General features: G+C 39.9%; 2 protein-coding genes and 1 long non-coding RNA gene across 7 annotated transcripts; 1 reads left to right on the forward strand and 2 right to left on the reverse strand.

Annotated features, from left to right (window-relative positions):
- Positions 1–23,344: 23,344 nt before the first annotated feature.
- LOC109257571 (uncharacterized) lies at positions 23,345–33,317 on the reverse strand. Its single transcript, XR_002076026.2, has 3 exons — positions 33,195–33,317; positions 26,985–27,146; positions 23,345–23,957 (listed from the first exon to the last, which is right to left on the reverse strand). It is a non-coding gene; the product is annotated as an uncharacterized LOC109257571 (long non-coding RNA).
- An 11-nt stretch (positions 33,318–33,328) lies between these two features.
- On the forward strand, positions 33,329–55,360 carry UBLCP1 (ubiquitin like domain containing CTD phosphatase 1). Its single transcript, XM_019433756.2, has 11 exons — positions 33,329–33,676; positions 36,914–37,111; positions 38,140–38,231; positions 38,634–38,719; positions 38,806–38,921; positions 40,190–40,288; positions 42,630–42,667; positions 43,574–43,672; positions 47,204–47,320; positions 51,802–51,929; positions 54,258–55,360. Exons 2-11 carry the CDS (start codon positions 36,958–36,960, stop codon positions 54,283–54,285), a joined length of 957 nt encoding a protein of 318 aa, XP_019289301.1. The 5' UTR covers positions 33,329–33,676; positions 36,914–36,957; the 3' UTR covers positions 54,286–55,360.
- Positions 55,361–78,201: 22,841 nt separating this feature from the next.
- Positions 78,202–94,797, reverse strand: IL12B (interleukin 12B). 5 transcript variants are annotated; one of them, XM_019433767.2, is made up of 9 exons: positions 94,689–94,777; positions 93,602–94,120; positions 89,166–89,253; positions 85,470–85,745; positions 84,846–84,963; positions 83,163–83,380; positions 81,348–81,505; positions 79,850–79,981; positions 78,202–79,330 (listed from the first exon to the last, which is right to left on the reverse strand). In XM_019433767.2, the coding sequence occupies exons 3-8, from the start codon at positions 89,251–89,253 to the stop codon at positions 79,850–79,852; spliced, it is 990 nt and encodes a 329-aa protein (XP_019289312.2). In that variant the 5' UTR covers positions 93,602–94,120; positions 94,689–94,777; the 3' UTR covers positions 78,202–79,330. The 5 variants fall into 5 exon arrangements, with proteins under 5 accessions (XP_019289312.2, XP_019289307.2, XP_019289313.2 ...); XM_019433762.2 differs by lacking the exon at positions 93,602–94,120 and having other exon boundaries at positions 94,689–94,797; XM_019433768.2 differs by lacking the exon at positions 94,689–94,777 and having other exon boundaries at positions 93,955–94,672.
- Positions 94,798–144,179: the final 49,382 nt, after the last annotated feature.

Genomic DNA, 144,179 nt, shown 5'->3' on the forward strand with positions numbered 1-144,179 from the left:
TAAATTCTTACTGGATTTATTTATTCTTTTAGGGTAAACTGCAGAATATTGAAAATATTCCTTTAATATTGTTACCGGATTTGTGTGTTTTGTTTAAATGGAGGAAAAGCTTACCTCAGCACTCACATTTCCTTTTTAAAAGGAAAAAAAAATGGCTTCAAAGTTCTATAACCCTCACTAATAAGTACTCTGGACTTGTAAAAGCAGGACAAAGTCACGTCTTTTTCACCTTTGAGTTTTACAGCAGCTGCCTATAAATGCTAAGTTCAAAACAAGTGAAGAAAATTACTCTGGTAATGAAAGGGTTACTGCTATTATATTGCTGCTAATCCAGTTTTGGGAAAGCTCCACATTACCAGATGCAGGTAACTGAATCAAACTAAAAAGAAAAAAGAAAAAAAAAAAAAAAAAGAGGGAAAAAGACTGGGGGTGGGGCAGTAGAGAAGACTACTCAAAAGCAGTTACAGTGTAGAAAGCACTTTCTAGAGGCACCCAAAAAAGCAAAGGTTAGGAGCAAAACTTACTATAAGTACCTGAAACCAAGCTTAAGCAAATGTCCAAATACCACAAACCTGGCCATAAAAGGAATTAGCTTCAGGGGTAGAAGGAAAGAACTGGAATGTTTATGACTATGGAATGGGAGACCATTCAGGATTCCAAAGGTCATCTTCCTATTCACTAAATGTATGCAACTTTAAGGAGGAAGTAGGCGTAAAGTTTGGAAGAGTGCATGTTTGTTACAGCTCTAGCCATTCCAAAAGACTCGTCCCTGAATGCCTTATAAAACCAGCTATTGCTAATAAATCCCATAGAAATTGTCCTCTGTTGCAAATCTGCAGATAGCTGATGGCCAGTTCACTACGCCTTCTAGATCCAGAGATAAGATCTCACATAACAGACTTCACGTAATGGGGCCCAAATCCAAAAAACTCAGAGAGCCAACTCTGGAGATATGAAGGTGAATTCTCATGTATGCATTTTATTCACTTACTTTATTCCTATGGGCACTTTGAGGTTTTCTCCATCTAATTCCAAAATAATTAACTTTTTGAATAGAAGAGTCTAAATGACATATAAAATCTCTTTCGACCTGACTACCCTTACGGTTTGATTTTTAAAGCCGATTCTAAGAGGAAAACTAAAGTTTTCTTAGGCAACATGGTTCAGTAAAGGGGAAATAAACTTTTTTTGAGATATAATTGAGATCTAATTCACATATGATACAATACACTTTTAAAGTGTGCAATTCCATGGTTTTTAATAGATTCACAGAGTTGTGCGACCATCACAATCAATTTTAGAACGTTTTCATCACCACCTCTCTTCCAAAAACAAAACAAAACAACAACAAAAAACCTGCTGTATCCCTTAGCAGTCATTCTCTTTGCCTCCCCCGCTTAGGCAACTACTAATCCTTCTCTCCCTTACAGATTTAGCTATTCTAGACATTTCATATAGGTTATGTCATACAAAATGTGATCTTTTGTGTCTGCCTTCTTTCCCTTAGCAACAAAGTGCATCCATGTTGTAGCATGTATAGTTATTTCATTTCCTTTTATTGCCAAATAACATTCCATTGTATAGCTATATCACATTTTGTCTATCCATTCACTAGTTGATAGATATATGAGTGGTTTCCACTTTTTTTGGCTCTTATGAATAGTACTGCTATCAACATTCGCATATAAGTCTTTGTGTGGACACAAATTTTCATTTGTCTTGGGTATATAGTTAGGAGTAGAATTGAATCACCCGGTCACGTGGTAACTGTGTTTAACTTTCTGAGCAACTGCCACTATTTTCTAAAGTGGCTGCTCCATTTTACATCCCCACCAGCAGTGTACAAGGACAGATTTAGTGTTAGATTCAGATACCCCCTACTTGTTAGATATGGGACTCTGTGCCACGTGTTCATAATTTACAAACACCTCCATTTGTCATCTGTAAAACAAGGATTAATGACAGTATCTATTTCACAGGATTATAATAAAAAATAAATAAAACTATGTATATTAATGTTCCTGGTACAAAGTAAGCCCTCAGTATATATGTTGTTAGTAGTTCCCTCTGTCTTTGGTATCCGGTTGGCAACATTTATTCTGTAATAAAGTCAGACAGAGATAAATTTATAACTGCCTATTAACAATAAGAAACGCATATACATGGTTGGTGCTGAATATATATTTTTCATGGATGATTGGAAAAGCAATAGAACTTACACTGTTTTAATAACAAAATAAATTTATCTTCTTCTACCTCCTATAGACCTAAGGTCTACAGGAGGCTACGGGAGGGAAAAAATATAGAAACAAGTCCTGTTTTATTTGGTTTGGATTTTTCAGATTTTCCCCCAAAACATTTTTTATTTTCCCAACTTTTTTTATCTTGTAGAGCTTCAAATATACAGAATTGTTAAAAAAATTGCAATCATCACTCATATGCTCATCTATATTCAGCAATTGTTAACGTTTTGAGTATTTGCTTCATATGTATGTGTTGTTTGTTAAGCTATTTGAGAGTAAATTGCAGACATCAACACATTGCACCCCTTAATACTGCAGGCTGCCTCTTCTAAAAATAACAGCTTTCTCCAATATTACCAAATGACCTTGCCACACCTAAGAAAATAAATGATAATTCCCTAATCTTTTACTATCCGGCTGATGTTCCAATTTTCACATTTCTCCCCAAAATATCTTTCACAGGTAACATTTTTCCTAACCAAGATCCACTCAAGTTTCACCCATTGCCTTAGTTTTATGTATTACAAACCAGTTTTGCTTTTAATCCATCTGAGTACTTGTGGACTGTTTGGAATCTCTAACATCAGCAGGAGGGAAAAATGTATTGTTGCTATCATTTTCAGATTTAAGCTCTGCTGGTGTACCTCTATTTTACCCAGCCACTTTCTCTGTTTAATTCTGATTAAGACAGAGATGGCTAGTAATGCAAAATTGTGTGTTGCTTTTCAAGCATGATGATATTAGCTAAATAGAATGGGTACTGATTGTCATAGACATTTGTTAGTTACCTTCCCAATATCTATTATTCTCCTTTTTCTCTTTTTAATATCATCTTGAACATTCTAGCCATGCAGTCTGTTGTGGATTAATCACTTTACCCTATCTCCCTTAGTGATTAGTCCAGGGAAGGACTCATGACCCAAGTCAATCAGGACAAGACTCAACACCAGAGCTTTTGACCAGAGCTTTCTCTTTCCTGCTAGATCTAAAAAAGGAATCCCATAATTTCAAGGACTACGGGCAGTCATCTCGGATCCAAAAGGTAAGAGCCAGCCTGAAAATGTCTCAAAGCAGGTCAAAGAACCTGCAACACAAAAAGAAACCAGGACCTGGTCACAGTGTATGAGTCCTGTTCTAAGCCTCATGTGAAGCCAGCATGTCCACCTTCTATTCTTCATATCAGCCAATACATTACTTTTGCTTAGCTACTGTGGGGTGAGTTTTCTATTATTTGCAGTTAAAAGAGTCCTAAGGCATTCAATCCTTTTAATCTGTAGTGTAATATGCTGTTATAAACAGAAGGAAGTAACTTAAAAAAATAATAAATAGAAACACAATTGTACAACTTAACAAATTATAAAACAAAGCTATTTAATCACTCTCCAGAAATAGAAGCTTGCTAATACCCCAGAAAATCCCCACATACTCTTTCCCATCACAACTATCTCACCACAAAGGTAACCATTTTTCTGACTTTAATATAGTCACTTCCTTTTCTTTGTTTAACCACCCAAGCGTGAATCTCTAAATACTGTAGTTTAGTTTTGCCTGTACTTGAATTTTATATACATGGATGCCTATAGTATGTATTCTTTGGTGACCAGATTTTTCTGCTTAACGTTGTGTTTGAGATTCAATTATATTCTTGTGTGAAACTGCGGTTCAGCCATTTTCATTGCGGTATAGAATGCTATCACATGCATAGAATATTTGTTTATTCATTCTGCTATATATGAGCATTTGGGTTCATGAACACCCAAATTCCAGTTTGGGGCTGCTACAAATTATGCTATCAACATTTTTGCTCTTGTCTCCCAGTGCACATGGGCACACATTTCTTTAGAAAAGAATTGCTGGGCCATAGTCTGGAAGTATTCAACTTAGAGGTGTTTGTACCAATTTACACTCCCAGCAGCAATCCCTCAGAGTTCCCATTGCTCTGCATTCTAGCTTACAATTGACGTTGTCAGTCTTTCAAATTTTAACCACTCTAGTGAGTTTGTAACTTGCATTTCCCCAACTGCTTATGAGGTTGAGTACCTTTTCACGTATTTCCTGGCCTTTGGACTTCCTCTTTTGTGAGTTGTTCAAGTCTCTTACCCAATTTTCTCCTGGGTTGTTTATCTTTTGCTTTTTGTTTTATAATCCTTTATATTCTGAATGTAAGCCCCTTGTCAATTATATACACTGCAAAAATCTCCTCTTGTTCCATAGCTTCCTTTTCATTCTCTAAATGGTATTTTTTAATGAACATAAATTCTTAATTTAAATTCTATTAAATGCTTCTTTTAAGCCTGTTCCCCCCCTGCTCCACAGTGTCATCCATTGTAAGTCAGGTGTGTATATTTGAGTAAGTTTGTTTCTGAACTTACTATTCCATTCCACTGGTTTGTTTACCTTGATGTGGATACCAAACTGTTTCAATTACTCTAGCTAAATAAGAAGTCTTGATAGGTTGTTGAGCAAGTCCTCTCCCCTGAATTTCTTTCTTTTGTTTTGTTTTCTTTTCTTCAAGAGAATCTTGGCTCTTTGTATTTCTTTATCAATTTTGGAATCAAATTTGGAATTTTGGCTTGTCAAGTTTCCTAAGATCTAGTTCAGATTTTTAGTTTTTCACATGGAGGTCTTGCATTACCTTTTATTACATTAATTCCTAGATATTTTATGTTTTTGATGCTACTACTAATGGTAATTTTATATTAGTCTTTGAATATGAAAGAGTAAATCTCAAGAGTCCCTGTCCCTGGGAACTTTCAGTCTCTTGGGTTTGGAGACAGACCCATAAATGGCTTTAATATAAAGCTAAATAAATTGGTTATGATAAGGTAGGCAAAGTTTACCATGGAAATACAAATGGGATGGATTAGCGCATTCTGTGGGGTCACAGGGTGGAAGGAAGGAAAAGGCATTCTAATTGTTGAAAAATAGATAAGGAGTCACCTGGTGAGTAAAGACTTGAGGCAAAGAGGGGAAGAGCACACATTTTACATACACATTTTAGGATGTTAACATGGGACACATCCTGCCTCAGGGATTTGCCAAAACAATACAATGGGATGTCAGCACGGGTGTGAAGTAAATTCTCCCTGGGCATAGTTTACAAAAGGAATGTGAGCAAACTAGTTCCAAGGCTCCTGGACCCATTTATCCAGATAATGGTGTAAAAGCGTGAGCAGAGAGGGGATTTGAGAGAAGTTTCTCTGGAGAGAGCTGTTGCTGTCAGTACCAAGCAAAGGAAGCATCATGGGGGACACTACCTCCTTCTGCTCAGGTCTGATGGTAGAGAGATCTTCTGTGAGACCATTCACAGAAGTTGAAATATGTTCTCTGCAAAAGACTGAGAGAGTAAAAGACAGTGTGGCTGTCTTGGGACGGATGAGCATTATCAGAGTTTATCAAAGGAAGCAAAAGGTGTGTGGGTGTTTCCCAAGGAGCAGATGTGCACCACATGGCCCCAGTTGTCTGGAGTCCTGTACAATAGGACTAAATAGAAGGACAGAGGAGACTGATAGTAAGAAGTTGGAGATAAGAATCCAATTCCTAGGGTCACATGTGATCACCTAGAATAGGGATGCATCCACCCAGGTCATTGAAGAATTAAGAATCTTCTAGGGGTACTGGGTGGCTCAGTCAGTGAAGATTCTGAATCAATTTCAGCTCAGTCATGATCTGGCAGTTCATGGGATCGAGCCCCCACATAGGACTGTGTGCTGAGGGCGCATAGACTGCTTGAGACTCTCTCTCTCAAATAAACAAACATTTAAAAAAAATGAATTTTGGGGCACCTAGATGGCTCAGTCGGTTAAGCATCCGACTTCAGCCCATGACTTCGAGCCCTGCGTTGGGCTCTGGGCTGACAACTCAGAACCTGGAGCCTACTTTAGATTCTGTGTCTCCCTCTCTCTCTGTTCCTCCCCCACTTGCACTGTGTCTGCTCACTCTCTCTCTCTCTCTAAAATAAATAAAGATTAAAAAAAATTTTTTTTACATAAAAAAAAATTTAAAAAAAGAAGAATCTTCAAACAACCCATGGAGAGCCACCAGCTTGCCTTAGTTGGTCAGTTATAAAAAGCCAGCTAGCTTCTCCTAGTTGATAGACCAGTAGCAGTCCGGTGCTGATCGTTCAGATTCTACAAAGTAACCAGCAACCAATGAGGAAGCAGCCTAAGTACTCTTGCAACCAGGTCCCCCTTCTAAGTCACTGTGTGGACTAGCATCCTGGGGCTATTAGCAAATCACTTTTTGTTGTATTATCCCTGTATCTTTTCAATCAACTGCTATTAAAAAAAAAAAAAAAAGTGCACTAGGTACTAAAAGAGAAAGCTTCAAGTGTAGCCATCTGCTAGACCCAGAGAAGTTGAAGACCCCCAACAAGTATGAACTTCCCCATCCCTGACCTGTCCCACTTAGAGCGGTTTCCACCCAGGTAGGGTCTGATGCAGTTGCTGGTACACTGGAAGGAAGGCAGTGGGGACAGAGCAGAAGTCCACCACTTCACATATGGAGAGATCTTTCACTGAAGGGAGATTGAAGCATTTAATCAATCTTCTGACTGGACACATTCTAATTACCGAATCAAGACTGTGATTTGTAACTTAGAGTGAGTAGGAATGCCCATCCATTAAGAAGTCTTGGGATCTGCCCAAGTTTGCCTTGGAGGGCAGGGCAAATAAATAAAATAAAATAAATTTTCTGGATAAAAATGTTGACGGCTAGTGGGTAACAAAATCAGATACCCCCAGAGTGTAAAGTACATGCAAGAAATGAAAAGCAGTATAATTATGATTTGATCTCAGATTTCCAGAGGGAATGTAGGGAGAGATGAAGTAAACTGGGCTCTATTCAGGAGCTGAGGAAAGACTTTCCATGGCATGCTAAGGAGTCTGGACTTTAACAGGAAATGAAGCAATACTGAGTAGTTAGCACAGGACAGTAATAGTTACTGGGCATTTACTATGTTCTAGGCTCTATGCTAGGTAGTTTAAATGAATTATCACATTGTGCTCTGCTTCCTGTCGGTCTAGCCATATACCAGAAGAGGTAATGAGTTTGTTCATAGAGACACGTCTCTGAGTCCAGAACCCAAACTTCAGTTAAATCTAAGCCTTGTTCTTTTATTTTTTTTTTTTAATATTCAATTTTGAGAGACAGAGAGAGCAAGCACGCGCATGAATGGGGGAGGGGCAGAGAGAGAGGGAGACACAGAATCTGAAGCAGGCTTCAGGCTCCGAGCTGTTAGCACAGAGCCTGACTCAGAGCTCAAACTCAAGAACGGTGAGATCATGACCTGAGCTGAAGTTGGATGTTTAACCGACTGAGCCACTCAGGCACCCCCTCTAAGCTTTACTCTTGTTTTTTTTTCCCCCCCTAAGCTTTACCCCTGACTACCTGTGTGACACTGGGCAAATCACTTGACCTCTCTATACCTCTGTTCCTTCATTTTTTAGGATGGAGATAATTGTCCTATCCACCTCATAGAGTTTTTGTGCCCCCATTTTTTGTGACTTCAACAACATTGATAATCCATGTGGGATTTTTTTCCTTTTTCTTTTTTTTAAATTGTGGTGAAATTCACGTAACATCAAATTAGCCACATGTTGTTGTTGTTTTTTTAAATTTATTTATTATTTTGATAATAATAAATTATTATTATTAATAATAATAGAGACAGCATAAGTAGGGGAGGGGCAGAGAAAGGGAGACAGAGAGAATTCCAAGCAGGCCCGACATGGGGCTCGAACCCACAAAATGTGAGATCATGACCTGAGCCAAAACCAAGAGTCAGATACTAAACCAACTGAGCCACCCAGGAGCCCCCCAAATTAGGCATTTTAAAGTGAATGATTGAGTGGCATTTAGTATATTCACAATATTGGGCAAACACCACCTCTACCTAGTTCTAAACCATTTTCTTTGCCCCCAAAGGGAACCCTCTGCCTGTCAAGCAATTGTTTCTCCTAATCCCCTTCCTAATCTCCTCATTTAACATTCTCGTGTAAATGATCTTTTTCTCCCACCTATTTGTTATCATAGTTAATTCTCAAACTGTCATTAACATCAACTTCCAGAATTTCAATTCTGAGCATCTTTCTCTGTGATCACTCCTACAAATATTCTTTTTAAAAATATATTCGTGTGTTCTTCTTAGCATCAAGCTTCCAATCCACTGACCCTACCAACTCTTCACATACCTTTCTTATGTCCTACCTCTTTCTTTACCCAGCATAGATTCTACAGTCTACCATTTAAATGTCTCATTTATAAATGTTAACTTTCCTTCCCACCATCTGCTCAGCACCTGCACTTGAGCAGCTGAGATTGCTGGACAAACCACACAAGCGACCATGAATCTCAAAGCTTAGCCTTCAGTGCTGCTACACAGAACCATTGCATTGTTCTAGTGAGGTTGTTCTCGACTCCCCAGAGTGGCTCACTCTGCTTTCTTCTCAAACTTCCAATACCACCTACTCTCTCTCCTCCATTCACTTTCAGCTGAGTGAGTAGCTGAGAAGATGGATGCAACCGATCAAGTTCCTCAACTTTCTTCCATGATCTACCAGCTTCGTGGTGATATTCTTGGTCTTCACTCCCCTCAGGTGGGAGAAGTTTCCCTGCTTCTGTCAAAGGTCATGTCCTCCACTAGAGATCTGGATCACAGCCTCTCTTGCTGTTCAAGGACTTAGAACCTATAATAATTCCCCTTCCCCCTCCCCCCCATACCATCAACTTCTCTTCCTTCTCTCATGGATAACTACCACTAGCATACAAACATGCTTAGGATGGCAGTCTTTAAAAAATCCCTCCCTTCATGCCTTGCAACCATTACCCCCCATATCCCTGCGAAGATTTTCTGAGAAGTTGTCTATAGCGCTATCTCAATTTCCTCACTCTCCTTTTGCCCCTCAACCCACTCCACTTACAAGTCCACCCCAAATACCCCTTGAAACCATTCCCAGTGAGATCATCAAAGACTTCCTCATTGTCAGGTCCAACAGTCCCTTGCCAGTCCTCATCTTATTCTACTACTACTACCAGTAGCATTTCAAAGAATCTGTCATTTCCTTCTTTCCAAAAACATTTCCATTTCTTGATTTCTGCACTGGATTCCTAGGGCCGCTGTGAGAAAGTTCCACAATTGGGAAGCTAAAAACGACAGAAAATTTTTTTTCTTTCAGTTCTGGAGGCTAGGAGTTCAAAATCAAGGTATCAGCAGGGCCGTGTTCCCTCTGAATCCTCTAAGGAAGAACCATGCCTTGCCTCTTCCAGCTTCTGGCAGCTCCCAGAAATCCTTGGCACTCCTTGTCTTACAGATGATGCATCACTCCAATCTCTGCCTCCATCATCACATGGGCTTCTTATAAGATTATCAGTTATTCAATTCTGGGCTCATCAGTATCCAGTATGACCTTATCTGAACTTAACCAACTGCATGTGCAGAAACCATATTTCCAAATATGGTCACATTCTGAGATTCCAGATGGACATGAATTCTGGGCGGACAGGATTCAACTCAGTATAACTCCTGTGACTGCACACTGCTGGTTTCCTCCTTCCTCCTGGCAGCTCCCCCTCACTCTCCTTCTGGGGCTACTTTGCTTCCCCTAATTCAACTCTAAATGTTGCAGTGACCCATGGCTTGGCCCAGGGCCCCTTGCCTTCTTCTTCTGTTTTTAAATGTTTCTCTCTCTCTCTATATATATATATATCACGAGATCATGACGTGAATCTGGGTACTCCCTGCCCCTTGCCTTCTTTAAATACACTCTCTCGGGGCACCTGGGAGGCTCAGTGGGTTAAGTGTCCGACTTCTGCTCAGATCATGATCTCCCGGTCTGTGGGTTCGAGCCCCCCCACAGGCTCTGCGCTGACAGCTCAGAACCTGGAGCCTGCTTTGGATTCTGTGTCTCCCTCTCTCTCTCTCCCTTCCCTGCTTGTGCTCTCTCTCTCTCTCAAAAAAAAAAAAAAACGTTAAAAAAATTAAATATACTCTCTCCTGAGGGTATATCATCTAATCCCATGGTTTTAAAATTCCACTGATGACTCCCAAATTTATGTTCTAGCCCTCACCTGTACCCATATTGATAATCATAGTTAAAACTTATTGGATGCTTCCTATGTGCCAGACTCTATTGTAAATTCTTTCTGTGTATTAATTTAATCCTTACAACAAATTTATGGGGTACTATTTTTATCCCCAATGTATGGATGAAGAAACTGAAGCACAAGGAGGTTAAGTAAATTGTTCAAGCCCACATAGAGAGAAGGAGCCAGGATTTGAAACTGTGTAAGATGGGTCCAGAGCCTCCTCTCTTGACCACTACATGCTCTGGCTTTCCACTGGGCTCCAGGCTCATACTCTCAAGGTCAAACTTGACATCTGCACTTACAAGAATTAAATAGAATGCTTGACTCCCACTCCCCACCCCATCTCCATTCCCACCTTAATCTTTTTGTCCTTGCTTCTACATCTTAGTATTTGGTACCATCAACACCCAGTTGCTCAAATTAAAAAAAAAAAAAATCTAATAATCAAATTTGATTTTGTTTTTTCCACATCCACCCCAGCCTCCATTCCCACCCCCAACAAATCCAAGGAAGCCTATTAGCTTTACCTCTAGAACATATCCCTGTTTGCTCCGTTTTCACTACCACCCTAGTTCATGCTAAGCTATCATCATCTCTAGAGTTAGTGCAATTACTTTCTTCCTGGTCTTTCTGCTTTCACTTTTGCAGTCGATGTATATAACCAACCCAACAGCCAAATGAGTCTTTTGAAACATAAATCAGGCCATGACATGCCCAAGTTTCAAAGCTTCTAAAATACCCCCTTACATTTACAGTAAAATCCCTACTCCTGCTCTTAGCCTACAGGTTCCTGCTTGATCTGGCATTGCCCGCCTCTCTACCCTTACTCCTACCACTCTCTTTCTCGCTCAGGTAGCTCCAGTCATGATCTCACCCCTGCTTTTCCAGGAATGCTTTGTGCCTGCACCAGGTCCATGTACCTGTTCACCTTCATGCCAGAAATGCTGTTGGAAATGCTCTATTCTCACATCTTCTTCACATCAGACCAAACACTGCCTCCTCAAAAGTCCTTTCCTAAATCCTTACCTAATGTTCTGCCCCAATCATTTTCTTACACATCATCCTATATTTGTGTTTTAATTGCATTCACCACTATTTGGAGATACTTTAATTATGTAGTTGGTTATTGAAACAGAGACTTTCTCTGTCTTATTTATATTTATGTTTTCAATGCCCAAAATGATATGCAATACACAGTGACTGTTTAGTATTTTTCAAAGGAGGAATGAATGAAACTAAGTGAATAGACCAGCAAGGCCAATCACGGGAGGTTGTTTGGAGGTCAGTTTTACGGCCAGTTTTCAAAGGTCAGTTTGAAAGGAGAAAAGATGATTAGAGAAGAGAAAGAATATTTTTAGTAAGAAAACAAAATATTCAAAAAAGTGATAAAGTCTTGAACAAGTGACAAACAGAGGCAATAACTATACCACTTCAGGTGACATGGAAAGTCGGTCAATACAGAAATAAAATTAGCTTCTTAAAGCAAGGAGTTATCATCATTTGGTTAAACATATTGAATGTCATCCTAAGGGGTTTAAATTTATTTACGCCTTCAACAAATATTTATTCAGTTTCTACTATGTGCCAGGTACTTTTTAATATAAAAATAAACCAAAGAGACATGATCTCTGCCCTCATGGTGTTTATAATCAAGTGGAAGGCTGACATCAAATATTAATATTCCATAAACATTTGGAATTGCCAAACAAACTGCCAAAGTGTGTGTGCTGGGTTAGTATTTTGGTAACATTAATCAATGTGATTTTGTCCCTAGTACTGTTTCCCTTTGGCCCTTACCCGTCCATTCATCTCACTATTCTGTATGTAATGACTCAGAAAAGGTATGATACAGTGAAATCCAATACATAAGTAACAGGAATCTTGCTCTAGCTTTGGAGATCAAGAGTCACAGGCTCCACTGACTGAGCCATCCAGGGACCCCTGTATTCATTTTGACCTAAATGTGAGAATTGATGACAGTAAACTACAAAGTATTGTTATGAAAATAAAAAAATATAAAAATAATATTTTTAATAAATAGTCTTTGTCTAGAAGAAAAACAAGACTAATTGAGAGGACTTAATTTAGATTAGGGGTTCAAGAAAGGCCTCTCTGAGAAAGTGTCTTGTGAGCAGAGACTTCAGAAAATGAGATTACCAAGGGAAGAACAAGGAGAGGAGAGTTCCCGGTGGGGCCCTGGAAAGGGCTGGATGTGCTAGAACAGAACAGATGGAGCTGGATTGAGAGGAGGCTCAGGTCAGATCAGATAGACCCTCGGAGGCCATGTTACACCATCTGTTACACAAGTATAAATATTATACAAATCCCAAGTGTTGTGAAAAAACCACCAAGGATTTTAAGCAGAGGGCAGAGGTGTTAGGTATGGCTGATTATACAGCCTGGGCACTATATAACTCCATGAAACACTGCAGGCATAGTCCCTGGTGTGGCACATTGCCTCCCTGCGGGTGACATAATCAAATTAAGATTTTAAAAATATCAGTCTGTGTGCTGTGTGGAGAATTCTAGGGCCAGAGTGGAAGCAGGGAGATCACTTAAATGGCTATTGCAGTCTTCAATCAAGTAGCCTAGCATAGTACTTGTGATAGAGAAGAGTGAACAGACCATATTTGTGGTTTCCACAGTTAGCATTAGAGGTCCAGGTAGATTCCTGAATTTGGGAGTAGTCTACTTAATGGTGCTTGAGAAACATTAATCTTTTAGCCAGTGGTGTGCTGGAGCAGACGTGTAGCAGCTCTGCACTGGCTCATGAAAGCTGAGTGTGTACATCTCTCTCTAATTCTTTATTCAGTGACATCAAATTGATAGCTTGAAATCTGCCTTGGTGGGAGTATTTACACCAAGGAAATTGGCAAGTGCTACAAACAGAGCTTCTGTACCCAAAGAGCTGGTTGTGATACATTTACAAGTACACCACTGCTTCCAGCTTTTTAAAAATATTTCAACACTAAAGAATCACTACATAAGATATGGTAAGTGATGGAACATTCATAAGGCTGCTGCAGTTAAAATAAATGGGATGGTTATAAGAGACATTGGGAGGAAAAAAAAATCTGTAAGACTTGATGGTTTATTAAAGGCAGTGATGGGAAGAGAGGAGCAGATTATATTTTCTCCCCTGGAAAAAGAAGTCATTTCCAGACGCATCTCTTTGGAGAAGACTGCAAAGAGAACATTTCACAATTGAGTTTCCCATCATGTGTATTTTAAAATGGCCCTACTTCAGCTGTCAAGAATTTCGAGTGCCTCTTAAAATTCCACCTTATTGTAGCTCAGAATTCTGAATTCTATCGCCATTTATTGGTGTAGTTAAATGAATGGAATAATAATTGAATCCCAAACTCTCAGTCACTGAGCATAACTGTCTTACTACAACAAAAGATCTGTAGAGATCGAGAGAAGAACATTCTTTAAAACTCAAAAATGTCTTTCGATCTGTGAATGGTGCAGAATCAAGGCAGCCTGTGTGGAGACTAGTCAGGCCTTAAGTAAATATGTGGAAAGTTCATATGAGGGTTTCTAAAGGGCATCAGGAAAGGAAGTGAAATAAGATACTAAGAGATTACTAAATAAACATTTTTTTTTCATGAAAATAAGTGTTCTGTAGAATTTATAACTTACATCCTAAGAATAATACTAAACACCCTTTACTATCAGCATGTACATCTAATAGTTCAGAAACACTAAATGTGTTAAACCTTAATCAATATAGGTGAAATATAAAATAATGATTTCATTTTTTCACTCTTTCAGTAAACCTCTGTTGAAGGCATACTAAGAGACAAATATTTCCCTAGATCTTGGAGATATAAAAATGAATAGGACTACCTTGGGTTTGTGCATAATAACTGAGGAAGATGTAGTCATGAACAGATTAGAGTACAATGTGGACAATGCAGAGGTTCAGTATTTAGAAGACATTATGGAAGCCCAAGAAGGGACACATAACTCAGAGTTGAGTGAGCAGAGGCAGCTTCCTGGGGGAAGTGACACTAAGCTGAATCTTAAAGAGTAGGGGGAAGCCGGATGATGTATGTGTATGGAATGGGGGAATTTCAGGCAGAGGGGAGAGCATGATAAAAAACACAGAAGTGAGAAACAGCAAAGCGTTCTTTAGATCCTTACTTGAAAGGCAGAAGGGAAATAAGGAGAGGAGGCTGGAGACCTACAGTTCTCAGTGGCACACCAAAGAGAAGGCAACTGGAACGGTCCACCCTGGGTGTAGACAAAGACAGGGGGCATTGTCTGTGGAGTATTTGAAAACAATAATAAGAATGATTACATTGCCAACAATTCTAAACAATGATAAAATGATCCCTTCTGTCAAGTGGCCATGCTCCTGAATAGACCACTATATGTTTTTCCTCAAGATGTGGAGCAAGGAAGTGACATGATCAAGTTCCTGAGCTGTGCAGACAGAGAGATGCCAGCTGCAGTTATATCTAAATGAGAGATCCTTTCTTTGTATCCCCTTAGAATTTGAGGTAAGTTTTTATTGACTTATGGGAGATCATGAAGACAGATACAGCAACTGGGCATTGATTTTGGACTGGAACTGTACATTCAGGAGTCAACACAGAAGTGGTAGTTAATTCTCTGGGAGTGGAAGAGAACCTGGGAAGAGACAAGTAGGCCATAGATGGAATACTGGGTAGCTGACTACTTCATGGACAGAAGACAGAACAAAAGTCTAAGAAATAGAGAGTGAAGGGATGCTCAGAAGCCTAAGAAATCTAGATAGCACAAAACTGTGGCAAGACTTCCCAAGGCCAAGGGGGAGAGAGAGAATTGGAGATAATGCAAAAGAGATAAATATCAGTAGGTGTCCATGAGGAAGAAATCGGAAGAAATCATGGTACCTGCTGGGAGGTAGCTAGGGGGTTGACGATGTAATGGCTGAAACCCTAGCAAGAATTGAGAGTGACAGACTCATCTGGTAGTTTAAGTGCATTTATGGGCCCATAACCCAGTCCCATATTAAGCTCTGAAGGTGACAAGACCCCAGAGTTTACCCACAACCCAGTGTGGTTCAGGGAAACCCTGTGTGGTTCAGGGAATAAAATAGACCCAGTGAGGGTCCTTCTTGCCTCAAAAAAAGCATGGCCCTAGCAAAGAGACTCATCAAACCAGAAAAGACAGGAACATGGGTGGACAAAAGACCAAAGACCTTATGGGAAGATGCACATCTCAAAAGATGCTATCATTCTAAGAGCTGAGGCCCAGATGGCTTCTCCATGTGACTCACATTAACTAAGCCTATGTTTATCCTCTACCTCCACTTAAATGTTACCTCAGAAAACTTGCATTGTCTGAGGCTCATCTTCTCCCCCTGATAGAATAATTACCCATCCCCAAATAAAAGTTAAGTTCAAAGATAGAAAAATAGTTATATTTCTTGCATATTTCAGTTTGTGAATTGCAGTCTATATGTTTATTACAGAAAACCATAACCTATAAATCCTAGACTCAATTGGGTCTTTTCTCTATATGCACACTGCATTTAAAAAAGTATGGTGTAGTGGCACCTGGGTGGCTCAGTCAGTTAAGTGTCCAACTTGTGATTTTGGCTCAGGTCATGATCTCACAGTTCATGAGATCAACCCCACATAGGGCTCTGCACTGACAGCACGGAGTCTGCTTGGGATTCTCTTTCTCTCTCTCTCTCTCTCTCTCAAAATAAATAAATATATTTTTTAAAAAGTACAGTCTAAATAGGTAAGAATTATTTAAAAATGAAATGAAATTCTGAGCTTTAACTTGCATTGCTCAACAATCTTTACAGAAAATAAATTTCATTTATTTTTTAGTAAGTATTTTATTGTTGTTATTCTTCTAGAAAATTTTTTTTAAAATTAAGCTTCTAGGGCCAATGCAGGGCTTGAACTCACAATGAACCCAAGATAAACAGTCACATGCTGCACCAACTGAACCAGCCAGGAGCCCCCACAGGGTCTCATTTTTAACCCCCAGGAACACTTTTCGTGTGTTCTTTTTCTCTCTTCCACATTTCTCTGCAACCAAGATTACACTGGATTCTCTCATTCATAACTATACCTCCCCAAAACTTTTCCTCCTACAGGTCACACTGATAATTTTGCTTTCTAAATTCCTAATTTTTCTGTTCTAGATCTTCAATCAGCTTGACTTCCCTTTCCTTCTTCCTCTCCCCCTCCTATTCTTTATTTCGTCCTGCTTTCCAAGATAGGGAGGGATTGTGAATCTACCCAGGCAAAGAGAAGAGGCTAGCGGGGGAAGAAAACTAGAAACACTGGTTAATTTTTAAGCCACAGCTCTTAAGAGAAGATGGATAAACAAAAGGATAAAAATGTGAATTACCTGAAATTCTATTGTAAATATGTTGATATATTTTCAGACTTTTTCCTATGCATTTATAATACACAGAAGTTTAAGCTGCAAAAAAAACACACATCATAATAACTCATATAGCCCCTTTTAAGTAACAACTATATTGTGAAAGTCCTTTTCTTTCAAGCTTTATACATACACCCTCACTGTTAAAAGCTATATGGCATTCCACTGTTTGAATATACCATAAATGATGCACTCTGTGTCCCACTGTTAAGACACTTAGGTTATTTCTGATTATGCTATTATGAACACTATAGTTGTCCTTCGTTCACTTGTGCAATTATTTTCATAGGATTAATTAGTAGGTGTGATAATTCTGGTCAAAGAGTACACATATTTATCATTAGCTTTCTAGGCTGCCGGAACAAAGTGTCTGCTGGAACAAGCCAGGAGGCTTAAACAATAGAATTTTATTGTCACAGTTCTGGAGCCTAGAAAGTAAAGATCAAACTGTTAGAAGGTTGATTTCTTCTGTGGGCAGTGAGAATCTGTTCCATGCCACTCTCCTGGCTCTTGGTGGTTTGCTGGCCATCATTGGCCATCCTTGTGTTCTGCTACATTACCCTGATCTCTGTCTTTATCTTCACATGGCATTCTCCCTGTTTGCCTATAGTGTCCAAAATTTCCCTTTTTATAAGGACACCAGTCATATTGTATTAGGGGGTCACCCTACTCCAGTATGACTTTTACAATAACCTGATTTCTAAATAAAATGATATTCTTGGGGCACCTGGGTGGCTCAGTTGGTTAAGCATCCGACCTCGGCTCAGGTCATGATCTTGTGGTTCAGGAGTTCGAGCCCCATGTCAGGCTCTGTGGGGACAGCTCAGAGCCTGGAGCCTGCTTCGGATTCTGTGTCTCCCTCTCTTTCTGCCCCTCCCCGACTAGTGCGCCCCCCCCCTTTCAAAAATAAACATTAAAAAAAATTTTTAATGACATTCTTAAGTATTAAATGTTAGGACTCCAAGAAATGATTTTCAGGGAGACACAATTCAACCCATAACATTATCTTTATGTTTTTAATATATGTTGCCAAAGTTTTAGAGTGCATCTTTGAGAGATGTAAATGAGGTAGCATTGACAGGATTTGGTATGATTGATTATAACTGGGGAAGGGATCATAAGAAAGGAGTAGCACTGGGTGATTTCTAAATATGGCCCATGGGCAATTGAATATAATATAGTACAAATATACTGGGAAAGGGAGTTTGGTAGTTAAGTTTCAGACATACGGAATCTGAGGCATTATAAAAAAGGCAAGTGGAAATGTCTAATCAGTACCTATATATGTGGGTCTGGCGTTTAGGAAAGACACAATTTGTGAATCATCACTACTTAAGTGGAAGTTGAGAGTCATGGGGATGGACGAAATCACCCACTAAGGTCACCCAGTGACATGAGCTAAAAGAGGATCAAGGACAGAATCTTAGGGACCCAAATACTTAAAGGGTATTTGGAGGGTGAGAAACTTACAAATGTGACTGGAAAGGTTTCAAGGTTTCAAGGATGAGGACATAAACTAATACTTGGAAGGATGAGTAAGACTTCAAGGCAGACAAGGAAGAATTCCAAGCTGAGGGGATGGTTTAAACAAAGAGCCAAAGAATGGGAATATACATAGCATAGCCTGGAAATATCCAATAACTTGACATGGCCGAGACAAAACAAGAGAGAAAGGAGTGGTAGAAATGAGAGAAGGAAGGTACATTAGGGCCAGATGTGAGAGGTGTCTTATGCCTGTCACTGGTCTGTTAGTGCTCAAATCCATTCCCTGACCTTCCCTGCTTACCTCTATATCACAGGATGCTGACCTTGGTAGCCCACATTTCTCAGGATGTCTTGCCCACTGGCTTCTGGTTAGGTTTGGCCAATAGAGGCACAGACGGTAGACTAGAGGGCAGCATCTCAGGAAGTGACTGCATCTACTCCATAGTCCAGTTCTTGCTGGTCACACTCTACCATGGCTCCAGCCCTGGCTGCACAGTACATCCAGTGGTGCTGGAGGCTCCTCCTCTAACTTCCGGGTCCTGCCACATACCCTGGTTCCTGGGCTCCAATCATACTATAGCTCTTCCTTTTGTCTTCTTTCCTAGAGATGGCAGCAGTTCCCTGCAGTTGTCGATTTCCGAGATGCCTCACCTTATTTTCAGCTCTGCCAAAGCTCTAAAACTAGTTCTCCACATTAAATTCCTTCTGTTATTTCCAGATTTTTTATTGTTGTTGCTGCTCTTACGTTATAATTAACTTGTTCATATGATTCCTGGTGCGTCTGTCCAATAGTCTCTTTCTAACACCTTGGAGTAAAATTGCTAGATTGCTATCTTCAGACTTGTTTTACACAAGAGAAAAACAAGCCCATGTAAAAATGGATTCCTAGCTAATGCCACAATCAAAATTTAATTTCCATGGATCAAATATAAATAGTAAAAATTTTGAAGCTTCAAAATAAAATACAGAATATCTGATCTGTGCTAGGGAAAAATTTCTTATAGAAGATACAAAAAGAGCAATCCATAAAGCAAAAGGTAAAACATTAAACATACTCAGAATTAAGAACTTCTGTTCAACAAGACATGATAAAGAGAATGAAAATGAAAAGCATAACTGGAAGAAAATAGTCACAACACATATAATGCACAAAATATTAGTATCCAGAATCTATAACTCCTACTAACCACTAAGAAAAAGACAAACAACCATACAGAAAATAAGCAAAAAGATTCTTGACAGAAACAGAAATCCAAATGCCCAGAAATGGAAAAAAAAAAAAAAAAAAAGCTTAATCTCATCAGTAGTCAGGGAAGTGAAAATTAAAACCATAATGAGAAGCCATTTCAACTCACTAGACTAGCACAAATGTAAAAATGACACAGTACTAAGGTTTTGACAAGAATGTAAAGCCAGGTAGGGGCTCTGTCGGTTGAGCGTCCAACTCTTGAATTCAGCTCAGGTCCTGATCTCACGGTTCCTGAGTTCAAAGCAAGTGTCAGGCTCTGCAGTGACAGTGTGGAGGCTGCTTGGGATTCTCTCCCTCTCCTCTCTCTCTGTTCCTCCCCAATTTGCACATACGCGAGTGCTCTCTCTAAATAAATTAATTTAAAAAAAAGTATCGAGCAGGGCAAACTCATATATTCCTCATGGAGATATAATTTGGCATAACTTTGGAAAGCAATTTACCATCCCCTGGTAGGGTCATATAAGCACGGATCATATACCAAACAATTCTATTCCTAAAGATAAAATTAAAGTATCTGTGCACACATGAAGCAAAAGACACTATAAGAAACTCCAATGTAAAATAGCTTATAAGAGTCCCAATAGGCAAAAACTTTGGCCAGATTCAAATTTCTATTGGCAATAAAATGGATGATAAAATTGTGATGTATCTATGTCACGGATTTTTAATACAGCAGTGAAAATTAATACAAGCACACACATAAAATGGCCGAATCCCATTAACAGTGTGAAAGTAATCACAGAATGCCATATGTGATTTAATTGATGTAGCTTAATAGACAAACCTGAATAACATTTTTTTAATTAAAAACATTTTTTAAATAATTTATCTATTTTTGAGAGACAGAGTATGAGTGGGGGGAGGGGCAGAGAGAGAGAGGGAAACACAGACTCCGAAACAGGCTCCAGGCTCTGAGCTGTCAGCACAGAGACCCACATGGGGCTCAAACTCAAGAACTGTGAGAGCATGACCTGAGCCTGTCAGATGCTTAACCAACTGAGCCACCCAGGCACCCCATTTTGTAATTTTTTTAAGGTTTATTTTTGAGAGCCAGAGAAAGACAGGGCAGGAGTGGGGGCAGGGCAGAGAGAGGGCAGAGACACCAAATCCAAAGCAGGCTCCAGGCTCTGAGCTGTCATCACAGAGCCCACCCAACACGGGGCTCAAACTCACAAACTGGGAGATCATGACCTGAGCAGAAATCGATGGTTAATCGACTGAACTACCCAGGCGCCCCTCATGTTAGAGGTATATACCTATGTGTTAACCTTTAAAACAAAGGTCATGCTTAACACCAAATTCAGGACGATGGCTGTTTCTAGGTGGAAATGGGGAATGTGATTATGAACTGTAAGTTTAAGGAAAGGATTATGTTTCTCTGGAGTTCATAATCAAGTACCTGACCTAGTCTGTGAGTTCACAAAAGCCTACATGAGGAAAGGGCATTTGAGCTGATAGCTGAAGAATAAGAGTTAATTAGAACAGTGCTTCTCACAGAGCCCCACCAGTAGCTGTGAAATATAATGGTATTTCCAGTCATAGATTTTTATTAAAAATATAATTTTATGCAAATAAAAACAAAAAAAAACCCTGCCCATTGGAGTTTCTGCTCTTGTGCAGAAAAGACATCAATATTTTTAGAAAATGAGCCTTATTCTGAGACAATCTGGAGGCTCTCATTCTTCTTTAACGTAAACCAGACTTGAGACCAAAATCATCAATACAAAAATTGTGGCCATTCATAAATACCTGGAAATATCCAACTCTTCACTTGGGGCTCTAAGAGAGACTTTGAAGAGCTATCAAAGCATTTGGAGCAAGTTGAGCTGAGGGCTGATATTATAAGAGAGACTCAATCTTTCTTTGGAGAAATATTTAGATCCTTTGCCCATTTGTAATTGAGTTGTCTTTAAGTTGTTGAGTTGTAAGAGTTCTTTGTATATCCCACAAAGGATAAGATAGGTATGCTTTGGTTCTGAGGTACAGGATTTTCAAATATTTTATCACATTTTGTGGAATGTCTTTTCACTTTCTTGATAATATCCTTCGATGCATAAAGTTTTTACTTTTTGGGAAATGTGACCTAACAATTTTTCCTTTTGTTGATGATGCTTTTGGTATCATATTTAAGAAACCATTGCCTAATCCAAGGCCATGAAGATTTACTCATGTTAGCCTAATGGAGTTCTGAAAAAAACGGATTTATGTAGCTAAAGTAAATATGTCTTTAAAGCCTATTAAAGAAATATACACTGAATTATCTGAAGAAGTAAAAACACTAAATGTACTTACAAATCATATTAGTCACAAAAACTCACAAGCTTCATTGCAGTCAGAGAGATCCAGTTTTAAAGTGAGATTCCACAGTTTCAGCAGAAACTTAAAGTCATTTCTAAACTGTACCAATGAAGGAAATGGACTATGAAGCAGTCCACTTCAAGTGATTTACTATGGAAAGGGAGAAAAGAATCTGTCCATAGCAGATGAAAAGATCCTCTATGCATGTGAAGATGTGGACACTTATAGAATACAAGCCAAATCCTTTTAGAAAATCAGAAAGAACGGGGCGCCTGGGTGGCTCAAGTCGGTTGAGCGTCCAACTTCAGCCCAGGTCATGATCTTGTGGTCCGGGTTTGAGCCCCGCATCAGGCTCTGTGCTGACAGCTTGGAGCCCGGAGCCTGTTTCAGATTCTGTGTCTCCCTCTCTCTCTGACCCTCCCCTGTTCATGCTCTGTCTCAAAAATAAATAAACATTAAAAAAAAATAAAAAAAAAAAAGAAAATCAGAAAGAACCATTGGGTCTTTGATTATCAATTATCATGAGGGAAAAAGGCTTATATTTGGTGAGGTATCTGTTGGCTGAAAAAAACGTTGGTAAGAAAATAAAATCCATACTTCAGAGAAATAAGTGATTTAGGAAGAATTTAAATCTCGACTTTGCAAAAAGTATCTTTATGTCCCTGGTGTCCCAAAATGGGCATTTGGCAGAGGCTCAGGAGCTGCTGAAACTCCCTGGTACAAGGAAAGAGGTCCATTAAGTTGGGATGGCTTGAAGATCCAGGATCTTGTGCCTGTGTGGACCACAGTCCTCAGGCTGACTGCATCCTGACACAGCATTTCCTCCACACCAGCAAGACAAGTTGTTCTGGTGCTCTCCGTGCTGGAGGATCCTCAAGACCTCCTTTTGACAACTCTAAGACATGCACTTGCAGAAATACAGGCCAATAGGAATGACACCATGGATGACCTTGGTCATTTAATTATGCCAGATTCAATCCTCTCACCTGAATGGAAGGCAGCTGACCCTGGGCTCTGTTGTTCTAAGTCATCCTCCTGTCAAAGGTCAGATAGCACAGATGGGTCCCAGGAAATAGTTCCTGACAAGAGAAACTCCTGTCATGTTCTTTTCTCTGGAAAACCAGTTTGGACCTCTCAAGAATCTTTTCCACAGAGGGATGTCCTTGGCCTAGCACATTCTTCATTGGCAACAAGAAACATCTCTAAACAAGTGCTGGATTTTGGTTTTTCTGTTCACACAACATTAAAACAGAAGTGAGGCACCTTCAGAATTGATCTAGCCTTGTAATGAGCCTATTTCTAAAAACCAGAATCATAAGAAAAGTGCATTTTTGCTTTCTCCTAACATAACTTTTGATATTTTCTCCTAGTTTCACTGCTATTAAGTGATCATTCCATGCCTCAAATGGAAGATGGAATTATAATTCTTAAGACACTGTTTTATTACTGTATATTATTTAAACATGATTCTTAAAAGGAAATTGTTTCCATTTTATTCTATTTGTAGGTATGTTTTTTACAGTATTTTTGTCGTTGTTGACAAGTCCACTAAAATAATTCAGGAACACAGCAAGAATTTTGCCTAATAAAATAATTTTCAGTGTTTTCTCTTTTTAGTTTTATTGCTATTAGTTAAGTGGTATACAAGTGCTCAAATGGAAACATTATAGAATTACAGTTCTCAGGACAATGTTTCATAAATATACATCACATAAATAGGAGTTTTGTTAGTAAATTGCTTCCATTTTATTCAATTTCTACAAAAAGTATATTATTTTTGATATTGCTATTAAACAAGTCTCTTCTACTGATCCAGGAAAACATAATAATTTTGTCTCCTAAACTATTTTTCAATTTGCTCTTCTTTAGTCTTTCTCCTGTCATTATGTGATTACACAATTGCTCAAATGGAAGCTCAGCAGAACTGTAATTTTTAAGATAGTGTTTATAAATTTATTTAAAAGTGAATGTCATTTTCTCTGTTTCTAGATAGTCTGAAGATAGTATTTCAATTGTTTAACTTAAACTCCCCGGTAACATTGTCGTCAAAGTATCATGTCCATATCAGTTGTCACAGAAGACCTCTGGAGGGAATGGTATCAGACATCAGATGTGCTAATCATTGATTGGAAATACAAATCAATACATGTAAAAAGCAATGCCAGTGATATGCTATTGGAGTCCTGAAGCTGCATTCCCCAGCCCTGTTGAGGAAGCAGAAATTGAGTTAAACCAAGGTCAGAGGTAGAGCACCAAGCAACAGATTCTAGTTTTAAACAGACTGCTGCCAATGATTTTCTCAAACCATGGGCCAAATGCAGAATGCAGAGTTTGCCCTTTTTTGTGTTTTGGGACAAAAAAATTTTAACCTAACATCCATAAGGCTGTTGTGAGAATTAAATGAAATAACACATCTATGGTGCTTGCATGAATAAATAACAGCTGCTATCATGATTACTGCCAATTAGAAATATTATGGTGGAAAGCAGTGAAGAGAAAAAAGTTACAGGTTAGATTCACTATACCAAAAGGAGAATAATAATCTTGACTAGTGTCATAATTGGAGTTCTTAAAATGTAATCAAATCCAGAGGGAGCAAGTTTAAGAAAAAAATTAATGGATTCATATTTAAATTATGAAACATTTCAATATTTGAGAACCATGAACTAATTTGGAACTGTTTAATACTTCTTATAAAGGCTAGTAATAGTGATGGCATAAAATAAATTTGTAGGTGGCAAAATTTAAAGTTAATGTAAATCTGAAGAGCTGCGACATGGATGGATAAAAAGAAAATGAATGACTTGTTTATTGATAAGATGTGATTATCGTTAAACAAAAGAGCGGATAAATGAACACTGAATTAGCTAAAATGTTAAGAAGAGAAAAAGTAATATTGAGAGCTGTCAGGAAGAGAATTAACACCATTAACTGTCAATGTAGAGGACACCTGAGGAGTGGCTGCTTGGCCTTACAGAGAGGCCTCTTCTCTAAGAACCCTCCCCAGGAGACAGGGGCAGGCTCAGGCAGAACCTGATGCACTTTGAGGAGTTGATGGGTCCAGAATCAATGTGACCTAGTTAGGCCAGTATGAGTGGATCTCAGGACTTGGGGATTTGGAGCTGAGTGACAGACTGGGAGTCAGAGTCATATTCATAGCAGTACTCTAGGGGTAAATAAGGTCTGTAGATTTATTGTTAAGGACCTTAAGCTTGCCTTGGCTCCTGTTTCAACAACATTCAACGAATTCCCTAGGTCAGGTACCATGCCCTCCTGATGCCTCCCTTCCTCCCCAGCCCCATCTTTTTGGCTCAACCCAGCCTGATTAAGTTTCCGTTATTTAAAATCAGGAAAACTATTTCAAAACAAATCATCTGAAGTAATATTTATACAGCATCAAAAACAGTACCACTTTCACATTATCAATGAAATTCTAAGTACTAAATGTAAATTCTCTGTGAAGTTTATTTCAATGTGAATAATGAAGCTCTGGAAATTCCAGCAAAGATAAATGTGAACAAGAGAGAGGCAATACTAGTTTTCAATAAAAAGAAAGAACATGATTTTTCCAATGTACTACATGATCTTTTTATTTGTCATTTTGCAAGTGGAAAACTGATGGAAACTATGTCACAGGTCTACACGCTGTTATTTGGGAACTACTGAATGAAACCCTAGAGATTCTGAAATATAGAATTAAAAAAAATCTTTTGATTATTCAGTAAACTCATTTTTATAAACAGGGACTGAGGTCAGGAGAAATTGATCACCTTGAGGACGATAATTTTAGGCAAGGCTGCATTAGAACCCTATCTAATGCTCTTTGGACATAAACACATTGCTAAAGAAATGTTTCCTCACAACTGGAAATATAATGAATAAAATAATGGTAGCCTATTCATTACAGATAGCTTGTTGGTGATCAAAGCTTGCTTTGTCATGCTGTAAATGTTTAAATTGTAACAGTCTAGACATTTCATTAATATTTCTTAAAGAATGGGAGATATTAATTTATCCACTTATGAGTCACCATGGATAAAGAAAACAAATAAATGAAATTGCCATTATAATGTGAAATGCTGCAACATAATAACAATTTGATGTTCTTGTTTAAGATTTCAAATTGAATGTTGATTAGTTAGCAATATATTATACTAAAATTTTCATTTCAGAAATAGTTCATTAGTCTAGAATTTGTGGATAGGAACATTTGTAATTATTTCTCCCACAACTGAAAAGATACAACCTCCAATGCACAACTTTGGAAATATACAAGAAGCACGAGTTTTGCAGTTAACACTGGGCCTGGAAAACTGGCTCTAGGGCCATCTATGGAGGCCTGTTTCAACTATAGGAAAATTTCTCCTCTTGATATTTTCCCTATAAAATGATGGCAAAGTTAAATGAATCTGGATCTTCTGTCACCCTGTAATTTTTATTGACTTTAACATTTTCATTCCATTTACTAAATAAAGTAAAATCGATTTTCTATAATGAATACACATTATTTTCATTATTGGGAGAAATAAACTTTACTATTAGAATAAGTGCAATCAAGTCATGATTTTTTTCCCCTATAGTTGGTAATTTCTAGACCATTTACTTATTTATTTATTTATTTTTAAGTTTATTTACTTATTTTGAGAGAGACAGAGACAGCATGAGCAGGGGAGGGGCAGAGAGAGGGGGAGAGAGAGAGACAGAGAGAATCCCAAGCAGGCTCTGCACTGTCAGCACAGAGCTCGATGCAGGGCTCAAACTCACAAAACCGTGAGGTCATGAGCTGAGTGGATCAGAGAGTCAGACACTTACTTAACTGACTGAGCCACCCAGGTACCCCTTGACCCTCTATTTAAACTAAGCCTACCAATTTCAGGCTTAAAACTAAGTTCCAGGGATCTACCATACAACTTTGTGCCCATAGTTAACAATACCATATGGTACTTTTTTTAAGAGGATAGATCTCAGGTTAAGTGTTCTTAATTCAATAAAATCAATTAAATCTATGTAATATACATATTTTGTTTTCAATGAACACAATGAAAATTTTAAAATTCACTTTTTTCCTAATTATAAAAGTAATGCAGAGACTTCCAGGTCTGGGACGAGGTGGAGTAGCTGCACTTCTCCCCATCCCTCCTGCTAAGTACAACTAAAAACCCTGGATGGAATTATGACACAAATACATGAAAACTCTGAAAAGATGGAGAAAAGGCAGATTGGCTAGTTACCTTGAAAGACATGGCAGTGAATTCCCTGGGTTTTCTTTTTGCTTCATATTTCTCAGACCGGGTGCTGGAGATGCAGGCAACCTAGAAATGCCAGCAAGCTCAGACACAAAAAAGGCCCCAAAAGCCTGCTCTCTCTAGACAAAGCACCAGGAAAGGAAGAGCCTAGCAAGAAAGAAACATTCAGTTAATAACCACTCATGCAGAAAAAGGTTAACATTGAGAGGCCTGAGCCATAGAACGTCCTGCTTGCAAGGTGGGCCTTTGGCTAGCCTCTGGGAACTTCACTGATAAAATCAGTTCCCGACACCGATTATTAAACTTTCCTAAAATGATACAGATGCTTCACTGTGCCTTGACTGTTCATGCAAATGATAGGGTTTAAACTGTACATCTGCTTTCCTTTTGAGGGTCTGGAATTGGTGCTAAGCAGTGGGTACCTATATGACCAGACCAAAAAACCTTGGGCACTGAGTTTCTGATGAACTTCCCCAGAAGACAACACGTTATACCCATTCTCACAATTCACTGATGGAAAAATTAAGTGCATCCTGGGCAATTCTACTGGGGGAGAACTCTTAGAATCTTGTGCCTGGTTTCCTCTAGACTTCACTCCACAAAAATTTTCCTTTGCTGATTATGCTTTGTAACATTTACTGAAAATATCATTGAGGAATACAACTATACATTGAGTCCTGTGAGTACTCCTGCTGTATCACTGAACATGAGAATATTCTTGGAGACGCCCAACATACTGCCATACACCAACCAAGTATCAGAAAAAGTGGTGGTCCCACCCCCACCCCTGGGCAATAGCCCAGTGGGAAATGTAGACTTTCACTCATGCCAGACTATAATGAGGTACCCCAACCCTCTACCAGGGTAGTGTCAGAGAAAGCTGAGTGGGAAGCCAGAACTTTTACCATCTTCTAATGGAAATGTGGTCCTCCCCCAACCCCATCTCCCATAATGTCAGTGGAGGCCATGTGGGGAGTAGCGATGAGGCATCCTTCTACCTCCCAACTATGGTGGCTTTCAGTTGAAGTCTGGTGGAGAACCTGAACTCCCACTCCTATACACCCCTTCGTCACATGGGGTGACAAAGAATGCCTAATGGGGATATGAACTTATACCCTGACCAGGAAGTTATAGGGTGGCATCCCCGTAACCCCACTCTGTGGTGTCAGAGAAGGCCTGATAAAACAGAAGATTTAAATAAGATCCAGAGTGTCATAATGTAATACCCCAAATGTTCAGGATACAGTAGAAAGGTACTTTTCATACTAACAACCAGGAAAATCTCAATTTGGATGAGAAAGACAACAGATGCCAGCACTGAGAGAACACAGATGTTGGAATTACTTGATAAGGATTTTAAAACAGCCAGCATTAAAAATGATTCAATAAACAATTATGAACATGCTTGAAACAAAAAGTTTCAGCAAAGAAATGAAAGACATAAAGAAAAGACAGATAGACATTTTAGAACTGAAAGATTACAATGTCCTAAAGTAAAAAACTTTTTAAATTAGTGGATGGGCTCAACAGAAGAATAGAGGAGTACAGAAGAATCAGTAAACCTGAAGATATATAATAGAAGTGACCCAATCTGAACAATAAAAAGAAAATGGATTTTAAAAAAAATTAACAGTCTTGAGGACCTGTGAGCTATACTAAAAGATCTAACATTTGTGCCACTAGAGTCCTGGGAGGAGAGGAGAAAGAGGGTAGACCTGAAGAAGTATTTAAAGAAAAAATTTCTGGGGGTGTTTGGGTGGCTCAGTCAGTTAAGCGTCTGACTCTTGATTTCGGCTTGTCATGATCTCATGTTTGTGAGATAAAGCCCCACATTGGGCTCTGCACTGACAGCACGTAGCCTGCTTGGGATTCTCTCTCACTCTCTCCACCCCTCACCTGCTCCCATGCATGCACATTTGCATACGTGCTCTCTCTCAAAATAAATAAACAAACTTAAAAAAAGTTACAAACTGGGGAGAGTAAAGAAACTCAGATGGAGTTAAGGTTTTTATATTTCACTCAAACTAATAAAATGCCATCTCCAGTAGGCTGTGATAAGTTATGTATACATAATGTAATACCTAGAGCAACCACTGAAAATTTATACAAAAAGATATACTTGAAAACATTACAGACAAATCAAAATGGACTTGTAAAATCGTGTTCAAGTAACCAGCTGAAAGACATGAAAAAGAAAACAGAAAAACCAAAAGCAGAAGGAACAGCAAACAATAAATTGGCAGACTGAAGCTTTAACATATCAGTAATTACATTACCTATAAATGGTCTATTTTGTTTGTAAAAGCCAAAAACTGAAAAAAAAAAAAAAACCCAAAATTTCCAAACTGGTGAATAAATAGACAAATTGTGGTAAATCCATGCCAGGGTATTCTACTCAGCCACAAAAGGGAGTTGCTACAAACAATAGTTTGAATAGGTCTCAAGTGTCTTATGGTGAATGAAAAAAAAAAAATTTCTAAAGACATATGTTTGGGGCGCCTAGGTGTTTCAGTCTGTTAAGCATCTGACTCTTGATTTTGGCTCAGGTCATGATCTCATGGTTCGTGAGTTTAAGCCCCAAGTCGAGCTCTGCACTGGCAGGGCAGAGACTGCTTGGAATTCTTCTCTCTCCCTTTCTCTCTTCCCCTTCCCCCTTCATGCTCACTCTCTCTCTCAAAATAAATAAATGAACATTCTTAAAAAAGGCATATATTGTATGACTCCATTTACATAACATTCTAGAAATGACAAAAAGCATAAAGATGGGAAACGAATTAGTGACCAAGGGTTAGGAATGGGAGGAGGAATGGGGGTGTGGGTGGGTACAAAGGGCAGCACAAGGATATCTTTGTGGTGATGGAAGAGTTCCGTATCTTGACTGTAGTGGTTATGTGAATCTGTACATGTAACATATGGCATAGAATTATATGTAAACACAAGTACCAATGTTAGTGTTTTGATACTGCAGTATAGCTGTGTAAGACATAATCATTGGAAAAAAAACTCAGTGAAGGGTGCACATGATCTCCCTTTTTGCAACTGCCTGTAAATCTGTAATTATTTTTTTAATTACACATAAACTGTGCATACAAATGGGTATACGTCTACAGCATAGAAAAGACTTGCAAAGATAGGCATAAAATTATGTGTTAAGGATATATCTCTTATTTGAATTTTTTAAAAAATGCAAAGTTATTGCATTTCAAAATCCAAATATAGAAAAATATAAACAAGATGAAAATCACTTCCTCTATGATGCCATCAAGAGAGAATTTTAATTCACTCATTTAACAGATACTGAGTGCATCCTATGGTGCCGTGAACTGTTAACATTTCGGTGTGTATGTCAGAACTTTCCCGTGCATCTAGAGTCATATACAAATTATCATCATTCATGGATATGCAGTATTCTATGCATAATATGTATTATTGTATAACAAGCTCTCATTACTTGATGTTTTCTTCATTAATATTCATCCATTCAGCAAATATTTGATTACCTGCTTTAGCCAACATCAATGCTAGACTCCAAAAATATAATGGTGAATTAATCAGATATGGTCTGTTTCCTCACAAAGCTTACAATATAGTGACAGACTGTCACTAAACAATTTTTTTGAGATAAATACACAATTACAGTTTGTGTCAAGTTTACACAAATATAAACAATGTTTGAAATACTCAGCAGGGCTGCCGGGGTGGCTCAGTTGGTTAAGCTTCCGACTTTGGCTCAGGTCATGATCTCACGGTTTGTGGGACAGCTCAGAGCCTGGAGCCTCCTTCTGATTCTGTCTCTCTCTGTCCCTCCCCTGCTTGCACTCCACCTCTCTCTCAAAAATAAATAAACATTAAAGAAAATTTTTTTGAAATTCTCAGCTGTGAAAGGAAAGGTATCTTGATGGCAAGATAACAAAGCATGTTTATCATTGATGGAAATGAACCAGTAGAGAGAAAGGTTAAAAATATAGGTGTGAGAGAGGATAACAGAATTAAAGAAAGCTGAGAAGGAAGGAGCCAGAGCACAAGTATAAGGGTTGGCTTCAGGTGGAAGGAAACTACCACATTGAAATAGAAGCAAAAGGGGCAAAGACAAGTACAGATATAATTTAGTTTATAGAGTCAGAGGTCTGAAGTTGAAGCAATTCCTTTTTGAGACCTTCTATTTTCTTATCAAAAATATAAGAGAAAGTCATCTGCCAAGAACAGGATGTAAACTGGAAGATCTGAGGTTTAAAGACAGTTGTGGTTTTCAGTTGCCATTTGGAAAAGCAACCTAAATAGAGAAAGTAAACTTGCCGGGCCAAGTTAAGATACTGTGGAGTCTGCCATATGGGCCAGATTCTGACCATTTTCAGCACACTGACTGCAGTCAGAGAAAGGTCAAGGGAACAGATTCTAGATGAGAGAAATAAAGCGCTGTAGTAACTAAAATTTAAAAGAAAGAAAACAAGAAAGAAAGAAGGGAAGTATTTTTCAACTGGGGGGGAGAGAAAGAAAATGGCATGAGAGAAAGGGGAAGGAAGTAAACAGGTCAGGGGAACATGGAGGTAAAAGCAAGGTGGTAGTGGATGTCTGGCTGGGGGGCAGCAATGTCGTTTAGTCTCACAATCCAAACACGATCACAATGTTATCAGCAGTTTAACATCAGATTTTATGAAATTGGTTCCATGTTTCTTTTAGTATCTTAGACCCAACAACCTACTGAAACTCTCGGAATTCCCAGGCCTCTAGTTGCTTCAACGAATTATGAGTGAGGCACAAGTACATTAGAAGAGAGGGTCTAGTGAGCAACAAGAGGCAGAAGTTTAATTATTCACTTCCTAATGGCACTTGTGAGTTGCTATGAGCACTTTTTAAAAGTCCATTTTGTATTTATTCCCAGTTACCAGGAATCCAGCTCATTTATTAACATAATTTTTGATTTCATGAATGTTTACCTTAATAGAAATGGACTTGGAAGAACTGACATATAGGCAAATCATCTGTTAGATGGACTCTGTCCAAAATAGTTTGCTACCATTATTCTCTGAGAAATGCCACTGTTCAACAATTAGGAATTATTAAATTATCCACACTCGGGGAACACCAAACTTATCAGACCTTTCGTTTAATGGCTATTTTACTATTAAAAAGAAGAATCTCTTTATGATTCCTGTTGCTTAGAATTAAACTTTAAAATGCTTTAGTTGACACTTATGATGAACAAAAACAAGCTTCTCTAATAACAGCAAAAAAATATAAAGTGGCCAAGCAACTGGTTAGCACATGAACAAGGTACAGACTGGGTTGAAAGAAAACTGTAATTCATTCTAGAGTTCAATCCCTGGTTTCTGACCATCTCTTTGGCTGGACTGTTAATGTCTGATTCTTGTACAAATTCTTTTAATTTGGGGTTTTCCTTTCCTCTCTCTGCCCCTGCCCCCCCCTTTTTTTTTTTAAAGAAAGAGGGTATATAGTTTTTTCCTTTTATTGAAAATGTTTCATTTTTAAAAATGAGAGACTTTTCATGCATTACTAGTGCAATAAAAATTACCAAAAGAGAGAGGTAAGGCGAACGTAAAATAGTGTTTGCCTTAACTAAAAAATTGTTAGGACACAAAACTTGGTTCTTTGCTTCTCTTGGTCACAGCCAAAAGGGAAACCTGAATCAGTTACATCACTGCCAATTAGAAGGAAAAAAAATACATAATTCAAAGACTGGTGCTTATGTGAGGCCAATATTCTCATTTTCCCTTCCTTTTCAAAATTTTAAGTTTTGCTTGGCACCATATACAACAATCTAGTGGCAATTTATTTTTTTTGTTTCCTCCTGCCTAACATCAAGTGATGCACGTTGGGAGTTCATTGTATGAATCAGATTGGAACTGCTCTGAATTTCCATTAAAATCTACAGTTCTTTTGTCAGGGTTTGTAAACGGCTTACCTCGCATTCAGAGGGAAAAATGGAGTGGGGGCGGGGATGGGCAGGTGGAGGCAAAATTCTATACTGGAGTAACCTCGATGGCAGCTCTCATACTGAGATTCGCTGCCTTGGTTTTCTGAGCGATTTAGGCTTGCCCCTTCCCATTCCTGACGGTCCTCAATTTACGCTTACACTGGATAAAATGGGTAGATGTTTAGGCTCCTAAAATCACTAGTGCAGGTAGCCCCTGATGCCAAGGAGGAAGTCTAAAGTCATCAGTCATCAAAGGTCACCTTTTAGCCCTCATCCGGAACATGACACAGCCACACGAGTCCTACGGCAGAGTCCTACGAAGGTCTCAGCACCCCCCGGGAAGCCAGCGCAACACCACTGACCCACCTCCGACTTTGGCGAAACAATACCAAAGACATCAAATCCCTTAAGCACCCACCAGCTCTGCGCCCACTAGAGGGCGCATGCGCAGAACGGGGGAGGACGGGCAGCCATCCAGGGATCGTAGGTATCTGAACAGGGGGTAACTGTCTCGGAAAGGCCTGGCTCCGTCGCCAGGTGAGGAGATCCCTGATAGCAGCTATATAGGACTAGCCTCACCAAAGACAAACACGAGAAGCTGTTTGGTCTCCGGCGCGTTTCCGTTTCAAAATTGAACTTCCGGTTCGTTAGCCGGTTCCGGTCCGTCTTTCACTTCCGGTCACCCTCTGTTCCGCCGCGGCCGGTTCTTGCGTCCACTGCTGCCGGTTCCGCCGCGCTCCAGGTGAGGGGACGCGGGGCACCTCGGTGCGTTGCCCACTGAGAGGCCGTTGGGGCCGAGGGGCCGAAGCTGAGCCCTGCTGTTGGCGCGGCGGGCCTCCCCTGCGGTCGGCCCTGGAGGGCTGGAGGCTGCTTGTGGGCGCCCTGGGCCGCGTCTGCCCTAGTCTGCGGCCCAGGCCTCCGGCCCCGGCCCGCTCGTCGCAGGGGCCGCCGCCCTCCCATCCGGCCTTGTCTATGTCGTGGGCTTCCCGTCCCCCAGTGGGTTTTGCGTCCCCATACTTCATTCCTCCCCCCTCCGGGGTTTGATCATCTCTCCTCCTCCTTCGTATTGAAGGCATCCCAGCCTCCGGGGGTTTTTGAGTATGGACTATGCTTGTATGTTGTCCCAGGGCTGCTGCCTCTGCACTACCACGCAGTTGCTGCTGCTGTGCTGTAGGCTTGTTGAAAAGTTAACCTACTCCCAATTCCCAAGGTGTTAACTTCTGCTGCTGTTAGTTTCAGAATTCCACCTTTGCCACATTTTAGTTGTGTGGTCTTGGACAAGTTGTTTTCTTTCTTTTTCAGTTTTTGAATCTCTATGATGAAGACAATAGTTGTTCAGGATTGTGAAGATTAAGTGAGTTAATTAAGTTGTTTAGCGTGCTGGCCTTATTCTGTTATCTCCACCATTTGTCTTCCTCTCCACAGTTTACAAAGTGCTGTCAGGGTGTTATCTCATCCTTAGCACTGTTCTTGTTAAGTAGATCTTAATTACCTCATTTGGGGTCAGGAATTTTGGAACTGACTAGGCAAGTCAGTACAGTGTGTTAGGCAGAAGAGCTAACCCAAACAGCTCTTCCTGACTCTAGGTTCACCCTAAAGGTGTGAACCTTACTTACTTGTTTGGGTTTAATTGACCCCCCTCCCAAATCCTTTTTCAGTTTATAAATCTGATAGGGCCTAGAAAGATACAAAGTACAGTAAAACCTTGGTTTGGGAGCATAATTCGTTCTGGAAACATGCTTGTAATCTAAAGTACTTGTATATCAAAGCAAATTTCAAGAACCATTGGCTTAGTTGTGATCATGGGATCATTTAAATGTGATCATGTAGCGTCACATACTACTATTGCAGGACATCATTCGTTTATCAAGTTAAAGTTTATTAGGAAAATTTGCACATCGTGGAGAACACTCGCACAACAAGTTACTCAGAATCCAAGGTTTTCCTGTATTAGAATTGTGTGAGAAAGGTTAAATGTGAAAACAAAATGACTCATGCGTTTGCATTGTGTTGTTCCATTGTGAATGATCTCACTATTGTAGAAATGAAGTTGAAAAGTAGTTTTAGGGCTATGAATTTAAAAATATTAATGGTATTTGTTTTGTTATGCTTGGTCCTTTAGAGCACCTGCTAACTTGGAATTCCCACTAGTGGTATAGGTGATGTATAACATTTGTATACTACTTTATTAAGCATAAGAGCCCATGCCATTCAGCGTATTTTCTTTCTTAGCCGAGAAAATTGAGGAGTCTAGAGTATTGGCTCTCAAACTTTTAGTGTGCCTCAGAAATGGTGGGGTTGGGGAAGGCTGGGACAGGGACTGTTAAAACACAAATTGCTAGGTCCTTTCTCTCCAGCCCCAATTATGTTTTTAACAAGTTACCAAGTAGGGTCATGCTGTCATTGGTCTGAGACCACACTTTGAGAATGCTGGTCTAGAGGTGACTTGTCTAAACTCATCTGGAGCTCAGGTGACCTCACTCCAAACTCTATGCTCCCCTCAACACAACATAAACTGTTAGTACTGGTTGCATTGCTAGCTCTTGTGAATTTTCATTTTCATTCCCACCTTCACAGAAAAATAGTATTTAAACCATATTTCAGTTTGGTTCAAGAGGTCTGTTTGGCGCTTTATTGACGATCATAACATTTGCTAGCAAGTTATCTCTAAAATGGATTACATTGCCCTAAATTAACACACTTTATTTAAATTTCAGTAGTGTAGGTTGTAAACATAAGAGAGTAAGTATTAAGTGAATTTATGGTGCTATCTTTTAGTGGACATGGTGAAGACAGTTTAAGTTTCTAAATTATTTTCACATGATTCAGTTTGCTGCCTTGCTGTTGGTCATAATTCAGGAAGAATGCAAGCAAATATTTCATTAAATAAGTGATAGCATTTGTAAAGACCAATACTTTTGAAATTAGGAAATTCCGTTCTCTGACCTGTGCGGGAAATGCACCTAGGAAGACTGGTAGACAGCTTTTAGAGGGAAGAGACCTACATGTTAATGGTTGATGAGAATAGAGGCTCCTGTATAATTCTGTGTGCTTATATCTGTGTCTGTGGGTTTTGTATTTACTGATCTTTCAAGAGACACAGTTGTGATGTAGGAGAAGAAACATGAAATTTAGTCAGAAGACCTTTGTGTTCCCAGCTATGTGCCCATGAAAAGATTACATACTTCTCCGAAGATTACTCTCCGAACTCTCATTTCCTTAATTGTAAAAGAGGGACAATTCTTATCAACCTTGTTAAATGACATTGCATGAAAACTGTACAACTTACTAAATATGAAACAAATAATGGCTGTTTGCTATTTAGCACAGTGCCTGGAATACTTCAGTTCCAGTTTTTAAGAAAATTTATTTAGCCAGTGCTTAATTTGTGTAGTGCTTTCTATGTGCCAGGTCTATGTGACTTATAAATATTAGCTAATTTAACCCTCATAAGAGCCCCACAGTAGGTAGTATTATCTAGACACTAAGAGTCTGTAAACCTAGACACACTAAGAGTCTGGTAACTTCCCAAAGTCAAATAGCTAGTAAGTGGGAAAGCTGGGATCTGAACCCAGGTACTCTAGAGTTTGCCCTTTTAACAACTCTCTGTACCACTTCTTAAATGTTAAATAAATATGAATGGTCCATCATGGAGAAACTTGCCTGTAGCATAAACCTGGTCAAAGAGGAAGGTATAGGTAGCTTTTCATTGCAGCTTAACGATTGGACAGGCAGAATCTGAGTGTTATGAAGTAGTAACTTAAGCCAAAAATTGGGAGGGTAGGGGAATTTTAACTTTGAATCCTAATAACTTTTGGTGTTCTGGTAGCATTTCTGTAAGGAGAAAATCTTGTTTCTCCACCATCAATTTGTAAAGAAAGACTCAAACTACATTGCTCCTAAAATTTAGTTACAAGTTTGGCTACATCTTTGATGTATCTATTTTAACTTATTTACTTGTATATCTCTCTCTTTTTAGGAATCTTTTTCTGAGTAAAAGCTGCTTGATCGTATGTTTCAAGGATGGCTCTCCCTATCATTGTAAAATGGGGTGGACAGGAATATTCAGTGACCACACTTTCAGAAGATGATACTGTGCTAGATCTCAAGCAATTTCTTAAGACCCTTACAGGAGTGCTACCAGAACGCCAAAAGTTACTTGGACTCAAAGTTAAAGGTAATTCTCTCTTCGCTTTAAACTTCTTGCATTGATATGTTTGTGATTTTTTTATATTAGCTATTATCTTTTCTCTTTAGTAAGTCTTTCCCCTTGGAGATTTATTTGATAAGGATATACCTAAAATTGTTTTATAGTAAAAGTGTGAATTTTAAAAGTTACTTGAAAATACCATCACTATTAAGATTACTTTTGATTGTTCTGACAGTTGGTGTTTGCTTGTTAAACCTTTGGCACAGAAGCCTCAGGTAAAACAGCGTAATTTCTGACATCTTTGTTCTAGCACAGCTTTTTCATTACAGTTTGGTTCTTCTACTCTCCCTAAATTATCTTTGCCGCTTCAAAAATAATGATGATTTAAAAATTATAGGCAGTGTTCATATACAGCTTAAAAGTGTTTGTGTTTATCATATCATGGAAAGGTGAATTTTGGGTAGCAGTAAATCTTTAGTTGTTTTTTTTTTAATTTTTTTTTAACGTTTATTTATTTTTGAGACAGAGAGAGACAGAGCATGAACAGGGGAGGAGCAGAGAGAGAGGGAGACACAGAATCTGAAACAGGCTCCAGGCTCTGAGCTGTCAGCACAGAGCCCAACACGGGGCTCGAACTCACGGACTCATGGACTCACGGACCGTGAGATCATGACCTGAGCCAAAGTCGGACGCTTAACCGAGCCACCCAGGTGCCCCAGTAAATCTTTAGTTTTATCTTAGGTGCTCAGTGTTCAAGACTTTTTGGAAAACATCTTCATTTTGAATGGCAAAATATAACATGAATTTGTTTCATTTAGCTAGCTGAATAAAAGTGTTCCTCTTAGATGGAGTTGGGGAAAAAAAATCTTGCGTTAGTTGTTACTTCTTAGTGTGTTAGACATTGCTAATTCAGCAGTGACAGTTTGTTAATTTAAGAAAAAAGAAACTGCTGTGGAATCTGTACTAAACCTTTTAATGTTAGGGTTTTATATAATGGGATAGTGAAACCAGCACCTGAACTTTAGTGAGAAAACAGTCATTTGCTTGTATTGTAGGCAAACCTGCAGAAAATGATGTTAAGCTTGGAGCTCTCAAACTGAAACCAAATACTAAAATCATGATGATGGGAACTCGTGAGGAGAGCTTGGTAAATGTTTACTTTTGTTACCATTTGTCCCTTTGAAGATACTATGATTTATATTACACTGTTATATCATAATTTTAATTGTGGTAAAATTGTCAGTTTAACAGTCAGTGAAAAATTAAAGCTTCCCAATGTATGTGGTATTAACTCAGCAGAAAACAAATATTAGGGAACTTGTTAGTATATAGTTAGCTGTAAGTGTAGTGCAAATGGTCAAATTTAACATGGTTAAATCTGTCCAGTGAACATATATAATGAAGTATAAAATATGGAAATTTTCTCACAGTCTATCTTTGAAAGATTCTTGAACTCAGATTGTATCTTTTATTTGCTTTTTATGCTATGCATGCATTTGTTATGTTAAAGATAATCTGGTAAAACAAAACCATTTTTTCATCTTAATAGGAAGATGTCTTAGGTCCACCTCCAGACAATGATGATGTTGTCAACGACTTTGATATTGAAGATGAAGTAGTTGAAGTAGAAAATAGGTAAGTGCTTTTCACTATCAAAGGAAATGGGTTATAATGTGAAAAAAAAAAGGTGAATGTTTCATCTGATTTTATTTTTCTACTAGGGAAGAAAACCTATTGAAAATTTCCCGCAGAGTGAAGGAGTACAAAGTGGAGATTTTGAATCCTCCCAGGGAAGGGAAAAAGCTTTTGGTACTAGATGTTGATTATACGTTATTTGGTAAGTCAGCTGAAATTGTGCTTCATCTCCTGTTACCTATAACAACTCTTTTTTTCCTTTGTTGACTTTTTTTCTTCCAGTATGAAATATTTGAAAGCTTTTCTTATTATAAAAAGTAAATCATTCATTATAGAAAATTTAGAAGTTACCTATAACCCCAAAACCCAAAGATAACTATTCTTATATTTGGTGTGTATCTTCCAGGGTGTGTTTGTATGTGTATCCTTTTTACTTTTACTTGATGATATATTGAATATCGCAGTCATTCAATATACTCATTGTGAATTAAATGTGTATAGTTTTTAGTCACACAGTACTGTAGTTAATGGATGCATCATAATTTAACCAAGGTATTCCCTGTTGATTAACATTTAAATTTTTATGAGGATTATTTAAAACTTATTTTTGATATTTTATCCCTGGTTTTTCATTTAATTATGTTCAGGGCAGATTCTTGAATTTAAAATTTCTCATGTCAAAAAAAGAGAAAGAAGATGTTTATCTCATCCAAAAATATTGCTAAGAAGTGATTAGTTAACTCCTGATACAAGCATGAATTTATTTAGCTCTCATCCTAAACTTTAAGTACAGGTCATAGGTTAATGTATACTTATTTTAAAATTTGATAATTAAGTTAATTGGGCCTGTCATTTTGGAGAAATGTGATTCTATCTGGAAGGTGAATGGCTAAAAGTGAGTATAGGTGGCTCTAGTTTGCTTTCCATGTCACAAAATAACATCTATATTTTAGAGGCTATGTGAAAAATAAATTTACAGTTTACTGTATAAGCCTGAATTCTGGGTATTGCTCTTCACAAATTAAAGTCGATTAATTAAAATTAGATTGCGGGGCGCCTGGGTGGCGCAGTCGGTTAAGCGTCCGACTTCAGCCAGGTCACGATCTCGCGGTCCGTGAGTTCGAGCCCCGCGTCAGGCTCTGGGCTGATGGCTCGGAGCCTGGAGCCTGTTTCCAATTCTGTGTCTCCCTCTCTCTCTGCCCCTCCCCCGTTCATGCTCTGTCTCTCTCTCTGTCCTAAAAATAAATTAAAAACGTTGAAAAAAAAAAATTAAAAAAAAAAATAAAATAAAATTAGATTGCAAGGATTTTAAATTGTGTGCTTTGAAAGACCTCTGTTTATCAGCCAATGTAATTCAGTCTTATGTAATTTGCATCTGAATGTTTATATTACATTTTATAAGTTTCGTTGATATCACGTACTTATCTATGATAACAAACTAATAATCATCTGTGACTGATTTTCTTTTAGACCATAGGTCTTGTGCAGAGACTGGAGTAGAATTAATGCGGCCATATCTTCACGAATTCCTCACATCTGCATATGAGGATTATGACATTGTTATTTGGTGTAAGCTATATTTTTTGTTTAGATTTCTATGGAAGTAATGTTGTTCTGTAAGTTGTTCTGCTTTATAAAGTGACTTAACATGACCTCAGGTTAAATATGATACGTTTTTCATTTGCTTTAGCAAATTTCTAATGAAGCATATTTAACTTTCTTGCAACACAATTTAAACTTACATTTACCATTACCATTGAAATAGTTAAATGTAGAAAGAGAGTAGATGATGCTGTCAGAACAAAAATGATCTTATTTCCGTAAGACCTCACCTTGATGAGAACTTTTCTTTCTGATCTTTACTGTAGAATCTTTGAAGCCTCCAGATATTGTTGCTTTCTCCTTTATCACTGTAGTTTCAAAACACTTGGAGAAAGATATGTGTAGAAAAATCACAGTGATGTTCTTCAGAAGTAAAGGAATGTGAATTTACTTAAGGGAAATTAATAGATGGACTAAAGCAATATTGCTTAAATTGTGGTTGGTGGCCCATTCCAGGAACTTACAGGTCCGTAATAAGATCAGTTTGCTCCAAAAAGTAAATTTATTACATACTGAGCACACTGTTTAGTTCAATGGACATTTTTTTCTGGTAAGACTTTATTGCTAAGGGATGATTTATATCTTACCTCTCAAACATTTAACGTTGCCTCTTGGCAAGTCATAGGCATAAATGAGCTATCCTGATTATGAATTAAATAAAATCTCATCAGTTAAAGATGCTGCATTTAATTGTACTGGGTTTTTGATGAGTGACCACATAGTTGTTACTTCAATCTTTAAATTTCCTTTGTACTTTTCCTTTTAATCAGAGGAAATTATTAATTTCTGTTCAGTATTAATATGAGTTCATAGCCATTAAGGTTAAATACATAGTTAAATACATAATTTCTTGGTTTATAACATACAGAGAAGAGAGCTTCCTGGGAACATATTTTTGTTCAACTGACACCTAAGATGACATTTGAGAAAAAAAGGTTTTCCTCTAAATGTTATTAAACTAGACTTAGAAATTTAGAGAACTTTTTACCGTCATAGGTTTAAAATAAGTTATTTTTATAAATTATGATATTTTTGTGGCTGTATGTTGAAAAAGGCACTTTACTTTAGAGCTAAATAGAGTTTTAATTCTGACTTGGTCCTTACTTTGTGACACTGGGGAGGTCAGTTAATCTCTCTGAGCCTTAAGTTCCTTGTCTGAGAAATGAAGATAAGTAAACCTATATTACAGGGTAGTTGCAAGAATAAAAGTGTCAGTATGTCTGTCGTATAGTAATTTCTTAATTGGAAACCCTTTTTATTAGCTATGAATATTTTTATTTTCATTTGGGTATTATAGACCCAAAATAGATACTGAATTAAAAAAAAAATTGTTTTTCCCTATCTTGTGATCGTTGTCATTGTAGATGCATCAGTCTCTCAAATTCTAGTTCAACTGACCAGTTTTGTGTGTAAGGTGATTCTTTCTGTTTTTGTATATGTATGCAAAGATTTTTATTTTGAGAGCTCAGGTACCTCTTTTGCCTTTAAAAAATACATACATACACATATACACACTTTAAATAATTAAACTCGTTTCCTTTTTAAGCATTTTACTTAAAAAATTTTTTAAAATTAAAAAAAAAATTAGGTAAAATGTTTAAAATGTAGTTTAGTCTAGTAACTTGGGACCAGAAGGGCATATAAAACAGGGTTGAATTTTAATATCAGTGATCTTGAGAAACTGGTTGGTGTCTCACAATGAGCAGATACATAGATAGAATTTATTAATTTAGTTGTCTCAGACTCATTGTTAAAAGCTCCTAGACTGAATAAACACTAAGTTTCCTGAGCCTGGCAAAATGCTAATTTTCATCGGACCTAGCAGTCAACTTTGGCATCAACTTTTGGCACATAATACTGATTTGCTTATATTGACATAGATACCAATATCTATGCATTGCATGCATTGCATAGCAGTGCATTGCATGGCAGTGGGAATGTGGAAATAGATTGGAGATCCAGGCACCCTATATTTAAGTTTGCATTGATAAGAAAATAGTTTTAGGGCTGTTTTTAAAAAGGAGTTTAGGTTTTAATTTATGAATTACCTAGATTCAAAATTCTTTTGAACATTGGTGACCTGTATCTTTTAGATAAGAGTTGTTAAAATTCCATTTTGTGTTGACACACTAAAAATAAGTTTATTTTTAAGAATACTTAAAATTACCATAAATATGTTAGGAATTCTTATTTGTGATGCATTTGAACTTTTAATCTTGCTTAGAAAACTTACTTATAGAGAAGAAAAAAATTTTAAATGAAGTCCAAGCTTTTCATTTGTATCATATTATCATTCTTCATATTTTAGCTGCAACAAATATGAAGTGGATTGAAGCTAAAATGAAAGTAAGTGTTAGACAATCCATTTAAGAATATTTTGCAATTGCATTTGTCTTTTTAGAAGTTCCAAGTTGAATTGATTTCATCTCATCAGAGGGCATTTAGTAGATAAACAAATGCCGTTTATTAGGAATAGAGCTGTGTTCAATGGAGTACTACGTGGCAATGAGAAAGAATGAAATATGGCCCTTTGTAGCAACGTGGATGGAACTGGAGAGTGTTATGCTAAGTGAAATAAGCCATACAGAGAAAGACAGATACCATATGTTTTCACTCTTATGTGGATCCTGAGAAACTTAACAGAAACCCATGGGGGAGGGGAAGAAAAAAAAAAAGAGGTTAGAGTGGGAGAGAGCCAAAGCATAAGAGACTCTTAAAAACTGAGAACAAACTGAGGGTTGATGGGGGGAGGGAGGGTGGGGAGGGTGGGTGATGGGTATTGAGGAGGGCACCTTTTGGGATGAGCACTGGGTGTTGTATGGAAACCAATTTGACAATAAATTTCATATATTGAAAAAAAAAAGGAATAGAGGTGTGTTTAAAGTCTGTTTGATAGTGGATTGTATTGAACAATTAAGTCTTTTTCAAAAAAAGTACAGCACAGCTCCCCCATTTTTTTAATCCTCCATTTACAATCCTTTTCCCCCCTTCTTTTGCCTTGGTTGTAATACTTAAAGAAGTGATGTTCTTCTGAAATACAAAATGGGATGTAGTCTGTTTCTAGTTTAATTTCTTTGGACTCATTTATTGACTTAGTAAAATGAAACTAAAAAACTTGCTAATTGTTGAGCAAGGTGTGGTGGCCAGTAGGGTAGAAAGTTGGCATTGTAGGAAATTGTAGCTGGAGTATTCAGAAAGCTTGGAATTTTTCATATTATTATGTTTTAACCACATGAATATTTGTATTTATAGGAGCTGGGAGTGAGCACAAATGCAAATTATAAGATTACCTTCATGTTGGACAGTGCTGCTATGATAACAGTACATACTCCAAGGAGAGGATTAATAGATGTAAGAAATCATTTTACTTCCAAGATACCTGGGTGGCTCAGTTGGTTAATAGACTGACTCTTAGTTTCGGCTCAGGTCATGATCCCAGGGTTCAGGAGTTCAGGCCCCACATCGGGCTCCCCGCTGAAAGTGAGGAGCCTGCTTGGGATCCTCTCTCTCCCTCTTTTTCTGCCTCTCCCATGCTTGCACATTCTCATTCTCTCTCTCTCTCTCAAAATAAATAAACTTAAAAAAAAACATCTTCTGTTTAAAGACTTGTTTATTTTCTAGCGTACCTTTTTTTTTTTTTTAAAGATTTTATTTTTGTAACTAATCTCTACATCCATTGTGGGAATTGAACTCATAACCCTGAGATCAAGAGTTGCATGCTGTATTGACTGAGCCAACTGAGCGCCCCTCTAGCGTACTTTTTGTATTTATATTGATGGAATAAACTACAGAAAGAGTTAGGAAGTATATCTGAGAGGATAGAAAGCATCAGTTGAGTTTGACATAGGAAGATATATGTAGGGCTAATAGATTGGAATTTTAATGATAGAATTAAAGATCTTGAGGTAGGAGTGTCAACGGTCATGGATAATTATTCCATGATGATGGCAGCACAGTGTTGCTAAAAACAGGGTAGGTGTCATCAAGGAAAACACTAGAAGCAAACCAAAACATACTCACCCCGCGCCATATAAAATTTGATAAATGAAAACAGATACCATAATGTATGTACTTTGCTATGATGTATGTGTAGCCCTAGAGAAGAGCAACAAGACTGTCCGAGGAAAAGGTTGGGCTAAAAAGATTAGAGTTCTTTAATTTGTTTACTCATCAAGTAACCAGTCCTATTATTGAACTCCTATTAGAACATATTGTGAAAGGCACTGTTGGAGATGAGGAGACATAGTCTATAGCTTTGGGAAGCTCATGAACTAGTAGGAATTGGGGAGAACTATTAGCAAACTAGGAAAGCCTATTGGGGACTGTATTGAAATCATTGAAATCATATATAGATTTATTTAAGTGATGGAGATTTATTCAGTAAAGGAAATACTTCATACATGAAGGGAAAAACATAATGTACTAAAATAGTACATTCATAAAATCTAAACACTAAAACGAGTTTGGGAAGTGTTAAACAGAGTAGTGTTTATAATAGTTAAAAATTAGAAATAAAAATAAATCTGGTGGTTGCCAGAGAGGAGATAGGTGAGGAGATGGGTGAAATAGATGAAGGAGATTAAAAGGTACAGACTTCCAGTTATGAAATAAATAAGTCATGGAGATGAAAAGTACAGCATAGGCAATATAGTCAATAATGTTGTAATGACGTTGTATGGTGATATAGATGGTGACTGCACTTACCGTGGGGAGCACCAAGTAATGTGTAGAATTGTTGAATCACTGTGTTGTACACTTGAAACTAATAAAACACTGTATGTTAATTATACTTCAAAAAAAAGTGAATAAATCCTCAATATCCAATAGTAGAGAATTGGGTATAAAAATTTTTGTTCATGTAATGGAATGATGTAATAGAATATTTAGTGAATGAAAAATTTTTCATGATATGTCATTAAAGTGAAAAAACTACTTGGCAGTATTTGCTGACTGTTAGAAATAGCTTTTAGCTCTTATTTGGTTCAGGTTCCCACCTAACAAAACATCTGTGAACTCAAAAGCTGTTGATGTTTATAAAAAAGACTGGAGGCAAATACAGTATTATCAGAATAGCTATTATCCTTGGTAATGATTGGATTATAGGTAATTTTAAATGTTCTTGTGTGCTTTTTTGTGTTTTCATGTTTTTTTCCTATAGTCAGCAGTATTTAATTGAGAACAAAGTAGTCCATGTTTTAGGGAACAGAGTGCACTTGACGTAATTAGAAAGTGACAGCACTATTTAAGAGGATGCAGGATTTCTAACCCTGGGTGTCATAAACCAGAGCTCTTGTCCTCTTTCTTAAGTCTTTTTGTTAGCTAAGAAAATGAAGAATTGGCTTACTGGGTCAGTTCGATCTTTGTCTTGAAGTATTTGGGGGGTCTGTTTCAGTAGTAAACAAATAGTTAAAAGTAATTAAGGCAAATAAAATTAAAGTATTTTAAATAGTAAAGTAATTTCAATATCATTCTTTGCAGTAGCTAAGATACTAAGAAGAAAAAAGTCTTTCTCCATATTAAAATATGTTGTAGAAAGTAAAAAAGAATATTTTTAAATGACAACTTTTGTCATCATTTGTATACTACCATTTAATCTCAGATAATATTATTATCATAGAATCTCATATTACCATAAATGAGACTCCTGTCTTCAGCAAAAAATACTTCTAAAAATTAATTTATTTAAAAAATTTTCTAAATGATAATAAATTGATATTCAAAAATGAAGTATGTAATGAAAAGTCCTCTTCCCACCTGGCCCTCTAGCTAGTTAGTCTTCTCTTCCTACATTCTTGTGTGGTTTTATAGAGAATATATGCAAGTACCAACAGATAGGAATGTGTAAGGAATTATCTTTTTGAAGACTTATTTTAAGAAATCAGAACTAGGGGTGCCTGGGTGGCTCAGTTGGTTAAGCGTCTGACTCTGTTTCAGCTCAGGTCATGATCTCACATTTTGTGAGTTCAAGCCCTGCATCAGGCTCCCTGCTGACAGCAGGGAGTCTGCTTGGGATTATTTTTCACTCCCTATCTCTCTGCCCCTCCCCTGCTCATGCTGTCTCTGTCTCTCTCAAAAATAAATAAATAAACTTAAAAAAAAAAAAAAAGGAACTCAGAACTAGGGGCGTCTGGGTGGTTCAGTCAGTTGACCATCTGGCTCTTGATTTTGGCTAAGGTCATGATCCCAGTGTTGTGGAATCAAGCCTCACGTCAGGTTCCATGCTGAGCGTGGAACCTGCTTAAGAGGATCTCTCTCCCTCTACCCCTCTCCCCCTGGTCATGTGCTTTCTTACTCTCCTTCTGTGAAAACAACAGCTCAGAAATAAAAGCAAGAGATTACAAATTATAGTGCGTTTGAAGTTAAGCAGTTGCCCTAGAAGTTGTGCACCTGTGCCACTAAATTAAAGGCAGAATCAATTTTCTTTCCTCTACAAAATATTTAAGTTCTGTATTAATAGAGCCAGGTACATTGTTTATTATTAAGGTTTTCTAATTTTGAAAACAGACCCCATGTGACATTCAGGCTCTGAGGGGCACGTATTAGCTCAGGAAGTCATGTGACTACTCAATTACTTCAGATTCTTTTTAAATAATTACCCCTCCTTTGACCTCCAATCTTCACATTAAAATTATGGAAAGTCTTACAGTGAGTTTAGTCAGGTAGACATGAACAGACCTTTCAGATGTTAACATTGTGAGATCCATTGTGTTTTAAAATGTGTTGCATCTCAGCTGTGATCCTTTCACATAGCCAGCTGTCAGCATCCTACAGGAGAAAGTGAGTGCTCTGATGCAGTTCTGCAGGGCATTTTGAGGTATCTCTGCTTTTAAGAAAGGATGAACTACTGATAAAATTGAGTTAAATCTAAACTTTTATTCTAAGGTAAAGCCTCTTGGTGTTATATGGGGAAAGTTTTCGGAGTTTTACAGCAAAAAAAACACCATTATGTTTGATGACATTGGAAGAAATTTTCTAATGAACCCACAGAATGGATTAAAGGTAAGACATAATTTTACTTACTATGCTTATGTAATCTGGAATTTGTGGTAGAACTTTAGCACTGTTGAGTTTCATAAATTTTCAGAAGTCCTATATTATGGTCACAGGCAAGAAAGCTTACATATTTAGAAAAATTCATCTACAGTTGAACATTCTGTTTCCCACATTGATATCTTCTTAGTTTGCCAATTTATCCAGGTGTTTTTAATCAGCTTTGTGGAGCAACATACGGGCTTTTGTTGACTTTTAGCATCATAAGTGAAAGCATGAAAGCATCAAACATTTTATTAGCGATACAAATCTTAGAATTTCTGATGTTAGTTGATGTTAGCTTGAAAGCTGGCAGTAAAAGCTTATTTTTTCCTGTTTAAACTGAAACTAAGGGTTTTGAAAATTCATACAGGAAAAGTAGAGATCTTAGAGTTATAAAATGCCAGAGCTAGGAATCTCAATCATTTTGTCTATCTTCTTAACTTTATGTAAACAATTGGAGGATCAGAAAATTTGTAACTTGCCCAAAGTTATGTATGTGACTGGTTAATGACAGAATTTGAGTTAGAATCTAAGTGACTACTTGATTCCTAAGCCAGTGATTTTAGCATGAAGTCAGATGCAGTTTTGTAGATATGATGGTAACATTTAATCCTGGTGGCAGCATAACATTGGTAAGAGAAAAATTTGAAACTTTACATTTCTGGTACCTATGGTTGCCTGAATGTCAGTACGATGTGAAAATGGAAAAGATAGCTTCATATTATACTAATACAAGTGGAATCTCAATCTGAAATGGAAATATGAACCCTAAGATATTTTTATTCTCAGTCCTGAACCTTTCCACAAGTTGGGTTCTTGATAACTTTAAAAGAGAAAACTTACAAGAAAGTACATTTTTTAAGCTTTCCTTATAGACTCTGGATGTACTCTTTAGTGTATGAGGATAGCTGAGAGACAGAATGCTGATCTCAGTAGTGAGTTGCAGCAATTGTAAAAGCTATTGACTTGGATGAAAAGTACTTGAGGTAGGTTGGTGGTTATGTTCCTCTTTAAAAATGGTGTCTGTTTGAGGCTTTGGAAGAAGTGTTTTTCTTGTGCGTAGTTTACCGGGTGTTGTACAGAAATAAATTCTTGAGGAAAGATTCATTTGATCTAAACCAAATGAAACTAGTGGTTAATACCTGCTCAGGACAGGAAGTGAAGTCATCATGATGTTCAAGGAGTGATTTTTGAGGAAAGCTTTAACTTAGAAAAATTACATAATCCTTAGTTTCATGTGTGTTTAGAAGAAACTTTATTTTTCCAGCCCACATTTGGGCCCTAATTATCTCTGGATGCAAAGATGATATAAACTTCTAGTTCTTCATGTTAGTTTAGAGCAGGATTATTATTATTTTTTTAAACAAGGTAGTCTGTAGAATCACTGAATGAATTCCTAAAAATACCTAAGTCTCCAAACTGCCCAAATTTTAATTCAGGAGAGATATTTTTAAACATTCTATAGGTAATCTTTCACATGTCTCCTTTTGAAAACCTCTTTTAAGAAGGTAATTATTGGGGCGCCTGGGTGGCTCAGTCAGTTGGGCGTCTGACTTCAGCTCAGGTCATGATCTCACAGTTTGTGAGTTCAAACCCCACATCGGGCTCTGTGCTGACAGCTCAGAGCCTGGAGCCTGCTTCAGATTCTGTCTCTCCCTCTCTCCCTGCTCCTCCCCCACTCACACTCTATCTCTCTCTCAAAAATAAATAAACATTAAAAAAAAAAGAAGGTAATTATTAATGATCTGCCCACATTGACATAGAAGCCGTTTTGAAATTGAGAAATATTCTTACTGTGTTTTGTTGTCATGGTTTCATAATGCTCTTGATAGAAGTCTCAAAAAAGATTTCACAGAGATCTTAAAGACTGCTTCTTTTTAAAAGAGCAAACTTGGGGGGCCTGGGTGGCTCAGTCGGTTAAGCATCCGACTTCGGCTCAGGTCATGATTTCACGGTCCGTGAGTTCGAGCCCCGTGTCGGGCTCTGTGCTGACAGCTCAGAGCCCGGAGCCTGTTTCAGATTCTGTGTCTCCTTCTCTCTGACCCTCCCCCGTTCATGCTCTGTCTCTCTCTGTCTCAAAAATAAATAAATGTTAAAAAAAAATTAAAAAAAAAATAAATAAAAGAGCAAACTTATGGTATAAGCTTGCCAATCTTAAGGTTTGACATGGAATATGGAAGGCATTGTGAATTATGAATAAATACAGTACTGAACTAACAAAACTTGAGTTTTGGTCATGGATAAATCAGTACTCTGAAAACTTCATATTGTTATTTGTACAAGGAAATGATGATATAAGAAAATGCAGATAATCTAGACCATCTTAAGTTCCTAAAAATGTTTCTTTGATATGATACTGTAGTGGTCACATATGTTGCCTGTCCTGTTAGTGAGATCATTTTTGAAGAATGGTACAAAAAGAAATGATTATGCTAGATCAAGTGAAGTTGGGTGAATAATAGACTTTTTTTGCACTTAACTAGTTTAACTTTTAGATCCAGAGTCATAGGAGTATTTTAGTTTTGCTGTTTAATAGTGCTTAAGACTAAATATTTAGAAAGTCAACCTAACTTAGCAGGACCTTGGTAAATCTTATTTACCAGCCACAGAAACTGTACTTTCTCTTTTAGTCAAAATCCCTTCCTACTGTTAAACTAGGAATCCCATTGGCACATTGTATGTTAATAGTTTAAAAGTTAGCATGTTATCTTTTTTTACTTGAATGAAGGAATACTTTGAAACATTATAATACTGCCCAAGATTATGTAGAAACTCCTTTCATCACATCCTGATATCATGCCTCTTTACTCCCAGCCCCAGGGCTTAAGCAAGGTCTGATTCTTGAAGAGAATCTTCCTGATCTCCTGCATGCATAGCTGCTGCTGTGAGACAGCACTGACCACTCTATCTGTTTGGAGGCAGAATCTACAACTGCCTGCATCTGTGCAGACTCCCCCTGACAGCTCTGATTGGTGCCCTTAAAGTTGTGGAAGCCTAACTGACTAATGGGGGTCCTGACACCAAGCTGTTCTGATGCGAGTAGAACATAGGGAAAATTTTCTTCTGTCCATTTCAAGCTGGTGGTGTGTTTTTCCAATAACAGAGAAGAAAAGTATATATATATATATATATATATATATATATATATATATATATATATATATATTTATACATATATGTAAAATATTTAAGACCTTTCCTATTCTTGATAGGGTATGGACTTCTTTGGGTTCATTGTACTTAACAGGGGACAGAACTAAATGTCTTCTGTTTTTCAGTTTACTATGTAAAATTAATAACTAATAAGCAGTTTGCATTTTCTCTAAATCATGATAAGGATATATTAATATTTTACTAAGTGTGATTTATTCAGTTCTCCTTATATGTGTGTTTTAAGAATATGATTTTTAAAAAAATTTTTTATAAAATGGAAAAATCCAAATATAAATAGAACTATATAGGATTATATAATGAACTTCTGTGTTTGCATCATTCAGTTTAAACAACTTATTAATTCTTAGATGATTGTTTGCTCTGTACCCAGCCTACTTCCCTCTCTGTAATTAAAGCAAATCCCAGACATCGTTTCATCTAAAATTAATTAAAAATTGTTGAAAGGTTGTCTTGAGTTTTATAAAGATATTTGAACTGATAACCTAAAAAGACAAAACTCTTTATTGGAACTGTGACAAAGAAAAGTGCATAAAATTTATAATTTAACAAATAGATACAAAGATAACACATGTAATTACCACCAAGTCAAGATAGAAATATCCCTTACTAGTTAACAATTCTCTACCCTATCTACCATCCTGACTTTCATGCTTTTGAAATGAATGCTTTTCATCGTAAAATATATCAACCTTAAAAATCTGGAAAATATGACTTCTTTTTATGGGAAAACTCTTGCGGAGCTAAAAATACTTTTACGGGGACTTTAATGATAAAAATACTTGCGGTAAAACGAGAGAAAATATGTTATATAAATACATAATAGCTATGTAAAGTTTTATAGAAAAACACGGAAATGGAAATCATCATTGTTAAAATTTATTTCACTCCCCTGTTAGATCAAGCTTGTATTTGGATTAACATTTTATGAGTTAGGTGGCATGAATTAATTGGTAAGAAGCAGCTGGATTGATAGAAGAGGAAAAAGTCTGGCAGTTTTACAAAGTAGAGAAGCCACGTAGAGTTCAAGTGCCGTAAGAAAGCTGGTGTTGCCAGGTTCAGACTGAAAAGGTAACGTAAGGTAAATGAGGTGGAAGAACTCTTAACTTGCATTAGGAACATTATAGCGTGACTATCAGTTTATTACACTGAGACAGTGCAAAAGTCCTCTTTAGTGATATTTTAATCTCATTACTGAATTCTAATGAGAGGGTAGGGTAGATTTGTGCCAGTTTCCTTATTGTAATGTGAAGTGTTGGATGTTTGCTTCCTAACAGATAAGGCCTTTTATGAAAGCGCACCTAAATCGAGATAAAGACAAGGAACTTTTAAAATTAACTCAGTACCTCAAGGAAATAGCAAAATTAGATGACTTTTTGGACCTAAATCACAAATATTGGGAAAGGTAAGTGCTAATTGCTTATTCATTTCCCATTTACATTAATGAATGAAAAAATTATCTGGTGACCCTGGTATACACATAATTCTGAATTTTATTTAAGATGCGTGAATTCTAAAACTGTTTTCTAATCCAGTGACATCTCCCCCAAAAGTATTTTTCCTTTTCATCTTAACCTCTAACTTGTTCATAAACCCGCATCTCTTAGGGTCTTTAATACTTCTAGGAGAGAGGATTTGAGATTGGTACACATTTGTGATGCTACTTGGAAATTAATTCTGTGACGCTAGATAGGTCGCCCTTTTATAAATCATATGAGAATGTAGTCCCTGTTCTTATATGTAAAATAAAGTCAGGATAAAATAAAACACACAAATTTTTTTCTGTTAAAAATCACTCTGCAAGTAATTGCTCTGTATAGCAGAAAAATTTGAAAACTTTAATCCAGTAGAGAAACAATTACTTAATGATTTTCTTTTCTAAAGAGAACCACAGTTACCATCTTGATTTATGATCTTCTAGCCTTTTTTCTAAGCACAAACATATCTACATTAGCACAAATCTACATATAGACTGCATATAAACATCAAGATAATGAAGCAGGGATAACTTCTGGAGAAGTGGACAGGATTATGTGTACTGCAAGTAATTTTTTGGAATTAGATCTTTAAAAGATCTGGTTGCATTAATACAGCAACAAAAGAAACCATTCATGTAATAGGCTAAAATAGGCTAAACAGGAATAAACTCTAAAAGAAAGCTCTTTCTTTTGTGGGTTCAAGTGCTTCAAGCCCTGCATTGGGCTCTGTGCTGACATATAGCTTCTTATTAGATGATCCTCATAATTCTATTAGGAAGATAAAGCAGGCATTTTTATTCTCATCTCCAAATTACAGATGGTGTAACTAAGGAATGGAGATAATAAATGCTACAAATTGAGCACGTTTTGCACCATAAAAACTTGTCCAGGTCTTCTTGGGGCATCTTGGCTCAGTTGGTTAAGCGTCCGACTTCAGCTTAGGTCATGATCTCATGGTTCTTGAGTCTGAGCCTTGCATTGGGCTTGCTGCTGTCAGCACAGAGCTTGCTTTGGATCCTCTGTCCCTGCCTCTCTATGCCCCTCCCTCCCTCCCTCCCTCCCTCCCTCCCTCCCTCCCTCCCTCCCTCTTTCTCTCCCTCTCAAAAATAAATATTCAAAACAAAACAAAACAAAAAAACTTGTCCAGGTCTTCTGATTTTAAGAACTCTTTCCCACCCAATACTACTAAGTATAGTAATTTATACATGTGAGAAATAGAGATAAAACTTTGAATTTAATGGTAGATTCCTATAAAATAATGTGAAGGAAAAATTGTTTACTTAGTAAATTAACATCTTCACATCTTTACACTCTTGATCAGAGTCTTTTAGTATCTGTGGCCCACAGTCTTTACTCAAGAAAAAGAAGGTCTTTAAATGAGTGTGAAATTCTTTATGAAAGTTGCAATGTTAGTTAATATATCACTTTCACATTAGGAAGTCATACAGTACGAAGGGAGAGAGTGCAGTCTCCAGAGCCTTGTTTTGAATCTAAGCTCTGCCACTTTCTAGTTCGTTGAACTTGGGCAAATTGCTTACCCTTTTCATGCCTGTAAAATAGGAATAAATTCTAAAAGAAAGATCTTTTGGCCTGCCTGGGTGGCTCAGTCAGTTAAGTGTTTAGCTCTTGGTTTTGGCTCAGGTCATGATCTCATTGTTCCTGGGTTCAGGCCTTGCTTTGGGCTCCCTGCTGACAATGCAGAGCTTGCTTGGGATTCTTTCTCTCTCTCTCTCTCTCTCTCTCTCTGCCCCTCCTCTGCTTGTGCACCCTCTCTCTCTGTCTCTCTCTCAAAATAAATAAAAGCTCTTCATTGAGCTGTTATGAGGACTAAACGAATTAATACCTGTACTTAAAACATTGCGGAGGGGGTGGGGGGCACCTGCGTGGCTCAGTGGGTTAAGTGTCCACCTCTTGATTTCGCCTCAGGTGGTTCATGGTATCAAGCTCCGAATCAGGCTCTGAGCTGACAGCTGGAGCCTGCTTGGGATTCTCTCTCCCTCCCCCCTGTCTCTTCCCTGCTCATTTTCTCTCTCTCTCTTTCTCTCTCTCTACAACAACAACAACAAAAAAACCCCAACCAAACAAAACTAGTGGATGGCACATAAACAGTCAACAGGTATTAGTGATTATTAACAATTATTACTCATCTGGAAAAGTTTTGTTATTAAAATTAACTGCTTCCTTTGGGAGGAGTTAGACTGTTATTGTGAATTTATTGTGATACAGGGTAGACATCTTTATTTTATTTCTTGCAGGTATCTGTCAAAGAAGCAAGGACAGTAGTTACCAGTTACATGAGCAGTTACCGAGGATACTTGAGATCACGAACTTCTTGCTTTTCTGCTAGAAATCATTATGATAGTGCTGGACACTGCAGCGAATATCAGACTGCTTATACTTGGTCTTCCAGTTTTTTTGTAAATTTAATTTTATATTTTTTGAAGATCATAGCAATACGCTTAAAAAATCCTTTTCCCCCTATATGAATATACTGTTACTCTTGAAAAATATTTTCTCCAGCATTGAGTACTGAGTTTTTTTCCCCCCACACACAAAAAAGTGGACAAAAATATATACTCAACAGTGTCATTTTGTGGCTTTGGAAACAAGTTATGTTTTGCGTTTTTGTCTCATTGTGCTGTTGTCTAACTAAATCTAAGGCCAAACCCATGTTGAAGCTACTGCTTTTCCCTTTAAAACCAAAAAAAAAAAAAAAGTTTTTGCGTAAGGAACCTAGTTTGGTATGCTTAAAATCACTGAGAGTTTTTTTTTTATTCCTTTGTTGTAGACACGATTTCTCTTCTTACTGTGCACTATTTACATCTCTACACTTTGATCTGTCTCAGTTTGGTCTATATGTATGTCTGTGTTCTTTGAGTAAAACTGGAAAACATCAGCTGTGATACAAGTATGTCTCATAGTATGAGAAATAGAAAACATAAGACTGAAGAATAAAACTAAGGAACAAAAGTGTCTTTTTGGTGGCTAAGTAGAAGCACTTCTGCCTAAAACCGTTGTCATAAAAGCAATTAAAGGCAATACGTTTTTAAGTGGGACGTATCACTGGTTCAGCCCTAAAAAGCATGAACAAAAAGTTTTTGTTCTGTTCCAGCTGTATATTGTCTAAGTGCAAACACTGTGTTTCAGTGAAAATATTTAGCCATAAGATTAAAAAAAAAAATTATTTGCAATGCCTAAGCCCGCAGATATGTAATGTGACCACTGTTTGTGTTGACAGTATTGCTTTATACAGATCTTGTATTTGAAAGGAATCCGGTCCTTTCAAATAAACATGGTGTATATTGTTCTTACGGGACTATTTCAGTGGTGTAAATAATAAATACTTTTTCTTAAAACATTGGTTTTGGTCTGTACTACCCCAAATATTTTGCCTCTTTGTGGAATCACAAAACGAAACAACCATTAGGTTCAGGCAACGGCCTCTTGAAAAACACTAAACATGTATGGTTTAAAAGTGTGTATATCACTATTCATGCATTCAGAATTGGTTTTAGCAGCTAATTAGATATGTTAAATCACTTAATTCTACAAAGTACCATGTTTTCAGGAAGATAAGCTGTTTTCTTTGTGACAGGTTATTATAAAGATATATAGTGTGGAAGTGTTAGAGAACTCTTAAATAATTAAAATGATTCAATTAAAAACATCTTTCTAAATTATGAGGCTAAATTTAAGGATGGAGTAGCAGTTTTTGGAATATTCATTTCACTGGGGCATTTTCCCCTTGTAAGAGGTGGTTTATTGTTCCAAAGTAGGCATGGAAAGGGCTTAATCTTTTTAAGAAAACTGAACACTTAAAACTGTTTAGTTCAATAAAGAAGAGACATTTTCTGAATCAATATAAAATACAAAAATGAGCAAGCCTCAGAAAGCAAAGTAGGATTTTTAAGAAACATTTTCTGCCGTTAGGTGGTGCCCAAACCAAAGTTTATTAGCCAGTATGCTAAATTTAGCAGTTCTGGGAGAACATTGTTCCTGTCAGCTTACTGAGATCACATGTTTGTGTGATTAATACATTCATAGAATATTAGACTTTTACTTTGTCTTCTGCATCTCATGTCTTCTTGAACAGATTTATCTCTCGATCTCCATGTATGTGGCTCACACAACAGAACCAGGAGATGACGTAATTCAGATACATATGCTGATGAAATAGCAAGTTAGTTTTATGATAGAGCTGTTCCAAACTTTGAAGCAATTGATTCTTGATAAAATATATTTAATCTAAAAACTGCAGAACATCATTAAACCTTTGATTCAAAGAGAGCACTTTGAGATCTAGTAGCCCCTCAGGTCCTGCATGAAGATGAGTTATTGGACTAATGATACCTATAAGGAGTTACTTTTAATGGCAAAGAATAGATAAATGGGTCATTACGGTGGGCAACTGAGATGTTCTTTATTCACAGAAAGTAAAATAATTGTCGGTTTTGTGGAGGAGGTGGAGCTGTGCAGGGAGAGGGACTGGGAAAGAATGATATGGGAAAAAAAAGAAAATGCAAATTACTTAGAGTATAGTTTGATTTCTAAATGACAGTTGGTTGCCAAGAATAATAATAAAACGTGAATAGTGAATAAACTGGTTGAGGGTTTTTCTCATTCCAAGTAATCAACAGAACTTTCAAGAAAGAATTGTTACAGTTTCTCCTAAGGTTTTTATACGTCAGAATTTATTCTTACTAACCAAAATAGCAGCTCAAGAGGTGTCTCTAGGGATTAAACACTTAGATATTTATGTAAGGATATACTAGTTTTTGGAATTGCTTTGGAGAAGCTGTGTCAGTTTTGATGGGAATGCTAAGTAGTTACAGCTTAAGGAAAAATCCTTGAAGATTAGCTTGACAGATTTATCAAAGACTTACGAGAAATTAATGCATGATAAAAACTAGAACAGAAATATCAGACATCCTGTGGGTTTAAAAAAGGCCATCAGTTACCTAATGTCAATGAGGTTCCATGTAGAATATAAAATCTTACAAATCTCTTGACACTAAAGACTTTTCACCTCTGAAAGTAAGCAAGCACTTCTTAAATGTTGCTAAAAAGTTATTTCTTGATATAAAGCGTTATTTGTTAAAACCTGATTTCCTCATGAAAAGCTTTAAAAGTTCAACCTATGATTTATAAAACCATTTATGAACAGTGGCAATAATCATTAAAAATATAAAAACCAGATTGCTTAAGCATTAGTGATATTTCCATCAGTCAATAGAGCTACAACAAACAAGTTAGATTGTGTATGTGTGCACTTTGTGATACTAGAGGCCAAACTGGTGACTTTTCAGGAACACACAGATTATTAAAATGAAGTAAACCATTGAATACAAATCTCTCTTAATCCTATTACCAGCTATTAATTCCTTGCAGCATTTTTGATCGCTATCACTTTTTTGTTGCTTAATACGTAGGAACAGTTACGGTTTCCCAAATGAGGCCTTAGGGAAAAAAGGCAAGAGATTTGTCAGAATAACACTCGGCTAGAATCCCTCCTTACTAACAGTGAGACCTTGCTCAAGTCTTAACTCTTTGAACTTGGGTTTCCTCCTCAAAAAAGTACTAATAATAACACTTCTCTTTCCCATAGTCCGTTGCAAAGGTCACATGAGACAATTCATGTGGAAGTTCTTTGAAGCAACTAAAGCTATGTGAATGTTAGATGTTATTAAAAGTGGTTCAGAGGGTGTGGCTCTGATTGAGCTGTATCTTTCTTGAAATTATAATTAGAGTGTAGAATTAAAAGGAAAACTTTCTGTAATTGCGCATATGTTTTACAAATATCACCTTGGTTTTCTGAGAGTTCTAAACAGTCAAGGAAAAAAAAAAAAAATAAAAAAAAAATAAACAGTCAAGGAAAGTAGAATGAGGACGTACTTCTTACGGTCTAGGTGTTTTTGTAAGTACCCAGCTGCTTTTAGTAATCGTCCAGACTGGAAGACCTGCCGACTCCACTCCTAACCCCCCAAAGTACATATGTTTAAAACTTTAGCAGCATTATAACATATCTTTATATAGCGGAATATTAACATTATTTTAATCTTTTAACTTTGGAAATGCTGTTCCCAGACAGAAGCTACCTAGTTTTGCTATGCATGTAAAAAAATTAAAAATTACTCCAAAGCAATGAGAATTTTTTCTTTATATATATATATACGTATATATATATATATGCAGTTATAAAGATATACTAAGGTAGATACTAATTTTTCCCTGACAGGCTTGGCAGAATAAACTGTCTATGCGGGAAACAGTCAGTCAGTATCTAATGTACATTTGTTAGCACCTACTATGTGTCTCAGGCATTGTTCTTCAGAGGTAAACACAAGAAGAGTCTCTCCCCTCACAGAATTTATGTTTGAGTAAAGGAAACAATAAAGAAAAAAAACAATACGATAATTTTCAAAGAGTAAGAAGTGCAATGAAAACCTAGTATGATGAAAAGTGGAATTGAAAGGTGGTGGTTGGCAATAGCATGGGCCAGAATGGGAAGACCTGAATAAGAGGCATCACTCAGAATATTATAGAGAAGAGCAGTGTGGGCAGAGCTAGAAGCATGTGCAAGACCTTAAGGCAGGAACGAGATAGGCGGGCTCAGGGATTAGTGGCAGGGAAGTGGTAGCTGGTGGGAAATGAGGATGGAGAGTAGGCAGAGACCATGGGATAGGATTTTGCAAGTCACAGTAAGTAGTCTGGTGAATTCTAAGTGAAATGGGGGAGCCAGTGGAGGATTTTGAGTAGGGGAATGACAATTTTTTCATAGCCTTATTGAGATAAAATTTACACACTTCTAAAATTCACCCATTTGAAGTGTGCATTTCAGTGGTTTTAGTATATTTACAGAATTGTTCAGCCATCACCATGATCGAATTTTAGAATCTTATTTGTTTTTAAAAAGATCATTCTGGCTCTGGTGTGGAGAATGGATTATAGAGGGGGCGAAAGTAGAAAGGAGGAGGTCAGTTAGGAGGTTACTGTTATTATTCCAGATGGGAGGTTTCGAAAGTGACCAAGGGAAAGTTTGCATTCACTCCTTCACTACATCACTTCTAAACTGCCTATTGAGGGGCACCTGGGTGGCTCATTTGGTTAAGCGTCCAACTCTTGGTTTCCGCTCAGGTCTTGAACGATTTGTGATTCAAGTCCCACATCGGGCTCTGCTCTGATAGCACAGACCCTGCTTGGGATTCTCTCTCTCCCTCTCTCTCTGCCCCTCCCCTGCTCACTCTCTCTCTCAAAATAAATACATAAAAACTAAAAACATAAATAAATAAATGCTTGAATTACCTATCAAGCCCCTGTGATGTGCTAGGTACTATTTGAGGTGCCAGGTCTCCAGTGGGGAGTAAGGCAGATGTGATCCCTGCTCTGGAGAAGCAGCTGTGGGACTGAGTGTGGCAAACTCAGCCCTCTGGGGTTCACCCATTGCCAAGGTATTTAATTTGAAGAATAGAGAACTCAACATATGAAAGTCAACATATAAAGAACCCTTCTCACTCCGCCTACACCCACAGTGAAAAAGCCGTCTGGGATTCCAGCTGGCATTGCTGTCCAGAGGCTGGACACGTGGTGAAGTGTCCAGCATGAGCATGCATGGCCTGTGACAGTGTGGAGGGGAGCAGTCAGGGAGAAAGATCAAAGACCCCTCTCCTTTTCTCTGGGGGGTGTTGTAGGGAGTGTAGAACATCCTTCTAGCTATTTCATACATGGGCAGTAGAGAAAGTCATTTATGGAGTGTTTTGCATTTGTGCTCAACATAACCACTTCCTCCCCAACATCCAACGGGCCTACAATGTGTGCCCTTAATCTGTGGCTGAATTCTGCTGCCAGATGTTTTCTCAACTCTCAATCCCAAGAACCCCTTCCTCCAGCATTCCTGGGGATTATCTCATGCAAACTATTCAAAGGTGTTGTGTTACAATCAGGTCTTTCATAGCATGTGCTGCTATAAAATTTTTGAAATTTTAGTCAAAGCAAAAACAAAATAATAAATTAAGCCTGAACTTCTACTGAGAGGAAAGTAATGAAGGAATGCTTAAACACTATTGTCGATATCACTCAGTTCTAAGAAGACAAAATTTAACAAAATATGGCACCGTGAATATTCTTTATTTACCCCTAAATAGCTTTTTGCTAAAAGAAGAATGAATGTGCATCCTTGTTTTGATGGATTTGGTGGATCTGTTTAGTTAATGTAGACCTAATGGTTTGAAAGACCTTTTCTTTTCATTTTTAAAGACTATTTTTATTTACTTAAGAAGTACAAATACTTTTAAAAAATTACATATAATCTCACCATCGAGGGGTAACCATGGTTGACATTGTGATGTACTTACTTCCAGGCTTTTCTCTGTGTCCATGTGTACTGATGAAATATGACTATAAGAATGGCTAGATGTGTCTCAGTGGCTCTTTGTGCTTGAATTAGCCTGAGTGGTTATTTTTAGATCCATGTATTTGAAAGCCTCTAGAAACAGAGATCAGATTTCTATTACTTTTGTATTCTTTCCAGGTACACAGTAAGCTTCTGAACTTGGTAGATACATGGCAAATAAGAGTTAAACTAATAAATAAGCCATAAAATATGCACTTACTCAATGTCATTATTTTTAACATTTGCTTCTTGAAATGCTTCCAACTGTAACAAGACTCAGGACAAAATAGAATACATGTATTTATTTCCCTTTTCATTTAGCTTCCCTGCAAAAGAATCAATCCCTGTATTGATTTTCTCCATCCACCTTAATAGGAGAATATAGCAAATAAAGAAAATATTTTCATGAGAGCTTCTTGTAAAGAAGAAATTTGTAAGTTCTGGTTGCTGATATGATGATATTGGATGAGTGAACTACTATGGTTTTAGGTCTCCATAATATATAAGAGATAGTTTCATCCATCTCTTGGATAACATTTTGCCTTTAGTGTAGTAGTAAATTGATGTGGTTTACAAATGCCTTCACTAGACAATAATAGAAGCGCACAGCACCATATCTAATGCCATAATTATTTCTCATACATTGATATTCTCAGGGAATTCTGGGAGCTCAAGACTAGATGATTGTCCATTCTGATTAATAGGACACTGATAGGTGTTATACTGATGCCACTGAACAGCAAATCATTGAAAGCGAAGTGCTACAATTTGCCTGCTGCCATCCAGCTCACTGAGTAACTAACTAACCGTCTATACATCAAGCCCCACTATGAGGTGCAGTGAATGTGTATCAGAGCCCACATGTTGAGGAAGTCCTTCCAGAGCCACTGATCTATGACATTTCTTGACTAGGGCCCAACACGGACCCATATTATTGTTGCTGCATCAGGCAGCTTCAGCATATGTGAAAAGATAGTTCGATCCCCTAGGTGATCCAGGTCAGGAATGATCCTTTGTTTTGAATGATTAGAGAAACTCAGCTAAGTCATGTTTTGGAGTCAGGCTGGGAGCTCACACAATCTTGAAAGCACCACTTGGGGGAGCCAAAGCAGGGTATGGTCCCCATAAACCTGCATTTGTGAGACAACAGGCCTGGGTCAGACAGCCAGTCCCACAACTTCTGGGGGATTTAGGATTAGAAACGTAACCTCCCTGCATTTGTTTTCTATTGCTGCATCACAAATTACCACAAGCCTAGTGATTTAAAATAGCATGTATTTATTATCTCAATGATTTCCACGGTGAGGAGTCTGAGCACAGCTTAATTGGATCCTCTGTTCAGGGTCTCACAAGGCTGCATGAAGGTAGGGACCAGGCTGGCTTTCATGTGGAAACTTACCTGGGGAAGAATCTGCTCATTCAGGTTGTCTGCAGAGTTCATTTCCTTGAGGCTATATGGCAGATTGTATGACTGAAGTCCCCCTTCTTTTTAGTGGCTGTCAGCTGTCCTCAGGTTCTAGAGGCTTCCCATGATTCCTTCCCACATGAACTTCTCCAATATGGCTACTTATCTCATCCAAGTCTCAAGGGGAGTCTCTGACTCCAGCCTGCTAGTCTTATATAGTATGAAGTAATCATGGGAGTGACATCCTATCACATTTGCTGTATTCGGTTAGAATCAAGTGACAAATTCCTCCCAGACTTAGGGGAGGAGATTACACAAAGGTGTGCACACCAGGAGGTAGCACCATTGAGGATTATTTTATGGTTTCTCTGCCACAATCCCTGAGCCTAATCTGTAAAGTTGGTATAAAAATACCTACTTCACAAGTTGATTAGATTCAATATGAATAACACTTACCGAGTGTTTGCATGGTGCCTGGCACATAGTAAGGATTGAGTAAATTTTCGGAGATGATAATGGTCATAATCATTGGTGACAACCAATGGATATCCTAATAAATATGTTCAACTTCCTAAATCATGCAGAGAATGTCAAGTTTGGACTTGAGTTTTTCAAAAGGAAGCATCAAACCAGTTCTCTTTGTGAGATGGAGAGGAATGCAAAGGCATTGATTATCTAAGGCAGGACATAATTAAGGAATAATATCTAACTTGACTTTGAAATAAATTGTGAGATTTCTTTTCTTTCTCTGGTAGTTTTGCTTAGCACATTATTCCATATTACAGAGGTGCTCTAATTACTCTAATTCACTTAACTCTTTCCCTATTGATGGTCACTTAGTTTGAATCATTTAGTATTATTGCCAGCAAAGCTGCAATGAACATACTTCTACATGTATTCTGTGCATTTGTGTGTTGTTATAGGAAAAAGTTATTCAATCATTTATTGAGAACCTATTATGGATCAAAATTATATTAAGTTCTGGGTGGGTAAGATAGATATGGTCCCTTCCTTCATGGAGCTTACAGTCCATTAAACATTATAGGCATTAAATAACTCCAAATATAGGATGTATATTATAGGAAGAACTAATATAATAAGGAGGAGGGTGAGGCGAGGCAAGGTCAGATCCAAGGACAGAAAGGTAGCAAAGTTCTGGGGACTAAGGAGAACAACAGATAGACCACCTCTAGAAAAGAGGTAAAATCATATGATCCAGGGAATAAGAACTTTGACAGCATGGGAGTTACATTCCTGGTTTCACTGAAGCGCTCTCAAAAACAAAACAAAACAAAACAAAAACCCAAAAAGCAAAAAACCCATGTGTACAAATCTTAGATGACTAACTCAGAAATATACTTTTCTTAAATTTCTTTTAAGAGTCCCTGTTCTTCTTCTGAGTAGTAAAAACTTAATTTTGGTCAATCTGAAGTTCCCTCTCCTTTCCCCAGTGTTGAGTCTAAGTGCTATGGTGTTAACATTATGCCAAGACATTGGGGACACAGGATTGAGATGGAGAAGGTGTCTGGTCTTTGGTTGTGATTTAGCCATGCTGATATCTCCTAAGGTCTCCAAAATCTGTGCTGGACCTTCGTCACTGGTCCATATAGGTCTCTGTTACATCATCCCTTGTTCCAAGTCAGGTCTAAAGGAGGCACCTTGTTGTGTCTGTACTTGTATTGAACATACAGAGTAACTGTGGTTCCCTCATGCTTGAGACACTCAGTATAGTGCTAAAACCCTGTGCTACCTCAGGACCACTCTCTGCAACATCAGGTCACCGTTCCATCTTCTCAGAAGGTCAAGATGAGCCAAAGGAAGTCTCTATGAAGCCGTCTAGGTTCTCTACCAAGGCACAAACCATGAAGCCATTTCTTCTCTGAGATCTTGGCACCTCTCGTGGGCCCCACTTTCACCATGCTCTACGATCTCATAAACCTTCATGGAGTTCTTTCATATTCTCCTCTTGGGCTCATTTTTCCTCATACACTCCTTTTTCTTCAATTCTCAAAAAACTTAATCTGGTTGGGGTGCAGTGGGACAGGAAGCTTTGATCTGACTCATCAGCTATGTTCCCAAATTTATTGCCTGGGTTTTGAGATTCAAAAGCCAAAAGCCAATTACTTTGTTCTCTTCTCTTCTCTGAGTTAGCCATTCCCTGAGGCAGTGAATGACTGACTGAGGAGCAGGACAGGGGTGCAAAGAAATACACAGAAAAACATTGTTTAATAGTTCAAAACTATTAATCCACCACAAACAGCATGTTGCATCTGGAAGTTTTGCAATAAATATCGATGTGTTCGAATCTGTTAAAAGACCAAACAACTTCAGGAGGGGCTTTCTTGATGTTTCCAAATCAGGCTGTTAGATGTCTTCCTGGGAAAACATGATTTATGACTGGCAATCTCTGGTAAGCAAAGTTTGCTTTGCGGAAGTTTGCTGTATACTCACTTTCCTTGGATGCATCCATGTCATAAAGCAAGGATTACTTAAGCCTAAAATTAGTCTTAGGTACATGAATATTCATAGCAGTATTCATAATAGCCAATAAGCAGAAACAACCCACATGTCCCTCAACTAATGAATGGATAAATAAAATGTGTCATATGGATGCAATGGAATATGGTTCAGCAATAAAAAGAATGAAATACTGATACTAGCTGTCACCTGTTTAAGCCTTGGAAGCATTGTGCTAAGAAGGAGGTCACAAAGGGCTGCATATTGTGTAATTCAAGGTATATAAAATGTAAAAAGTAGGCAGACCCACAGAGGCAGAAAGTAGCCAGTGCTTGCCTAGGGCTTTCGGGGAGGAGAGGGATGCTGGGATTGAAGCCTGATGGCTGAGGAGTGCTGGGTTTCCTTTTGGAATATTGAAAATATTCTAAAATAGATTGTGGTGATGAATGCACAGCTTTGTGAATATAATAAAAGCCATTGAATTATATGCTTTAAATGGTCAATTGCATAATATGTGAATTATACTCATTATAACTATTAAAAAAAACTTGGCATTCAAATTCTAGTAGCTAATGATGGCTTCAGTCTATAGAGTTAAAAAGTGAATCCAAAAATGAAAGTTTGTTTGTATATATTCAAATAACTTTGTCATTATTTCAAAGTTAAATTCTTCCCTTTTTTGACTCTAGGGCCAAATGTAAAGCACAAATTGCTTATTTGTATATACATACTTGTCTTTTGAGATTCAGTACTCAATAGTTCTCTTACCCAGTGAAGTTTTAAAATTTACAGAATTGAAATTACTCAGATTTAATTTTCTAAATGTGTTTGTGTAAAGAAGAGACAAATAACAAAATCACAAATCATTGAAAACAGATGGTGAATTTTTCTGAAAAGTGACATGAAATTTACAGTTTTTATGCGATCATTCAGTTAAATCCATTTGTTTTTTTTCCTCTGCTCCTTCTTCTCTTACTATCCATTCTTCTTCTGGTAGAAAGAGCTGGCCACCTAAGTACAAAGGGCTGGGTTGAGAGTCAGCAATTCAGTCGCTGGACCAGCCGAGTATGTTCTGAATTCTGGCCTCTTGAAAACAATAGCATTTTTGCATGACTAAGTATGCGCAGTTTGTTCCAAAACATTACCCAGGAAATCAGGTTGGTCTGTACCTGGACAGCCATCCTAAGCTTGGTCCTCCTGGTCGGTGAAGAAGGATCTGAATACTGAAGGTTTGTACAGACCAGAGTTTGGATCAGCTATAAATGGCCACTCCAGGCATGCACATACAAAAAAGTGGGGCCAGTCACGCCTTGTTTCCTATGACAACAGCACATCACATTTAGCAGGTCCTACATCTAAGGACCTAGGGCTTGTAGGCCTGGACGCATCAATGCATTTGCAAACTCTATAATCACCATTAGAATGTCATTTCCTCCAAAGCTTACAGGAAGCTGCCTATCCCTCACAGAGCACCTACAGACAGGGGATGGACTTCAGTTTTAGAATTATGACTGATTAGAAAATATTTTCACTTTCTGGAATTTTTGACCAGGGCAATCTCTCCACCCCTAGGCTGTTAAACAGTCCCCCTACCTCCACTGACAAGAATTGCAGGAAAGTACCTTTTTACTTTTAAATACATTTTCAAAATATACAGAGAAGCTGAAAGAAGGATATTTTTTTAAAACCCTAAGATATACCCATTGTTAATACCTTGGTATATTAGTGCTTTCCAACAGGAAGAGAAAGTGAACCACAAATATGAACTATATATGTAATTTAGAAATTTCTAGTACCCACCCTAACACAAGTTAAAAGAAACAGGTGAAATGAATTTTAAGAGTATTTTAACTTGATGTACACAAAAGATCATTTCAACATATAATCAACATAAAAATTATATATATATATATATATATATATATTTAAAGCTATTTTTTAAAAAAATGTTTTGAGAGAGAGAGCACAAGGGGGAGAGAGAGGCAGAGGGAAAGAGAGAGAGAGAGAGAGAGACAGAATCCCAGGCAGGCTCCATGCTCAGTATGGAGCCCGATGCAGGGCTTGATCCCATGACCCTGGGATCATGACCTGAGCCAAAATCAAGAGTTGGATGCTAAACCGACTGAGCCACATAAAAGGTGGCTCATAAAAGTTATTAATGGAGTATTTTACATTCCTTCATACTATCTTTGAAACCCAGTGTGTATTTTACATATATTATACATCTCACTGCATTTCGAGTGCTCAGTAGCCACATGTAGTTAGTGTGTGTGTGTGTGTGTGTGTGTGTGTGTGTGTGTTGTGAATCTTCACAAAAAATTTGGTTCTGATGCTGTAGGGAGCACCCAGGCTTTCTTATCAGATTGTCCTAATGTGGGTATGGGTCAGGAGGTAAGAGGGAGGGGTGAGGCTTAAATCTGTCAGCTGTCAATCACCAAAAAAAAAAAAAAAAAAAAAAGGAGTTGGACACTCTCTGTATATGTATGCTTATTATCTATCTATCATCTATCTATCTATCTATCTATCTATCTATCTATCTATCTATTTATAGTATATACAATACTCTTCCAGATGATGAAAGATACTTGAAACTACATGTTAAATTAAATGGGGGTGAGGAATTTGGAAGACACTAAAAGCAAGCTTAAGCCTTAGTAAAAGTAAGGCTGTGTGCATATAGCAAAAGTAGACCAGTTTGGGGAAGAACACACAAATATATATATATATATATATATATATATATATATATATATATATGTGTATATATATATATATATATATTTCTGTGAATACAGAACTTGGCACTTGCTATTCCTTTTCCTGGAATGTTCTCTGCCCAGCACCCCTGCCCCCACCCCCTCTACCCCAGCTTCGGGGATTCTCTCTCACATCTTTCAGTTCTCTGTCACATTTGAACTCATCTACCTCATCTGAGGGGTCATCCCGTTCATTCTACCTAAATTAAATTAAAGGTTCCCTTACCCCTTATTCTCTCTTCTCTTTCACTGCTTCATGTTTCTTTGAGGCAGCCACCGCTTTGGGGATTTGTTACTTTGTTTGTGGTTTATCTCCCTCCATGAATCTGGAAGCTTGATAGGGTAGGGGTTCAGGTCGGTTTTGTTCACTTAGACAAGAGGCTGGCGCACAGTAGGGTCTCTGGTAGTGGTTGTGGAACGAGTGCCTGATGGATTAGGAGAAGGAAATGAGGAGGGTAGCTGGAAAAGAGGAGCAAGAAGGCCCTACTGTTACTGCAATAGTGTTTTCATAAAAGACAAAGTCAGGATTTTTCTTTTTTAAGAAAAGCAATTTTGTTTTCAAGTGCCTAAAATAACGTTAGGCTAACTAAGGATTTCTGGAATGCTTTGGGATTGTTTTAATGAATAAATGGAAATTATATCTAATTAGCATTAATTTTTATGTGTAAATGGGTACATCCAAATTGTATAAAAGCACTTCTCTTGAATAATTTAAACATCCTCTTTATCCCGCAAAGCATTTAGTGCATGCTTCCCTCAAAGATTCTATTAATGGGAACTAAAACCATGAGGTTTAAATGCAAAATAAGGAAGATTTTTTTTCATTTATGTAGGCATATAAGTAAATACCTCAGAACTGTGTAGACCCAAGAATCAGATCCAAGAAGGATCCTGGGAGAGTCAATACAATGACCTCTGATAACCTCAGATTTAGGGATGTTTTATTAAAAAGAATATAAGAAGGGTAAGCTTTCATTATAGTAGAATCCGAATTAATAGATGCAGAAAGAATGATGAAAATAGAAAATCGCCATCAGGCAAAGCTATTGTTGTGGCAAGTATCATCAGTGTATGCTAAAGTTAGTGGGTAAAAGTATGACGGGGATATTAACATACTCTGAGTATCCCTCCACCAGATACATTAATTCTAAAGGAAAAAAATAGAAGATATCCTGTGCGAAAACCTGGTAGACATCACCTAAGCCAAGTGATCAAGGTTGACATCACCAGCCCTGAGATACTTTGACTCCATGCACCTCCTGATGGGACTCACTGAGAACAGGAAGATGTCACTTGTGTGGGGTTCTTGACAAACATGCAGAACCCAAGTTTAATCATGAGGAAACATTAAGCAAATCCAAATTGAGGGACATTTTACAAAATAACTGATCATTGCTTTTCAAAAATGTCAAGATAACAAATGACTAAGAAAGACCCAAGAAACTATCTTCGATTTGAGGTGATTACAGGGACATGAAATTTAATGCAATGTTCATCCTGGATTGGATCCTGAGCCAAAAAAGGACATTGGTGGGACAATTGGCAAAAATGAGGCCTGTGCATTAGCTAATAGTATTGTATCAACATTAATTTTCTGATTTAGATACTACTAAGATTATGGATGATATTCATATTAGGGGAAGCTCAGTAATAGTTATAAGAGAGCTCTTGTTCTATGTTTGCAATTTTTTCTATGTCTGAAATGAATTCAAAATAAAAACTTAAAAACAAAGATAGATATATTTACTTGGTAAACTACGCTGAACTGAGCATAGGAATGATGATAGTAGTAATAATACTGTATATTATTATTATTACATAATATTGTATATACACTGTATATATTATTATATAATACTGTATATTAACCTACTGGTATAGGTTGGACTGTGTCCCTCCCCCAGTTCACACGTTGAAGTTCTAACACCCTCAGAGTATCACCTTACTTAGAAATAGGGTCATTGTAGATGTAATTAAGATGGGGTCATACTGAAGGCGGGTGGCCTCTTAATCCAGTGTCTTTACAAAAAGGGGAAGTTGGGACCCAGGCTGGCGCCCAGGGAGAATGCTAGGGGAAGATTAAGGCAGAGGTTGGGGTAGTGCAGCAGAAGCCAAGGATCACCAAAGGTAGCCAGCATACCACAAGGAGCCAGGAGAGAGGCATAGATTCACCCTCACAGCTTGCATGCTGACAGCTTGATCTTGGACTTCCAGTCTCTAGAACCGTGAGACAATAAATATCTGTTGTTTAAGCCACCTGGTTTGTGGTACATTGTTAATTGGCCCTAGCAAACAAATACACTAGTTAACATGTATTGAGAATACACAATTTTCTAGGCTCTATTTTGAGCTCTTCACATGCATTATCTCATTTCATCTTCACTCTGCCCTTTGCAGGAACTGCTATCATTGCTTCCAATTGGTAGCCTGGAGAACTGATGCTATAGTGGTAAGGAACTACAACTAGTACATGGCTGAGTGGGTGAAAACCTCTCCAGTGTGACGTGGGCATATTCCTAATGACTGCACATACTTTTTTTTTTTTTTTTACGTTTTTATTTATTTATTTTGAGAGAGAGAGAGAGCACAAGCTAGGGAGGGGCAGAGGGAGGGAGAGGCAGGATCCCAAGCAGGCTCTGCGCCATCAGCACAGAGCCTGATGTGAGGCTTGCACTCACAAACTGTGAGATCATGACCTGAGCCGACTGCGCCTCTCAGACACCCTTTGACTGCCCATACTTCTTACTGCTCCTGGTTTTCAATCCCAAAGGTTTCTTATGGGATGCAAAATGGTTGCCTTTGATTAGTTTCTTTTTATACCTCATATATAAATTCCAGAGGTGAAAAATAGTAAAGTACACATGTGGATACCACCCGTTTTTCTACAATCACCCCAGCATGATTAAATCAAATGCTTATTTGGAAACCCTGAACATCCAACATCTTAGTCCTCCCAAGAAAGTTGCATTAGTCATCCAAGGAGAGATTCCATTTTGGAAGTGAGCAAATAATTTAAGTGAATACTGGAATTAAACTCAGCCATTCAAATCATGGGGGACTGCATCCTAGGGCAGTGGAACTACTTAGGAAAAGGGGAGAGTAAACATGTCTTCCATTTGATGGCAAATAACCAGAGAGAATTGCCCACTGGGGTTCATTTGTTTGCCTTCTTGAGTCATTCCTTACTCAATTAACCTCTATTGAACACCACTGGGCTTCCTGGTACCAGCTCAGCCAGCATGACTTGAAGAAGACAGTCCCAGATTTTATTCAGGGTTGTTCCCAAGGCAAAAAGGTGGAAGTGAAAGCTTTTGAAGGCACATTCCCATTTCCCAATTCTTAACCCCTCTCCTCAAAGGCATTGTCTTCTGAATAACTGAAGGGAATTTTCTTGCATATAACAGTGATCCCCAGCTCTCTATCTCTAGCTCAAATTTCACACATGGGCTCTGAACCCATATATCCAAGGCTTATTGGATATTACCATTGGTTGTCCCATGTATATGTCCACTGATATAAGGGGAGCTCATCGTCTTCAGTCCCTCATCTTTGTTCCTTCCACACTCAACCCTGCTTCTCTCTCAGTGAATAAGGTGATCAAATCAGAAATCTCGAAGTTCTATGTAAGTAGGGCTATGTCTCTTTTTGCCTGTTTTTTAGGCAACATCCTGTGACTCCCTCAGTCCTTGGACCACGTACTGTGGAAGGTTCTAACAAAGGTGTATTGAATGAATGAATAAATGAATGGGCTTTATTCTTGATTCTTTTCTCTTACCACTCATGTCCAATGAATAGGTCCAGTCAATTCTCTCCTTCATTTCTTTCAAAGTAATCCTCTAATCTTCATCCCTACTAGCATTTTTCCTGTCCAATCTCTTATAATCTCTCACCTGGACCACTACTGTGACCTTTACCTTGCCTACTTGCCTTCTCTCCCTGTCTATTCTTCACATAGCAACTTGAACGATCCAGAAAAAATGAAAATCTGACTCCATCACTTTTCTGCTTTCAACCCTTCAATGACTTTCTGTTGCCATCACGGTGAAGCCCAAGCTTGACACTTGAGGACCCTCTTACTTTGGTTTACTTTAGTAGGATTTAGTTCCTACTTATTCCCTTATTCCCCATTCTTATTTCTTATCTTTTTATCTTACTCCTTTCCTTTTGTTCCTCACACTATGCTTCAGTTCAAAGGAGCTTTCTGGTTTCCAACATATCTTTCTTTCAGATTTGTGCTCATGTTATTCCCTTTACCTGGTAATTCTTCTTAATTCGTAAAGTCACAGCATGTGATACATTCTAATTTGGGAACTGTTTTAGTTTTGACTGCTGCTGCAACAAATTACCATATATTTAGCTGCCTACAGCAATACCCATTTATTATCTTGCAGACCTAAAGGTCAGAGGTCCAGGTGGGCCTGGATGCGTTCTCTGCTTAGTGCTTCACCAAGGCAGGGCTGTGTTCCCTTCTGGAAACTCTGGGGAACAATCTGTTTCCAAACTCGTTCAGGTTCTTGCAGAATTCAGCTCTTTGTGGCTATAGGAATGAGGTCTGCATTTCTCTGAAATGTTGCTCCTTCGTATTCAAGCCAGCAACAGCTTGAAGGTCAAATCCTTCCCATGCTTCATACATCTGTTGACTTCTCCCTCTACCGTATTTTACTTTTAAGGGCTCATGTGATTACACTCGTTCCACCTGGATCATCTGGGATGATCTCATCATATTCACAAGTTCTGAGGACTAGGCATGGACATCTTGGGGGAGGGGTGTGTAATTTTGCCTACCACAGATGCCCGCCTTCAAAGCTAGGTTCTGGGTCATCCTTTGCAGTCCTGTAGCATGCACTGTTAGTTGCCTAAACAGTAACCATTTCCCACTCAGCTCCTCCCTTGCTGTCAGGGCCTGCCTCCCACTTTAGAGAGAGAAATTGTGAGGTTCTTGCTTTCCCATCCTCCTGGTAGGTAAGGCATGAGCATATCTGCCAAGGGCTCTGGAAAGACTGTCTTCTCTGATTAAAAACAAACTTTAGGGGCACCTGGGTGGCTCAGTTGTTTAAACGTCCACCTTTGGCTCAGGTCATGATCTCATGGTTCATGGATTCGAGCCCTGCATCAGGCTCTGCTGACAGTTCAGAGCCTGCTTCAGATTCTGTGTCTCCCTCTCTCTCTGCTCTTCTCCTGCTTGCACTCTGTCTCTCTTTCTCTCTCTCAAAAATAAATAAACATTAAAAAAATTTTTTTTAAAACCCTCTAAATTTTAGAAGAGAACTGCCTTTCCAGTCCTCGGGCATGGTGACATGAGGATATGATGGCTGCAGCAGCCATCTTGAAGGGCAAATACCAGGACAAAAGCTTGCACACTGAAGCTAGTGGAGAAGAAAGTTGAAAACAGTCTGAGTTCTTGATGATGTCATCAAATTGCCCAATTACATCCTGCCATACCTTACCTCCAGACTTCTTGTAGGTGTCCTCACAGCTCCTTATTGCTCAAGTCACTTGTTAATGGGGTCTCCCTTACCTGAAGCCTGAAGCATCCGTGAAGGCAAATCCCCATAGATAACTCCACAGTTTTCCTTACCTGTGCTAACACTCAACCACACTATACTCTTATTGTCTGTGCTGTTGTCTTCAGCCCTCTTGAGGCTGTAAGATCTTGGAGGCACTAGACCAGCCCACCTTGCTCATGTATTCTTCTCTGCACTTGTGGGCCTGGCACAGTAAACACCGAGTCATTATTTGCTAAATGAATGAATGAATGAATGAATGAAAGCCTTCCCTCCCCTTCAACTTCCTTTATTCCAAGCACCTACCACTCTCACCATGACCATCGTTGCCATGTGTGTTTGGGCAGGTTGTGTCCTGCACAAGGGTCCCTGGTTGAGGGGTCAAGAGGGAGCAGAAACCTAGCCTGCTCCCCACTCAGTAAGTCATGTACCCTGGTATGGGGCTGTGCCTGCCTTGAAGAAGAGATACCTTTTTCTTATTCGCATCAGGTGCTCTAGGGCTGGTAGCAGTGCTGTGGCAGCCCGAATTATGACTTCCTTTGTCTTATAGGGTGCGTGTCCTTGCCGGTTCTTTTCTACTCTCCCTGGAGTAAAGCAGAGGATGCTTTAAGGTTTCAGACACCACATTCCAAGGAGCTGGGCAACTATTTTAAGAAGCTAATTAGTATGCAAGTGTTTGTGGGAACCCCTAGGTTTTCAGGTGCTGCTGCTCACTGGGGATAGGCTGGTCAGTTTAATAGCAATCTTCTGGGAATTATTACTTAACATGTCAGGAACAGCCAAAACGGGAGTCAGGAGACTCAGGTTCAAGTTTGAGCCTTGGCAAGAATCAGGCTCTGGGTGTTTGGGCAAGGCACCAAACTTCTCTGGCCTTCAATTTCCTCATCTTATAAAATGAGAGGTTTTCAAACTGGGCTCTGAAGAGTTTGGGGGTGTCGAGGTGGGGCCCCAGGGCTATAGGGGTGAGTAGGGAGGGTGGCTGGACTGAGTGGGTAGGAGGCTTCAGGCAGAGTAGTTCTGCTTTTGTCTGCTTTACATATAGGACTTTATAAAAAATTAATGTTTAATCATGCAGGAAATATGATAATGCATTCTTCTTGTAAAGAATTAGAGCATTGCTGATAAAACTAAAGTCCCTTTGGCCACCATCCTCCCAGGTGCCTGTGTATGGTGGGACTTCATTTAGGAATTCCGCTTGAGCAAAGGGATTCTGGCTCAAACAAGTTGGGAGACCATTGGTCTGGTTAGCCTCTAAGGCACCCAAAAGTGCAAACAGAGGGATTTCAGAGAAAGGGGTCAACCATGGCTAGAGAATGTTTCGTAAGGCAGAGCAGAGACCCATGCAGTAGTTGCTGGCATGGAGTACCGCTCTGTATGCTGTGATCCGGGGGAGATGTCACTGCTGTGTGCTGGCAGGAGAGGGCTGGTGGGTGGGAGGACACAGATTTCTGAGTCAGGCTGAAAGCTTATGTACATGTCCCAAACTGGCCCTCATCTACATGGGGAGGGAAGAAGAGGAGGAATTAGGACTGCTTCCCCTTTTGGGCTTGACTTTATGAAAACAGAAACTGCAACTGGCCTTGGAGGTATACTTGCTAGGTGCTGGGTGCCGTGGAACTGGTTTCCTTAAATTCTCACAACATCCCCAGGAGGTGATGGCACAGCCAGCGTACTTGTTTTAGAGGTGAGGAAACTGAGGCACAGAGAGATTAAGGAATTGCCCCAGGGCACAAAGCTGGTAAGTGGGGAGCAGGGATTTGAACCCAGGTCTTCTTGCTTCAGAGCCAGGTGCACACACACTCTGTTCCTCGGATCCTTCCAGGCAGTGGGGCCCCCACTCCACCAGTGTTTGGTGTGCGCCTGTTGGATGATGGTGTGGGAAGGAAGAAGCCCACTGGACACTATGATTTGTCCCCTAACTTTCCCTATCCTCCAAACCCCAGGGTCACTGACAACACTCAGCTCTCTGGAACCCCCCATGCTGGGGTTAGCAATGGTCCTTTTGCAAAGAGCCAGGGAAGACCCCTGGTCAGCTGGGGCGATGGGCAGGGGAGAGGCGGTTTGTGTTCCTTTCGAAAGGAGGCAGGGGAGATTAGCGAGCATCTGCAGAGCCCTGAAGCGGGTCACACACCGGCCTGCACTAGGCGGAGGGGCTGCGCACGACCGCGGAGGCCGGCTGCCAGGACGCCCCGCGCCTCGGAACCCAGGCCTGCGTGAAGGTAAATGCAAATCCGCTCCGCCAAGCGCGCTTCCTGCAGGAGGAGGGTGTTCAGTATGCGCGCCTGGTTTCCTCTGCCCTCAGCTAGAATGCTGATTTTATTTTTGCATTTTATGAGCTTGAGAGAGGGAATTCATTTCCTTGGTTATAATACGGCCCTCTGGAGAAAGTCTTGTCCAAATACAGTCTGCTCGCAAATGCTGTGTTAGAAGAGGGGCCATACTGAAATGAAAAGGAAAGAGATGATTAAAATCGGATTTATGGGTAAGGTGAATTGGCAGGTTTATGCCAAATTATTGCATCCAGGAAGGTTAAAGGGAATGAAAAGGATCTTCCCCGGAGCTGAAAACCTTTGTAAAAAGAAATATTTAGGGTTCGCATACCCTTAACCCAGCCTGGCTATATTTTAATATATGTACTCCCCATGTTTGCCCCTTTCAGACTATCCAATCCCTAGAGGCAGGAATTGGGTTCGGTGCATCTTGGTACCCACCAGATGGGGATGTTCTTACAATTGTATTTATAAGAAAGGGTTTCTGCCCTGAGGAGCTTGACTGATCTCTTCATTGGCTCATTAATGCATCCTTCATCCTGACCCACTTCTAAGAAACATCACTACCTCCTAACAACAATCTCTCCATTTCCCTACGCCCACAAAGACATAGGGGCCCGAATTATTCTTTTTTTAGGGTATAGGTAATATAATAAGAATATTAACAATCAGCTTTTATTGAGTACTTATTATGGATCTGGTATTTTTATAAGCACTTTCTAAGTGTTATTCCATTAATCCTAACAACCACCCTGTCAAGTGGGTACTCTTATTATCCCATTCTACAGATGAGAAAAGTGAGGCTTGAGGAGGTGAAGTAACTTGCCCAAGATCACAGAGTTATTGGGTAGAAATAGCTACCATTTATTGAGTGCTTACTGTGGGCCAGGTACTGTGCTAACCCCATTAAACTGATCATCTCATTTTATAGAGCTCTTAACCCTCAAGAGGTGACCTTCGGTGATTAGAATTTCAAGCATTTCATCCTTTGGAGACTGGAAACAGTGAGAGAGCAAGGTCTTGTTTAGCCTTGTATCCAGAAAGTTGACGATGGTGCCAGGGACAGAGCAGTAACTGTTGAGTGAATGAAGGAACAGCAGAGGTGTCTCTCCCATGGAAGCTGCTTGCCAACCCCTCCCCACTCCCCCCACCCCCCGCCCGGTTCGTCCTGCTCAGGCTCCGGCTGCCCTTGGAACAAGCTTCCTGACCCTGGTTATCTCTCTTCAGGCAGACAGGGCATCACCAGGACCCCACTTGGCATCATTGGATGTGGCTCCAGGGTGTCCCTAGGGGCATGCCAGCTGTGAGGGGCAGACCTGGTGTTCTGACCCATTTCCTCCCAGTAGTTGATGCCAGTGAATTGGACACCCAAAGATGGTTATAATGGTACATTTTATCTTATGTGTATTTTACCATGGTTAAAAAATACACACACATATGGGTCTATGTTTCTAACACAAGAAGTCTGGGGTAAGTGGTTAGAGGGGTTGGTTCAGCTTTTTGATTTTGCTTGAGTCCCAAAGTCTATGTAGCTTTACAGTCCCATCATGGTGGCTTCCATTCTGGTTGCAGGGTTTTCTCTGAGACTTCTTTAAAAAAAAATTTTTTTTAAATGTTGATTTACATTTGAGAGAGAGAGAGAGACAGAGCGCGAGTGGGGGAGGGACAGAGAGACGAGACAGAATCTGAAGCAGGCTCCAGGCTCTGAGCTGTCAGCACAGAGCCCGACGTGGGCCTGAACTCACGAGCCATGAGATCATGATCCGAGCCAAAGTCAGATGCTCAACTGAGCCACCCAGGTGCCCCATTCTCTGAAACTTCTTAAATGTCATCTGCTCAAGAGAGGAAGGAGGGCAAGAGTGATTGGCTATGGTTCTCTTTTCTCAGGAGAACACAGGCAGAATTTTCTCATATCTCATGAGCTGGAACAAGGTCTCATGGCTTTGCTGGGCAGCCAGGGTGACTAGAAAAGTGATTACTTAGCTTCCCAATCTTAGAGCTCAGGAAGGTCACTGGGAGGGAAAGAAGTTGAGAGTGACTACTGATGGGACAAGCAGCAGGTTGTGTCCAGTGTTCTGCTGAAGGTCACATGGTCATGTAGCAGGGCTGACCAGGCCCAGGGCCCAGTCTCCTGGTTCCCAGTCCTGAGCTCTTTAGGTAGAACATTTGATATGTTTGTAGCGGCTAGATTCCCCATAAAAAAGGATTGTCCTGGAGAATGTCCTTCAAAGATAAAAACTCTTCATTGAAATTCAACTTAATTGGATGCTAAGAGGTCATGTCAGGAAAGCACTGGGCATGCTGGGAGAGGGAACATCTGAGCTCTGCCCCAGGCTGGCCGGAAGTTTTGGGAAAGGCCTCCTGGTGTCTGTACTTGTAAGTATGATTAATTATTTTTTCTTGGTTAGTGTTGTTCATTAAATGCCCATTAAGTGTTTTGGTATCTCTAGATGAAAGACCCTGTAGGAGGACAAATAGTTATTAACCAACCACGTGCTATCCAGTATGGGCTCATAATTCAAGATGATAGGTTTCAAATGTTGGATGAGAATGATAGAATCTTTCCACCATTCCTCCAGGTCAGAAGCAGAGTAGAATAAGGGCTCCAGGAGACACTTAAAATAAGGACACTTAAAGCATCCCTATTATAATTACCTTGCCATTGCAAGGAAGCCCAGATATGTACATTTGGCTATTGAAGATAGTAGAGACTGTACTCCTTCTCTCTGATCCCACCACTTGCTCTTTCCATGGGAGGCACCAAAGAGAAACTGGTAGGCTCTGCCCTTTCTTTGACTTCCCCTTCTCTATTGAGCCTTCCTGGGTGACTCTAGGTTACACTGATTCTTCTCCTTTGTTCTTACCCCAGGGCACCATATACACTGAACATTTTAGCATTTAGTGCTATTGAAGTTAACTTTTCATCGCTGCCTTCTAAGCTGTGCCAGGAATGGGCACTGTTTGGGGAAGGCAACCCAAGGTTGTCTGGATCTCCTCAACCCAAGGTTTTAGCACACATCCAGACATGTGACAAATCCTCTGCAAACATCAGGTCTGGACCTATGGGCTGGGATGCTCATGACTCTACCAGGTTGGTGCTTTATTTCATGACAGTTTGGGAGCAAGTAGAGTTGATTCCAGGATAGAAGGCGAAAGAAGCAAGAACATCCAACCCCTAAAGAGGGCATAATGCAGTTCAGTGCCCTTGCAGAGTTCCCCGTGGTCAGACCGCAGGGACATTCCCTGAGCTCAGCAAGACACTGACTTTGGGAGTCCTATAAAGGGAAAGGGCAACTCTGCAAAACTGGAAGTGAAATTGCTTCAAAGAAGGGCAATTCTTAAATGGCAGGGGAAAAGTAATGCAATCCTGGTAAATGCGGGAACAGGATACTTGAGTCAGCTGAGAAAGCCCAAAATATTATTGCAAAGAAGAATTATATTTTTATTAGTTCACTGTCAGAAATAAGTAAACAGAAAACAAATGAAATCACTTTACAGAAAGCACATTCATTACTTAAAAGTAGCACCTTAGTGATTGGCACTGTCCGGTCATATCCACCAGTCAGGTTCACTCATGCTGATGAGTAAGCAATTCTTGATTGTTTTCTTTGCAACTCTGTGTTTTCTTGCATGGCTATTAAAAAGCAGCTGGCAATTTTGATAATTTTGTTTGCTTGGCCGTACTATACTTGTTCTCCCTCTTGGATCCTAAGACCTTTTTACTTTCCAGACACTTACAACATCTCTGGGTCACTCTCCGATGTCTTACAGATAGATGGAGGTGGGGACTGCCAGGGTAGCTGAAGCTGAATTTCAATTTCAGTTATTTTTTTAGTCCTTTCTAAATTCAGGCATCCAACCGCCTCCCCCCCCAAAAAACCCACCACCAACAACAAAAATAAAACAACTGAACTTGCTTAGAAGTGCAGGTGGTCCTGAATTGCTTTAGCAACACCACCTCAAGGAAATCTTCATGGACACAGGAACTAACATCTCGGTCACCAGAACCTTTTCAAATGGATTCATGTCTCCGTGCTTCTGTTTAACTGTTTCTGTGTTCCCATCCATCACAAACATATTATTGGTGCTGGCTTCAGAACACTGTGTTCTCACTGGTTGTCATAAAACTGATGCACTTGTAGTCTTGTTTGAAAAGTTGTCAGTATAAATAACACATAAATTCACATTTTGCATCATAGGGCCTATTCCTTACAGATCAGGTCCTGAGAGTATGAAACATACAATACATCTTGACACAGAAGTGTTCAATAACAATAAATTAATAAATACATAAATTACTTAAATATTTAAATAGCATTAAGGTCAGTGGCAACCTGCTAGCTAGAAAATCTATAAATAAAGTAGCTAATTGCTTCAGTGGGCATTTGGCATTTCAATGTAAAACTACTACAAAGACATTATAATGAACCTTTGCAAAAAGCAAATTAGGTAGAAAATAACTTTTGGGGCTTATTCCATTGTCTCTTTAAAAACTTCTGCATAATATCTTCCACTTTTCCTCCAAGGTTTCATCCTGGGATTGGAACCTGAAAAAGAATACCAACAGTCTATGTGAATTAGAAATGTGGCAGCAAACCCTTCTTACTTCGCACAACATATTATTGGGGCAATGGGGTTTTAGGGATTCCATGTTAGAAGGGCCCAGCCTGCCCTTATGTGGTCTAGGATATGGCTGCTTTCAGTGTCCCCCCAGGGTGCCTAGGAGAAGGTTCTAAGTCCTGAAAAGAGCTTGCAAGCCCCCAGGGTGCCTAGGAGAAGGTTCTAAGTCCTGAAAACAGCTTGCAAGCCATTTTTGCTGACCCTTAGAGCAACAGGACCTATGTATGTTTTCTTTACTGCAGTATCTCTGTACCCAGCACAGTGCCTGGAACAATATGGGCATCAAATAAATATCTGTTAATGAACAAATATATGTTTCTGACTCTAGTGACTATGTGCCGGGCACCCTGTCTCCCCTTTCTTCTCCTGCACTGCCCCCCACCAAAGCCCTGCACCTGGGTCCACTGAGTGTTCAGGTATGGGCTGGGCTTTGTGGGCCTGCTCACCTAACTGCAGGACACGGATGCCCAGTTGCTCCAGGATGAGCTATAGTAGCGGTCTCTGGCTTGCACGCGGATCTTGGCATCCTTGTGGCACACGACCTTGGCTGAGGTCTTGTCCACGGAGAGTCTATCTTTCTGCAAAGGAGAGGGATGTCTTTGGCAATGCAGTCACAAGATGGGCTGGGCCTATTTTTGCAACGCTTGGTCTCTCAAAACAAGTACACCTGGGTTTAAGGGCTCCACAGTTGCAATAAACAGTGGAGTTGTATAGAACTTGCGCCACCTACTGATAGAAGCTCTAAACACATTTTCTACCTCAGACCAGAGGGAGGAATGGCTCCGTCCAGCTCACATCTTTTTAGCACAGCTACCTTGCCTGAAGGCCCAATGCACACTCAGTCTGTACTGGGCGATGGTGGGACTAGGGCAGATTTGCTATAGCTGTCCCCTGGATATTCCTAAATACTATATCCTGATCCTTTTATCAGAAAACGTGCTGAAATCCAGGCATTGTTTACTTTTATTTGTGTAATCACAGGAAAATGCTTTAGGCTCTGTGTCTGAGTTTCGTCATTTATAAAAGAGGGATAATAATCATTCCTACCTCAAGATGTGTAAAAGTTAAAGGTAATCATCATGTAAAACTCTTAGTGAAGACTTTCATCAGGTAGAAAGTATTCAGTAGATATTATCTATTAATGATATAAATCTTATGTAGGGAAGATACATATGAAGTTTTTAAATAATATTTAGGTAAATTCACCCAGAATAGCCCTTCCCTCCTACAAAACATAATGCTCAGGGAGTGACTAAATGACTGAATTCCTTCTAAATGCTAAATACTATCCTGAATAAGGCCTTTATCCAGTGATTTCTAAAACTGGGGTTGAAGCAGTGTTGGGCTTTATAAAAGTGAATCTTGGACCTGGGAATTATGATGCCAAGGCAAGAAGTTTGAAAGCCATTGTCATAGCCTGTGTGAACGCTAACATTCTGTTCAATAAGATAATTTCACCATATGTGGAACAGCTGGGAATTATCCATTTTGGGTGAGACATAGCATGAATGTTCTATCATTCATTACACTTGCTAAATTCAAGCAATAATTTTAGGCGCCTGGAGCCCAGATTTCCTATATGGGGATCAATTCTGAGTGCAAGAATTAATGACGAACCATATTGGAGGCAATAGTAGCGTGGTTCGGTGCAGGCCATTTGCGTCCCCTAGACTGAATTCCGTGGTTCTGATCCTTCCTCTTTCCTAGCTGAGTAACTTTGAGCAAGTCATTTAACCTCTCTGAGCTTCCATGACTCCACGAGTGAAGTGGTGATAATAATGCCTGGCTTTGCGGGGTTACCTTAAGGATTCAGTGAGATATGCATATGAAACCCTCAGCGCAGTCTCAGGCACTTAGAAAGTGCTAGATAAATGTTAGTTACTGGTATCCTCATCCCCTGGATGTGCATAAAACTGAATACACGGAGCCTGGATCACATCTTACCTTTTCTCTGTTGTTCTTGCCCTGGACCTGTACGCCAAATGTTAAGGAGAAGTAGGAATGTGGGGTGCTCCAGGTGTCAGGGTATTCCCAGCTCACTTCCACATGCCGAGAATTTTTTAATGGCTTCAGTTGCAGGTTCTTGGGCGGGTCTGGTTTGACTGTGGAAGAATCCAAAGAAACACCCTTTATTTTCCTAATGGGGCTTTTTGGTGTATGGTGTATGGTGTTTGGCTTCTGAACCGACTTTCACCTTTGACCAGTTGTGAGTCCATAGGTAGTTACTTCACTTCTCTGGGCACCTGTTGGCAAACATGAGGCACCCCTGCTGCTGGTGCCTGTGGAAGGTGGCCACAGCCTCTGTGGCTGACCCCTAGAGAGGCTCAGAATCCTTCTCACCACTGCACAATCAGATGAGCCATAGCAGTGGAACCACCTCTGCATAGTGCTCAGAAGAAATTTTGTAGAGACAAGACTCATATCTGGGCTACGTGGTGAAGGACCACCCTCTCTGTGGTCAATATGCCTCTTTGCACTGAACTTGGAGCTGAGTGGAGCCCCTTGCTGGGGATAAGATGAGAGAATTTCCACTTAGTGCTCTTTCCGTTGTCTTTTCATGGCAGCTGGCACTGACTCGTCTTGCAGCAGTTATCAAATTGTCTCTATGCTCATTCATTCATTCAATAAATGATGACTGAGCACCCGTCACATGCCAGTCACTAACTAGACTGTGCACAGAGGATACAGTAGCGAGTATCATGGAAGACTCTAGACCCTTGTCTAGACAAGGGCAGAGGAGACATTCTATGGGATGTCCAAATCCCAAAGACCATGGTTCCTGGTAGATGCTTTTCAAATATTCTTCTATTATTAACATAACTGACATTTTTCTTTTTTCCTTTAGAACTCAGCTAAATGTCACCTCCAAGAGACCTTCCCTGGCCATCCTATGTAAATGCAAACCTTTCCCTACCCACCAAGGGCAGTCTCTCCACAAATGCTAGAGCGAGTTCTGTGGTTTTATACATTTTACTTCATGATGAAAATTCAGTGGATAAATGGCAAAGGAAATGACAAATGGCAAAATCTCCATCTGCAAATTAAAAAAAATCGATGTTCATTTCAGAGGGTCTTATATTCCAATAAAGAAGACTCTTTTCCAGTGCTGGAGAAAGATTGGTTGGGAATAACCACAATTAGTATGGAAGCCTGGTATGGTATGGTATGCTTGAGGGGCTCCTCCTAGGTTCCCTGTGGAAGCTTCCTGGACAGCAGAATAGCAGAATACAAGTATAGCCAAGAGTCTACTTATTCTTTCCTTTTTTTATGTGTATTTATTTATTTAGTGTGTGTGTGTGTGTGTGTGTGTGTGAGAGAGAGAGAGAGAGAGAGGAGAGAGAGAGAGGAGAGAGAAAGGAGAGAGAGAATCCCAAGCAGGCTCCACACTGTCAGCAGGGAGCCAGATGCAGGGCTCGAACTCATGAACTGTGAGATCATGACCTGAGCCGAAATCAATAGTCGGTTGCTTAACTGACTGAGCCACCCAGGTGCCCCAAGAGCCTACTTTTTTCTAGTGGGGCAGGACTGGGTCTGAATTGTTATCTGTGAGATCTGGGGCAACTTATTTAACCTGTGTAAGACTCAATTTTCTCTTCCTTAAAATGCAGACAATAGTATCTACATTGTACACTTTGGGGGGGGGGGTTAGAATAAAAGAGATAATGCATGTAAACCCTTACCTCAGTGCATGGGGCATTGCGCACATGTGACAAATGGCATTTATATCCTTAGTAAGTACGTATAATCAAGCAAACTCACTGATGTCCCTGATGAAGAAGCTGCTGGTGTAGTTTTCGTACTTGAGCTTGTGAATAGCGTCCACCACGACTTCAATGGGTAGGCTCTCCTCGGCAGCCGGGCAGGCACTGCCTTCCTGACACTCCACTGTGTACTTCTTATAATCCCTGTTGTCCACTCTGACCTTCTCTGCTGAGAGTGTCGCTGCTCCACAAGTCACCCCTTGGGGGTCAGAGGAGCTGAAGTCAAAGACAGACATTACCCTGTGTCACACAATTGTGGGTGAGTTTCTAGGGGCTGGAGCCAGGCAGCTGTTTGAGGACACAATTTCTCCAACTGGTTTGATTTCTCCTAAGGGGGTAAGAATCTGCCCTCCCCATGAGAACAAGCTTTGCTTCAAGAGGTGGTACAAATATTTAGAGACAGCTCTGCATTTACATGCCTCTGGCCTAAATGAATCCAGAAATTTCTAGATCCAGAGCCCTGGGTTAAATCTCCTTATTAGAATTTTAAATTCGTTTTTCTCATTCTAATTACACAATCAACACATGCTAATGATAAAAAATTAAAAAGATAAAAATGTGTATAAATGAAACGTGTGTGCCTCTTTCAACCATAATCTCACTCCCCAAATAGAAATACTATTCATAGCTTGTGTCCCTCCAGACCTTAGTCTATGAATATTCAGACCAATCATATATCCATATGTATATATGCATTCACACATATTTTGTCTATATACACAGACAATGCTTTTATTTTCCATTAAATAGGATCCTACTATACATATATATATGGTTTGTAACCATCTCTTCCCCCTCTGAACATATGGGGAGCGCTCCATGACAGACCACACAGATTGGGTTATCCATTTTGATGAATGCACGTTAAGCTGGGGGATAATGTACCACGCTTTATTTAGCTTTTCCCCTGCTGATTACCAAAAACATTACAATGAACACTGGCTTCCATGTCTCTGTGCCCTTGTATAAGCATCCTTTTAGTATGGATTTTCATCTTAAAGATGGAAAAGGAAGACTCCAGAGGTTAATTTGCTCAGTTAATCACCTGGGGTTTGCTCTGTTACCCTGCCTTGTTCAGGAACCTAGATGGTGAGTGAGGGAAGTCACACAGACCGGCTAACATAGGTTCGGTATCCATGGAAACTGGTTTCTTAGGGGAAGTCCAAGTGTGTTGGACAAACAATGAACTTCAGATTAGTGACGTCAGCAGAGGGAAAAGGAGTTGAAATGGCCCTGAGAAAATTTCTGGAGGCCTCAGAGTTTTGGAGTCGGCTTCAGGGCTTTCAAGATCTGTGTCCGAGAGCTTTTGTTTCTCTTTTCATCTCAGGGTGCAATTTTGGCAAGTCATTTGTAGCTTCGATTTCCCCTTTTATGCCTCCCCATGGTGCCATGAGCCTTAATGAAGCATTGCCAGGCAATCTGGATGAGTGGGTTCAAACACAGCAGAGGCTATTCTCAGGCCCCAATAATGTCCTGTTCTAACCTACACATTTGTTCAGGTGATTAGCTTAAATCTCCATGTTCTTTTCCCAATTTAGGCAAGAGGGGGTGTTGAAAAAAATACAGGTTTGACTGTGTTTTCTCACTTATCATTAACTGATAGGCCATTGCTAGGTTGCCCTTATTTTCTTAATGCAATAGTTGTCACAAAATGCTAAGAGATCAGAGTGGTTTCACTTACCCTCTGCTGCTTTTGACAGTGAATTTCAAATCGGTACTGATTGCCGTCAGCCACCAGCAGGTGAAACGTCCAGAATAATTCTTTGCCTCACATTTTAGAAAGATCTTATTTTTGGATTCTGGATTTGAAAACAACAAAAATTCAATATTTAGAAGTTTTCTTTCAGGTAGATCTTAATTGTGATGAACCACAGGCCACCAAGCGGTACAAGAGTGAAGATCTTCCATTTATTTCCTTGGAAAATGATGCTGCTTCCCTGACAGGCAGTTCAGCGAGGACCGGGAATGTGTCAGTAGGATGCTGATTCTGCAGAGTATACGTTGCACCTGATATATCAGAGGGAGGGATTAAATTTGGCAAGGCTGCCATCCCAGAGCTGAGTTATGAACTATACACATTGGTTAATTTCCATTAACCATTTAAAAAGAACTTCAGGAAAACCAACCAGATTCACCACGAAAATCTCTGAACATGAGATTTGGATGGTTGATCACTCAAAGTGTCTAAGAAAGCAAAGAAAAACACAGGTGCTGGGTGGTTTCAGCAAGGGATTTACATTAAAATTTTTTTTTAAAATTTTTTATGGGGCAAAAGAGAAAGCACCATCTGAGGGAATGGGATTACCTTTCTGTTCCCTTAAGATATCAGTGGACCAAATTCCATCTTCCTTTTTGTGTATCAGGAGGAACAAATGGCTCAGAACCTTGCCTCCTTTATGACAGGTATACTGGCCAGCATCTGCAAATTCTTTGACTTGGATGGTCAGAGTTTTACCAGAGCCTAGGACTTCACTGCTCTGGTCAGAGGTCCAGGTGATGTCATCTTCTTCAGGAGTATTGCAGGTGAGGACCACCATTTCTCCGGGGGCATCAGGGTGCCAGTCCAACTCTACAACATAAACTGGAGAGCACAGGGAGTGGAGAACAGGACTGTGAGCAACGTGAACTTGGGACTGGGTTTTATGAACCACCTGAGCATTTGCACTGCAGAAAAGCACAGCCTTGCTTGTAACAGCAAATACTTGCTGAGATGATCTCAGGTCACTGGGCCCTACTTGGGCTCAAGGTCGTGAAGAGACAACAAAGAGTAGTTTAATTTTTATTTATTTTGAGAGAGAGAGAGAGAGAGAGAGAGAGAGAGAGAGAGGATGAATGGGGGAGGGGCAGAGAGAGACAGAGAGAGACAGAGATTGAATCCCAAGCCTGCCAGTGCAGAGCCCAAGCCTGCCAGTGCAGAGCCCAACGCGGGGCTCAAACTCACCAACTGTGAGATCATGACCTGAGCTGAAATCATGAGTCGGACCCTTAACCAACTGAGCCACCCAGGCGCCCTAAGACAAGCAAAGAGTTTTACAGCTGCCATCCTACTGACGGGCTGTCTTCAATAATTAACTTCTGATTAGCTGGCAGATGGGGAAGGCCTTGATACACCAAAAATGCAAAGAGCACAAAACTCTTTACCAAAGACCTGGTGGAGATAAGAACCTTCCAGCACAACTTTGGTTTCATAGGGAATAAGGCAGGGCACAGAAATGTCAAGAAAGACTGACCAGCACTGAAATCCTGTCCCCACGAATTGGCTAAGGGATTTGGAACGAGGTACTTAATCACCATGAGCCTCAGTTTCCTCAACTGTGAAATGACAATAATAACATCTATGTCGTAGGTTTGGCTATGAGGATTAAATAAAAAACAAACATATAAAGCACTTAGCGCTGTGCCTACCACAGTAAACTCAGTGTTGGTTATTGTTATTCAGAGACCAAAGGGTCAGATGAGTGCACAGAGAAACTGTCCTACAATTTTCCAAGGGCATTTAAGGATTTAGTCCCTATTGTGCAAAACTCACCAACAGAGATTTTCATTCCACTTTTTAAAACAATTTTACACCCTTATGAAGCAGTTCAGTAGATCCTGGTCTTCCCATTTCATGCCGAAACCAAGAGACCAAGCAAGGTTACATCAAGTTAGAAACACAAGAGCTGTAGCTCAGGCCTTCTATCTCGTTGACTTTGCACTGGATCTCAAATATGAGTATCCAAACTGGCACCTGAGGAATGGCTTAGTAGAGTATTTCAATGAGTGTGCCACATCACAGCTTCATTCATTCACTCATGCATCACTTATTCATTAACTAGAATCATTCAATGCACTGGTTCCCCAAACCTGATCATTCAGCCACCATTATCAGCAGCAGCACCGAGGAAACTGATAGATATCCAAATTCAGAGTTACCAAACCAGCCACTTTGGGATGGGCCTGGTGGTCTGTTATGCTCTCCAGATGATTTTGATGCCCTCTCTAATTGGAGAGCCACACAGGTGAAGAGCCTGGATTTTGGAGTCACACAGGTCTGAGTTTAGATTCAGCTCTGTATCTTATACTTGCCTGTGGCCTCAGGCGAGACATTCAATTACTCTAAGCTTGGGTGTCATCGTTTTTAAAATGAGCAAAATATTAGTGCTTGCTTCGGCAGGTTGAGACATGGATTATATAAGCCAATTCATACAACAGCTTAACGTAGTGCCCTTAAATGCTCTATAAATGGTGACTTTTATGGTTGGCGTCCAAATGTAAAGTATTGTGGGATATAAAGTTCTCATTTTAGATCCGAGGGATTTTTAACTACTGAATCGGTAACAAAACAAGAGGTAAAAAGTATTTGGGACCCAACTCTTTGGAAATGATTACCTATGCTGAAATAAAACCGTGTCTCACCTTCGGCTTTCTCTAGTTTTTCTTTGTTCTGCTGGAAATTGAACCACAGCAAGGCTATTTTTCTGTCACAGCTAAAACTCAGAAGGCCTAGAAGACCCTTACCTAAGAACAGGGGAAAACAACCACAAAGGGGAGCCTAATGAAGAGCATCTGGAACCTTGTGCCTGGCTTTATCATCTCATCTGGTCTCCAAAGTCCTATGCCCTCTGTTTCTCACATGGACTTCCTGGAATTTCTGTGGTTTACCAAATTAGAAGTAACTTAAGGGTTTACTATGCGAGGGCCAAGTTTCCTGAGCTCACTAGCTATACGAGGATTGATAGGAATCTGACATACTCATCTAGCTCAGGCTTTTGCCTTTCCTCAAGGCAGGGTCTAAAACTCAAACCCTCCTCAGGCGGAGAGGAGATGACTGAATTCTTGTCTTCCCGAAAAGATTAAGAATAGAAGAATAGTCCCACATTCCTTTCGGGTACCCATTTTCCAGTGTGGTACTTTCCTGACTATCGAAAGATTATTTCTGGTCATCAGCGGAAATGTCTTCACTTGTAACTTACGCCTATTTCCTCCTGTTCTCCAAGCACATAGGAAACCATTGCTCTATGTCCTTCTTGTAAGACCTTCTTCAAATACTTAAATGCACAGGCTTTGAAGTGAGACAGAATTGGAATCAAGTCCCTGTACTATCCTTACCAAGTATGTGAAATTGGGGAAGTTGTTTAATCTCTGTAGCCTCTATTTTCAACATCTCTAAAATGGGGTACAGACAGTCCCTATTTTATATGGATGTTGTGGGAATTAAACGAGAAACATTTGAGGTCTTTCAGGAACAACTAACAATCAGTTAATACATTACTTTGTGTGAGATAATAAAAGGATATAGTGAATTTCACTAAAACCTATTCTATTATTCTAGTAATTTTTATTGGTCATTGGGATTATAAACAGGTTCTTTTGAATCATCAGTGCCATCACTTTAAACAACCAAAACAATAGCAGCTAACATTGACTGTCACTGGACATTTGTTGTGCTGTCCCCTGAATTCACTGACATATTTAATCATCTGCATAATAGGCAACTCTTTGTGATCCCCAGGTCACAGTCGAGGAAACTCAGGCTTGGAGGTGACCCAGCTCAAGGTCACCTACCTGATAAGTGGCAGAATCAGCCTTTGAGCCCAAGTCAATGTGAGTCTAGTTAAGTGCATAGTCAGAGGTTAGTACTCTTGGTGCCAGCAGAGGGGGTGATATTGTGTGATGGAGCGGGGATGAGAGAACAGAGTTCTTATACTTTTCAAATCCTTCACTTTGGAATTTTAATTGAACGATACAGCCAGTTTTTAGTGATACTGGCAAAATCCATATATCTTTTCCCATCAGAGTCCACATAAAGCTCCTACTGTGGCATTTAATGTGAAGGCCAAACAACACAGACACCCTCAAAGGTGAAGGAAGGACAGACGGACCCACACTTTCCCAGGGATGGCACTCACTAGGAGGCCCCAAGGCTTGTTGCCCCTTCTAGTCTGAGGTCCCCACACCACCTGCCTGACAGTCCTGGCTTGGAATTCAGGGCCTCCCCAGAGAAGGAGAGGCTGGTTACCGTTTTTCTCCAGTTCCCATATGGCCATGAGGGGAGGTGCCAGCAAAACCAGGGAAAACCAGGAGATGACCAGCTGCTGAGGATGCATCTGCAGGAGGCGGAGAAACAGAGGAGAAGAAGGACAAAGAGAGAGAAGAGGAGGGAAAAGAGAAGAGACAATGTCAGCAGTTACTCAGTCATTTTGGAAACCATATTCATTCAATGTACCTTGGTTTTAATCTTGATTTTTCTCGTCAGATTCATACCACGCGAATTGCAGGAACCCTGTGGCAGTCTCTGAGTAAGAACATCTCCAAAGAGAGAACCACAGACTATCTGGAGCTGAAGGAGAACTGAGGCCAGCCATCTGATAGAATACTCTTTTTTTTTTTTTTAATATTTATTATTTGAGAGAGAGACAGAGAGACAGAGAGGAAGCAGGGGAGGGGCAGAGAGAGGGGGAGACACAGAATTGGAGGCTCTGAGCTGCCAGCACAGAGCCCAATGTGGGGCTCAAACCCACAGACCACGAGATCGTGACCTGAGCTGAAGTCAGCTGCCCAACCAACTGAGCCACCCAGGCGTCCCAGAATCCTCTCATTTTTAAGCTGAGAAACCTAAGGTGCAGAGAAGGAACATGACTTGTCTGGATCAACATTCAACCGTTATTTACTTACTATGTACTTTCTATGTAAAGGGCATAGAGCTAGAGTGGTTAGGAGAGAAAAAAAAAAAAAAAGGATTTTGGGCCTGGGTCCTGTCTTCTAGGAGCAAATACTTTCATTCAACAAATATTTATGATACAAGTTATGGCAACCACCTGGCGGCCAGGTTTAGTTTCTCTCCTCGTTTAGATTGTAACTGCTCCAAACTCAAAGGTTACTTCCTCTCACATAACGAAACAAGTGATTCTCAAACTTGAGCACACATCAGAGTAACCTGGAAGCCTTGCTAAAACACAGATGGCTGAGTTCCACCTACAGAGTGTCTGATTCAGCAGGTAGGGGTCAAGGGGGATGGAAGGAGGAGAGGGACCTCAGAATCTGCATTTCTTAAAAGTTTCCTGGTGAAGCTGATGTTGCTGGTCCAGGGATCACACTTTGAGAACTACTGGGTTAACCCATGTTTAGCGTCCACAGCTCTGAAAAGCAAGATGTTCTTTGGAAGAAGGCCATGAAATATTGATATATCCACTCTGAAAAGTGAAATGTATAATTTTGTGCTAAATATCAGCTACCATCTTAGAGTAAAACTCAATCTAGATTGGGATCCAGGGTTTATGCAAATCTTCAGGACGTGAAGATTGTACCCTACTTCTGAATTAGGTAGAGATGGTGATTATTGAATTTCATTCTGAAACACCTCCATCCATCTCAGAGAGTACCAATGTTCTGCAGGAACATGTTTTCAGAAACCACTGAATAAATCCTACAAATAATAAGACCCAAAATTTTTGGTCAGGGGCACCTGGGTGGCTCAGTCGGTTAAGCGTCCGACTTCGGCTCAGGTCATGATCTCATGGTTCATGGGTTCCAGCCTTTTATCAGGCTCTGTGCTGCCAGCTCAGAGCCTGGAGCCTGCTTCAGATTCTGTGTCTCCCTCTCTCTGCCCTTCCCCTGCTTGTGCTCTCTCTCTCTCTCTCTCTCTCAAAAATAAATAAAACATTAAAAAATTTTCAGCCAGATACTTTAAAAATGAACATCTTTTGGCTGGGGTTACTGAATATTGACAAATCACGGCTTTGTTAGAATTGCTGCTAATCCTAGGAGAACCTTGCCATGTGCTTTATTCAATCAGATTACAAAGGTTGAGAGTGGCAGATATGGGACTAGAAGTCAGGCCTTCCTGTACTGTCAGCACTTTGTCACTGCAGCATGGAGCTTTCACAGACATGCCCATTAATCATGTCCAAGTTATGACTGTAACAATGTACTAGTTGCCACAGGGTATCAGTTAGTACATTCACAGGCTTGGAGTCCAGCAGACGGGCTTGAATTCTGCTTCCTCCACTTATAGTTGTGTGATGTTGCCCAAATTATCTCTGAGCCTCAGTCTCCTCGTCTATAAAATGGACATTATACCCATTTCAGAGGGTTGTTGACAGAATGCAATGAGATGACATATCATATTATAGAAGGCAACCAATAACATGTTAGCTTGTACTTAGGTGAAGAGATAAAGGAAAAATGCGATATGTCTGTTTTGTATACAACAGCGGACAAAACCTTCCTGCTGGTTGTAGGGAAATGCCCTAGAGGTATTGTAATTACATAGGCCTGTAAAGCCCAGATGCCGGCACTCTGGGCAGGGAAATAACAGAGATTCCTGGCATCTCCTGGTGATTCTTTTGCACTATCTTAATGCTGGGATTTTCCCTTTGGCTATATTCCTGGCACTTCCTCTTGGGGCCTTAGATGTGTTTGAGAATTTCAGGTGAACTGCACTTCACGATCAAGGGAGCCTTGGTGATGATTCTAAGAAACAACTTGCATTTTAGTATCACCTACATTTTAAACCATGGAACACTGGCTGGATGGGGTGGGGGGGGGGGTGAAGTGGTGGTGGGTCACTCTCTTAATCCAACCCAGGGAAATCCAAAAAGGGGGCAGCATGTATTTGCCCTGTTGTTCTCCAGTTCAGCTGATATCAGAGAGCTATATTCCACAGCCCACATTTCCTTGGCATGTTACATTTGAGAGTCTTGAGGATTAAACATTTTTTTCCATGTAATTTTGTAGGTTTTCTAAATTCTTGAAATCTTTGTATAAGGAACACAGGGACCCCAGGTCCTGTGGTATGGTTATGCTCCCTAAAGCTAGTGCCAACATGGGCATGCCCAGGACACTTGGGTGGGCATCTCGTTTGCAAGCTTTATTTTGTTACTTTTTAATTTAGAAAGAATTATTATTGGGTGCCTGGGTGGCTCAGTCGGTTAAGCGTCTGACTTTGGCTTAGGTCATGATCTCACGGTTTGTGAGTTCGAGCCCTGTGTCAGGCTCTGTGCTGACAGCTCAGAGCCTGGAGCCTGCTTGGGACTCTGTGTGTCTCTCTCTCTGCCCCTCTGCTGCTAGCGTTCTGCCGTGCTCTCTCTCTCTCTCTCAAAAATAAACATTGAAAAAAATAAAAAATAAATAAATAATAAAAAGAATTATTATTTAAAAAATAAAAAGGCAAAATCACACAAAGCATGGGTAGCACCCCCAATTCTAGAGCCAGGCAGACCTGCATTGGCATCACAGCCCTGCCACTTATTAGTTGTGTGACTCTAGGAAAGTCACTTGACTTATTTAAGTCTCACATTCAACCTGTAAAATGGGCATCCTACTGTGGTGAGGAGTTAATGAAATAATTCATGAAGGTATCCAGCAGGGTGCCCAAGGAAGTCAGGACTCCTGGCTGTTTGCTCTCCCTGAATCCCACTCATAGCACTTTTTCCTGTGATTGTGGTAATATAGTTCTCTATGTTTGTCTTCTCTGCCACACTGAGCTCTCTGAGGGCAGGGATCATGCCTTTCTGACTCCACACTGTACCTCCAGAGTCTAGCATAAACACTCTGGCCTCGAGGGATCTTATGAATTATTAGAGGAAAATGAATAAATGTACAGAAATCATCAGTTTTCAGATCCCAGTAAAATGAACCCCAAGAGGTTGTCCAAATTCTTTCCAATATCTTGAAGTTCCTTATCTGACGGAGTGGGCCATCAGCGGGGGTTTGGTAATCTCTTGGTTAAAATGATATTTTAACCTGATCGTTATTTTTTTTAACCTGAAAAACTGTTGCACACGATTTACCTGGGCAACCATAAGACACTAATAGAGTATAATCTTTTGTTTTCCTCCTCACAGATTTTAAAACCCTTCGGCAAATACTTTTAAACAATGCGGCTGCTTTTCATTTTTAAAGTAGCTCCGAAGTTAATCCAAAAAAATCTGGATAACCTGGCCTCCAGTCTGCTTGACTGTTCCAACTATCTATTAAGCCCAACACAAAGTTTGCTCTGCAACTTTCAATTATGAGGTGTAAGTATGAATTCAATTGTTTATTGAATTCATTATGGCTTAATGAACGAACAGCTTTAAAAAAGTTTACAGTCCTAAAAGAGGCACACCTCACTTGATACAATTTAACTGGTGGGCATTAAAATTGAGGAACACTCTTTTATGTACACACTACTCTCAGACAAGACAAAACAAGCCCTTCTATCAAATGTGCATTCATTTGCAGACTGTCGTGTACAATTATTATTAGTTGACTTTTAAAATTAAGACCTGATACATCAGTCCCCAAAATACTGACTTTCCACTATTTTCCCGGCAGGTAAGTCACCAGGAATGCCTCCAGGAATCCACACTCCTTCCTGGTAGCTTGCCAGGGGTAGGGGTACCACTCAAACGGTGCTACCCCGGACAGCCTGCGGGCCTGTGGAAAGCTAGAAGGGGCCAAGGAAGTGCTTACCTTGCTTCTGGGCAGGCTGCAGAGTTTTCTGGGTCTGAAACTTGTCTCTTCTTCTTCTTCTTCTTCTTCTGCTGCTGCTGCTGTTGCTGCTGTTGTTGCTACTGGGGCTTATATACCCTACTCCTACCAAGCTTTCTGATGGAAACTTAAACTAGAAACTGACTTGTTCAAGTTGCAACACTGAAAACAACTCTCAAAACCTTCTGGGGGAATTTCAAGAAGTTCCTTTTTTTTTTTTTTTTTCCCCATGTGTATCAATAATGCTGAGGGAACACAAGCATCAAAATCCCAGGTAATGAACTAAGAGGAAGTGACTTTTGGGTGGGGAAAAAGGAAGGAGATGGGATGCTCACTTCTTTCTGTTGACATCAGGGTCAATGGGCTTAAAGCCTGCCTGCAGCAGGCAGCCTCCACAGACAGGAGAAGGAAGGCCAAGGAGAGTTCACACAGGAGGCCAGGTTCAGGTCAGAATCAAGCAATCGTAAGCCAGAGGGTCCAAAAACAAACTCTATGGTTCTTCTGAAGTCAATGAAAATGAGATGAAGGGCAAAGGACTTAGTATATTTGAGGTTCCCCTCTTCCACATTATTCCTTCAACATCTGGATTTCAGAAACATCCCATTACTACCCATTGTGGCTTCATGCACCACACACACACCTGTACATTTATACAGGCACAGCCATGGGAAGATGATAAAAATGTGTATTACTAGTAAGACTCAAAAATGGAGGGATACAGCTCATGCTCATAGGTAATTGCTCACAGACAGGTGGGGACAGAAAGTGAAATATCCACAGTCAGGGATATAGACAACTTATGCCACACTCAAGGCACACACCGGACTATAACCTCACACTCCTATGCACACAAAACCATAGAGCCCTAGGAGCTCTATACAGATGCACAGAATTAACAGAATTAGCTAGAAATTCCTAGAGGAATTTAACATTGTTAAGAGGAGTGAAAGGTGAACACGGTGTTAGACACCCACAACCATTCTGCACAAGAGCAGCAACAGAAACACTAGCTGGAACACCAACACCAAGTACAAGCCCACAGATGCACGCCGATAGATACAGGCCGTACCCAGGGCCGCCGAGAGAGGGCGCTGCTGCGAGGCCGTGCCAGACCCGCGCCGGCGACCCGAGAGTTCACTCTCACCCGCGAGGTCTCCATTTCGGAGCACCGTCTCCAGTCCCCGCCGCCTGGGAAGTTCCTGGGCCCCGGCAGGGTTTCAGGTGGACGCAGCTTCCCATACTAACTTTCCTTGCAGTTTCTGCGCGGGGAAAACTGGAGACCGGGCGAGAGCAGCGGAGCTTCCCAACCGCACACTTCCTCCCTCCGTTTGACCCATCCGGGGAGGGCGGGGGCTGCTGAGCTGGCAGTCCCACTGTTTATCCGACCTGGTGCTCTGGCTTGGGCGGAGACAGTACCTCGAGCTCCGAGTGCCTTCTCCCACCTCCTCTGCCCTCTAGGCTTCAAGGGAAACAGAAGTTCTTCTCAAGTTAAACAACAAAGTGAAACGTCCTGTATCCAAGTCATATGTAGTTATGAACAAAGTAAGTTGCATTGTATTGGGTTGTATGATACCGTGTGTGTGTGTGTGTGTGTGTGTGTGCTCACGCGTGAGCTCTCCTGCTTGTTACCATGGGCATCTCTGACGAATATAGCTGGACGGTGATGCGGAAGGGACCTTTCCAGTTTGATTTTTGTTGTTATATGAGGCACCTGTACACTCACACACACATACATACATTAAAATATGTACCAATAGGGGGGTTTCTTTCTGTAAAAATGTGTTTACTACTCCCAACAAGTCATCAACGATTACTTAACAGAAAACTTAATATAAAGTTGGCAGAAATAGTTTCACCAGCTTGTTTACAGTGGCTGCATCACCACAGGGGAGCCCTTCTGTGGCCTTCCTTAAGTACATACATACATAAAATAAGACAAGTAAGACAAAACCATTTTACCAATGTGTTCATAAAAGCAGCCTCAGAATTAAAAAAAAAAAGCTGATTTGAATATAAAATCTAAGTCAAAATAGCGTGCTAGTTTTGCAAAAGCAGGTTCAAGGTAAGCCTTGCTCCCCCCCACCCCTGTCCCGGCTCAGATTGCAGCCCCAGGACCAGTCCTGTGTGAAAGGTGTGTGGGACCACCTGCACCAAGGACAAGTAGACCTGAATTCCGGCACCTGCTGTGCACATTACTTAACTTCTCTAAGCCTCAGTTCTCACATCTGTAAAATGGGGTTAATAATAGTACCCGATCTTAGGTATGTTGTGAGATTAAATGAGGTGAGATGCAATGCACTTAGCACAGCATCCTGGCTAAATGCTTAATAAGTGGCTGATTTATCTATCTATCTATCTATATCTATCTATCTATCTATCTATCTATCATCTATCTGTCTATCTATCTATCTATCCTGCCGTCCCAGGAAGACTTTTGGTAGCTTGCTAGGGGACATTGAAGCTAGAAGATGAGTGACAGAATTAATGGGAGGAGCCTGAGATAGAGCTCCTAATAGCCCTCATGCCATGAAACCCTGTGGCTGCAGCTAGCCACTCATTTGGCCCTGAGCATCCAGATAACCAGGATGAGAAGGAAGAACCTTTACTTGCCCCATCTCTGCCACAGGCCCGACTATTTTGACAAGTCCAGTTTGCCTATGAAGAAAGTACTTCTCACACTTTATCTGCAGATAATAAAGAATTCAGGTTCTCAGGCGCTGCCTTCAGAGATTGTTAATCAGTAGATCTGAGGTGGGGCTCAGGAATCTGCATTTTAATGAGCTTGCAGGTGACTCTGCTTGTGGGGATCTTGGCCTGCACTTTGAGACACTCTGAATAACCCCAGTGCGCCACTGTCCAGAGATAACATCTTTTGCCTTCCTTATCTCTGGACACTCACAAGGCCAGACGGCACTCTGGTAATGTCAGCCAAATGCCCATCATCCTGATTTCACAGAAGACGTTTATCACCTTGCCCCACATCACAGTCCAGACTCTGGCCCAAGTAAACTGAACCACAGCCTGTGATCTCCCTCAGGTTCTTCCTGTGGAAAAGTAAGGTCTGCGGGCAAACAGCAGGCAGGCTGAGCTGTAAGAAGGAGAGGATCCCCCTAGAAACTGAAAATAACTTGAAGAGTTTTCTGACCACAAAACTTTTTTTAAAAAATATTTACTTATGTTTGTTTATTTTTGAGAGAGAGAGAGAGAGAGAGAGAGAGACAGATCATGAGCAGGGGAGGGGCAGAGAGAAAGGGAGACACAGAATCTGAAGCAGGCTCCAGGCTCTGAGCTGTCAGCACAGAGCCTGATGCGGGGCTCGAACCCATGAACCATGAGATCATGACCTGAACCGAAGTCGGAAGTTCAACTGACTGAGCCACCCAGGCGCCCCAAAACTTTTTTTTAAAAGATGAATGCTCTGAGCTTTCTAATACAAATTTCAAATAAAGGGGAAGCCTTGCATACTCCTTAAAATTAAAATGCTAAAAAAATTACACAAGCAATACATGCAGGCATGCAACTGTAAAAACTTCAAACACTACAAATTCATGCAGAATAAAAAGTTGAAGCCCTGATTCACATGGTGGTTAGAGGTCACCATTGCCAACATTTTCATGTATATTCCTCCAGAGTCTACTCCTGACTTTTTTCTATGCGTTTATATCTATCTGGCTATATAAATAGGGTCATACTATACATATTCTTCTGTAAATTGCTGTTTTCTCACAATAGTCTGTTTTGTGTCTAGTGGTTACTTGTATCTTGCTGGAGGTCACCTAGAATATTCTGTCTGGATCAGTTAGGGCGCTTTGAGCTTTAATATCCAGCTAGCTTCTCTCAGCCTCCCAAAATAGCTCTCTGGTTCTAGGCATTCATCCACACAGGACAGCATCTAGGATAATAAAGGACTGTTTTTTCCTTGTGTGTCTCTCTTAGGAGCAAAGAATTTGTCCTGGAAGTCCTCGTATTCTTCTCCTCATCTTCCTGGTCACCTATAAACTGATCATTGAGAAAGAGAATGGGCTCACAATGAAAGTCAGGTTTTACACTAGTCTGTTTTGCCCTGAGCTGTGGAGAGGATCAAGATCCCAGAGGAATGGATACTCCAACTGGGTGGGAACCAGGTAGGTGACTGAGAGTCAAATATAAGTGGTTAGGGCTGTCAGTGAAGTAAAGAAATATGACAATTAATTTCACACAAGACCAAGTGTTATTCCCTCATATGATTAGCTGCTTTTGAGGGGACACTTCTAGTTTAGGGGCATGGGAAGTAGCTCCCACTTGCATGGGGGATGTGTGCCTTTTTTCCGTCTTTATTATTATTTTTTTAAATTTATTTTTAAAATGTACATCCAAGTTAGTTAGCATATAGTGCAACAATAACTTCAGGAGTAGATTCCTTAGTGCCCCTTACCCATTTAGCCCATCCCCCCCCCCACACCCCCTCCAGTAACGCTTTGTTTGTTCTCCATATTTAAGAGTCTCTTCTGTTTTGTCCCCCTCCCTGTTTTTATATTATTTTTGCTTCCCTTCCCTTATGTTCATCTGTTTTGTATCTTAAAGTCCTCATATGAATGAAGTCATATGATATTTGTCTGTCTCTGACTGACTAATTTCACTTAGCATAATACCATCTAGTTCCATCCACGTAGTTGCAAATGGCAAGATTTCATTCTTTTTGATTGCCGAGTAATGTTCCATTGTATATATATACCACATCTTCTTTACCCATTCATCTGTTGATAGACATTTGGGCCCTTTCCATACTTTGGCTATTATTGATAGTGCTGCTATAAATATTGAGGTGCATGTGCCCGTTTGAAACAGCATACCTGTGGGATGTGTGCTTTTAAGAAAAAAGACTGGAGGTTCTATGGCCAAAAACTTAACAGTGAATAATCTGAGTGGTATGATTATAGATGATTTTTGTCTTCTTCTTTTTGATTTCCTTAATTTTCCAAAATGCCTATAATGAACATGTATTACTTCTCTAGTCAGAAAAAATGTCATTGAAAAAAGACGTGAATGAAGCACGCAAAAAAGGCAGAATACGTCGTGGTTAGGAATTTGCTTTCTAGAACCGGACAGTGCTAGGTTAGATCATGGTCCATATTTATGTCATGTAATTGAATGTGCTCTTGGGATGAGAGTTGCTGTGTCACTGCTGAAGCGCTGGACTTTATGGGTGGCAGTGGAGACCCAGTGTCATGGGTGTGGTGTTTCCTGGAAGCAGAAGGCAGTCCAAAGTGATCTCATTCAAGTTTTCAAGTGTCATTCAGATATGTTTTTTGTTTTAATGCTTTATAAGAGATCCCTAAAGTCAGCTTCTTTTTTAAAGGGGCTGAGATGTCTTCACCTACCTCCTTCCCTTCAACAGTGAGTCCTGTCACATTTCTACAGTCATCCTTCCATCTGGGTCTGCTCTGAAGGCAGTGGGTGTCGGATGCCGTCACTGCAGAAGTCCGTTGCCCAAGTGGGCATCTCTGCCTGCTAGACTGGACGGACTGCACAGTAATACAAGTGTTCCACTTTGTCATTGATATCTTCATTTGCATATGGAAATCTTTTTCTCTTCCTTTCTAAGTGCAATTTTATGTTAATCCCAGTGAAAGGAATGGGTGTGCAGGCCGGAAGTGGGTGTGTCCTGGGCTGTAGGGTTGCAGAGGTATCTAAATGCTTATGTTAGAAAGCTGCGGGGGGGAAAAAAAAAAAAAAAAAAAGAAAGAAAGCTGCGGGAACAGTTGGTCTGGTATTACTGTCACCTGAGACAGGTAGAACCAAGCAAGGTGGGACCAAGGTGGAGAGGGCACATTTCTGGGGTGAAGTGCTACCATCTACTGCGTCTTTCCACGTCAACTCAAACCAAAAGACAATTATTGCATATCAACTGGCCACCCCTGCATTTGTAGGGTAAATTGTTAAATCATCGTTCAATAAAGCATATTCCTACTGCTAGAATTTCTGGGAGCGTAGAATTCTCTAGACACGAAGTAGCTTGGACCAAAAATCAGGGCCTGAGATTTGGAGCATCTTCCACTGTGACTGTTGGTCTAGGACTCATATTTGAGCCTACGTTAATTTCTCTCTTTACTAGGCGTTTATATTCATCTGGGCTTTTTTTATTATATCTTGCTCTGGAAACCTGCCCTGGAAGGCAGCTATTGACCCTGGTCACCTGCCCTGTCATTTTCTCTCCAATTTTTGGCTTTAAAAAATCCTTTCTATTTATCGATCTATCTTTATTTATTTTTGATGGTACTTTAAAAAAATAACTCATGCCCCTGGTTAAAAAAAAAATCAAATAGTACAAAGGTTGTTAGATATGTCTGTCTTCTGTAGGTGCCTCCTGGATTCCCCAGTGTGAAAACTGTTTATACCACAGATCCAAGGCAGGCTGTTCAAACTTACCTGTCACATTTGGTAAAGACCTTCCAGTCATTTTATGTGAATATGTAACAACCTTTAGACCATGGGAGATAGAATGGTTTGATGTGGGCACTGCCGCCTACAGGATTTGCTCATGTTGGGGAGACCTGATGAGGCGTGAAAGTTAAATAATGCCAAGACAAATATGTGGCTTGGTACCGGACGGTTAGTCACCAAACTGATTTACACCTAGGGCACTACCGTGTATGTGGCGTAAGCACCAATGATGATGAAATGCCACTCTGGAGTATTTGAGAGGCCAGAGAAATTTAGCAAAAGGGAAAAGCAGCATCCTCACTTCTATCAAAAAGCAGCGCAGCAAACAGACCCTGGAGTTGATCGGTGTTGAGTTTTGGTCTCTGCTCAGTTCTGCCACATGGATGACCTTGGACAAATCACTTCAACTTTCTGAGCCTCAGTGTCCTCATCTGAGGAAGATGGGACCTCTGATAGTGTACAGCTCTGAGAGTAGATACAAAAATCAAATTACATTCTATGTACAAGGTGGATCAACGGGGGCATCTGGGTGGCTCAGTCGGTTAAGCGTCAGATAATTAAGCGTCAGTCAGTTCAGGTCATGATCTTATCGTTTGTGGGTTTGAGCCCTGCGTTAGGCTCTGTGCTGACATTTCAGAGCCTGGAGCCTGCTTCGGATTCTGTGTCTCTCTCTCTCCTTCTCTCTCTCTGCCCCTCCCCTGCTCACACTCTTGTCTCTCTCTGTCTCTCAAAAATTAATAAATGTTTAAAAAAATTAAAAAAAGAAAAAAAGATGGGTCAATAGATGGTAACTCTTACTAAAATTAAATAATATAAAAAAGGAATGTGGTTCGTTGCCAGATGAGTTTCTGGTCTTATGATGGAGCAATTTTTAGGTCATGTAATAGCAAAATTTTAATAATTATTTTGTCTTTAGTAGTTTGTTTCTTTAATTACTTTTGATTGGACTGCATGTTACTGAGCACTTACTTTATGCCAGATGCTATGGCAGTGTAGTAGAAATGCTGTCCCTGCAGTGATGCTCTCATGCATCCTAGGGGGCAACCAAAGAGCCAAGAGGCAATGACACTGGGGTGTGATACATCTTACGATGATGATCAGGGTAGGGTGCTTTACAAACATACTCGTCATTGGGGTGGTGGTCACAGAAGGCTTCCCAGGAGAGGTGATGTCTAAGCTGAGACTTGAAGAATGAGGAGTTGAGTTTGTATGAGAAACAATAAAAGCTAACATTTTTGAGTATGCTTCTGTCTGCCAGGTACCATGCTATGTTTCCTGGGTGTTTTCCCATCCAGGACTCAACAAAACTATGAGGCAGGTACTATCTTGCCCACTTTACAGACGAGAGAACTGAGGCTCATAGATGTGAAGTTAACTTGCCATAGAAAATGTAACTAGTAAGTCAAGAGGCTGAAATTGAAACATCACGTGTTCAAGTCCATCAGTACCATCTGTCACGCAAGGCCACCCTATGTTATGTTTATGAAGTGAGGGCAACTCAGGTTAGCAGGAAAGGCATTATCCTCAGCCAAGCCATATATAGGAGGCCAAAGGAAGAATTGTTTTTCAGATATGTGGGCTATAGGAGGGGAGGAGAAGGATGTGATTCCAGTGGTTTTTGAAAATGATGCATCCAGATATGATTAGGTGAGGTGAGGAGAGACTGTGGGCAGAAGGCTCAGGAAAGAGAATGCAGCAGCAATCCGGTATGAATGGATGAAGACGGCACTTATGTGTCCTCCCCCTGCAAGGAGGGGAGCCACACGGCCGTATGATTAGAAGCTCCCAGGTACCACTGGACAGAAGCCTAGAAGATGGTTAAAAGGAAGCAAGCAGAGGGTTGAGAGGATCAAGCAAATACACTCAGTGTTTGGAGCCCTAGGGCAGGCCACATCTAGACAAATTAGCTGTAATTCAGTGAACACTCTCCATTTCTGGCATCCAACTGGATAGTCAGAATTCCATACAGATTATTTTTGGTTCCAATCATGAGTTGTGCAAGGGGAACCGACGGATCTGGGTATTAACTGCCCATGTATCACTGTTTGCAGTGATCCATGTATTTTAAAATGAGCAAGAGTCATTTGGACCCATCAGTTTCTGAGGCAGAAACTTCCCCTAAGAATGATATGTGGGCATCAGTGGGGAGTCCTTGAATGCTGTCCTCATAATGGCAGCTGACTTTTATTTAGAGCATTTGTTTCTTGCCAGGCACCAGTGACCGCACCAATGACAGGTTGTTAATTCTCATAACAACCCTGTTATAGGCAAAGACCCTGGAGGTAGAGACAGAATGAGTGTCAACCAGCAAGGAGGTGGCAGACCTGGGATTCATGATCTCAGATACCACCCTGGACCAGAGACCTCTGCCTGGGCTACTGATACAATTGGCCCATGTTTCTATGTGAAGGGCTGTTTTCCAGAAAAGCCTTTTGAATTCTTTGGGCTTGACAGGGCCAGAGTCAAAATGCGGGCATTGGTCTGCCTCACAGTTATTTATTGAATGACAATTATATCCTAGACACTGTGCTAAGTTTTTCAGACACAGCAGTGAGCAAATAGAGACTCTGCCCCCATGGAGGTAAATACGTGTATGCAGAGGGACAAAATACCATGAAAGAAATGAAAGGTGGAAGAGATGGAATAACAGAGACCTGGCTGCAATAGGTCGGGGGAGGCCTTCCTGACGAGGTAGCATTTAAGATGAAAGTGAACAGGATAAAAGCAAGTAAGAAGACCCCATAATGAGAGCGCTAGGTGTGTCTGAGGAGCGGAAAGAAGGCCAGTGTGAGTAGAGCAGAGGGCTGTGGGAAATGCCCCGCAAGGCTGGGCAGGCCCTGGGCTGTGTGCACTAGTTAGGATGGCCTGTGTCGTGGGTACCTTTGGCACTGAAAGGTGACAAAGTCACTGAGCTGAAGCAGCCACAATACCCAAACCAACACCTAAATATGCTTTGTAATCAGATCGGTACAAATGAGGTCCCTGGGAGCTGGAAAACATTACTGACCAGAGCAGAGGTTTCTAAACCTTCTCAGTTTACAGAACCCTGAGTGCCTCAGTGACTTTTTTCATGGCACCCTTAGGCCAAAAGAGACACCTAATGGTTTCATTTATGAAGTAGGTAGGTCCAGACAACTTGATAAGTCTTTATGTTCTGACAACTTTTTAGTAGTCATTTGAAAACAACAATACGCATAGATTGAAAGAAGAAAATAATATTTTTATTGCTTCTTAAGTCATGCAGTTACTAATGGGCTGTGTGTGGAGTCAGATTGGACACGGCCACCTTCATTTCCTGTTCCACATGGATTTCCTTATGGTACAGCATGGTAACTGCTGAAAACATAGCTTTGCAAAGATATGGTGTCATTGAAAGGAATGTGGCATGCTCTAGTATTGACACACTGAGCAGTCCTGAGTCAGTGAAGTGCTCAATAGATGTTGCGTATCCCGTGTTTCCTTTGGGGACTTTCAAATACCTCACGGCACTTCTGTGTATTTACATGGTACCCTGGGGGGATTTGGTATACAGGTTGGGGACCACAGAACTAGATATTTCAGATTATAGAACCAATATCATCCTTTGCTGCTAAATCCAAAGCCGTATTTGAGTACATAGTAGTATTTTCTGTGAAAATTCCAGGAAGCAAACTTGCTACTCTTTCTGAAATCTGTATCCTATTTGTCCTTAAACCTCTAGCGATACCCCAGAGTGCTAACACAGTCTGACTACTTTTGATAGGGGAGAGGAGGAAAAGCAGGAGAAACACGTATGGATCTTCAGCAATAGCATGAAAGCATGTGCTGGTGAAGAAAGAGGAAATGAGTATGTGATATGCAATAGCGATTTTGGAGCCCTTGATGAAGAAATGAATGCTCAGATTCTGAAGGGTTGGTGGTTGTCAGAACCTGCAGTTAAGATAGCTAAGCCTTGGGGCCTTGCGCTTTGTAATCAGGAACATCCTGCCAGAAGGCAGTTATAGAACATGCCAAGAAGAAATTTAACCCCCGGCTCCACCAGCACATTTCTTTGGTTGCTCTCATCTATTTCCTTAGCTGGATGCCATTCTTGGTGAGTGAGAGAAAGTGTGAGGATTAGTGAGCAGATGAGCAGACCTGTCTTTGGAATGCCCCAGAACCTTGCTGCAATATAAATACCATGTTGTCTCAAAGAATAGTAGTCAGTAGAACCAGTTGACTTTAAGGCAATTTAACTTTCTCTTTCTGCATGACACCACATATGTAAATTTTCCAGGTTGGTTGGGATACTGATGAAACCAGTTCCCATGGGAACTGAGAGATATCCTTACATCATTTTTGTGATGTAAGGATAATCAGCCAGAGAACACACAGTATCACTCAGAGATAAGATGTGTTCTCATTGGTCAACACATTAGGCATGAAAAAATACACCCTGAATGAAGAAGGGCTCCTAGGTTGACTTTAGGCTATCTCGTTCTATCTGGCAGTTGACCAGAGAGTCACTTCCTGGTGGGGAAATCCTAGCCTTGGAAATGTTGCATTTGTATCATCACCTTGAATGATCTGAGTTCTCTCTGCATGGTGTAGCCATGTGAGTTTCCTCCTGGATCCACTGACTTTCGTCATGGTATGCCACATGGAGAATGGGGCCAGTGGTTAAATTTATGCAGAAGAAGCATGACTTTATTGGGGGTTGAGATGGGAAGCAGTAATACATCCTTTTAAACTTGGATGACCTGAACTAGAGCCACCTTTTCTCTCTACATATTTCATTTAAAGTAAACTCATCCTACCTTTTGAGGTGGAGTATAAGACATAGTTAAATGTAACAGTCTCTAAGAGCCCAGATGCTTAAACACAGATTTATTTTCTATATGGCATTGGGAAAGGTACTCAATTTTTCTGCGCTGTACTTTTCTCATGTTAAAATGTGGATACCTTTCCTAGTGCTTTCCACAAAGGGCTGTTGTGAAGATTGAGGTACATACTGTATATGGAGGACTCACAGGCTTTATGAACAGAACCTAGCTCACAGCAGGCACTCAGTACCTGGTAAGTTATTTTTATTATTTTCAGACTGTTATCCTCCAGGGCTATATACATAGATTATAAGGTTCTTCGTGTCAAGATGCCTCTTTCCCTTCTAAATCTTACAGTATTTAGAATACTATCAGGCAAAAATTGGTGCGGTTGATGAATAAATTATAAAAATATTTCCCAGTGGATACTCAGGCACTTCTGAAGGCAACAAGAACTCTCAACGTCCTTGGTCATAAAACTAACACAGTCAAACGGTCCTCAATTACAGTTCCAGATGCTCATACCTCATTTTCTTCTATATCCACTCAGAATTATTGCATTTGAAATGAACATATCTTTATTCAGATTCTCTCATTGTTCTATTGGAAAGTTTTAGAGCCAAGGCTTGAAGTAAAGGCCCCTTATTATGCTACACTTGTGGGATGATAAACTCTGGGGCTTTTAGGAGCCAGGTACGAAAAGTAAACAAAGGAAGGGTACCACGTGTGGATGGCATTGGAGACCTCAAAATACTAGGGTGGTCGTGTACCATCTAAATGAGTTCAAATTCCATTTTTAAAGGTTAAGACCTGGGGCACCTGGGTGGCTCAGTCGGTTGAGCGTCTGACTTTGGCTCAGGTCTTGACCTCACAGCTCTCGAGTTCGAGCCCCACATCCAGCTTGCTGCTGTCAGCATGGAGCCTATTTCAGATCCCCTGCCCCCCCCCCCCCCGTTTGCCCCTCCCTCACTTGCACTCTCTCAAAAATAAACATTAAAAAATATAAGACCTTTATTTTTTAGAGCAGTTTAAGGTTCACAGCAATATGGAGGGGAAGGTGCAAAGAATTCCCATATACCATCTGCCCTACCTTCACAGGTACAGCCTCACCATTATCAACATCCCCACCAGAGTGGTAAGTTTGTTTCAGTTGATGAACTTACACTGACATGGCATTATCACCTAAAGTCCATAGTTTACATTATGATTCACTTTTCATGTTGTACATTCTGTGGGTTTGGACAAACGTATGATGACATACATCCATTATGATATATAGACTATTTTCACTGTCTTAAAAATCCTCTGCACCCACCTATTCATCCTTCTTCTCTCCATTCCTGGTAACCTCTGATCTTTTATTGTCTTCACAATTTTTCCTTTTCCAGAATGTCCTATGGTTGAAATTGTACAGTGTATAATCTTTTCAGATTGGCCTGTTTCACTTAGTAATGTTCTTTCGTGCCTTCTCGTGACTTAATACTCATTTCTTTTCAGTGCTAAATAATATTCCACTGCCTGGATGTACTGTAGTTTATTTATTCATTCACCTACTGTAAGACATCTTTGTTTCTTCCAAGTTTTTCCAGTTACACATAAACCTGCTATAAACATCCATATGCAGACTTTTGTGTGCACATAAGTTTTAAATTCCTTTGGGTAAATACCAAGGACAGTGATTGCTGGATTGGATGGTAAAAGTATGTTTAGTCTTGTAAAAGCTGTCAAGCTGTCTTTCAAAGTGACTATACCTCAAACTCAGTTCAAAAAACAATATTGTAATCACTACAACAAACATGTCTGTGGGTTGGATTTGACTGCACTGACTGATGGCAACTTCTGGAAAGGGTGCGTGTAAAACTTGCCAAGGTATAATAAAGCTCAGATTTCTGCACTAAGAATCAGAGCGAATATGAATTCTCTTGATATCTCCTTGGTCTAGGTGAAAAGTGATGAAATAACAGTTATCTTCTCTTCAAAGTGCTCAGGACAAAAGTGCTTTTAGTACAATGCAGGCACCAAACACATCTAGGAAGACAGAGCCTCTCCAAGGAAGCATTGAAACAAGTGCATTCATTCTTTCATGCTTTCATCCATTCACTCATCCATTAAACTTATTGAATGCATAGTGTATCATTTAGTTGAGAGGGAATCCCTTTTCATGAGGAGTTTACAGTTTAGCAGGGGAAATAAGCCAAGTGCTCAGATGGCTGTTAAACAGGACAGGATGAGAGAAGTGCTCCAAGACCACTCGAAGTGCCAGGGGAACTTAAGAGGCAGAGAGGGCATGCCCACCCGGGAGGATGAAGGCAGATTACGTGAAACAGGAGACAGTCACAATAGATTTGAAGGAAGGGGCTACGTTGTGATCAGGAGAAAAGGGATGGGGGAGGGGACAATGAGGTAAGAATATGCAGGGGCGAGTGTCCAAGAGATGCCAAATAGTTCCCTTGAGTTTAGTGTCTGCTGAAGAAAAAGTGGGCAAGGAAGCTGGAAAGATGACAGCAGGCAGATACACAAATAATTGACAAGAGCGGTTGAGCACTGTGAGTAAAGCCCAGTTAATATCAGAGAGAAGAAAAATCCTGGCTCTTCACTGAATGTGGGCTGTTTACTCCAAACTCTCTGTGCTTTGGTTTCCTCTTCTGTAAAATGAGGATAATACTAATACATTAGTATTTACTTATTGTAAACTTCTTAGAAGAAATAGTACTACTTACTGAGCAAAAACTATGTGTCGGGTTTTATGCCACATGCTGTATATGCATTAACTGATTTTATTCTTACAATAACCTTATGAAGAAGGTATTTTATAAACCCCAGTGATGTCTAAGGAAAATGAAGCACAGAGAGAAAAAGTAATTCAACTAATGTCATAGGGTTAGAAAATGGCAGGGCAGAGATAATGAGATCCTATGTAATGTATGATTTGCCCGAGGTCATGCTTGTGAGCTCTTAGCTTAGTGCCTGCCTATAACAATCACTCAGTAAATGCTAGATATTATTATTAATTCTATTACCATTGTCATTTGACTGGAGGAATCACCTTAGTTTCATGGAGGAGGAGATATTTGCAATCAGCCTTGAGGGTGGGTAGGCTTTGGACAGGTAGGGATGGGGCGGAAGGACTTTCTAGGCCAGGGGCACAGCAGTAGCTGCCCAGCTTTGCAATGGAGATGAGGAAGGAGACTCCAACACTGGATCCATGGCTCCAAGGGAAGCAGGGGAAAAGGATTCAGCTGACAAGGCAGTAAAATGGCCTGGCTGTCCGGCAGTAGACAGTGTGTCAGCATTGGAGGTTTTAAATATAGGAAGTGTGGAGTTCAGAACTGTGCTTAACTTTCTGTTTAGCGAGCTAAACTGTCTCTTCTTGGGGCCATGCTGTCTGTCCTCCAGGGCAGCTCTTCAAACTTGAGTCCAGGCTGGCAGGTGCCCAGTACTGATGGTGATGCTCCAGGTTGGGAAAGGAAACAATGTCTTGGAGATAGGAATCTCCATTCAGTAGTCTAGCTTTCATTTTAGACTCCTCTCTCAATCGGCACAGGCTGTCTTTGGGTGCTTGTGAGTGCTTAGAGGTGAGGGGAGAAAGAGAAACCCAGTAGCAGAAGCGCTCCTGAAAATCATGTGGCTTTCTGCACCATCTCTCCCATTTCTCTCTTCCCTGGTGATACTTCCTTTTAAGATCCAAAAGAGCAAAAGCTGACTTAAGCCATCTCTAGGGCCAAACATTCCTGGGTGAAAATGTGGGGCTTCTCAAGAGGAAATGAAAGGACACAGAGATGTGGTGGCTTTAAGATTTTCTGCTGTGATCCACTGGACATATTCATGTTGAAATAGAAAGATAGGTCTGAGAGTGTGATGTAAACGCAGGTGTTTGGGGTTTCTCCTGGAGACACACAGAGGGAAAGAACTCTCCAGAGTCATCTTGGTGGAGTCTTTGGCTGGAAAGCAGACTGTTGGAGTAGAAAGGGCACAGAAATAGAAACCAGACCACCTGGGATCTTCTGGTTCAGTGTTTTCCAAAGGTCAAGTGCCCTGTGAGGTGATTCTAGACTGCAAGAGAACAACTCACTATATAGTTACAAATCCCAAATGAGCACTTTGTTCCCCCATTGCAAATTTAATTTTCCATCCCTTAGATGCCATCAATGAGGAAGATTCAGTTTTGGGCTAGTGTGTCTTTAAGACCTTTCCATCACTTGTTGATGTCTCTTTTGATCAAGGAGCAGGCCTCAGACACATAGGCTGTAGCCCGCAATACCATCCATTCCAGAGGGTCTCATCCTTGGCTCACATTGCTATTTCCTGGGGAGAACTTTAGAAAACTACTTAGGGCTGGCATCCTTCATCCCCTAAAGAGTTCTAGTTTAATAGGTCTGGGATAAAGCCTGGGCGTTGGGACTTTTCAAAGCTCTTGAGGCAACAGTTTCTAATTAAAATCACTTTATATTGTATCTATTAGTCTATTCATGGCAAATTATATTGCTTTTATATTTAAGATAATGAAGTAAAATTTCCTTTCAATATCAGTTGACTTAAGTAAAAATAGTAAGTGCTCGTTAAGAAAAAACAAAACAAAACAAAACAAAACAAAATGGAATGGAATAGTTCAGATGGTATTTAGATGTGGCAAAAACAAAATATGCATTGAGTGAACTTTGTCAAACTCTCTTTGGATCTTTACTTAGCTCTACAAATTCTGACTTCCTGTGGGTCCAGTCTTCTCAACAATAAAATGGGAACAGTTATCCCATGGCACCTTTTACTCAGTGGGTTTACCTTGGGAATCAAATGATTGAACTTCAAGTTTGACTTGCTAGACAAATGTGATGAAGGAGATGAACCATGCTACAGGGAGGGGCTCATTGGCAGATTTATAGTGACCTGGATCTGGGGCATCTTGGATGAAAATATTTGAAACTACCGACTTCCAGGTAACATCTTCTCTCTCTCCCTGCCAAGATGATCCAGTGGTTCCCATGAAAGGTATCATAATTTCCATTGATGATTGATTTACTCCAGTGGTGGTAAACTAAAGAACAACTCAAAGTCCTACCAAGATCTCAAAGGGTTGCATATTTGAATGGAAGCCAGACGTTGAACGGAAGCAGAAAGAAGAAATAAAAAAGAGTTGAGTGGAAATAAATGAAATACAGACTAGAGAGACAATAGAAAAGATCAATGAATGTTTTTTTTTTTTACAAGATAAACAAAATAGACAAACCATTAGCTAGTTTACTAGGAAAAACAGCGAGAGGACTCAAAATTAGAAATGAAAGAGGAGGCATTACAACTGATACCATAAGGAAAATATGATGAATGAACAATTATCTCCTCTTCAAAGTCTCACTTTATCTTCATTTCCTGAGACAGTAATATGATATTTATTTTTATCCTTTTAATGTCATAATTAACAGGTATAGATTTCTAAATGTTAACTCAGTCTTAAATTCCTATAATATACTACTTGGTTATAATATATTGTCCTTTATATATTGCTGGCTTTACTGCATCAGTGTTCATGCGTGATATTAGCCTGTAATTTTCCTTCCTCAGAATATTCTTGTCAATTTTTGATATCATGGTTATGGTGGCCCCCAAATCAGTTAGTGTTCCATTTTATTTATTGTAGAACCTGACATAATTTCTTCTTTAAATACTTGGTAAAACTCATCTGTAATGCTATCTGGGCCTGTGGTTTTCTTTGGGGAAATATTTTAAATTATGTATTCAATTTATTTAATGTTTACAGTATTGTTTCAATTTTCTATTTCTTCTTATGTCAGTTCTGGTAAGTTACATTGTTGTAGGAATTTGTCTATTTCCTCTAAAATTTGAAGTTTAGAAGTAGTTTTTAATATTATCCCTTATGATATTTTCAGTGTTTAAAATATCTATAACAATGCCCCTCTCCATTTCTGCTCTTGGTTATTTGTTCCTTCCTTTTGAACTTGATTTGTCTCAGTAAGGATTAATTTTTTATTTAATTACTTTCTGCTCTTACTGTTTTCTTTCTTCCACTTTATTTAGGTTTAGTTTATTTCATGCCTAACTTCTTGAGATAGAAGCATAAATCATTGTTTTTTTTCAGACTGTCCTCTTTTTTAATATGTGAGTTTTAAGATTGTAGGTTTTTCTATACACATGATCTTAGCTTGAGCTCCCAAATTAATTATCATTGGTTACCCATTGTTACATCACTAGCTCCTATCAGAGTGCTCAGTCTCTCCTATGCTCAAAGTGTTCTAAAGCCTTCTTATTTCATTTAGGATAAAGCCCAAATCCTTACATTGGTACACTTGTCCCTCCACGATCTGCCCCAACTCCCTCATTGGTTTCATCTGCTGCTGCTCACTCCCATATCCAGCTTACTCCAGCCACATTTGCTCCCTTGCTGTTCCTTAGAAGCATCAGACAGACTCCTGTCTCTGGAAAGTTTATACTTTAGATAAACACATGACTTGCTCCCTCCCTTCGTTCAGGTCTCTGTGACATGTACCTTTTCATAAAAGCCTTCTATGACTACCCTACATAAAATAGCACTCTTAGCACACTCTATCCCCTTTGTCTTGATTTATTTTTCTTTATTATGTCTCTTTGCCAAATGACACAAAATAAATTTAAATTTGTTGGTTCCTCCCTTCTTCCTTATCTAGAATGTAAACTCCACGAGAGCAAGATTTTTTAAATTAATTAATTAATTCTAGAACAGTGTCTGGCATATAGTAAATAATCTACAAATATTCACTGAATGAATGGACCCTGTGCTTGGAGTTAGGAGATCTAGAGTAAATATTTCTGAACCTATCATTGATCAGCTATGTGACCTTAGGCAATTTTAACTTTCTAATACCCAATTCCTTTATTTGTATAATAGGAATAAGAATTGTTGCCCATCAGATAATGAATAAAAAGCTATTTATGAAGTATAAAAAATTATGAGACATTTTTCATATTATGGTAAGAAAATGTCTGACCATCTCATGTCCCAAATTTCTTTCTCTTTGGACTTCCATGGTGTTAACACTCCTTTGGGATAAGATGCTTTGTTGTATTTGGCTCTAGTTAAAACATAGGTTTGTTTCCTGGAAAGAATAACATTTTCACACTTCTGTAGCCACTCGCAAGTCAGCATGAATTGATATAGAATTCGTTGTCACTGAAGGCATAGGATATAGGAGAGGTGTGTTTTGATGAAGAAAGCAGGAAGTAAAGATCTAGAGCACAGGGAAGAGGAAGTTCTGGAAGGGTAGTTTCAAGGGCACTGGGGAAAAAATTAAGAAATTCTTTATTACTCAGGTTAGGCTGTGTTATACTACAATAGAAAACTACCTCATATTTTCAGTAGCATAATCCAGGAAAGGTTAGTTTCTTACCCTTTTAGAATCTGCTGTGGGTCCGGGTCGGGGACGGGGGTAGTTGTGTTTTTATACATGTTTGTGTGTGGGATTTTGTAGGAAGTCTTAATTAAAAAATAGTAGCTTTAATAAAGTTTTATGGAAGTATTGCAGTCCTATGTGTTGACAGAAGATTTAACAGAGTTTATGTAGGAATATGCTTGAATATACTGTTGTGACTGTAGCCCTTTCTACATAGAATTTAGATATAATTGTTGCACTCTGCAACTGAAAGTTGTATCATGTGGTTTTATGAATACATGTGTTTATGGGGGAATGGGACATATTATTTGATTTAGAACTTTAACAAAATGCTACCATTTATTGAGTACTTCCTGTGTAACAGCTGTAAGGCTAAGGGCTTTAGACATCTTATTTAATCCTTGAAATAGCTCCCCAAAGTAGGTGCTACCCACTTTATAGTGAGGAAACTAATATTCATAGGTATGAAGAAATTTGACTTCAATCATATAACTAGGTAGCAGAACTTAGACCAAATTCAGGTCTGTTCAACTCCAGAGTTTGTGGTCTTATCAATGCAATGCTGCCCACCCTTCCCCATCTCCAAGTAATACATCCTAAATGCATAATTTCTGTAAGTCTATCAACAGACCAGAACTGATGACGATGATGATGAGGGGTCACATTTGATTTCATAGCACTTGGACTCTGGTTTGGGCTGCCAGAGATGTCCTGCTGTACAGGTTTAACATTCCCAACCTAGCTATCACTCCTTTGGGCTAAGACCTTGGTGGTGGTAGACCCTAGTTAAAATGCAAATATGTTTCTTGGGAGCAGTAATAAATTAACACCAATCATTATGACCACATCAGCTGATTTCTATCATCAGGGAACAATCAAGGGGAGGAGACAAAATTTAAAATAGTTTTTTAGGAAGCAATTTAATGTAGTATATACTCAAATGAGGAATTAAATATAATTGAGTGGGAGGTATGTTTCACATAAACATAATGGGTAGCTTAGTGAGGGAAGGGTTTCATAATTGGCAACAATTATGAGTAAAGGCTTCCTGGAGTAGGTAAAACTTGATAAGGGTCTTGAAGTCTTGATTGATTTGAAGAACATTTATTTGCCTAATAATCCAGATTTCCTAAAATCTTCTATAGTAATTATCTAGTGTTTTTTTCTGCCATAACTGTTACCTTTCTGCATCTTCTCTTTTTTTAGGAAATGCTTCTTTCTCTACTCCATGTGACTTGAGCGGGAGCTGCCATCTTTTTAAAGACCTCTCTCCCAGGTTGTATTAATTGCCATGAAATAGGCACTTGATCTGATCTGAGCCAATGAAAATAGCCAAATTTATGACCACAGTTGATGAGTTCAGTGATTGGTACCTGACCAAAGATTAGTTAAGCAGTTCCATTTGTTGGATTTTTGAGTTTGGTACTAGAGAAAAGGAATCTTGGTTCCTCTGTGGGTTTGTGCTTTGTGAATTCTGAGATCCTGGAGCTATGGTGGTCATCTTCTTGGCTGGTCTTATTTTTTTATTTTATTTTATCTTATTTTATTTTATTTTATTTTATTTTATTTTATTTATATTTATTTTTGAGAGAGAGTGAGAGAGAGCGCACATGTGCACACAAGTGGGGGAGGGGCAGAGAGAGAGACACAGAATGGGAAGCAGGCTCCAGGTTCTGACCTGTCAGCACAGAGCCCGATGTGGGGCTTGAACTCAGGAACTATGAGATCATGACCTGTGCTGAAGTCAGACGCTTAACTGCCTGACCCACCCAGGCACCCCCTGGCTGGTCTATTTAAAAAAAAGAATAAAGTAGACCTGTAAAATGAAACAGAAATGAGGGGTGCAAAGAGGGTCTTGGTGGCACTTAATTATCTGATTCCAGGGGTCTTTGACATCCATCTTTATGCACTGCTTTGGTTATTCAATCTTCATATGAATAACTTCTAATAATCCCTGCTGCCACCACTAGCTATCTTTTGCCCTTAGCTAGTTTGAGTTGAATTTTTGTCAAATGCAGCAAAGAGTCCTGATGAATATTTCATTGTGACTTCATGTTGAAATAGATAGAATAGGGATTATCTTTATTTTACAGAGAACAAAATGAGGCTCAGAAAAAAAAAATAATGTAACCAAGATTCTAAAAAAGATGAAGAGTTGACCTAAAATATACAGTCTTCTCTCCCTGGAGAAAACATTAGGAGGTTCAAAGAGATGTGGGCAGGAAAAGTCTGCTGTCTTGGGAGATTCATTATACTAACTATGAAGAGAATGGCTTCCCATTGCTGTGGTATTCTGAATGTTCTGACACCAAATTTTGGTATCATTTTAGCTTGGGGTTTTTTCTTTCCTTTGTCAGCAAACCTTGGCTTTTGAGGAAACAAAGGAAGCCCAATTCCACCACAGCACCCACTTTCCATTTTACTTTAGGTCTGTGGGGTTACCCAGGCCTGAAATCAGTCATAACTATCTGTTTGTGTCGTAATGATGTAACACTGAAAAGAATGGCTTTTGACAAGGACTGATTCCAAAATGATATGAAATAATTGATTGTCTCACGCTTATCAAAGCACACTGAAATTCCTATTAACCTAGGGACTCAGAAAGATGCAGAAAGAACAAACCCTTGAGTTTAAGGACAAATTTTGCTTATGCTATCTTCAAAAAAAGGAAGACAAGAAGAGAAACTTAGTACATTTAAAAATTTATAACTTCCATTACTTAAAAAGAAAAACGATTTAAGATGGCTTCAAAGGATATAAAAATATGGGAAGAGAGTAAGTTAAAAGTAGAAGAGATTAAAAATGACGATCAGGTAGAGCCATTATATAGAATTAGGAGTGAGGCCAGTAAAAAACAAATAGGTCACAATCCTATAGGTATTTGACAACTGGTTCTCAAGTTGAGCTTTAAGCTTTCTTGTTGTCAGTGCAAGCCAGAAAACCCAATCAACTACACAGTTTGCAATTCCATGAGATAAAACAAACCAAATCCGTAGGATAAGTACAATTGCATCTGATCCTATGACCAGAAATAATGTGACTTGGGTTCTTACAAAGAGAGCACTGTGTTGTATAATGTAAAGCCCTCAAGGGCCCCTGCCAAGAGACCCCAGGATGAGATTCACAGCCCTGGTTCTCATAGCTGAGAGTATTATTTCTCAAATTTTAATCATTTTTATGATTTCTACCATATCTACTTAATTACATTAAAAATTTATTAACCTAATATATTCTTGATGTAGTTTTTACTTGGACCCAATTTTAAACTTAATTTCATTTTAGCAAGGTAGATGGGCTAGTTCTATTTTTCTAATACCCTTTAAATTAAGTTTATAAGTATTGAAATTAAAAAGTCTATTATAGCCCCAAATTTTCTTATGTACCCCTAGTGATATGTGGGCTACACTTTGGGAAACAGTGGCTCAGGGAAAAAGAAGAACCCCGACATTTGAATAACCGTGACCTTATTGCATCTATCTCTCATGAAGTATTGCCATCATCAGAGATGAGAAAACCAAGGTTAGGACTTGTGCAAGGTCCCGCAAAAGCCAAGCTGGGATGAAACTCGAGTTGTCTGATGAAAGTCAAGGTCTAGCTTCTAGCTGAATATGTGGAGGGCCTTTTCCCAAGCTGAAGTTCAAGCTCTTTATGACAGTTGGCCTTTTTGCTTCCTGCCAGAATGCCTCACCTACTGCTTGTGATGCCTACCTGTGGTTACTGGAACCCAGTCTGCTGGACCAAAGAAAGGAAGTCTGACAGGCAGATGTGGAATCCTAAAGAGGAACTTCATCCACTGCTATGGACAGCTCTACCTCTTCCTGCCCCCATGGATTTTTGGGGAAGTACTTTGGTGGCTTGCCAGTCTCTCATTAGGCAGGGCCACTTGTCCTGGGTTGACCTAATCCACTGGTGGAAAGTACAGCTGGGAGATTTAGAATGGTTGCAGTCTGACATTGATTCTTCGCAGCTCACTGTCACCGTGAGCTTTTTTGGTAAGATGTTGAACTAAAGTTTGTTGTAGAGGATCATAGGATTCCTCCTAATACTGGGGGACATTTGGAGTCATAACTGACAGTGGGTTTCTGATGACAACTTGTGCAAGCTCAGAGGAGAAGCCATCTCTCTCTCACAGGAATATGACTTTGGGTAAATCACCTTGAACGCTGGACCCATAGGTGTGGTCTGTACTCCCACTGAGCCCTGATTTGTAGCATAAGCCTTTTTTCTCTTCCTCCTCCTCCTTCTACTACTTCTTTTATGAATAGAAGTAATGTTTCATGCTTCATCTTTCTCTTAAAGAGATTTTTAAAATCTCATAGTTAAAAATATTATTTAAAACCTTTTTATTTTGAGGTAAGTATAGATTCACATGCATTTGGATAAAATGCTACGGTAAAATCCTGTGTAACTTTTACCCAGTTTTCCCTAATGGTAATTTTCTTAAAGAAATTTTAGAATTACTGAGATACAATTTGTCCATAATAAAACTCGTTCTTTTAAAGTATACAATTTGATGAGCTTTGACTAATATGTACAACTGAGTAACTCCCATCACAATCAAAATACAGAACATCTCCATCATCCCCAAAAGTTCCTTCATGCCCCTTTGCAGTTAATCACTTCTCCCCATTCCTGGCCCCTAGAAACTGCTAATCTGTTCTCTGTCCCTATATTTTTGTCTTTCCTAGACTGTCTTTTAAATGGAATCATATGGTATGTAGTCTTTTGTGTCTTTTTTTTTCACTTAGTGTAATGCTTTTGAGATTCATCCATGTTTCTGAATGTATCACTAGTTTGTCTTTTTTAAATTGCTGAGTAGTTTTCTTTATATACCACAATTCATTTATACACTCACCAAGTGATGGAAATTTGCACCATTTACAGTTTTTGGCTACTAGGAATAAATATACTATAAACTTTCTTATATAAATCTTTGGGAGGACATTTCTCTTGGGTAAATTCTTAGAGTAGGATTTCTAGGTTGTATGGTAAAAGTATGTTTAACTTTATACGAAACTACCAAATTATTTTCCAAAGTGATTGTACAATTTTGCATTTCCAATAGCAATATATAAAAATTTCAGTTCCTGCATATCCTGCTCCACACTTGGTATTGTCAGTTATTTTGAAAATTTTAGTCATTCTAGTGGTATCTTACTTATGTACTTTTTTTTCCTTTTTCTTCTTTCTTTCTTTCTTTCTTTCTTTCTTTCTTTTCTCTTTCTTTCTTTCTCTTTCTTTCTTTCTTTCTTTCTTTCTTTTTCTTTCTTTCTGTTTTTTCTTTCTTTCTTTCATTTTCTTTCTTTCTTTCTTTCTTTCTTTCTTTCTTTCTTTCTTTCTGCCATTTGAATATCTCCTTTGGTAGATGTCTGTTTGAATATTTTGCCTATTTTTTGATTGAGTCATTTGTCCTCAAATTAATGAATTGAAAGCAGTTTTCATATTTTCTAGATATAAGTCTTACACTAGATATGTGATTTAAAAATATTTTCTCCCAGAGCACCTGGGTGGCTCAGTTGCTTAAGCATCTGACTTCAGTTTAGGTGATGATTTCACAGTTTATGAGTTTGAGGTCTGCTTCAGGTAAGCCCTGCTTCTCTCTCTCTCTTCCTCTCTCTCTCTGCCCTTCACTCACTTGTGCCCTCTCTCTCTCTCTCAAAAAAAAAAAAAATGTTTTCTCCCAGTCTGTAATCTGTCTTTTCATTAAAAAAACAACCACAGTGTATTTCAAAGACAATATATTTTTCATTTTATGAAGTCCAATTTTTCAGTTTTTAAATTTTGTGGTTTGTGTTTTTATGTCCTAACACATTTTTTGCTTAATGCAGTCACAAAGATTTTCCTCATGTTTTCTTTTAGAAGTTTTTTAAAAAAATTATTAAATGTTTATTTTTGAGAGAGAGAGAGTGCTAGCAGGGGAGGGGCAGAGAGAGAGGGAGACACGGAATCTGAAACAGGCTCCAGGGTCTGAGCTGTCAGCACAGAGCCTGACGTGGGACTCAAACTCACGGACTGTAAGATCATGACCTGAGCTGACGTCAGACGCTTAACCAACTGAACTACCCAGGTACCCCTAGAAGTTTTAATTTTAGTTATTATTTTTATATCTGGAATCCATTTTGAATTAATTTTTGTATATGGTGTGAGATAAGAACTGTGGTTTGTAATTTTTGCATTTGAGTACCCAATTATAATACTGCCATTTGGTGAAGAGACTATTTCTTCCCATTAAATTATTTTGGCACTCTTGTCTAAAATCAATTGATACAACATACATATGGATCTATTTTTGAACTCTATTCTGATATGGTTTTTTTATCTTCCAATTTTGTTCAAATTCAAGTTAATTAACATAAAGTGTAGTACTGGTTTCAGGAGTAGAATTTAGTGATACATCACTTACATATACATATACATATACATATACATATACATATAACATCCAGTGGTCATCACAAGTGCCCTCCTTAATGCCCATCACCCATGTAGCCCATCGCCTCCCCTCTATCAGCCCCTCAGTTTGTTCTGTATAGTTAAGACTCTCTTATGGTTTGCCTCTCTCTGTTTTTATCTCATTTTATTTTTCCTTCCCTTTCCTTATTATTCATTTGTTTTGTTTCTTAAATTCCACTCATATGATATTTGTCTTTCTCTGACTGACTTATTTCGCTTAGCATAATACACCCTAGTTCCACTGTGTGTGTGTGTGTGTATGTGCGCAGGCACATGCATGCATGTGGTTTGGGTTGGTGTATCTATATATCTCTATCTCTATCTCTCTCATCTTCTTTATCCATTCATCAGTGGATGGATATTTGGCCTCTTTCCTTAATTTGACTATTGTTAATAGTACTGCTATAAACATTGGGGTGCATGTGCCCCTTCAAATCAGTATTTTTGTATCCTTTGGGTGAATACCTAGTAGTGCAATTGCTGGGTCATAGGGTAGTTCTATTTTTAACTTTTGAGGAACCTCCATACTGTTTTCCAGAGTGGCTGCACCAGTTTGCATTTCTACAAGCAGTGTAAGAAGGTTCACTTTCTCCACATCCTTGCCAACATCTGTTATTTCTTGAGATGTCAATTTTAGTCATTCTGACAGATGTGAGGTGATATCTCATTGTGGTTTTGATTGTATTACCCTGATGATGAGTGATGTCGAGCATCTTTTCACGTCTGTTTTTCTACATGTCTCTGTCCAGTTTTCCCAACACCATTTGTTGAAGAGACTTTTTTCCATTGGATATTCTTCCCTACTTTGTAGAAGATTAGTTGACCATATAGTGATGGGTCCATTTTTGGGTTCTCCATTCTGTTCCATTGCTCCATGTGTCAGTTTTTATGCCACTACCATACTGTCTTGATGATTACAGCTTTGTACTATAGCTTAAAACATGAAATTGTAATGCCTCCCACTTTGCTTTTCTTTTTCAACATTACTTTGGCTATTTGGGGTCTTTTTCTGGTTCCAGACAAATTTTAGGATTATTTGTTCTAGCTCTGTGAAGAATGCTGGTGTTATTTTGATACAGATTGCATTGAATGTGTAGATTGCTTTGGGTATGATAGACATTTTAACAATATTTGTTCTTCCTATCCGGGAGCATGGAATCTTTTTCCATTTCTTTGTCTCTTCTTCAATTTCTTTCATAAGTGTTCTATAATTTTCAGAGTACAGATCTTTTGCCTCTTTGGTTAGCTTTATTCCTAGGTATCTCATGGTTTTGGTGCCGTTGTAAATGGGATCGATCCCTTGATATCTCGTTGTGTTGTTTCATTACTGGTGTATAGTAATGCAACAGATTTCTGTATATTGATTTTATATCAGCAGCTTTGCTGAATTCATGTATCAGTTCTAGCAATTTTTTGGTGGAGTCTTTCGGGTTTTCCACGTAGAGTGTCATGTCATCTGTGAAGAGTGAAAGGTTGACTCTTCCTTGACAATTTGGATACCTTTCATTTCTTTTTGGTGTCTGATTGCTGATTCTAGGACTTCCTCTACTATGTACTATGTTGGACAACAGTGGTGAGAGTTGACATTTCTGTCATGTTCCTGACCTTATGAAAAAAGCTCTCAGTTTTTCCCCACTGAGGATGATATTAGCTGTGGGTCTTTCATATATGGTCTTTATGATGTTGAGGTATGTTCCTACGATCCCTACTTTCTTGAGGGTTTTCATCAAGAAAGGATGCTGTATTTTGTCAAATGTTTTTTCTGTATCCATGATCTGAGAAGGTCATATAGTTCTTATCCTTTCTTTTATTAATGTGATGTATCACATTGATTGATCTATGGATATTGAAACACCCCTGCAGCCCAGGAATAAATCCCACTTGATCATGGTGAATAATTCTTTTAATGTACTGGTGGATTCAGTTTGCTAGTATCTTGTTCAGAATTTTTGCATCCATGTTCATCAAGGAAATTGGTCTGTAATTATCCTTTTTAGTGAGGTCTTTATCTGGCTTTAGAATCAAGGTGATGCTTGTGGCATGGAATGAGTTTGGAAGTTTTCCTTCCATTTTTATTTTTTTGAAATATTTTCAGAAGAATAAGTATTAGTTCTTCTTTAAATGTTTGGTAGATTTCCCCAGGGAAGCCATCTGGCCTTGGACTCTCGTTTGTTGGGAGATTTTTGATTACTAATTCAATTTCTTTTCTGGTTATGGGTCTGTTCAAATTTTCTCTTTCTCCTCTTTCAGTTTTGGTAGTTTATATGTTTCTAGGAATTTATCCATTCTTCCATATTGCCCAATTTGTTGGTATATAATTCCTCATAATGTTCTCTTATAATTGTTTGTAGTTCTGTGTTTTGGGTTGTGATCTCTCTTCTTTCATTCATGATTTTATTTATTTGGATCCTTTCTCTTTTCTTTTTGATAAGTCTGGCTAGGGGGTTACCAATTTTATTAATTCTTTCAAAGAACCAGCTCCTAGTTTTGATGATCTGTACTACTTTTTAAAAAATTTTCTATATCATTTATTTCTGTTCTAATCTTTATTATTTTCCTTCTTCTGCTGTTTTTGAGCTTTATTTGCTGCTCCTTTTCTAGCTCCCTTAGGTGTAAGGTTAGGTTGTATATTTGTATTTTCTTGCTTCTTGAGTAAGGTCTGGATTGCTATATATTTCTCTCTTATGACCACCTTTGCTGCATCCTAAAGGGTTTGGACTGTTATGTTTCATTTTAATTTGCTTTTAAATTTCTTCTTTAACTTCCTGATTAACCCATTCATTCTTTAGTAGGATGTTCTTTAACCTCCATGTATTTGTGGTCTTTACAGATTTTTTCTTGTGGTTGACTTCAAGTTTCATAGCGTTGTGGTCTGAAAATATGCATGGTGTGATCTCAATCTTTTTGTGCTGGTTGAAGGCTGATTTGTGACCCAGTGTGTGATCTATTCTGGAGAATGTTCCATGTGCACGCGAAAAGAATGTGTATTCTTCTGTTTTAGGATAAAATGCTCTGAATATATCTGTTAAGTCTATCTGGTCCAGTGTGTCATTCAAAGCCATTGTTTCTTTGTTGATCTTAGATGATCTGTCTGTTCCTGTAAGTGGGGTGTTAATGTCCCCTACTATTATTGTATTATTATCAATGTGTTTCTTTAAGTTTGTTATTAATTGATTTATATATTTGGCTTTCTACAAGTTGGGGGCATAAATACTTAACAATTGTTAGATCTTGTTGGCTGGACCCCTTTATTATGATATAGTGCCCTTCTTCGTCTCTTATTACAGTATTTGCTTCAAAATCTAGTTTATCGGATATAAGTATAGCTGCTCCAGCTTTATTTTGATGTTCATTAACATGATATATGGTTCTCCACCCCCTCACTTTCAATTTGGAGGTGTTTTGGGGTCAAAAATGAGTCTCTTGTAAGCAGCATATCAATGGGTCATGTTTTTTAACCCATTCTGATACCCTATGTCTTTTGTTTGGAACATTTAGTCCATTTACATTCAGAGTAATTACTGATAGATATGAATTTAGTGCCATTGTATTACCTGTAAAGTCACTGTTCCTATAGATTGTCTCTGTTCCTTTCTAGTCTTTGTTGCTTCTGGTCTCTCTTTCCTGTTCAGAAGGCCCCCCCCTTAATAATGCTTGCAGAGTTGGTTTCATGTTCACGAACTCCTTTAGTTTTTGTTTGTCTTGGAAACTCTTAATCTCTCCTTCTATTCTGAATGACAGCCTTGCTGGATAAAGTATTCTTGGCTGAATATTTTCCCCAGTTAGCACATTGAATATATCATGCCACTCCGTTCTGCCCTGCCAAGTTTCTGTGGACAGGTCTGCTTCTAACCTTATTTGTCTACTCTTGTAGGTTAAGGACCTCTTGTCCCCAGCTGCTTTCAGGTTTCTCTCTTTATCTTTATATTTTGCAAGTTTCACTATGCTACATTTTGGTGTTGACCTGTTTTGGTTGATTTTGAAGGGAGTTCTCTGTGCCTTTTGGATTTGAATGCCTGTTTCCTTCCCCAGATTAGGGACATTTTCAGCTATAATTTTTTCAAATAAACCTTCTGCCCCTTTTTCCTGCTCTTCTTCTTGGACTCCTAGGATATGGATATTATTGTGCTTTGTGGAATTGCTAAGTTCTCTAAGTCTGTATTTGTGATCTAATAATTTTCTTCCCCTCTTTTCAGCTTCATTATTTTCCATAATTTTATCTTCTATATCATCTATTCATTCCTCTGCTTCTTGTATCCTCATTGTTATTACATCAGTTGTTTTTGCATCTCAGTTATATCATTTTTTTATTTTGGCCTAATTTTTAGGTCTTTTATCTCTGCGGCAAAGGTTTCTCTGGGGATCTTCTAAGCTTTTTCCAAGCTCAGCTAGTATTGTTATAACTGTTGTTCTAAATTCTTGTTCAGATATATCGCTTATATTTGTTTTGAGCAAATCCTTGTCTGTGGCTTTTTTTTTTTTTTAAGTTTATTTATTTATTTTGAGAGACAGAGTGAGTGGGGGAGGGGCAGAAAGAGAGGGAGAGAGAGAGAGAATCCAAGCAGACTTTGAGCATGAGCATGAAGCATGAAGTCCAATGTGGGGCTCAAACTCATGAACCATGAGATCATGACCTGAACCAAAATCAAGAGTCGAATGCTCAAACGACTGAGCCACCCAGGCACCCCCTGGCTGTGGTTTCTTATTGATATTTCTTTTGGGGAGGGTTCCTCCATCTTGTCATTTTGTCTAGGTTTGTGTCTTTTGCATGTTATGAAAGCTTGTTATGTTTCCTGCTCCTGAGAATAGTGCCATATTAAGAAGGGGTCAGACACTGTCCAGAGCCTGGCACGGCAGGAAGTGTTTCTAGGTGTATGCTGTGTGCACTCTGCTGTTGTCATTTCACTGCTCTTTCCCCCAGATCAGTCCTCTGCAGAGTTCCTTCTTGTTTGCAGTGGAGAGTGTTTCAACCTTTAACTAGGTGTGCTTTGATTTGTTTATTAAAGTAAGCATGATTAGGAGCACCTGGGTGGCTCAGTCAGTTAAGCATCTCTTGATTTCGGCTCAGGTCATGGTCTCATGGTTTGTGGGATCAAACCTCGTGTTGGGCTCTGTGCTGACAGTGCAAGGCCTGCTTGGGATTCTCTCTCTTCTCCCTCTCCCTCTCTGCCCATCCCCTGCTCATGCTGTCTCTGCCTCTCTCTAAATAAATAAATAAACTTAAACAAACAAACAAAGCCTGATTAAAAAAACAAAAGTGGGAATGCAAGCTGGTGCAGCCACTCTGGAAAACAGTATGGAAGTTCCTCAAAAAACTAAAAATAGAACTAGCCTACAACCCAGCAATTGCACTACTAGGCATTTATCCATGAGATACAGGTGTGCTGTTTTGAAGGGACACATGCACCCCCATGTTTATAGCAGCACTCTCAACAATAACCAAAGTATGGAAAGAGCCCAAATGTCCATCGATGGATGAAGGGATAAAGAAGATGTGGTATATATATACAATGGAGTATTACTCGGCAATCAAAAAGAATGAAATCTTGCCATTTGCAACTACGTGGATGGAACTGGAGGGTATTATGCTAAGTGAAATTAGTCAGTCAGAGAAAGACAAACATCATATGACTTCACTCATATGAAGACTTTAAGAGACAAAACAGATGAACATAAGGGAAGGGAAACAGAAATAATATAAAAACAGGGAGGGAGACAAAACAGATGAGACTCATAAATAATGGAGAACAAACAGGGTTGCTGGAGGGGTTGGGGGAGGGGGGATGGGCTAAATGGGTTAAGGGGCACTAAGGAATCCACTCCTGAAATCATTGTTGCACTATACACTAACTAATTTGGATGTAAATTTTAAAAGATAAAAAAAAAGAACAACAACAACAACAACAACAAAACCAACTCCACCCCTGCGTCCTGGCATCCAGAAAAAGAGAAAAGGAAACAAAAAAACAAATGAACAAAAACCTCTAATGCTGATTCCAAAGGAAAAAAAAAAAGAAAAGAAAAGAAACCCTGGTCCTATTTCCATCAGAACCGAAGCTGATGCTTTGGAGCACTGTATGATCAGTTGACTTGGTGCACGCGGCAGAGGCCTGTGTTAGTCCTCTGGGAGAGAGGCCAGCTCTGGTGCCTGACAGTCACACCCGCCCTAGTAAAGATGCCCCTGTAGGGCATGAAGGGGTAGGCTTTGATGTAAGTGGCTCCAGCCTCAACTGGGGGTGCTGTGTTGCTCACTGAAGTCCCACCATGCTGGTGGGTGTGGTAGGGGGGGAGATGGTGTCACTGGTTACCCTGCTCTCTCATCCCCAGGGAGGGGAGCTTCCTCCTGCTCTTCAAGAAACTCTCAGAGCCGAAAGAATAATCTTCTCTCCTGTGGCCCAGGCTTCTGTCAGATCCCTGCCCTCAACCCTTCTGTGCCCAAGGCCATCAGCTCTCCTGGTGCCACAGCTGTCCCGTGTTTTATCTTTGGGGCATGGCTGGGATTCAAGACTCCAAATCTTAAAGGATCCAGCAGGGCATGGAATGCTCCCTTCCTCCTAAAGAGAACCTCCCAGTACTGCACCTGGTACCGTCCTGTCCCAGAAAACCAGTTGCATGGCTGTGCAGATGCCTGGAGTTTATGGTGAAACACTGTGGAAAGCTGTGACCAGGTTATCTGCCCTCTGTGAGTGCCTCTGTCCCATGCTGTTGAATGGACACTCACAGGTGGCAGCTGGGTGTTTTGTCCTCGGAGAGGCAATTTACCCTCTTCCAAATGCACTCCAGGAAGGGGAATGTTCTTTCCCAGTGTGACTCAGGAGATCCCCACATCACGCTGTCCACTGCCTGCTCCTGGAACCTCTGCCCTCCTTTTCTACAGGAGTACCGCTGCCCACTGCCCCCCCCTCCCCGCCGCCCCAGTTTGTGCACCAGCCAATGGTACACACTTCCAAAACCTCAGAATTTGAGCCCCAGTGTTTGCAAAAATTTTCAATAGTCAGTGCCTCCTGATTCCCCCGTCAGTGGTTTTGAGGGAGTGTGTTTTTTGTGAGAACCAGAGGCATTGCTCTTTCTCTCCCCTTCTCTCCTCCTTTCTGTGAAAAGGGCTCCCTCCCCTCTGATACTGTGCCTTTTGTCTCCCCCCGTTCACATCTCTGCACCTCATACCTGCCACATTTTCTCCCTCAAGTTATACAGATTGCTCTCTTAATCCTCCATAAGTTTCCTAGGTGTTCAAGATGATTTGATGTTGATCTATCTGTGTTGGAGGAAGGAGGCAAGCCCAAGGTCCCCTTACTAGTCTGCCATCTTAACTCCTCCCTCTCTGTTTTGATATGTTGAACTATATGTCTATCCGTCAGTACCACACTATCTTGATACCTGCAGCTTTATAGTAAGTTTTAAAATCATTTATAAGTTCTCTTTGATATTTATATGAAATAATTATTTTAGCTATTTAAATTCCTTTGTACTTAATATAAAATTTAAAGATGTTATATCAATTTATACAAAAAATAAGCCCACTGGGATTTTGATTCAGGTTGTATTAGACCTATATGTTAATGTGGAATTTGGGGAGAATTGACTTCTTAATAACATCGCATCTTCTGATCCATGAATATGGTTTGTCTCTCTATTTAGCTAAGTTCCTAAGCAGTATTTTGTAGTTTTCTGTATAAAAATCTTGCACATATTTTGTAATATTTATTAATTTGTATCTTGGTCCTGTACCTTGCAATCATGCTAAGCTTATTTAGAAGTTCTGACAGTCTTTGTTTTAGGTGTTATGTATGTATGTATGTATGTATGTATGTATTTATTTATGTAGATTCCTTAGGCTTTTGTTTGTAGACCATCATATCATCAGCAAATAATAGCAGTTCTTCCTTTGAATGTTGGTGTCTTTGTTTGTTTTATTTCTCTTAATACAGGAAATACTGGCTAAGACCTGTAATATAGTAGAGAATAGAAGTGGTGAAAGCAGATACCATTGCCTTGTTACCAACTTTAGGACAAAAGTGTTTAATCTTTTATCATTGAGTATGATGTTAGCTGTCGGACTTTTGTAGATACCCTTTATCAGATTGGGGAAGTTCCTTTGTCAACTGTATCCTTTAATCAGCTGTGAGTTTTTATCATGAATGGATGTTGACTTTGGTCAAATCTTTTTTCTGCATCTATTTTGACTTTCTTATGGCTTTTGTTTTTCAGTCTGTTGACATGATGAATTACACTGATCTATTTTCCAATGTTGAGCCAACATTGCATTCCTAGCGTAAACCCTACTTGGGCATAATGTAGTTTCTATTTTTCTGAACTAATTTTATTAATATTTTGTCAAGGATTTTTGAGTTTAGTTTCATGAGACATTTTGGTGTGGAGTATTTTTATCTTGCATTTCTTTTTTAATTTGATCTTAATGTTAGGGTAATGTTGATCTCATAAAATTAGTTGGGAAGTGTTTCTTCCTCTTTTATGTTCTGGAAGAGTTCATGTAGAATTGATATTGTACTGTTGGGGGGGGGGGCAAGAATTCCTCTCTTCTTCAAGATCCTTCTATGACTCAAATTGACATGAGTCACATTAACAGGAGAAAGTCAAATTTAATAATGTATGTATGGGGAGTCCATATAGACATGGAAATTTCAAAGACAATCAAGCAAAATGAGACACATGTCATCCTTAACCAAGGAAATGGGGTTAGGGGTCTGTGATTTCAAAAGAAAGGAATGCAATTCACAGGGTAATAAGGAGAAGAACAGCTGTTTGGTAATTAGATGTTTGTCCTGCCATATAGATTGGTTACTCAGATAAACATGTATCTCTGGTAATAACCCTTATTCTGGCAAGACCCTCCAATTAAGATTCTTCTTCTTTTTTAACTTCTTTTTTAAAATTTATTTTATTTTTTTATTTTTTTAAGTTTATTTATTTATTTTGAGAGAGAGGGAGAAAGGGAGAGAATATAAGCAAGGGAGGGCCAGAAAGAGAGAGAGGGAGAGAGAATTCCAAGCAAGCTCCATACTGACAATGTGGAGCCTGATGTGGGGCTCAAAATCACAAACCATGAGATCGTGACCTGAGCTGAAACTGAGTCAGACTCTTAACCGACTGAGTCACCCAGGCACCTCTTCTTCTTCTCCTTCTTCTTCTTCTTCTTCTTCTTCTTCTTCTTCTTCTTCTCCTTCTCCTTCTCCTTCTCCTCCTCCTCCTCCTCCTTCTCCTTCCTCTCCTTCTCCTTCTTCAATATTTTATTTTTAAGTAATCCCTACACTGATGTGGGGCTGGAACTCCTGATGCTGAGATCAAGAGTCTCACTCTCCACTGACTGAGCCAGCCAGGCACCCCTTAATTGGGATTATTATATGTAGTTAAGGTGGTGGGGCGGGGGGTAGAGAGGTAAAAGTTTCTCTTGAGCCTTCAGGGTCTTCAATGCCTTCAGCTCAAAATAATCCACATACCAAAGCAGTAGCATATTCTGGGGGTCCTGTTCTGAACCCCTTCAATATCTTCTTTAAATGTTTGGTAAAATTCCCTGGGAAAGTCATTTGGACCTATAGTTTCTTTGTGGGAAGGATTTTAACTATGAATATAATTTCTCTAATAGATTAAAAAATTTTAATGTTTATTTTTATTTTTTAAATTTACATTTATTTATTTTTGAGAGACAGAGAGAGATAGAGTACAAGTGGGGGAGGGGCAGAGAAAGAAGGAGACACAGAATCCAAACCAGGCTGCAGGCTCGGAGCTGTCAGCACAGAGCCCGCCGAGGGGTTCGAATTCACAAGCTGTGAGATCATGACCTGAGCCAAAGTTGGACGCTCAACAGACTGAGCCACCCAGGCGCCGTTTATTTATTTTTGAGAGACAGAGAGAGACAGAGCACAAGCAGAAGACGGGCAGAGAGAGAGGGAAACACAGAATCGGAAGCAGGCTCCAGGCTCTGAGCTGTCAGCACAGAGCCTGACGCGGGGCTTGAACTCACGAGCCATGAGATCATGATCTGAGCTGAAGTCAGATGCTTAACCGACTGAGCCACTCAGGCTCCCCGTTTTAATAGATTTAAGACCATCCAATTTTTCCCTTTCCTGAGTGAGTGTTAGCAAGGAATTTGTCTATTTCATTTAAGTTGTCAAATATATTGTCAGAAAGTTGTTCTTAATATTACATTATTCCTTTTAATGGCTGATAGATCTGCAGTGATAATCCCTCTTTCATTCATAACGTTGGTAATTTGGGTCTCCGTCGTTTTTCTTGGTTAGTATGCCTAACCAATTTCATTGGTCTTTCCAAAGCACCAGCTTTTGGTCTTGTTGATTTTGCTTACTATATTTGTTTTCTCTTTTAATTTTTTTTGCCCTTATCTTTATTATTTCCTTCCTTTTATTTACTTTGTGTTTCATTTGCATTTAATTTTCTAATATTATGAAGTGGAAACTTAAATATTCGATTTTAGACCTTTCTTTTCTAACATCAGTATTTAATACTGTCAGTTTCCCTTTAAGTACTTAAAGATCCCTTTAACTGGATCCTACAAATTTCTAAAGTTTCTTATCATTTTAATTTAGTTTAAAATATTTTCTAATTCCCCTTGTTATTTCTTCTTTGGCCTGTGGGTTATTTACAAATGTGCTGTTTATTACCCAAATAGTTGAGGATTTTCTTGGTGTCATTCTATTGCAATTGTCATTCATATTTCTTGCTTCCTGGCCCTTTTATTTGAGGCATCTGTGTGCTGCTTCTGATGCATTGGTGCCCTGGGAGAATTCACTTGCTGTTGCCCCAAGCCCTCAGGATGCTATGCTACATTTATTCATTAATTCAGAAAATACTTATTGAGGGCCCTCTATTGCCAAGTTCTATTCCAGGCATTGGAGAATTATCAACTGTGAACACAGTAGAGAAGGGCCTTTCATTATAGTGCACAAGCCTGACAGCGATCATGAAAACAAATACAGGAGCCAAACATTCCCAAATGCTTACTACAGTGAAGAAAAAGAAAATGGTGATGTGGTAGAGAATGAATAGATGGGTACTTAAGATTGGGTGTACAAGAAAGGCCACTCTGAGAGGGTGTCATTTGACCTGAGGTTTGAATGACAAAAAAAAGTATCTTCTCATTGAAAAATCTGGGGGAAGATTGTTTCAAGCTAAGAGAACAGAGAGCGCAAAGGCACTGAAGCAGGTGTGAGTTTGGCTTAACCGGGAACCAAGCAAAAGATCAGAGTGGGTGGAGTACAGAGAATAAGGGAATAAGAGAAGGAATGTGGTCACTGGAGTTAGAGATGACACCCCGTAGACTTGGGAGACCAAGGTAAAGATTTTGGTTATAGTTTAAGTCCTACCTAGATGGGAGGTTTGAATAGGGGAGTGACAAGACCTGATTTATGTTTTAAATGGATCACTTTTGCTGCAGCATGGAGCATGGACTGGAGGGAAAGAGGAGGGAAAGCAGAAAGACCATCAGCCCCACTGTGGACCACTGTGGAATAGGTAGGGGAGGCAGGGAGAATGGCTCTCTCCCCAACTCTCTATTCACTCATTCATTCAGTAGCTCTTTCCTGAGTATCTGTTGGGTGTCAGCAATATGTTAGGCACTGGGTCTACACTGATATATTGTCTTGAGCTGCGCTGCCGCTAAACTTTTAGTCAAATGTCCCTTTCGGTTTCCTGGGTCCTCAAGCAGCACTGGCTGTGCACGTTGTCTTTCGTGAACATTAATCCTATAGGAGCTCACCTGAACCCCACGCACTTTCGTGTGGGCTCACCACTGGGACAAGAAACCATGTAGGATATCTCCTCCCGAGGCACCTTCCTTGGAGCTTCTTACCTCCCTCCGCAAAACACAAGGAATACAAACATGGGGTGCAAAATGGATACAAGGGGAGAAGGAGGCCTTTGACTTTACCTGCCACTAGCCTGGAACCTCACTGAAGGCTGTACATATATATGTGAGCAACGGGTTCCAGAGGCCTTTCCCACCAGGGGATCACTGAAGGAATTAAACGTTATAAAGATGACCTCTGTTCCTGGTCTGTTTTCAGTAAGGTCAGGCTTTTTATTTTTTAAGATAAACATTTTTTAAGGTAGTGAAACAGCCTCGTTTAGTATAGACAACACTTTTTCAGATTCAGTTTGCAACCACAGGGTCTTGTGTGAAATTCTGGGTGTAACCACATTTCTCAAATGGTACAGAATGTGGGCAGTCAGCTTTCTTCAAATGAAACCAAGCACCTAATATACTGTCCTTCACTATCTAACAGTCAGAAGCCTGAGAACAAACTTCCAGTACAGACCTGACTGGCTGGTCAAACTCCTCTAAATCTTCATTGCAGAATACAAAATATCAGGTATGCTTTTTAGTGGAGAGAAAGAGGCTTCAAGTTGTAGGGAAGCAACAGGCAATAGAACAGCAATCTAGTAGGTTCTATGTGTCAGGGACCTACTCATTTGGAGTGAACAAAAATAGGAGAATTCTGGCAAAAGTACAGGTGAAAAGTCACTTAAAACCAGAAAATTTTCAGAAAATTTTTCCGTGAAAATTTTTCCAGAAAATTTTTTTCATGGCCATGAGATCCTTATTTCAGAATGTTATTCAGAGACCCAATATACAAAAGAGAGAAAATGGAATCTGTTTTGAAAAGGAGGAGGATAAGTAAGCTTGCCCTGTGCCTTCCCATCCCTGGCAAGTCTTGGAGACAGTCCTTCAAGAAACCCAGTTTAAAGCCTGTTGATTTAAACTTGATAGAGAACAAAGATTATGTTAATACCTTCCCCCTCACCAAGTTAAACCTTATTTATGGTATATCATATGCTAGACACTTTGCAAACAAAATAATTTACGCACACAGCATTATGCTTGATCCCATGAAATGAGTATTGGTTCATCTGTTGTCAAGATGAGGAAACTGAGGTTCAGAGTGGCTAGATCATGTGTCCAAAGTCATTTAGTTGCTAAGTGGCAAATTCTTGGCTTCAAACTCAGAGCTGACACCAAAGCTTCTGCTTTTAACCAGTAAACTCTACTGTTTCTCCCTTCTCCCTTCTTCACTTCTTATCAAGAGCAGAAGCATTTCAAGGAATGGTTACAGAAAGGAGATCGGAAAGAGGAAAGGAGGAAGAAAGTAATGTGGAGGAGGCAGAGGGAAGAGTTGAGACTTAGGCTAGCGATAAAGAGGAAATTAGTGTAAAATGATAAAAACCCAAGGAACCAGCTGCTAAGAAAGGAAACTCCATGGAAAATCCAAAGAAAGATAATATCATGAGGAGAGAATGAAAGAAGAGAGGGGCTCAGATGTAAGGTCACTGGTTACTAGTGACAGAAATGCCAAGATTTCAGTCAGGACCAGACCCTTGGTTTCTATTGCAATTTGATTACTTAGTCATTTAAAACTGGGTTAATGTTAACCATGGTAGATCAGCACAGGAGCCTGGCCCCAGACACAGGAGTCTTGCAGGCGGACTAGCCAACGGAGCTGGGCAGTCTTTTTGGGCACATAGCTCATGAGGCTGTATGGTGACCAGCCCCTGGATGGTGGCTTTCCATGACTTCAAACAATCAGTTTGCCTCCATTGACTGATGTTTTAGCTCGGTTGCCGAGATGGTTAGCTGGGTTAGAGTCCTTGGGCCGACTGTGAACTAACCCACGGGACAACCCAGAAGCCAAGAATCTGGCTATGGGATGTATGTCTCCAAAAGAATAAAGCAGGGAAAAGAAACCAGTGAGGAAGCTCTTGGCTTGCTTGAGGTGACTGGTCTCTGCCATTGTTTGACCCACTTGTGTGGAATCCGTTGCCAATACCAGCAGGATCAACACCATGCAGTACCCAGCTCTTTTGTAGAGTTGGTGACATAGCTCCCACTGCTGATGTTGACTGGACAAGTGGGTGACAGCTGTAGTGGAAGCACCTGTCCCAAGTGCAAGGTTTGGGGACAGAGAACTTCCTAATTCTGTGCCTCAATTTACCTCTCTGAAAGTCCCTAATTATAGTTGACTTCTTCCATACTTCTTCAGGTAAGGGATGTGAAGTCACAAGGCACGAGTGTTGAGAAGCATCTTAAATCTCTGAATAGGAAAGGAAAGAAATCCCCATTGAAGATCTTCTGTATCCCAGGCAATTCATTTGCCTTCTCAGATCAGATTTCCCCCAAACAGTACAATAGGCAGTATTAGCTCCAATATAAGAGATACTTAGAGGTTTCTGAGATTCAGAGAGATTGTTCTGTCCAATTTTTTTCTAATCCTTTTTGTATCCCTTTCTCGTTGAGGTGCCCTGCATCTCTTGTGGGCAACTAGTGTTGTAATCCTTTTAGATGCTTAGCCCCAACCAAAGGGCACTAGGATAGGTATCGAAAGGCAGGACCCTGGCCTTGGCTGGGCCCACTTCATGGGCCAAGAAGATAACATGGCTATGGAAGGCAGGTAGGAAAAGAATAACAGGCAGAAGTGGGTAATTCAATGAAAAGTGCATATGAAGACCTTCAGCTGCAAGAAAAACACACTGCAACAATAAAAAAGGATAAATAAAGCCAGAGCTTTTGGATTTGCAGCCTCCTGACTAGATCATCTCTTAGGTCCTTTTGAGCTCCAATATTTAAATGTTTTGCCTCCCATCAGAACTAGCACACCCTTCATCTATTCTCTTCAGGTTCTGCTTTCTGTTGGTTGGAGTGGGTGGTGGCAATGAGCTAATCAGATAAGCTAACCTCTGCTAATGGGTACATTAGCTAATGGGCAACTCCTCCCATGACTTAATGCCATCGTTGGGTTAAATTATATCCCTTCTGATCTTGCCCTGGGGGATTGACAAATAGTGGGGATTCACGTTTCCATGCCCAGTATCCCTGCAACTACACCCTAGGGGCAGCACCAGCATGAGGCTGGACAGGAATGGGCACATGACCCAGGCTCCAACCACAGTATCAGTAAGATGTCCAGAGCCTAATGACCAGACTAAAACCTCTGGGTTTTGTATCATGTGGTGGCCCCACAGTGGGTGGGGGGGTCGCGAGGCATGGGGGACAGGGAGGAGAACCATGACAATCTTAAAGCCGTTTAAATATTTTTGTTGATCACATTTTAAACTCCTAATAAACATATAAATATTTTTTAAGTTAAAAAAGTACATTTGTGGTAAAAAAAAAATACCTAGAAAGGTATAAAGAGTGAAAGTTTCTGCCCCTCAAACTTAGTCCTTCTCCCTAAAGGAACTAACTACTGTTAATTTCCTTTTTTAAAAAATTATTTGTTTAGTTTATTTATTTATTTTGAGAGAGAGAGAGAGAGAGAGAGAGAGAGAGAGAGAACAAGTAGATGGGGGCAGAGAGAAGGAAAGACAGAATCTTAAGCAGGTTCTGTGTCATTAGCCCAAGGCCTGATATGGGGCTTGAACTCATGAACCGTGAGAACACGATCGGAGCCAAGATCAAGGGTCAGATGCTTAACTGACTGAGCCACCCAGGCACCCCTGTTAATTTCTTATAAATATCTAAACCTATAAGCTTGACTATTCTATCCTCAGAGAACCAGCCAATCAAGCAACCAACCTCATCTTCTTTGGCTTTTGCCACCCCCTGGGCTACAAATTGCAAAAGTGTGGTCTTGTTCGTATATATTTTGTCTTCCATACTCTTTACTTTTTCTCTCCACTCCTGTAAAACCCCTACCTTATTTTCACTTTTTCCATTTCAGAAAAGCCTTTTATCAGTGGCTTACATGTAAGTGTAGAAAAGATTGTAACAAATATAAAATGTGGGATCTAAACAGCCATTTTTCATAATTGTGGAAGCTAAGGCCCCAGAAAAAAATGAATGCATGCACTGTCTTGGGTTTGTATAATGTTTTACTGTTTATAAGGGTTTTTTATTCATTGTTGTATTTGACCATCTCACCAGCTCCCCTAGGGAAATAGGCAGTGTTTTTTCCACTGTACCAATGAAGAAATCGAGGCTTCCAGAGTTTGGTATTGGGGTACCAACAGCCAGTGCAGCCACTGTCCTCGGGGCATGGGTGTGGCGAGCCATACATCTCACTGGCATCACCAGCCTTATGGCAGGGTTCCGTGTGTGGTAAGGAGAGGGTGGAGATGTAATTCTTCAGCTTGCAATACTTGGGAGTCTGGCTGTCTTGCATAAGTTGACAGCCAGCTCTGGCTCGGGTGCTCTGCTGACTTCACTTTCCATGTTTAATTTGGCTCCTGGCCCTGGGTTTCCCAGGCGTGGATATGGCAACACCACTGTGCAAAGCAGAGGAGCAGCGGAGCTCCTGGCACTCAGCCAGGATTGCCCTCCCAGACGCGGGCAAGTTGGATGCTGGGCTGATCCCTACCAGTGCCTGCGCCTCACATGCTGTGGCCAGCTCTGTGCTGTCACCAGGACTGCAGCGTCTTTCTTTTTTTCTGCTCCACCTTTTTTTCTTAGGATTGCTTGGTCAGAAAGTGGTTATTGGAGAGCCAGACTTCATATCTCAGGCAGGAAGATGGAGAGAAGGGAAAATACAAGTGGGTGCATGTTGACTGAGTATATACTCTTTGAATCACTTTCCTGGAAGCTTGTCACTAAGGTATTGACTTATGCTTCATCACCCATCCTATCTGCAAAGGTGGCTGGGAGGTGTTGTTTGTTTAGTTGTTTCTTTTCTTAAAAGGGCCCAGTGCTACCTCCACCGATATAGTCTTAGTTATTATGAAAGAGGGGGAGAAGGGGTATTGGGTAGATTACTAACAGCCTCAGCTAATCTGGGCAATTTTAGCACATGGTCATGCATTCTACTGAATGTGTGGATTAGCTAAATAATTAAACCACTCTGTGCCTTGATTTTTCTCACCTTGCAAATGGACTTAATAATAACACCTCCCTTGCAGTGACTCAGTTTTATAGGACTGTTATGAATATTCAATGAGAAAATGTATGTGAAGGCTCAGCTGTAGGAGGCACACTGTTGGCACCTGTACATGTTAGTCGTGATGGTGAGCACAACAGATAGTGAGGATCCAGATCCTGAAGTCAGACTGCCTGGGTTTGTATCCTGCCTCCAGCACTTTCTGCTCAGTCATGGGCCTGTGTACTTCAGTGGTAAAATAGGATGATAGAATCTCTTTCTTTGACTTGCTATCAGATTGAGAGGATCCACGTAGCATGCTTAATAGAGTGTGTGGTGTATCAGAAATGCTCAAAGAATGTTATTCATTATGATTACGGAAGCACAGAGAAGGGGCATGTAACACAGACTCAGGCAGGGAGGGCTTCCGCGGTGGGTGGTATCTGGGTTGTATTGTAGCAGGTGTAAAGGAGAAAGCCCAGTGAAGAAGGTGGGGAGCATGGCACAAGCAGAGTGGGCAGCGAGGCGGTGTGAAGGTTCCTGTGTGCCTGGGCTCCAAGGTCAGGTGGGAAGTGGGATGAGTTGAGATGGAGAGGATGGCTGTGTTTAGGATGTGGAAAGCTTGAATGCTGTCATGAGGAACTGAGAGGCCTGGGGGGAACCTGGCCTCCTGCCCCATCTCCTGGAGGTGGTTTCTGAATGTGGACAAGATCATACTCACAGATGAGGAATTAGCTGATTTGAACTGCGCGTGGTTTATTGGCATCTGTAAACTGCTACCTGTTAACCAAAGGCTCAAGCCCTGGCCAGGCTCCTCTGGGAAGGGGCCACTAATCACCTAATGATTTCCACTTTGGCAGAGAAGGAAATGCTAATAGCTGGAGGCTGATCTTATGACTGGAAGAGAGCAAGGCTGCTGTAAGTTCTCACAGGCATATAAAAACAAGTTGACTCTAGGTTTCCAACAGAGCTTGATTACCCATTAGCTGATGAGAACAGATTTGTTTATCAGATTCCCCAAGAAATTAAGTTGTGGGCCAGAGAGGTAGATTCTGAAGTGGGAGGAGAAGGAGGAGTTGCCGGGGATACAGGGGCGCATTGTAGTTCAGGGACCATCGGGACAGTAAAGGGGCGGCTGGCTCCTTCGCTGTGAGGTTGAGTAGAAAGAGCCCTTGGCAGGAGTCCACAGACATGGGGGGCGGTCTCATCTCTGTCCCTGGGTTTCCAGAAACAATGCATAGTATTCTGTACAACACGGATAATAACACTTCTTGGACTGGCTTTACTAGGCTGTTTGAGGATCACATGAGAAAATGTATGCCTGCGAAGACACTGTGTAAGGTGCACCTAGAATAAACCACAGTCTCTGCCCCAATCTTCGGGGCCTTCTGACAGATTATAGAATACACTGGTTTCTTTCCCACCTTTGTCTATTGACATGTGCTCATTTTCTGCTTAGAACATTCTACCAGGTTTTCTAGGGCTTGTTCTGCCTCACCTCAGCTTATAAACCGCTTCTTCAGAAACACAAGAGCATTGAAAGCCTGCACTCCCCTCTGGGCCTTTACTGTCCAAGACAGCAAGTGGTTAAACCCAGGCTTCCAAGCAGGATTCTTGGGTTCAAATTCAACCCTGAAATATACCAGTTGTTTGACCTTGGGCAGTCACCTAACCTGTCTGTGCCTCACTTCCCACATCTATAAGATGAAATATTAATACGGGTATCCCCCCACTTTCGAAAGTTGAAGTTCACTTCACTTTTACAAAAGACCTATATTAGTACCTGTTTTCACCAACTAAAAGGAATCTCAAGAGGATTTTCACTGTTATAAAAAAAAGCCATTAATGAACTAACAAAGGTCTTTTGTGAAAGCAAAGTGGTGTAATGCAAACTTTCAGAAAGGGGAGGATGCCCTTGACTTCATACCATTTCATAGGAATGTTCGACTTTCAGATAGTGTGGGAAACCTGTAATATCTATTTCACCAAGTGATGTGGACAAAGGATGACTTTAATAGATGTCAGCTATTATTTTACTGTTCATCAGAGAGCTCTATTTCCTTTCTAGAACTAACCATATCTATGATTAATTTATTGTAAGTATGTTTATTATCTGACACCTGTAATGGGATCTTTGTAAGAGCAGTGACCCAGTCTTTCTCATCCATTCTTTTTTTTTTTTTTAAGGTTATTTATATTTTGAGAGAAAGAGAGAGAGCACGAGGGAGGCAGAGAGAAAGGGAGAGACAGAATCCCAAGTAGGCTCCCTGCTTTCAGCGCAGAGCCTGACATGGGGCTCAAACTCAGGAACCATGAGATCGTGACCTGGGCCAAAATCAGGAGTTAGATGCTTAACCAGCTGAGCTACCTAGGGCCTTTCTCATCCATTCTTATGTACCATGTGCATAGCACAGTGCCTAGCACCTAGCACATGCTCAAGAAATAGTTGTTGGACAAGGAGTGTACTGAAGGAATACTTCCCAGAACTGAGCCCAGTGGGTGACTGAGACAGTCCTGGGACCGGCCACAGAGCTTGTCAGATGGCCCTGCTCTGTATTTCATTCTCCTTGTGCAGGGCTTTCGCTTATGTTATGAAACAGCAGTGAAACCCCACGACACCTGAGGGCTTCCCCTCCCGCTAGCCCAGTATCTGACCACAAAAAGGGGGAAGAAAAAATAAGAGGAAAAGAGCAGCTCCAAACCACATGCTTCTTGGGACAGAAGAGTGAGCTGTCTTTTTCCCAGAGTCACGTGAGTTTATTGCAGCAGACTGGGGGTATGTTTCGTCGTGCCTGAGAACAACCAACAGATGAAGCGTCAGATGCCCTGGCCTTGGTGTCAGCAGTCGAGACTTTTTCCAACTCTGCCCCCGAGTTGCTGTGCAACCTCCATCAGGTCACTTTACCTCTCTGGATCTCTTCAGTCCTCATCTACAAATGGAAGGGGTTGGAATAGATGATTAAAGGAGAGTAGCCATACAGTCCTGTCTTGGCCTATAGATCCGGTATAATTATTAATGATAACTTCTTTCGTTCTCTAAGTGACCTAGACCACCTGATAAATTATAAGATCAGTTTGATTTGTCTCTTCCAGTTATAATATTTGCCTTCAAAAAAATTTGTTTTATTGCCTGCCCCTGCCTCTCCCCCACCCCCGGATTCATGCTCTGCCTCACTTCGTGATCCAAGACGCTGACCTCCAAGGACATTGTCACTTGGATGCCTCTGCTCCCTGGTTTCCAGTGAGGATTGGTAATGGGAGGTATCAGCAGATGGGCGTGTGGGAAAAGAGACGTAGGGGCATGAATCCTCTGCTGCCCCCTTCACTGCAACCTTGGAAGTGACTGCTGCCTACACCCACATCTTTCCTGGGCCTGATCTCTGTGAACCTCACCCTTGCCTGGCTCCTTCAGGCCTAGGGATGAGGGGTGGTAAGGGCTTCCCTGGGTGTGTTGCCTTTCCCAGCTGCTTCCTTAACTCTGCCCACACCTCGGTAGATAGTCCATCATTGAATTCCTTCCAGCCAACTGTTTTGAGTGTGCTGCCTATTTCCTGCCTCACTTGAACAAATACAGATTCTTTAACACTCAGATCCAGTCTCCATCTGGGGCACGGAGCTCTTTAACACAGGGAAACCTAAATCCAAACGTGGGCAGCTACACTGATGGACCTTATTTTCTAGGATGCTAGGAGAGCTGTGGACTGACTTATACCTGATGAATGAATGAAGGGGAGGGGACATGATGATGGCCATTGACCCAAATGCCATTGAGGTGCCACTTTAGCAGCATAATGCATGCCTGACACATAACAGGCATTCGAGAAATGTGCATTGAATAAGATTTCCACCCCCCAATTTTATTAAGAACATTTTCAACAACACAGAAGATTGTACAACTTGCACAGTGAACACCTACATACTCACGTCTAGATGTTAGTATATTTGCTTTATCACACATCCATCCAACCGTCTAATCCTCCGTCCATCTATCAATCCATTCTGTCTTTTTTATATTTCAAAGTGAATTGTAAACACAGTATGCTTTTCTCCTAAACAGTTCAGCAAAATAGTCATTTTTTTTCATTGCAAAGGCAATTGAAGCTAATTGTAAAACTTTTTGACAATATAGGAGGTATGAAGTGAGAAGAAAATCTCTCTCTCTTCTATCTCCAGTCTTGTTCTCCAGGCATGACTGCTCATAAGTATAATTCCAAATATATAATTGGAACTATATATATATATATATATATATATATATACACACACACATATATATATATTTGATATTTTACCAAACAAGAATTATAGCATACTTATTGTTTTGCAGCTTGCTTGAAAAAATCAATCACACCTTGAAGTCATTCTCTCCCATCAGTAACTTCACTTTCTCTTAACTCTTTTCAATGGCTGTAGCATTTTCCATATTTTTTTACTTAACCATTTCATACTGATGGACATTCACACTGTTTCTACTTTTTTGATATGGTAAACAATGGTGCAGTGAAAGATTCTTATGCATTTCTTTATTCAATATAGTATTTATTAAGCACCAAGTACGTGTTAGGCATCGTTCTATGCTCTGGGGATAGTGGGGGTAATGAGACAGATAAGATCTCTGTGTGGAAATTACATTCTCGTGAGGGAGACAGATTATAAACTGGAAAACAACAATGAAATTTTAACTAGTTATGGAGAAAAACAGAACAATATGGTAGATGGGGATAGCAGGTACTACTCCACAAAGGGTGGTCTGGGAAGGCTTCTTTGAGAAAGTCACATTTAAAAATTTAAAAAAAATTTTTTTAATGTTTATTTATGTTTTGAGAGAGAGAGACAGAGCGTGAGCAGGAGAGGGGCAGAGAGAGAAAGTGGGAGACACAGAATCCAAAACAGGCTCCAGCTTCGAGCTGTCAGCACGGAGCCTGACGTGGGGCTCAAACTCTTGAACTGCGAGATCATCCCCTGAGCCCGCGTCAGACGCTCAACCGACTCAGCATCCCAGGCACTCCAAGGAAGTCACATCTGAGCTGAGACCTGAGTGATGAGGAGGTGCCCGTTATGCAAGTCCCAGGGTAAAGGCACAGCAAATGTAAAGTCCCTGAGGTGGGAACAAGCTTCCAGCTTGGTGTGTTTGAAGAATAGAAACAGCCAATACGACTGAAGTATAGCAAATGGTTGGAAATGCAGTTAGTATGGTAGGTAGGGGCCAGATCTTCTAGGGTCAAGAAGTTTGAGTTTAATCCTTAGTGCAGCACATCCGATTACATTTTAGTCACTGGGAAGTCATAAACTAAAACTAGCTTCGTCTGACCTGTGTAGAATGGAATGTGAGCAAACACGTTTCATGTATTCGGTTAGCTGCAGCATCGAAAGCCAGAGTTTCGCCCAGGCTGTGTGTGAAGCATCCTGGAAATAGAATGAATGTCAGGGTCTGACAGATGTGTGTTCAAACTCCGGATCCACTGGTACATATCCGAAGGTGAAAGTAGGGTCCCAAAGATATGTGTACACCCATGTTTATAGCACTATTATTCACAATAGTCAAAAAAAAGGAAGCAAACCAAGTGTTTATCAAGAAGCGTGGATGGGCAAAATGTGGTATATGCACACGATGGGGTATTATCCAGCCTTAAAAATAAAGGGGACTCGGACACATGCTACACTATGGGTGAGCCTTGAGGCTAATCTGGTAAGTGCAGTAAGCCAGGCACAAAAAAATACTGTATGGTTCCACCTTACATGGAGTATCTAGAATAGTGAAATTCATAGAAACAGGAAGTAGAGTGGCAGTTGCAAAGGCTGGGGAGAGGGAGGCATGGGGAATTGTTTAATGGGTATGGAGTTTCACTTTTGCAAGATGAAAAGAATTCTGGAGATGAGTTGCACAATAATGTGAATGTACTTAATACTACTGAACAGTGTGTATGCTTTAAAATGGTAACTTTTATGTAATGTGTATTTTACGATTAAAATTTTAGCAAAAATTCCAGCTCCATCACTTAGGAGCATTGTGACTTGGCCAATTCGTCCCTCTGAGCCTCAGTTTTTGCATCGGTAAAAGGGAGGCAGTAATACCTCCTAGCTCTTGTGGAGACAGGCTCAAATGCTGTCTCATTCCAGTCTCCCTTTGCAGAATTTAGAAGGCTTCCCAGCCCCTCCCCAGGCAGCTGAAGGACCCTTTCAGTGCATTTCAACTGAGTTGCCCTTGTACTAATACTTGTGGATGCTCAGTGAATACTTGTTGACAGACTTGCTGACTGAATCCACTTGTGTAGACATGATCCGGAAGGACACATATGTGTCAGAAGCTGTGTCTGGTCCATAGTTGGCATCCCATAAATATTTATGGAACAGGTGAATGAACAAAGTGGATGATATGCTTGGCCGTGATTGTAAAACAATCTGCCTGTTCCAAAACATAAACAAGATTTTTTTTTCTCATCTGTAACATCATCATTGCTTCAGAAAATAAAGTGACTGAGGGGCGCCTGGATGACTCAGTCAGTTAGGCGTCTGTCTTCGGCTCGGGTCATGATCTCATAGTTCGTGAGTTCGAGCCCCGTGTTGGGCTCTGTGCTGACAGCTCAGGGCCTGGAGCCTGCTTTGGATTCTGTGTCTCCTCTGTCTCTGCTCCTTCCCTGCTCATGCTCTGTCTCTCTCTGTCTCTTAAAAATGAATAAAAACGTTAAGAAATTTTTAAGAAAATAAACTGACTGAAAGCCCTGTTGACTAAGTCTCATCTTAGCATCTTATTAGTTTTCTATTGCTAGAAAATAACTCATTTCCACCAATATGAGTGGTTTAAACAACACACATCTATTACCTTACAGTTCTATGGGTCAGATTCCCAACATGGGTCTCGTTGGGCTAAAGTCAAGGTGTCAGTGGGGCTGCATTCATTATTGGAGGTTCTAGGAATGGATTGGCTTCCTTGGACATTTGAGTTGTTTGCAAAATCCAGTTCCTTGCGTCTGTAGGACTGAGATCCTGTTTCCTTTCTGGCTGTCACTGAGGGCAATTTCTAGCTTCTAGCGGCCACCCACATTCCTTGACTTGCGCCCACTTCCTCTGTCTTCAAAGTCCTCAACTCTTCTCCCCTCTCATCTCTCTGCCCTGGCAGAGAAAGGTTCTCCAAACTTTAAGGACCCAAGTACTTAGATTGGGTTTACCTGGATAATCCAGGATATCCTCCCCATCTCAGTGTCCTTAACCTTAATCCCACTTGCACATTCTCCTTTAAAGATGGAAAGATCCTGGGGATTAGGGCATGAATGTCTTTGGAAGGCTATTATTTTGCCTACCACTACATCTGTTATCACTTCAGAATGAATTGGTTTCTCAGGGCAGGTAGTTTGTCTCCCAGCAAAGAGCTCTGGGAAATGAGGCCAATAAAAGGGAAATTTCGATTAAGGGAAGAGAGGTGAGGCACTGGCAGTAAATATGCTGGCAGGCCTGTGAGTGATGCTACAGAGAGAGGTTCCTGGCTTTACCGTATCTAGGTCGCTAAAACAAGAGAGAAATGCTCACAAATGCCAAGAAAGTTAAACTTTGTGTGGCTTACAATTTCCCTTCAAATCAGTTCTGCCAAGGATAAAACAACCTTCCCTGGCCATGAATAGTCATAATAGGTTTCCCCAAGATTTTCATGAGTTGATTGATGGGTTATTATGGGCTCATTGCTGCCAATAATTGAAGGGTGTTGTCTTTGCTGGCTCGGTGAAGCTTCCAGATGTTAACAGAGTAGGCATTACTTGACGCTCACCCCACACCTGGCATTGGCTCCTATAGTGGGTCCAGCCACTAATCGGGGACCTGGTGGTGTCCAAGGAAGACCTTTAGGTCACTTCCAGAGCTTTCTCTCTAGAGAGTGTACATTACATGGCTCAGATGCCATCTGTTTTGAATCTTTTTCTTTCCCTCTTTGCCATTTTCTTTCCTCCTTTCTCTCTCTTTCCTGCCCTCTCTTCTCTCCTCTCTAGTTTTCTGGTGTTTTAGGATCAAAATAATGAAAAAAAATAGACACAATTTCAGCTCAGGAAATAACCCAAAGGTATAAGCAAGTCTGTACAAAGTTCACTGCTTGACTCTTCCCCATGCTGATACAACAAGTTTAGAGCAAAGGAATCTTGTCTGGGGAAATGAGGCAATGAGAGGTTGAAGTAGCACTGTGGGGTGAGGTGTGGCAGTCTGCTGCTCCTAGATGTCACGGAACCAAAGAGAGAGGGAGGGAATGGCCTCTTCTGAGGCCTCAGGGATTACAGGTTTCAGGTCAACCACAGTCGTAATTCTCCCATACATTGTCCCTATAAGAGGGATGGCAGGGAGACTCTGGGCCGTGGTTTGTCCTTGGAAAAGGAGTGTGTTGGGCTTGGGCTTTCTAGATGCCACCACAGTGGGATGGGAAGCCAGAGTCTCAGCCTGTGCTAATAGAGGTCACAGCTCTTGGGAACAGGGCTTGCAACACAGAGGAAACTCCCCCTCCCTGCCCGTGACCACACCCTTGCTTCTCTCACACTTGGGCTTCCCAGTCAGACAGCTCTGGGGACGACACTGGCGTGGGATCTTCGAGAAGACTGCTTGGGAAACCCAACAGGAAAAAGAGGTAGTTTGAGCCAAGAAAAGCCACCAGACTTTTCTTTTGGCTTGAGGCATTGTGTATACATTTGAATAATAAGAGCCAAATTAATGTTACAATTCTGATGTGACT

Source organism: Panthera pardus, unplaced genomic scaffold (assembly GCF_024362965.1).
Source record: "Panthera pardus isolate Hobbes unplaced genomic scaffold, ASM2436296v1 HiC_scaffold_2, whole genome shotgun sequence".
Lineage (NCBI taxonomy): Eukaryota > Metazoa > Chordata > Mammalia > Carnivora > Felidae > Panthera > Panthera pardus.

What these genes read in the sequence shown, in the direction of transcription:
- UBLCP1 (XM_019433756.2), top strand. Translation starts at nt 36,958, where the DNA reads ATGGCTCTCCCTATCATTGTAAAATGGGGTGGACAGGAATATTCAGTG. An exon ending in GTAGTTGAAGTAGAAAATAG is followed by an intron (nt 38,720 to 38,805) that starts GTAAGTGCTTTT and finishes TTTTTCTACTAG; the next exon opens with GGAAGAAAACCTATTGAAAA. An exon ending in TGTTGATTATACGTTATTTG is followed by an intron (nt 38,922 to 40,189) that starts GTAAGTCAGCTG and finishes ATTTTCTTTTAG; the next exon opens with ACCATAGGTCTTGTGCAGAG.
- IL12B (XM_019433762.2), bottom strand. Translation starts at nt 94,778, where the DNA reads ATGGAGACCTCGCGGGTGAGAGTGAACTCTCGGGTCGCCGGCGCGGGT. An exon ending in ACTGTCAAAAGCAGCAGAGG is followed by an intron (nt 83,381 to 84,845) that starts GTAAGTGAAACC and finishes CTTTGACTTCAG; the next exon opens with CTCCTCTGACCCCCAAGGGG. An exon ending in CTTCTTCATCAGGGACATCA is followed by an intron (nt 81,506 to 83,162) that starts GTGAGTTTGCTT and finishes ATTCTTCCACAG; the next exon opens with TCAAACCAGACCCGCCCAAG.